Source organism: Astatotilapia calliptera, chromosome 20 (genome assembly GCF_900246225.1).
Source record: "Astatotilapia calliptera chromosome 20, fAstCal1.2, whole genome shotgun sequence".
NCBI classification, from domain to species: domain Eukaryota; kingdom Metazoa; phylum Chordata; class Actinopteri; order Cichliformes; family Cichlidae; genus Astatotilapia; species Astatotilapia calliptera.
The window spans coordinates 16295776-16415690 of record NC_039321.1 but is presented as its reverse complement, the minus strand read 5'-3'; the positions used below and the strand labels follow the sequence as shown (position 1 = coordinate 16415690).

General features: G+C 41.8%; 5 protein-coding genes across 7 annotated transcripts in view; 4 read left to right on the top strand and 1 right to left on the bottom strand.

Moving 5' to 3' along the window:
- The window catches only part of adnpb (activity-dependent neuroprotector homeobox b), a 9467-nt gene extending 906 nt beyond the window's left edge, over positions 1-8561 (top strand). For both annotated transcript variants that reach the window (XM_026153971.1, XM_026153970.1), the window contains exons 2-4: positions 2938-3054; positions 4315-4407; positions 4580-8561. In XM_026153971.1, coding sequence (XP_026009756.1) covers positions 2947-3054; positions 4315-4407; positions 4580-7552 — 3174 coding nt within the window. In that variant the 5' untranslated portion in view covers positions 2938-2946 and the 3' untranslated portion in view covers positions 7553-8561. The remainder of the gene's footprint in view (positions 1-2937; positions 3055-4314; positions 4408-4579) is intronic.
- Positions 8562-20399: 11838 nt separating this feature from the next.
- Positions 20400-40613, top strand: pard6b (par-6 partitioning defective 6 homolog beta (C. elegans)). Its single transcript, XM_026154347.1, has 3 exons — positions 20400-20782; positions 22060-22282; positions 39025-40613. Exons 1-3 carry the CDS (start codon positions 20720-20722, stop codon positions 39942-39944), a joined length of 1206 nt encoding a protein of 401 aa, XP_026010132.1. The 5' UTR covers positions 20400-20719; the 3' UTR covers positions 39945-40613.
- A 2581-nt stretch (positions 40614-43194) lies between these two features.
- arfgef2 (ADP-ribosylation factor guanine nucleotide-exchange factor 2 (brefeldin A-inhibited)) lies at positions 43195-68035 on the top strand. Its single transcript, XM_026154156.1, has 39 exons — positions 43195-43571; positions 45922-45952; positions 47185-47308; positions 49003-49149; positions 49921-50100; positions 50944-51253; positions 51368-51505; positions 51625-51752; positions 52152-52285; positions 52703-52937; positions 53095-53194; positions 53569-53708; positions 54116-54224; positions 54314-54503; positions 54632-54743; positions 54833-55038; positions 55182-55266; positions 56387-56558; positions 56663-56814; positions 57366-57494; positions 57644-57802; positions 57921-58068; positions 58208-58304; positions 58390-58430; positions 58533-58702; positions 59514-59665; positions 59853-60025; positions 60195-60355; positions 60464-60594; positions 61376-61505; positions 61616-61751; positions 63306-63444; positions 63597-63654; positions 63854-63962; positions 64069-64208; positions 64574-64742; positions 65046-65184; positions 65619-65736; positions 66448-68035. Exons 1-39 carry the CDS (start codon positions 43403-43405, stop codon positions 66616-66618), a joined length of 5532 nt encoding a protein of 1843 aa, XP_026009941.1. The 5' UTR covers positions 43195-43402; the 3' UTR covers positions 66619-68035.
- A 1528-nt stretch (positions 68036-69563) lies between these two features.
- bcl2l1 (BCL2 like 1) lies at positions 69564-102334 on the top strand. The gene is made up of 3 exons (XM_026154157.1): positions 69564-70059; positions 72689-73462; positions 98083-102334. Exons 2-3 carry the CDS (start codon positions 72905-72907, stop codon positions 98224-98226), a joined length of 702 nt encoding a protein of 233 aa, XP_026009942.1. The 5' UTR covers positions 69564-70059; positions 72689-72904; the 3' UTR covers positions 98227-102334.
- A 2187-nt stretch (positions 102335-104521) lies between these two features.
- Positions 104522-112266, bottom strand: cox4i2 (cytochrome c oxidase subunit 4I2). Of its 2 annotated transcripts, none has more exons than XM_026154662.1 (5): positions 112123-112266; positions 106447-106540; positions 105509-105673; positions 105284-105415; positions 104522-104921 (listed from the first exon to the last, which is right to left on the bottom strand). In XM_026154662.1, exons 2-5 carry the CDS (start codon positions 106538-106540, stop codon positions 104788-104790), a joined length of 525 nt encoding a protein of 174 aa, XP_026010447.1. In that variant the 5' UTR covers positions 112123-112266; the 3' UTR covers positions 104522-104787. The 2 variants fall into 2 exon arrangements, with proteins under 2 accessions (XP_026010447.1, XP_026010448.1); XM_026154663.1 differs by lacking the exon at positions 112123-112266 and adding an exon at positions 106616-106721.
- Positions 112267-119915: the final 7649 nt, after the last annotated feature.

Here is a 119915-nt window from a genome sequence, read left to right as displayed (position 1 = left end):
AATTACTTGTCGAGTAGGTTTGTTTATAGCAGCCAACAAAAACTAAATGCAGATAGGTGTTGTTTGTGGTTAAATAAGGGCACAGAAGGTGGAACTATTATTATTGTTATTATTTCAGCCAGTGTTGTTAGTGCGAGTTTGGCTAGCCTAGCATGCTAACTTAGCGCGGTGTGTCCCCATTCTTTGTCAGTGACAGCATCTCCCTGCCAAATCGATTTGGATTTTGCCAGATGTTTATCACTGACACCAGCGTGGACCCAGCGCACGATTTATTTGTCTCCGTCGCTCATGACGCCGGGCTTGCTGGTCTTTGATGCGAAGAAGGCTCCTGGTGTCGAAAGTGTAGCTGTATTACTGGACACAGAGTTGTCTTCAACCCGGTATAGGCTGTGCATTTTACTTGTCTAAAGCCGTACCCGAGATCATGCGGGTTTGCATTTGAAGCCTCAGAGATGATTAAAGCGTGATCAGAGGTCAGCCAGGTGAGAAGAGGGTTGTGATGCACTAGTAACGCTGAGAGGATGGCTGTCACTTGACTGGGACAAGAGTCAGGTTATGATCAGGAAATATCAGCCTCATATACATCTGTAATAGCAAGTGCTGCAGGCAAGCATCAAGTTCAATGATACAACTGTGCATTGAAAGCTTGAAAGCATCTCAAACTTTTTCTGGTGTCAGAGTGGACATGGATGTCACCAGAAGCTTCTGCCCTCATCCCTACATTGAATGTAGAAGTGTAAACAGCAGTTGGGAGACAGGTTTTTGTGTCCTGGTGAAGGACTGAGTGAGGAATTCTGTGGTTGAAGGCTTGAAGGCCTCCTGTTTTCTTCTCTTTTTTTTTTTTACACCACCATGATTGGGTAGGGGGGCCTTTTTCTTCTCCCTGATCTGAGAAAAGCAGAGAGCTGCCTCCTATTGCCTTTCCTTCCTTTCCTCTTCCTTCTCTCCCTCCCTTCCCTCCTACTCAGCCTCTCCTGTTTCTTTCTTTTTTTTTTGTTGCTCCTTTTCTTACCCCCTTCACTTCTATCCATCGCCCACTCTCTCACCCTCTTCCATTTTCTCTCTCCCCTTTCAGCCTCTTCCCCGCCTTTCCTCACCCTCCCCTCTGAGCCTGTCTGTCCAACCTCCCTGCCTCCCCATCCCTTCCCCCTCTCCACTTCCGTCGCTCACTCTGTCCTCTCTGCTTTCCTATCATCTCTCTCCTCACACTCCTTCTACCCTCACTCACTCCCCCACCCTGCCTCTCACTCTCCCTCCTCCTTCTCCCTGCTCCCTCACCCACCACCACCTCATCCTCTCACACTCGCCCTCCCCCTTCCCTGATTTCTCTCGCTCCTTCTGTCCCTCCCCTTCCTCCCTTTCTACCCCCCCCCCCCACTCCCCTTCTCCCACTGCAGACATATTGTAGAGGCTGCTGCTGACTCAATAGGAGGCGCCATTCTGTGATGGTATTGCGAGGCAGGGAGGAGAAAAAAGGGGGCAGGCAGAATATAGGGAGGCTTACATAATGGAATTCCTCTCTAGCGCCATCTACAAGTAATGGGCGGAAGCAGGATAGAGACACATAGAGGGGAAGTGGGCAGGGGTGTGTGAGGTTTGCATTCCCTTTTGCTCAGTTCCCACTGTAAGACCAATGTGAGGCAAGTAGAACTGTGGGGCTGCTGGGCGGATTGACAGAAAGGTCTCCTCACTGGACCAACAGATGGTAGAATCCACAGCCCCACTCAACTTGCGTTTTCTAGGAGGGGAAATAAGCTGAGGTGTTCACAGGAATTGTTTGGGAGTGTACTGTTTATTGTCGCTGAGCTGCCTTCATGCTGTTGTACATCAGTGACCTTTGACCTCAGTAGTTTGGAGCTTTGATTTGAGTAGATGCATCAGACTGTTTGGTAAATACATTAACAACACTTGTGTCCTTTGGCTGCCTCACTTTATTGATAAGTGATATTGATAATAACAGCTGGGAGGATCTGTGTGCTTCTGTCTTTGCATTAGCAATGACACTTCTAACTCGTTGAGCTCTGGCTCGCCTTGTGTAAGTTGTATCCTGGCATCCATGTGCATTCTTGTGCAAATGAATGAGATAAAGCAGGAACCCTGTTATGAAAAATCCCACAACTCGATGTCATTAGCTCTGCAAGGTAACATTTACATTTTGTTATTCTGGGGTCTGAAAAGGTTTTCTGGAAACATGTTTGCATCACCCTATTAACCTCTGTGAGAGAATAAAAGCTTTGCTGCTAGCTATTTCTGACAGAACTTGGTGGCATGTGTCAACGTAGAGAAAGCCCAAGTGTGAGTTATGAAAAAAAAAAAAAAATCATTACAGCCGAATTCCATTTACCTGCTCCAGTTGTGTGGTTCTTGTATTGTTTGCCCTGGCCTACTGGGGTATTTTAATAAAGCAGAGCTATTGCTCAGAGTATTGCTAACACCTCATGTGTTTTCTGCCCTGTCAAGATGAGTGTCCTCTGTGGAAACTGCCTTTGTAATTAAGACAGGGGTTAGTCTTAACTGAGTGACGAACATGCAGAAATTCCACAGGAAAAGTGAATCTTTTTAAGGACACAGGTTTAGTTGGGTCATTGAATTGTAGTGTCTTGCAGATGAGTCCATATAGTCACAATAAATCATATGAACATCTGCACAAAACTTTGCAGTCACAACTCGTTACCATGTCTCAGTAAAGTGATAATAAAGTCAAAATACAAAAAAAGACATTACTTTAACAGTTGAAAGCTGTGTTCTTCGTGTCTGAAAAGAAGTTTTGAACCCACAATCTTTTTTTAGGATTTATGAAAGGCAGGTTACATCACGTAAACTGTGCATTTCAGCTAACTGTTTATTCCCTGACCTTTGGCTTCAGTTACCAGACACCTGTCCAAAATCTGCCCTGCACCTGTTGATAGCATGGATGTGTTTGTGTTTTCTGTTCAGGCAGGCAGAATGTTCCAGCTCCCCGTCAATAACCTGGGCAGTCTGCGGAAAGCAAGGAAAAATGTCAAAAAGGTCCTCGGAGACATTGGCCTGGAGTTCTGTAGAGATCACCTAGAGGTGAGTGTGCAGGCTTTGGTGTTTTTTACAGTTACGCATGCAGCATCTATGTAGATAATTTCTTGAAGTATTAACTGGATTCTTAAAATAGTATTTGAAATATTATGATGGTAAGATTAGTTTACTAATTTTTTTTGACATGTCATTTCATTCAGGAGAAAGATGATCCTCGTCATTAAAAAAACAGTGCAGTGGTCAGAAAAACATCTCAAACTCCACATGCCTCAGTCAGTATGTTAAAGTTCATAACACTACAACTAGGAAACGATTGAGAAAGCTATGAGAAAGTCTCTTCTCTCTAAAGCAAATGCCTCACAACAGCTGTCTAGCACGGTGGTGGAGGGTTGATGATTTTGGCTTTTTTGCAACAATAGGACGTGGGCATCTTTAAGTCCCTTAGTCAGCCTTCAACTCCTCAATATATACCAACCTATTCTAGAGTCAAATCTGAGGCCTTCTGTCCAACTGTTAAAGCTAGGCAAAAACTGTGTCTTGATTCCTAGCAGATCAGGAAATCTACAGCAGAATGACTTAAAAATAATAGAATCAAGGTTCTGCAATGGCCCACTCAAAGTCTCGAGCTTAACCCAGTTTGAAATGCAGCAGTGTGACTTTTAAGAGAGCTGTGCATAAATGAATACCCACTAACTTCAGTGAATTGAAGCAACAGTGTAAAGAAGGGTGGGCGAAATTCTTTTACAAATATGTAAAAGAATGAAAAAGTCACAATGAAAACAATAAATAAAAGTGTGTGCAAACGATATCAAAAGCATCACCAACTGAGTTCTTTAGACACAGTTTGCAGTTACGTCACTAACTGCTGCATGCAGCTTGTAAGTTTAGGTGTAGGAAGCATAAAAAAACCTGCAAACTGTTGACCCTTGATTTTTTGTTTACTTTGTTTGTTAGTTCCCCCTCTAGCTACTGATGCAATACTGAGCAAGCTTTTTTCAGTCTGTACTGGACTAATATTGGGTCCAAATATCTGATTGGTAGATGATGATGATGATGAGAGACCTTAAAGTAAGTGTTTTTCAGATAACTGTAAAAGGGTGCAGTCACAGGTGTGAGTTACTTCAAATAAAATGGAAAACTCAAATCCTTCATCTAGTTAGTGTCTGATTGACATACAAGAAGGCAAAAATAACTTCTCCATATATACGTATCTGTTTCATTCTTTGTCTTGTGACAGTTTCAAGTATTGTTCTGCTGAGTGATTGAATCTTTTCACTTATTTATGTTAAATTCTTTGTTTGCTAGGACTATAAAGACTTCACTCCTCCTGAGGTGTATATAAAGCACACTAGCTGGGAGGATGTCTGTATGTGGGAACCATCGCATACCAAAGCCCAGGTGTGTGACATGTAATCACAACTTCTTTTGCACATATTGTAATATATTACTGTGATTTTTTTTTTCCTCCATTTTAAACACATGTATAATATATAATTATAATGATTTGTTTAAATCACAAAAACAACCTTTTTTTTTTTTTTTTTTTTTCTCCTACCATCTCTCTCTCCAGGACTACCGCTCAAAACCTTTCTGCTGTTCTGGCTGCCTCTTCTCATCCAAGTACTTCTCTGCGTACAAAAGCCATTTCCGCAATGTACACAGCGAGGACTTTGAAAACAACATTCTGCTCAACTGCCCCTACTGCACTTACAATGGCAACAAAAAGACTCTGGAAACACACATTAAACTTTTCCACATGCCCAATAACACTGTGCGGCAGGGCCCCGGTGGTATGGCGGGAGCTGGTGGGATCATGATGAAGGACGGGCTGCTGAAGAGAAGCGGGGACAGTGTGGAACAGGCGGTGTACTACTGCAAAAAGTGCACCTACAGGGACCCTTTGTACAATGTAGTGCGAAAGCACATCTATCGGGAACACTTTCAGCAGGTGGCCCAGCCCTACATTGTGAAACCAGGAGACAAGGCTAATGCTCACAACGGTGGCACAGACGGTACTAACACGAACAACGTGAGCAGCAACCAGATTCACTGCAAGAAGTGTCTGTTTGTTCCACGGACCTATGAGGCACTAGTCCAACATGTCATTGAGGACCACGAGAGGATTGGTTACCAGGTCACTGCAATGATTGGACACACCAGCGTGATCGTCCCCCGTCCCAAACCCATCATCATGATGCCCCCAAAAACCCAAGGAGACAAAACCATCATTGGGATGGGCCCTAAAGGTGCAGTAATGGCTTCTACCAGGTCTCCTAGCTCACAGCAGCTGGGTCGACTTGTCATGGCATCAAAGACTGGTTTCAACTCTCAGAGTCTTCTGTCGGGATTGAAACACGATGCTATAGGATTAAAGGCTGGTACCACGCAGCCGTTCTCTATTGGCAGCCAGCAAGTTCGAGTTACTTTGCCTGGTAACGCCCAGGTTTCTGTGCCACAGCAGTCACACGCAGCAAAGCAGCTTATTTCTGGTGGCAGCCTACGGAGCCCAGTTATGCTCGGTGCTTCTTCCTCACTCAAATCAAACCCTCTTGGTTCACGTGTTCAAGCAGCAGCTACTACTGTAGCCTCTGTTACGGCTAAGAAAGGTGGCTCATCTGTCCTTGGCACATCCTATACCCAGAAGTGGAAAATCTGCACCATCTGCAATGAGCTCTTCCCGGAGAATGTATACAGTTCTCATTTTGAGAAGGAGCACAAAGCAGAGAAGGTGCCTGCTGTGGCCAACTACATCATGAAAATTCACAATTTCACCAGCAAGTGTCTGTACTGTAACCGCTATCTCCCCAGTGACACATTGTTAAACCACATGTTGATCCACGGTCTGTCTTGTCCACATTGCCGTGCAACCTTCAATGACGTTGAGAAGATGGTGGCCCACATGCGGCTGTCGCACCCAGATGAGAGAGTTGGCCCACGCACAGATTCTCCTCTGACTTTTGACCTCACTTTGCAGCAGGGTAATCCCAAAAACGTTCAGTTGATTGTTACTACATACAACATGAGAGATGCCCCTGAGGAGTCAGTGGCATTTCATGCTCAAAATAGCTCCTCTGTATCATCAGCCTTGTCTGCCTCGCTAATATCAGGTAAGAGGTTAATGCCTCAGCACCCACCCAAAACACCTTCAGGGGCTGCTGACAGTGTACCAGCAAAGATTGCCCCACAGGCATCTGTACCATACAAGAGGGATGTGGGCAAGACTTTATGTCCTCTTTGCTTCTCTATCCTTAAGGGCCCAATCTCAGACTCACTGGCCCACCATCTGAGAGAGAGGCATCAGGTCATACAAACAGTTCACCCAGTAGAAAAGAAACTGACTTACAAGTGTATTCACTGCTTGGGAGTTTATACAAGTAACATGACTGCCTCCACCATCACACTACATTTGGTGCACTGTCGAGGTGTAGGGAAGTCCCAGAATGGGCAAGATAGCCGGGCAGCCCATTCTTCTCGGGTCAGTCCGGCTCAGAGCAGTGCCCTCAAACGGGCCAGCTTTGATAGCTCTGAGGCTAGTGCACCAAAACGAAGGAGGCCAGGACCGCCTGGGGAAAGGGCCCACCCCAGGGATATCAATGGTCCGTCTGGATTTGTAGAAAACCCGGATGAACCTGTAGTCCTGGCACTTGACCCCAAAGGACACGAAAACCTGTCATACGAATCCAAGAAGGCATTTCTAACGCAGTATTTCAGTCGAGCACCATATCCTACACAAAGGGAGGTGGAGAAGCTGGCAGCCAGCCTGTGGCTGTGGAAGTCTGACATTGCCAGCCACTTTGTCAACACAAGGAGGAAGTGCGTACAGGAATGTGAAACCCAGGGCGCCAGCGTGTTGCTTGGGTTCAGTATGCATGAGCTCAGCAAAGTTAGCCACGAGCTGGCATTCGGTCAGGATGGCGTGTGCGAGGGCAGACGTGGCAAACGGCGGACATCTAGGATGCATATGGGACTATCGGAGCAGGCTCTGCAGAGACACAGGGAGCTTATAGCTGCTAATGGTGGCATAACTCCACTACCAAAAAGAAAGCCAGCTGCGAATGTGGAAGATACTAAAGCAAAGCCATCTGCCCCAAATCCCAACAGTGCCAGCAAAGACCAACCCAAGACAATCAACAGCACCTTACCACAGAAAATGCCTCTAGACCTCTCCGAACCTATAGCTATCGACTCTGACAGTGAGGAGGAAGAGCAGCAGGAGGATAACAAGGAAGCAGAGGGAGAGGTACATCTCCATGGTAACCAGCAGCTTACTGGAGCTAAGGAAAGAATGGAGCCAAGGACAAGGGCCAAGATTGTTTCAGATCTAGATGATCTCTCAGACGACGACGACGATGATGATGACGATGAGGATGACGACGATGAAGACGAAGGGGCGCACGTCGAGAATGGTTTTGGACCCACAGAGGGCTCAGGAAGACAGAGTGCTAAAGCAAGAGACACTCTACCCATCATCATTCCCAAGTTTGTCCCATCATCAGCAAGAAGCAGGAGAGACGCAGCCCAGCTGGGCAAGCAGCAGGTGTGACTGATAAAAAATCAAAAGACTCGCACACTCAAGAGAGGCACTTAAGATTTGATCGCCTCGCCTGAACTGAAGGACACTGCACAGCAACACTAGGCATCTGTGAAGGAGGGAGCGACAAGGAAACTCAAACACAAGCCATCCAATGACTTCTAAGGGCAGCAGCTAGGACTCATGTAAAGATTTGTGAACAAAGTTTAAATGTTGTTTTTTTTTTTTTGTTTGTTTTGTTTTCCCCCCAGAGCAGGGGAGGGAAGGTGTAAAGATACTGACGTTACACCAAACAAAGTTTTTTGCCTTCTATATACTTTAGTACTTTGGGGTGGAGTCCTAACGGTGATGTAGCCATTGAGCTTGGCTTAAAATACTGAGATGTTTTGAGGTCAGGCTTTGAAGCTGACCAACTAATCCATCATTTTTCATGTAGTTCTCCTCACATAGGTAGTGTAAATTTGTACAGTCTTTTAGACATGTTTGGACACATGATGCTGTACATGTACTCTTAAATATTTGCTATTACCTGTGTGTAAGGTAGCCTCATATGTTCTACATTGGTATGCTTAACATACAATAGGTGTTGCTTTGGTGGCTGGTATTTTCTGGTATGTTTATTTTTTAACCAAAACTAGTTTCTTTGCAAAATAATATATCTATAAATAAACGAACAGTTTTTTTGTTTGGATTTTAGATATTATTTTAATTTTTAATGAATTCTTTTGTGGAATGATAGTGGAAAGCAGCATTTCAGCCACTTTTTGCAGCCTCTTGCTCCTTATCCCTGACTGTACTGTACTTGCCTTCTATTTTCACAATTTTCACTCGATGTTTTGCTCCCCCTTCAAGACTGGACAGTAATCAGCAAATTGACATCCACAATAGTGAAAGCATTTTTTTTCCAAAAAAGATATTGTGTTTTATATGTGTTCTTTGAATTGTGTGTATTTGTTTTCATTTTCCACTTTAGCATTTATGAACAATAAAGTGCTGTAATTGTGCTTCTCAGACAGTCAAAGCGACACTGGTTTCTTTTTTCACATACTCGAGACTTTGAAGCTTTGAATGCATTTCTTCTTAAAAGGGATTTATTAAGCTTTATTTTCTGCCATATAATCTGACTGATGTAGAATTTTTAAGACCGATACCAGTATTTGTTACCAGTGGATATATGATTTTTCTTTAAGACAAATAATGTATCAAGTCTTACTGCATTGCATTTGTGTTATTTAGGAGTCCTTACCAAGGACTTGTGGCAAGAAGGATTGATTGTTGTGTTCCAAATATGTGTTACCAATGGAGAATTTGCTGAATGCCCTCTGCTGGACAAATTATGCAGTCACTAATAACATGGGTGAAGGGTGTTTCTCCCATCTTTATTTTTTAATTTTTTAATTCTTATTTATTGGTCAATTTAAAATTTCCAATAATGACACACTGGCACATGGCTAATATCAGCACGGCTGATGTATCAGTCAGGCTCTAAAATATACTGTTACAGTGGTGGAGCCTCATATTTAACATTGTTAAATTTTGAAATAATGGAGTCAGTGAGGCACAAGTGATCCCTGTGTTTCAGTATTTTTTTCTGCTGTTGGCTTAGTATGTCAGAGGGGATCTACCTGCTGTTCAAAGCTTTTGTTTTACAGGGGGCTTAAAGGGAGGAGATCCTAAGAGCTTGCATCAGTGCCTGCTATAACATAAGTAAGGCTTGTTTGAAACGGAAACTACTCCATGAATGAAAGTATGACGCTTCACTTCCTGTCTGATTTCTTAAAACTGACACAGGTGCTTCTTCCCGTGTGCTGTACTCTGCAATGTTTGGTGAGTTAGGGGGAAGAACTGGAGACACATCTTATTTTACTCAAGTTCCTGAACTTCCTTTGACAAATAGTTGGTATTTAACTCATGTAGCGGTCAAATCTTTGATTTAAAAAGGTGCTGTAGATGGACCATTATCAATACTAGCTAAAGGTCTGATGGTTAATGATGGATAAAATACTGTTAATGGTGCATTGATGGCTGTTTAGAAAAGCTGTTATGGGTATGGAACCCAGCAGGTTCAGCTGACATCAATCTGAATGGCCACTGGATTATTAGAGATAGAGAAAATTGTTCATTTTGTTTTCTTTTACCACTTCAGCCTGTCCATAAATGCAGTCTGGAAAGAAAATCGCTGCCAGTTCCCACAGTAAAACTGTAAGCTGGCATAAGTATCACTCTGTTCACTTGTACAGGCCACAAGCCACATATTACCCACTACTGAAATATATTGACCACACTGGACCAGGATTTAGGTCTCAATAAGAAATGTGAACTTGTGGTACATTTATAACGCACCAACATTTATGTACATTGCTCTATTGCTCTTTGGGTCGCTGTAACTTAATCAGATTTTCAATTGATTTGATTATGTTGTTATAATTCAGTGTTCTTCAAGGAAACTCCGGGTCATGACCACCTACTTAAACATGGTTGCAGACAAAGCATACCTACTCAGCAGGGCACTGTGCCCCAAAATGGTTCGGAGCCAGCGGCTCTGTGTCTATGCCTCAGTGGGCCAGAGCAGCTTTGGTGTGAACATGCTCAATAAATATACCAGTTTCCGGATGATTTTGGATATGAAGCACACGTACATATCACCTATGGTTGTGAGTTTCCTGATAAAGTAAGGTAACAGCAGACAATATATTCAGGCTAGCAGCTAAAGAAAAAAAATCCTTATTACACTAGCACAAAATATGACTGCCATGTTTTTATCCATTTCTAAATTTGTGGGTTACTGTCATGTGCTGACATCCTCTACATTAAGTTATCTAAAAAATAAATAAAGTGTGCAAGCTCCAGTGATAACAGTGAGACATCTGTCCACATAAACTGGATCTTATTTCAAAACATTTATCCAGTAAATATTTCTTTAGTCAGATCTTAAATATCTTAGTATATCCATTATCTTAATGAGGTTTGAATTCTGCTGTAATTTGAGAAAACAGTGGGGGTAATGTCATCCTAAAATAAAATCTTGTGGAAGAAACAGATTTATCCTCTGCATAGCATAAAGGGTGAGCACCTTGAAGTTAAGACAGGCTTTTTTTCTGGTGTGTTGCCAGAAATAGTTCCAGGAATATCCAGCATTGCTTGGTAACCATAAAATAATAATACAAAAAAATAAAATCACCAACAGAACCAGAGCTTTTTCTCTGGTGTCATAGGTGCAGTCAAACAATGATGTCATCAGTATGTTGTTGATTATAAAAACAAAACTGGGGCAGTTAGTGGTGTCATATCAAAGGATTTAACTGTGTTTTGATGGTAGGGTGACCCGGGGTGATGCCTCGTCACACAACTTAAGGGTATTGAATGTTCACCACTGGAAGAAAAAGATGAAACACAGTTCTCCATGTGAGGTGTTTGACAGCTACAATATACCTGTGTGCTCAGGCTGTACCAAGTAGATCCAGTCTGCATGTTACCATTAACTTGTTGTGGAAAAGCACTGGGAGCATTGCATTATTAACCCTCTGCACATTGGATGAGAGTTCTGCCAAAGCAGGGATCAATCAGATGGGACTTATTTAAATGTAGTGGGTCACAGTGCTCTACCAGTGCAGGCGAACTGAGGGAGATCAGATACATATATTCCCCCTCCCAAGTATTTCATTAAAATCCTATCCTTGATGCCCTGGGATGAGGAATCTAAAATGGAGGGAAATTACCCCAGTGCAAGAGGGAGAGAGAGACAAGACTCTCCTTGGCTGGCTAGTCAGTGTTGCTATGCTGTTGTAAGGAGTGAGGGAGAGGGAGGGAAGGAGAGGTGGTGGTGGGTTGGGGGGGGTCTGAAGGAGAGAGTAGAGAGAGAGGCCTAGCAGACTGTGGGGGAGGCGGAGGCCTCATCTGCAGTGCTGTGTGCAGAAGGAGCGTTTAACAGCCTTTCAGAGGGGGGAAGGGGAGGGGAAGGGAGGCGAGAGGGAGAAGAAGGGAATGGAAGGGGTGGGTGAAGGAGCTGGGGGGAGGGGATGTGAAGAAGAAAAAGAGAGTCACAGAGGGAGGAGAGGAAGGGCGAGGGTGATGGAGAAGTGGGAAGTAGAAACAGGGTAGGAAGTACTACGGGGGACGGGGGGGTAGCAAGGCAAGGTTATGCTGGTGGTGGTGGCGGTGTAGTGACTGGCGCCCCCTACAGCTGGAAGAGAAAGAGAGGGAGACCCTGTCTCTCTTCTCCAGCTGTCAGACACAAAGAGGTACTGGCTTCTGAGACAAAAAGAGCCCATCTACTTAACAGGAGGGAGGCGAATTGGCTGAACTGGCCACAGGTCAGTGGAACATTTTGCTCCTACCTGACCTGCTGCCCACATCCACCTGAGCGGTGAGAGCATGAGAGACAGGAGAGAGAAGGAGGGAAAGGTGGGACAGGTTAGAGGTGGTGAGGTGAGGAGCAGAGGAGAAGGAACACGTGGGCAGGTTGGACTATAACAATAACTGCAATGAAGTTGTTAATGGCGCACCCTGTGGGAAACCTGCAGGAGCCAGTATGAGTTTCCCGACAATGAAAACAACATAGAAAAAGAAAAAGAGGTGGGCTGCTAAATAAGAGCAAAATATGTGAATATGCCAGTGGAAGTGATGCTCTTGATGTCGTGGGTGCAAGGTTTCATCTCGTTCATCCTCTGAATATTGCATGTCGCTAGAGGTCATCTGGAGCAAGGTGCCACACAAACTGGGACAATAACACCAGCAGATACAGAAAGAGAAAGAGAGAGAGGAGGCGGTGGAGTTGTGTAGATGGGAGGGGGGGCAGGCTCAAGAAAGGCCTTGCAGACTGCGGGGGAGACAAGAGGCCTCTTCTGCAGTGCTGGGTGATGGAGGCAGGGATGCGGGTGGGGGCTGGGGGGAGGACTGTGGGGTGTGAGAGACACAGAGAGATGCTTGCAGACTTGGCCCACGACTAGCGCCTCCTGCAGTCAGAACAGTTGTGCTACACACACACACACACACACACACACACACACACACACACACACACACACACACACACACACACACACACACACACACGTGTACTGTAAGAGATTCAGGGAAAGAATACAGTGAAGTTATTGAGTAAGCAATGAGAAAAAAAATCAGACGAAAGCTCCCTGTTAATGAGGGAGAGAGGTCATCTACGCTGAGGCTGAGATCTGGAGTGACACGGATACAGGTGGCAAAAGAACAGCGAGTCAGCTTATATCTCATCTTGTTTTCCACTCTCTCTGTTGGATTTTCTCTCTTCTACGGTGGCCCTGAAAGGTCAAAGGTACTCTAACTTAAAAAAACACCCAGCAAACAGAAAAACATTGAAAAAAGGGACACAAAACACAGTGGAAGTGAATTTGGGGAGACAGCTGTGGTAAACAGCTAATAGCGTGCATCTACAGTAAAATATCAATGGTGCAATTAAAACAGATTATTTTGCGTCGTCTTCTCCCTCCCAACACTTCTTCTCCATAGCTTTTCCATCATGTTAAAATCACTTCCATTGTGTTTTGCATACTTTTGTGGTGTTTTTCTGTTTGCCAGTGTTTCATCCCTGTCACAGCTACAGTACTTTCCCCTGTTGTGTCCCCTTGTGTCTTGTCCCTTTAAATCAGATATGTCAAAAGCACTTCACACACTTTGATCTTAAATGGACTGAACCAGAGACACTTCCCTTTCTGTTAGTGGAAATGCTTTTAACTACGCATTTAACACCAATTAATAAAGTAAAAATCCAACAGTACTTCTCAGTTTTTTCTACACAATAAAGAAATGTTGCTGTAGTAAATGAAAGAAATATTTTAGCAAAAATAAAGGTTTAGAATTACGTTTCTCATTGCTCAAACTCCTGGAATATCAAAAGAGAACATTTTTGTTAGTTCACAGTCTCTTTGTTTTTCTACTGTGGACACATTGTAAAAAACTGAAATTTATATAGTCCATCACGGTGTCGTATGAATGGCTGTGGGGAGGTTCTTACTGAAATCTATGCAGTCTTTCACATATTCCAAATCCATCAAGTGGGACATAATGGTGTCCTTCCCAGGCCGATTCTGGCCCATGGGCCTCATGTTTGACACCCCTGCTTCAAATGAACCTTTTGATAATAAAAGTTCACCATCGTTTTTTCCCCCATGGAGTTACTCTTGTCTCCTTTTGGCTTCTCTTTTAACCTTATGAATAGTACTTTACAAAGCCTGCACCACCGAAGGCCCAAGGATATTTAATCATTAGTTATGTATAACTTTAAGGATTTATAGAAGGCTGAAGAGGTGAAAAATCTATATCACATAAAAATGAGAAAACAGAAATCTTTTTTTCCTCATACCTTTAATCACCTGTAACAAACTGAAGTTGATGCTCTATGACATCACAGTTGTTTGTATGAAGAGAGTGAAGAAAAATGTGCAAAACAGTGATTGTTTTTTTCTTCATAATTTCACCTCTGCCCAATAATAATGGTTATCAACAGTCCACAGTGGGCATATCAGGATTTTACATGTTTACATGACTCGTAGACACAAAGCAATCATAAATTCCATTCCCACTCAGAGTAAATGAATCCAAACTGTTCCTATATTAAGGAAGAAGGAATGTTCCTGGAGTGTTGGGCAGATTATTGCAGTATATTGCAAACAGCCTCCAATTTGCCTGTCAAAACATGAATGAAACTTTGCAGGATGTTGCATGAATGCGGCTGCAGAAACTCAGCGGATGACATCATCATCTCCCCTGAGAGAGGGAGAGAGAATCAGAGAAACCCAGCAGGCTGAGGGTCTACTGCTCTGCGGTGGCGTGTGCACTGAAGAGACTGAGAATGCCCTTGCTCGTCTGTGGGCCTCCTGCACAGTAAGACTTAAGTGGAGGAGCGGTGAGGAGCTTTTCTGCTCAGCGACAATGAGGCAGCTGCTGGCGCTGCTCGGTGGTGTAAAAAGGATGTCGGCTGCATCGCATGGCACATGTAGGTGCACGGGAGGGAGATGGTCTTTTGGGAGGTCTGACACAAAGATCTGTACACAGCTGGCAGGGGAGAGGGAGGTCCAAAAGGAGAGGGGTGATAAATAGGGCAACAGTCTACTGCTGAGTGTCTAGGGATTGAATTTTCTTAGCAAATGGGCAAGAAAATGCCTCCTTTTTTTAATTGTAAAGATGACATTGATTTCTTTGTTTGGTAACCAACAGTAAAAAGGTCAGAGGTCACAGCTTCCGGTCCTTATAGCAAGCAGCAGCAGAGTACAAAAAAGGGACAGGGTTAGAAATCTGTAGGTCAGCTCAGGTTTGGAGAAAAAATTAAGATAGGAACGTGAGCAGAGGATAGAAAGTGGTTATATGAAACAATAAAAGCTGAACATGGAGCTGCCAGGCATGAGGAGAAGAGGAAGAGCTCAGAGTAAAAGAGGATATGGAGAGAGTTGGTGTGACAGAGGATGACGTTAGGGGTCAGGGTGAGATGGAGACAAATAATCTGCTGTGGCAAACCCTAAAGGGATCGTCTGATCAAAGAAGAAAAAGAAGAAGCCTGTCAACGTTACTATCAGCTGTATGAATATTTTTTAACATCTTTTTTCTACTACTCAGTAGTAGGCCAATCGCTTGGTAATTTGCCTTTGTATTTATGAACCTTTGTATTTATGAAAAGATTAATCATTAAATTACATTAAGAAAGGCCATTTAAAAATGAGGTTTAAATGAAAATTAAATTAAATGGAAAAGTTTGTCAAGAGTTTGGGCTAGACCGCAGAGATATACCACAGTTAACATACTGCCACAGCAGGCGAAGACCTTGTTCCTAGCAGCAGGCTGTAATCCGTTGTTTGCATCCTTAAGAGCGATCCTGTGGTGCCTTTGAAGAGTCAGATCTTTTTTGTTGATGGCATTATGTGCTGTAGATGATAACATATTAAAAGTCTTCACAATTTTACATTGAGGAGCATTATTCTGAAACTGTTTCACAGTTTGTACAATTTTTGTTTGTTTGTTTGATGAACCTGTGCCCAGCTTCAATTTGAGTTGTTTTTTCATTGATATTAACGATAAGCTAATAATGGCACATCTTGTTAGCTCAAGATGATATGTTTTCTGTTCTATTATGAATTAAATCGGAAATTATTACTGTAAATCAGTGTGTTCTGTTTTATTTACATTTTTAACTATTAATTTTAACTAAACGTTAACCAAATAAATAACTCAATAAGGTAAAACTAATCCAAACCAAAACAAATACAGTAAAATACAATAAGCCCAGTACTGTGCAAAAGATCTGAGCCACCCCTCATTTCCCCACTTGTTTGGAAAGCCAGAAATATCAGTATTGACTCTACTGAAGCGTCAAAACCTCACAAACAACTGTATGTGTCAAATATGATACTGTAGGCGTCAAAGGCATTACGAGATGAAATAACAGATTCTATGTTATGGGTTGCAATGTAGAGAGTTATTGCACAAGGTATAGAAATTTTCCTGTATCTGTCCTTGTTGCAGTCAGTCAGTTAGAGAAAGTGCAGCACTAACTGTCCAGTATAGGTGCAGAGGGTGGCCAGGATTGTCCATTATGGACAGTTTGTTTGCTGACTGCCTCTGCACCATACCTGTCCAGTTTGCAGAAATAAACAGTGGCTGAAATACACGTTGATTTTTTTTTAAATTCTTTACAGTTAACAGTAAATTCTGAATTGCTTTTCTCTTTGTTTAACAGTAATTTAACTGATCTCTTCTTGGTTTGACCTTTTTAGCAGGTCAGAGCTAAAACCCTAACAGGGAGTGATTCCCTGGTTGCTCATTCCTCCTGATCTCCAACAATAAAGTCAATGTTGAACTGGTATCAGCAGGTGTACGATGGGTCAGGCAGTGAAACTCCTGCTGTCCTCCTCTCTGTCCCAACACGCACACGGGTTGACCTGTCCCCTCATAGCCTGCAGATGTCGCTGTTGAGACTACTTTCCAAAAAACAGAGAAATATTATTTAATAAATTAAATATTTAGTATTCCTCTTGTCTCTTCAAAGATAGCAGAATAGTAACTTCCTGCACCTTGTTGGACCCATCAAAGTGTTACATCATTTACTGTTTATTGGCTAAAAACGAGATATTTTGACCTAATAGCTATGCTAATATCAGCTAATATGATATGACAATATAACAGGTAAGAATGCTTTCTACTTCTTGTCAGTAATCTTGTTCTTACCAATAGCAACAGCAACAAAAAAAGAAGGAAAAAAAAAAGTACCTGACATCATATTTGTCTGTAGTAGTTGTATTTATGCAGGATCTTGATTGTCTTTAAAAATATATTTTCACCTATAAGAGAAAATGTTTTGTGTGACTTGCAAAACAGTCATGATAATCAGGAGTGTAGCACAACCCTGGGCTCTGGTCTTCATATGCTCTCTATTTTTATTCATATTCAGCCATGCATCTCTCTCAAACAAATAATTGAGCATGTACAACAATCTGTAATGGTCCTTAACGTAGCCAGAAGTGAACTTTTTACTGTCATGAACTGCAGGACTGACAACCCACATACAGACATATAGAGGCAGAATGTAATAATTAAAATAAGCCTTTGTTATGGCTGGTAAAATTCCACTGGGAAAATAAACTAACACAAAACACAGATGGGAGGTGAACAGACACACAAGGGCTGAGGAGAAGACAGCGGTGTTTATGTGCGAAACTTATGAAAAGATAATCAGGGAATTGGAGCTGGAGGGTAGCAGGACACAGGTGAAAATAATCATAGACAATAAGATAGGGGGCAGGAAGTCAAATTAAACACAAAACACTAAAGTTAAGCAACTATTAAAAAAAACAAACCAAAACAGGGTTATACAGATACATGACAAAACTTAGAGGGAACTGACAGGAGGGTGAGAGGGAACAATGAGGGGAAAATGCAAACTGGAACTAACACTTAAAAGCTCTGCATAAATAAAAATCAAGGAATAACCTTTTTTTTAAAAAATGAATCAGTTATTTTTAGATGTTCATTCTTTGATTCTCAAAGTCCAAGAAAATCAGGGACCGTGACATCTACAATATGCTCAGAAGTGAGAAGACTTCTCTCCACATTTGTCATCAGATTGAAGCCTACAATTACTTTACTCTCCTCATTCTCCTCATCACCCTCAGGGTAACCTCCATTATGTTCTCTCTCTCTTTTCACTTCCATCATCCTCTATCACATCTTCTTGTTACACAGACAGACCCTCTACAAGAAGGAAGCACAAAGGACTGTTATTAGTCTTGTAACCTGCTCATGGCTTCATCCCGTTTTCAATCTTTTTGGTGCTAAAACATCAGAGGTCAAACCAGGTCATCAGAACACATGTAGCCACACAGTATTTCAGTAATACAGTGTGACTCAGTGGCTAGGAATACATTTAAATAACCTAAATGGTCTCTTTGAGACCCAAGACACAGCACAGCACTATTTCAAGGTGGTAGGAAGGAGATAGGAACTTAAATATAACCACTTGTTACAACCAAAGTTTGCAGAAGAGCATCTATGAATGCACAACACATTGGACCTTTCTGGACTATTGCAGCAAAAGACCACAAACTCATGTAAGCTAAGAACAGGTAATGGAGGCTACAGTTTGCATGTTTTCATTGTTAAAAAACAAACATTATCTGGTCTAATGAACCATGATTTCTGGTGAAAGGTTCAGATGATAGGATCACAAATGTGGTGTAAATGACACGAAAGCATGGATCCATCGTGATGTGGATCAGTCAGTCTGCTAACTGAGCATTGTTTAAATACCACAGCCTCACTGAGGGTTGTTGATGACCATCCCTTCACGACCACAGTGTACCCATCTTCTGGTGACTGGTTCCAGAAGGATAGTGGTCCACATCACAAAGTTTAAGTCATATCAAACTGGCTTGTTGAACCTGGCAGTGAGTTCACTGTACTCAAATGGCCTCGGCAGTCACCAGTTCCCAGTCCAATAGACCACATTAAACTGGGATGTGCTGAGTTTAATGTGGACCAATATCTCTGAGGAATTTTTCTGGACCTTTTTGAACCAAAGACACAAAGAATTAAGGCAAAATGAGGCTGCAGCACTACTAACAAGATATACAGACAATGTGGGAGTAAAACTTAGGTAGCTGCTCTCTGTTGTGTGGGAATATGTGTATATGGTTAAACCTATGATGGGTCCAATGAGGTTACAAGTGTGTAAAAGAAGAAAACCCATGTTTCAATAATTTTGATTTACAATTTTTTGTTGTTTTTAGTGGAACACCATCTGTACTGAAAAGCACATGACTGTATCATCACAAGCTACCCTGTATTTGCCTTCTGTTTTCCAGTCATGTGAAGAATCCTTTACCTACATGAAGCAGGTATTATACAGAAGGAGGAACTCCAACTATTTCTTACACACATATAAGCCTTGAAAAAAAAAGTTGTGTTTTGTGTCTTTCGGAGGACGATAAATCATTGCTGCTTTTTCCACTTAGTCAAATATGTGTATATTTCAGCTTCAAATCGAGACATTTGTAGTTTTAAAAACAAGGACATGCATCTCCCTTCGCAGTCTCTGTCTCCCTCTAGTGTCTACATGTAATATAGGAGCAAACGTCGAGATGCAAGTTTGTTATATGCTTAGTACAACTGTGCAAGTTATCATTTTTTTAATTTTCTGAACTAAAGTGAGTGCTTTTAGCTGAAAGCAGAATAGCAGAGGGAGGCATTTTTTCTTGTTATTTGATCAAGTACATGTGACTTCTAAAGTTGTTGTTGCTTTTTTGTTTGTTTGTTTGTTTGTTTGTTTGTTTTGAAATAGAGATGGATTTTAGGATTTTATTCATAGTCAAAATGTTACTCTGTAAAGTAACTTTAAAGGAATACTTTAGTCGTTTTCACTCACTGATAATAATCCTGCTAAGAATCATTTTGCTGTATTCAGCTAAAATAGTTCTTTAACTGTTTATACAATAAATTCCAAAAGTTCCAGAATGCCAGTTTCACTTTCAATTAAATATTTATTTCTAATACGTTTTTATGTCTTATGTAAAAAAAAAAAAAAAAGGGTGATGGCATTGCGTGATAATAGATGTCCTTCTCCAAAGATGAATGTTGTATAATGTAAAAGCTATGCTTTGTCTCGGAAACAATAATTAAGCATCACTAAGCCATGTAATAACGTCAGATGGGCTGTTTATACATTGTAAATTAATATGTCTACAACAACAAAACCTTGTAGACATTTATTATGATGGAATTCTTGGTCTGGGTCAAAACGGACCCGAAACATACCAGGCATGTATTTGCATTTACCGGGCAGGTAGCCAGCAGCTGCAGCAGGTACATATTGCTTTTGGCCATAAGATGTCACTATAAAATTAAAACAATCACAAGCCAGTGGCAGGAACTACAGTTTATTTTTTGTACCCATACTAATTTTACATACGCAGGTAACACTTCATTCAACTATCATAAAATCTCTGTTACACACTATCTATTAGTTTTTACCGAGTATAGTATAACTGTTTAAATGATTAATGCACACGATTTTAATTTAGGGTTTTTAGAGATATGGTCATCATTACGTTAATAGAGTGAGAAAGTGCAACATCAGTGCTTCAGTTAACATGATGGCAAAAAACCACGTAAAATGGGTATTTTGTTTATGAATGACATTAAAAACAAAAAATGAGGCATTACTGTTCATTATTGTTCGAGCTATTTGGAGCATGGTTGGCACACCGTGCCAGGACAGAGTGGGCTATTCCTGGTGAGGTGGAAGGTGCTCTTATTTTGAAGCCACAGAGTATTATAGAAACCATGCCTTTTATTTTGAAGTTCCGTATCTCCGGCTCTCCGGGCACGGGCAGGGAGAGAGAGTCGCAGGCAGAGGTAAGCCAGAGACGGTACGGTGTGGGGCTGTAGCTACGGTGTCAGCGGCAAGTATGAGAGGAGACAAGTTTACGAGCTGAAGCTGGCTGATTGACAGCCTCTGTCGCATTCTGTGGAGGGACCACTTGTACCGGCGGACGTCGAGAAGACGCGGTGTAGCCTGTGCGACTAAAAAAACCTAAACTAAACCTTTAAAAACAACTGGTGGACACACGGGGTTTGTGGATAGACGTTGGCAGCGGCGGCGGCAGGAGCAGGGAGAGAGTGTGAGTGCTTTGGCGGCGTTCCCGCTGCTAGAGAAACATGAACAAAAACCACCGAGTGCCGAGCAGCCGTTCTCTGAATGCAGTGGAGGTGAAGAGCAAGGTGGGTACGGACACTTATTTGTCAGGTATCCTTCCAGTGTTTGTACTCCAGACAACCTTCGTCCTCATTAAATCCACTCTTGCTAATTTAGCCTGCTAAAGAGGCTTGATAGCGGGTTATTATGAAGCAAGGCTTATAAACTTTAAGAGGAGCTAACAGTTTTGGTTTTTTTCCACTGTGACCACCCGAGAATTTGGTTACAATTCTTAAAACTTTATTGGTAACCGTGGCGTAGTTTTTTGGTCGTTTTACGTCTAAAGGCTAGCTAGTTTGTGACAAGGTGGAAGGTTTTTGTCAGCTGACTGCGCAGTGAGCCAGTGTCACCTGTCACAGCCTTCTCCGCCGTACTCTCCTGCTCGTTTACCGAGTACTGACTTCAAGTTTGACCCAACTCTTTAACTTAATCAAATCTGCGTGAAAAGTTTACTCAAATTACCAAAAGTTTATGTCAAATTACCTCGGTTAAAGGTGATAGTCGTTGCCTGTCGCGTTATTTGCCTGCGGTTACAGGTGTCACACGGCCTGCGTCAGGCTCGTGGCTCCATCCGCGCCCTGCTGAGGCTTGACCACACATAAGTGTAATGAATAATGACTATATTGTTCTAGAAGTTTTTGCACGCGTCGACACAAGCTGTCAAATATTTTCAGCTACAGCACTAATTTTGCCTCCCTACAGTAGTGCAATAACTATTGTTATTATTTACTCAGCTATCCCGGGTTATTTAAATTCTTTTGACTCTTCTGAGTTAAGATTGTCTTCCTTATGTCCCCAACCACTTATTAAATTAACTCTGCTTTGCACTGATGCATAAAATAACTGATTAAGCTGGGAGATCATCTTTTGTCAGCGCTGAGCAACAGTAACCACAACAGCTGGTACCTCTCACTAACGCTACCAATGAGGCATTGTGCTCTGTCTCAGCTACAGAGCTGCCTAAAGATTAGGCGTCCAGAGCCATTGATCCAGTCAGTCCACAGGCTTAAACAGGTAAACCAGCAACATGTTTGTGGGGATTGCTGAAAGCACACTGTCTTTGTAATAGCTGCAGGATAAATATTCTGTGAGGTAGCTTGATAAAAGCTTTATCTGCAAACCTAGAGATACACAAAACACGTGAATAATTTACCACACGTGGTGTGCTTTGGCTTACGCATCAGTACAAAGTAGGCTTATCAGGCACTGTTTCATACCCTGGTTTCGGCCATACGTCACACCTGTGTGTGTATTTGTGTGTTCATTTGCAATCACATGTGAACGCCTTTCTGCCCCATCCCAGTTTGGTGCAGAGTTTCGTCGGTTCTCTCTGGAACGGTCCAAGCCAGGCCGCTTCGATGAGTTCTACGGTCTCCTGCAGCACGTGCATCGCATCCCCAATGTGGAGCTGTTGGTGGGCTACGCTGACGTGCACGGTGACCTACTGCCCATCAACAATGACGACAATTACCACAAGGCCATCTCCACAGCCAACCCTCTACTCAGGCTGTTCCTCCAGAGGAAAGGTATGCACAGAGGAAGTGTTTGGACAAAGTGTCCCAAGTTTTCATTTGTTTGCTTGGTTACACCTGCTTTGCATTGGAAATGCAAATACAGTCATTAGCATTGAAAAGCACAGCTTAGAAATATGTGATAGGCTATTGACTATAGCTGTGACAGAGTTATAAAAACTTAAGTGTCACTTTACATTGTCAGTTTTTAGGCTACTTGTTGTATGTTTCCATGTTCAGCTAAACAAACTACTAAACCGCTGGCCTCTATTTTTTTCCTTATTGATTTCTAGTTAACTAAGGTTAGGGGCCTTTTCAATTCAATTCAATTTTATTTATATAGCGCCAAATCACAACAAAAGTTGAGAGGAAGAATGCACTTGAAATGAGGAGCTGAGCAAAACAACAAGAGTAGACGAATGGAGTTCACTTTGAGTTTGTCCAGTAGACTGTTCTGTATTGCAGCTTGGTAGCTGCATGGCAATTATTTTTTTACGTGTCTGACTGTTTTGGAAATACGGGTTTCAAGTATTTCGAGCAGTGTTTCTGTAAACACTGCTGCTGTAGTTTCTAACTTCCTTTGCTGGCTCTGGTGTAATCATTGCCAATATTTCTGCCATAATTGCTCTGCTTTTGCAGTTCCCCTTGTAGATAAGTTTTTTATCTTTTAGCTAATAAAGGAAGAAGTTGTGGCTGCTCTAAATTCATGCTCTCAAGTATGGCTTACCTTTATTTCATGTGTATGATTACTGCAGGTCTTACTATATCAACCTTGGTGTCTGATATTGGCATATTGCCAATTAACATGGCATTTACTGATGTCAGTGGTCGACATTAATATGTTCTGTCTCCAAGATTTCACACGAGCTAAGTGATTGTGTTACAAAAAACTGAAAGGGTCAGGGTTTTTTTTTTTGTTGTTGTTATCATGGAGTAAATGAGGTATAAGCAAGAGCAAAAGTAAAGTAAATAGATTTGAAAACAAAATGCTGCTGTTGGCCCATAATTTCACAATCAGTGTATCCATAGTGATTACATAAACATGTTTCTGTCAGAGTATGCGTACAAAGGTTTAACCTCTCCTTTGATTTTGGAGTGTATTCCTAATCACTAAGTTGCTAAATGTGACCTGTTGAATGTGGGGAGGACCACAGGGTCTGCCTGTGCCTGTTGTGTTTAAGCCTGTGCCATATGACCCTATAGAAGCTAAGCCACTTTGTCAGAAGAAGATTAGTGGGGTCAGTGTGTATCGCTGCATGGGACTGTGTTTCAATTACATGCTCCAGACACTAGCCCCACACTGGGCTCACTGCTGCTCACATGAAAAACGCATGAAAACACCGCCTCGGCAGGAATCCCAGCCAGAACAAAAACAGAAGACAGACGCATTAATGCAGTCATAACCCCCCGCAGACCCCCTGACCTGAAACCCTGGTTTCCCTCCTGATTTGTCAGCAGGGAAACCCCCTTACTTTACCGTTAAGCACCAGTTGGTCTGAACATATAAAGCCGTGCATTGTGTGGAAGCAGCAAATTCGCAGCTTATAGATAATTTATTAAATCATATATCTGCAGGCACTGGATCTCATCTCTGATGATGGCTCTATAACAGGTTAATGGCTTGTCCATGTTGGGGCCAATGCGGAAGCTTTTTAACACTCAGTGCTTGTTTATCTGGAAAGCTTCTTACATCTTTTAGAACCCCGATCTTTTTGAAATGAGATGTCTTGTGTTCCATTTTGGATAAATAGTATTACTGAACTTAATGATCTTGTTACCATATCTGCATGTGACCCAACAGCCAAATGAAAAATCTTCATATGAACAGGTAGTTATAAATAGCATAAGGATCATGAGGTCATGATCCCTACCACAGTGTTTAGTTGTGTTTGTGTTTAGTGTACCTCACTGCATCAGTTCAGAAGTTTAGCAGTCCAGTCATCAGTTCAATTCGAATGCTATTAGACTTCCGTGTCCTTTAAGACTGCAACTGAGTAATTATGTAAATGTCTCAGTCAGATGTGATGTGATTGGTCATTATTGCATAAGAGCAAGGCTTCAGACAAAGTAGCAGTGGGGGCCAAATTATGTTCCAACTAGGCTGGTGTGGAATAGTGCAGTGAAATCCTGCTGAACTTGGACTGGGAAAGAAAACTTGGAGCTAAAAGAACAAAAAACTGCCCACAATCTCCACATTCAGTGATTTGGATGATTTGTGTGTTTATTTTAAAAGTGTGTCTAGTCTGTGCACTGTAGAGCTCATGCGTATAATGAGGGTTATTTTTGGCACTGAATTTTATTTGTCTCAGAGACTAAATCTAGGCTGTGTATACCCTAGGCTGGGCGCTTTAGGTTTCATCCACTCGTCAGCGTGCAGATGGTTCGATGGATACTAGGCTGCAACTGTATGTTGTTGTCTGGTTGTTAAATAATGGCTACATTGTTGTTTTTCTGCCTCTGTGCTATTCAGCCATTAATGTCTTATTGTTCACTGCTGAGAAATGGCTGAAATGTTTGTGCCTCTGTTTTTGACTACTGGTCATTTTTGAAATCGCTTCAACGCATAACAAATACAACCCAGCAGCACTGGGTATTCCCTGACACCCTCCACCCCCACCCCTCCATCTGTGAACAATGTGTTGATGACTGTTGGGCTGGCAGTGAGTTGTCCACTGTTTACTGGTTGTCATGGCACCCCTAAAGAGGCCTGCTCATAGGTGGATTAATGCTGCAAAGCATGCTGGGAGCATGATTGCTAGCATTTGCAAAGACTGTCTTTGTTGAGGTTTTTTGACGACTTCACTTGTTATTAATATATCTCATACAGTTGTAACTACTTAGAGGTGTGTCTCTCTCTCTCAGAGACTATGTATAAATGATAATGGGTAAAGTTGGGTTAAAGTGAGTGAGTTAGTGATTAATGCTATTAGTTGTTCTCATGTAAGCACTTTCTGTCTTGGTTGCTGACAAAGTGCAGCTTTTGGTTTCATTTAGGCTTTTTGTAGCATGTGCAGCCATGTAGGATGGTGCACTGTTCTGCTGGAGGAGACAGCTGCCATCAAGGAGTGTTGCTGCCATAAACAGGTGTGCCTGGTATGCACAATAATTAGATGGGTTGTATGTGCCAAATTAACAGTTTTATGAATGCCAGATTTCCCAGCAGAAACATTACACTCCAACCAGATAAGCAACAAGATAATCAGCCTGTTTCACATCACCTCTTAGTGGTTTTAATTCAGTGTGTAGCCTAGCCTGTACTACATTATTAACCTAATACCACCACTCTTATAAAGTAGTAAAACAAATTGTGCACTGATGTAGGTGTATTTGCAGTAAGACCGTTTTAGCCAGTACATCTGCCTGGATGCCTCATTATTGTAGCTCTGTTTTACATTTTCAGAAGCCCCAGGATGTTTCAGTCTTGAACTGCTCCAGTTTATAGTTGGGTTGCAACTTGCTCAACAAAATGATGTGCTATTTCAGTGGTTTTGTTGGCCTGTGTATATTGAGTTAGCATTATTATTAAATACTTCTTTTCAGGGAAACAGGAAAATGAGACACACGTTCAGCCTTGTGTTTAATTGTCTTTAAACATGGCTGACAGAAGAAGTTCTCCCTCAGTTTGACAACATGTTTGTCTGTATCAGTCATCCAGAACGCCTTTTGTGCTTGTATGCACACAACTTTCAGAGTGTCCAGGTCGTCATCCATGTAGCAGTAGCAGCTTTCAGGCAATCCCAGGGTGTGTGTTTGTTCAGTGATGTTGCTCACTGCTCTCACAGTTTCAGCTCCTAACTCTTATCCATTAACGTAAAGGGGAAAGGTATAGGGAGGGACAGAAATGACTGTATTTGTGTTTCCCAGCAGGGATTGCCTTTTAATTAGTAACCAGTGAATGAGTCACCCAGCCAGAGATGGAATATGTTCAGTGTGAAAGTACACCTAGCCTGCAAAACATGCAAAGTCTCTGAATATGATAAGAACTTGAACCTGAATCTGCTCGGCACTGACAGGGAGTGATAATGAAAGTGCACTGAGACAGACATGGAGTGGGAATGTGACATTCACAGAAGAAGAAAGGAGAGATAGACTAAGCATAGGATTTCAGATTAAGTAAGGACACCGCAACTAAAGAGATGCACTTTTACTGTGGGTTTGAATAGAAAGGATATGCTGAAGAGAGATATGGTGGCAGGTGTGAAGGATGCCATTTCCCTGAGGAGCTCTTTCTGTAAAAATAACAGAAATTAGCCACCCTTGATCTGGATGTGAGGTTTTCTACAGTGCATGATGTATTCCCCAGGATGCTGTCTGTGATGAGTGAGGGGATGATGAATTTGTAGATCTTAAGGAAGAATGTGTGGAGGAGGAGCAGAACTTGAGCTTAATAAGAGATTGGAGGATGAAAGAGAGAGGGACAGTAAACAGTACTAAAGAGGGAGTAATGTATAAGGCTTTGTTTGGGCAATGCATGTAATTAGAGATGTGGGGAGATGAGAGGGAGTAGTGTTAGTGCGATCGGAATGCAACAAGAGGTAGCAAGAGAGGGAATAAGTGAGTGAGGGAAGAGGATAGCGGGAATAGTATTAGTGAGGGAGGAATGTAGAGTGAGGCCCACGCTGGGGAGGGTGGGCGAGAGAGAAAGAAATGGAAAGGAAGAAGGGAGGAAGATTGAACGGAGGGGGGTTTGGTGGAATGTGGCCAGCTTCTGATCACGTCTGCTGGCTAGATTAGACAGGACAGCAGGCCAGGCTGGACCCTCAGCTCCACAGCTCAGCTCAGTCAACAAGGTAGACAGAGGAAGAGCAGAGAAAGGATAAGGAGATCAAATAAAAGTAAGCAGGGACATGGAGGACAGAAATGAGAGAGGTGAGCCAGATCCCTGCTCGGTCTCTCCTTTGAAACCTGACTGAATGAGACTATGCAGGCTGCAAGCAGATGGAGGAAGAGCAGTGGTGACAGCAGGAGGCCAGGCTCTGTTATATAGAGGCTGTCAGAATTCTCAGCTTAGGGTTGGTTAAGGAAGATGAATGAATAAATGAATGGGTAGAAGGAGGGAAGGAAATGTGTTGACTGCATGAGAAATATGAAGAAGGGAGAAACCGCACATTCAATTAGGAGAAGGAGTTGGATGACGGGGAGGGTGAGGGTTGGGGAGTTGGGAAAAGTGGACTGTTTACTGTTACAAACCACAAAGAGTAAACTGATATGGAGAGGTTATAACTGAACTGTACTAGTCGGAGAAAAGATCAGGGAGATACGCACACTGTGTTATGAGATGTGATTGAACTTTGTCGGCTTGGCACATTTTAGAAGTACGTGATGATATGTTGTAGTTGTTCTCATGAGTTGAAACAGAAACTTCAGACACGCGTGTTTGTTTATGGTTTTCAAATAATTTACACAAAGAGAGAGCAGTTATTTTTGTTATAATGTGAATACCATGGATGTACTATGAAATATGTTGTTTTCCACTCAATGTCAAGATAATTTCCCGGATAATTTATGATCTTTAGACTTTTAGTTTCACTTGCAAGCAGAAAGATGTGCTTTCCCGATTTTTAATTAAGCCATGTGTCCCCCTGGGCTTTAAACTACAGAGATATTGATCTGAAGCGTGATAACCAATATGCTTATCTGTGATTATTATTATTATTTAAAATCTCACCATTGTAGCATATTTACCCTGGCTATGTTCTGACATGCAGCTCCCAAAAGCTGTTGCCTAACCACCTTCACTGTTTGTATTCTTTCTTTCTTTCTTTCTTTCTTTCTTTCTTTCTTTCTTTCTTTCTTTCTTTCTTTCTTTCTTTCTTTCTTTCTAACAGAGTTATATGGAAGTGTTGATATTATAGGATAGGTATGAGTTAGGGGTGGGCGATATAAACGATATACGATAGAAACGATATAAATTTGGCCAACGATAGAGATTTTGACTATATCGCTCTATCGCGATAGCGCATGTTGATGATGTCATCAAGCTTCGCCTGTTTTGGCCGAAAGCATCGCAGCGGCTACAACCATTATCATCTGCAAATTATGGCGGGCGACAGTCATAGCAAAGAGATGAAGCACTTTTGAAATATGGGGAAAGCCAAAAACTGCGCTTCCTCCACTTCCGTAACATTGATTCATTAATGTTGAATTCTCTCGCAGCTGTTCTATTTCCATGTTTTTGCAGTATATTAATAACTAACCTCGTATTGTGGATGAATAATCTCAGTTGTTCTCCTGACTGAAGTTTGGCCCGTGTATAGCATCCTGCTACGCGATTGCATTTGTCCCTAACCACCAGAATCCCTCACGTTAACTTTTATGGAGTGGAAAAAAAGTTGGCGTTCATCCTCCAGCTTCACTTTGCTAATGTTATACTAACATAGCTGTGTCGCAAGCAATCACGTAGCACAACATTATATACCAGGTAGTCCAACTTCAGTAACCCTGCAAACGCCACTGCTGTTTAGTTTTCTGTCTTCATTTATGTTGGAAGTGGTAGCAGAGCTGTACGTTTTATTTAGGTTCAAAAATCTCTCAGTCAGAACATGGTATGTCATGTTTAGGTGTAAACTAGCGAGCTAACTTCCTGTTAACTTTAACTCCGTTAAATGTAATAAATTCTGTTTTCATGGATGACTGGATGTTAAACTTAATTGTTACACCCGATAAAGCAGCAACACTGATCATTTTATTAAAGATGAAAGACTTTAGACCGTTTTTAACTCTCGGTGTTCGTTTGACTTTGGGACCTGAAGATGACGGAGTTTTGGACCCAGATTACTCCGCGAAGCTCCTCACTACGGCAGCCATAATGCTCTGACAATCCATCAAAACATTTTTAACAGATTTCTGCACGCCAAAATCGGTTCGAGGTCAGTAAGCACAACCAGAATTCATACATAAGGCACACTCTCGATTTTTGAGGTTTTAAGTGTGCCTTATAGTGTGGAAAATACGTTATACAGAAGAAAAGAATATATCGTGATATATATCGTTACCGCACATGCTTCAAATTATATCGCGATATGAATTTTAGGTAATATCGCCCAGCCCTAGTATGAGTCTATCCTAAAATAACACTTGAATGACCATAACATAATGGAAGATTACATGTCATTTTTTCCCTGCACATGCTGACTGTAATGAGATCCCTTTGTAACATGATTCCAGCACAAACAATATTTCCCACAGATTGACTTTGAAAGGAGGTAGACTCACTTTTTTTATGTTATGAAATCATTCCATTTTTAAGTTTCTCTTTTAAGTAAATAGTCGCTAGATAACACTTTGTGAAACAACGAGCAGTGCAATCATCTGCTTCTCCAGTGAGTCTCTGACAAGCAAATTCCAAATCTCCACGTTTTGTCCTTGAAATGGTTTGTACTTTGTCACAGCATAGATTTTTGGCTTGTCATAGTAGAGAAAGTCAAATCATGACTAAAATTATTTGTGACTGGTCCCTTATTTTCATTTGAGCCAGCATAAACAGTCCCCAGACTCTGAAAGTGAATCAGCTGAATTCGTCACTTGTATTTTTCCTACAGTGAGATCTAAAACAGTCATCTGTAGAAAAAAGTCCCGTTTGAGGCCCTTATCTAATTTGATTCTAAGAATATATCCTGTTTATATGTTTATATATCCGGAACAGTCTGGACCTCCTCCACCCCACACCATTGAGGAACGCCGGTGGGGGAGGCGGCGGTGTCGGTCAGGACCGTATCCCAGCTGCCAGCTTCTCAATATGACGCTCAGTCTGGTCCTGCTTTTCTTCCCGCCGGCGACGTGACACCACCGCCTGCTCCTGTTGTGTGGCCGCGAGTTCAGCCACCATTCAGGCCAGCACCTTCCCTGGCTGACCCAGTCCTGGGTCTGCCGCGCCCCCTTTCTATGTTTCGGCACCACTGTAACAATCACACGGCAGACATATCCATAGTTTCATGCTTTTCAGTGTCTTGCTTTTATTATCACTCACGGTTGCTTGTTTACACACTGGCTGTAGCTTTTTAGCTCACAGCCACACACTCCAACAACAACAATAACCAGACCTTTTATGCTGGTGAGGCACGTTTGCAGATGCCGTGCAGGTGTGTCCATCGCCCCTGCAGCAGCACCATGGCCCGCCACAGAGACAAAGAAGGACTCAAGCTGAGAGATGGGCCGCAGTGACTAAGAGACATGTTGAGTGAGGGTAACAGGAATAACATCTGGAGGACAAGGTCAGGAGGTATTACAGGAAAGAGAGAGGCATCTGTGCCAGCACAAAATAAATTGATGGAATTGCTGAATGCTGCAGGAACAAGACCAAAGCACGCATACATGCATACTGAGAGTGTGTGAGCTGGCAAATAAAGTGTGTTAATTCTGCATTAAACCTATTAGTTGTACAGGGTGTGGGCCATTTATATGGATACACCGTAATAACATGGGAATGGTTGGTGATATTAAAGTCCTGTTTGTGGCACATTAGTATATGTGAGGGGGCAAACTCCTCAAGATGGGCGGTGACCATGGTGGCCATTTAGAAGTCGGCCATCTTGGATACAACTTTTGTTTTTTTCAATAGGAAGAGGGCCATGTGACACATCAAACTTACTGGTAATGTCACAAGACAAACAATGGTGTGCTTGGTTTCAATGTAACTTTATTCTTTCATGAGTTATTTACAAGTTTATAAAATGTGTTCAATGTGCTGCCCATTGTGTTGGATTGTCAATGCAACCCTCTTCTCCCACTCTTCACACACTGATAGCAACACCGCAGGAGAAATGCCAGCACAGGCCATTCCCATTTTATTACGGTGTATCCATATAAATGGCCCACCCTGTACATTGCTTCATTACAGCTGATTCCCCCTCCAGTTTTGGTCTTTTTGATAAATGGCTGCTGTCAAGACAGGGTAATAAAGCAGGGCTGATGTGTGTAATGGAGAATTCATGACAGATCGTATGAAAAGGCTTAGGAGCAGGCAGTCATGTTCATGACCGGAGTCTTTTAAATAATGGATCTAATAAGCAATTACTCAAATTGACAACTCAATTCTACATGAAGACTTCCTTTGCTCAAGCTCGCCTCATACCTCTACAAGTCTGCACAGCCTCCCTCCTTCTATTTCTTTCTCCTTCCCTATCAGCAGAATTAAGGCACTTTTTATCTGAGCTGTGCCAGGAAGGTATGCTCACCACACCAGGAATAGCAACCCTCTGGGAATTTACTCCTTTGAAAGTATTTTTTTTATCACCTCCTGTCCTCTTTGTGTTTTTTCTTCTCTTTTTCTGCATTTTGTGTCTCTCCTTCCTGCTTCTTTTTTCTGTTTTTGGCACCATCCCTGTTTTTTCTCATCTGTCCAAGTTCACACTGACACACACATCATGTACTCCCCCTCTCCTCCCCCTCTCTTGTATCGTTCTGTGTCGGGAACAACGCAGCACCAGCTGTGTGGTGAACATCCAGGCTTGTCATCAACAAACCTGACTGTTTCCAGAACACCACAACCTTCACCTGCTCGTCTTTTTCTTTGCGCTATTCTTACTCCTATCCTTGAGACATGCCATACGTTTTATATGGAGGGTTGGCTTGATGGACAGCACTTGTTAAACAGTTTTACTCTCATCTGAACCACTGATGAGTGCACAACTATCCTTTTAAAAGAATATAAACATAGAGCCAAAAGTGTTGGCTACAGTAACTGGACTGATGATGGCAGCTCTTGTAGCTCCTTCCTGATCTTGTTCTTCCACCCGAACATGGTGTCAGGTTTCCCTGACGCTGCACCTGGGACAACTAATACAAGGAAGTAATGGATTTAATGTCACTGTTGTAGCAGGGAAAGCCTCTTGTCCTCCAATAATGCTGGATAATCATAAGTATAGTCACTACTGAACAGGTCAGTATCATTAGAATAAATGCAGTAATGCTTTACTAAAGACAGAAGTACATTAATGTCCATAGAAAAAGGTGCAGCTCAACAGATGCACCGATGCATAATTGTGTAATATAGCCTATTGTTTTTCACCTGTTAGAGTCTATAATAACAATAATAATAAAGCTGGAAATTCTGGTGTGAGCGGATATGGCATGTTGTGATTGCCCACACATATCACTTCTGTGCGAGTAATACGGTCAATTTGAGAGTACAAAGGTGGAGCATGATAGATCCAGGGCATTTAAAAGTAGAGTGTTAGGGCAATGATGCAGTTGACCTGTGCGTGCCATTTGAAATGAGTGACCTCCTCTCCGTAGGCAGAGATGTCATAGTTCTTTCAGTGTCAGGATGAAGATGCATTCGTTGTTCACCCTGTGCGTGCTTGTGTGCGTTAGTTACATGCTACGGAGAGGGGTGACTGAGCATCACTGCATGTGTCCTCACTTGTGGCTATGTGCTGCTGGGTTGTCATTTTCTCCTCCACTGCTTCGCTTCCTTTGCTCCTCACTAACTCCATTCAGAGTGTGGGAAATCAAAGCAGCCACTGCATATTTGAAATACCTAACCTGTTCAGAGCCATGCCAAGTGTGGGGATAGTGATTATGCTTTCTATTCAGAGTTTGTGAATCATATCTCAAATATGAGCGCTGATACCAGTTAAACTGCATGATTACTGAGCAAGGAATAAAGCTAGGATAGCACCGGTTTGAAATTCTGGACCGACACTTGTCATACATTTCTAGTTTTGAGCCAGGGGAAGCAAAGAAGCTAGTAAAGAGCTGTTTTAAAATCTTGAACTTGTCTATTTATTGTTTTTTGTTTTTGTTTTTTTTAATCATGTGTGACGAACCCAACTGTTACCTTATGTTATGGAGAGAAGCAAAAAGGACTTGGGAGGACATTAAAAGAAACATTTTGATAGCTTAGCGTTAGGGACTCAGTGATGACTTAACTGGAAGTCGACAAGCCTTCACAAAGCTTTGAGCTGATATTTTTCATAATGGAACCATAAGCAGCTATAACTGACATCTTCCAAACATTTTCCCAGTATGGTTAGTGTTGGAGTCTGTCTGTGTAGTTCTTTGGCTGAGAATAGGAGATTGTGGGAAACCAACCAGTGCAGAGGCTACAGAAGCCCATTTACACACAAAATCTTCCAAAATCTAATGGTGCAGCTCAGTGGCCATAATGTTAAGTGGAATGTTGATTGGTTTAAATGGCTGGCTTGAACAGAAAGTGGAGTTTACCACAAAAATGAAGAGTGTCCTCTCTGCCTACAGGACCACCAAATCACAAACATCCGAGTAGCTCACATTACTGGTTGTTCCATGTATTTGTCACACGGCCACAGATGACAGCACACAGCTGCGCATGTTGATGTGGGTCTGTATGGCTTTGTGTTGCACTATGTTGCAAGGACCTCAACTTGATGCAAAAAAGAGTGTAGTGCCTAGAATATCCTCGTAGTTGAAAGATCATTCAGTAAAAAGCTAATATTCCTAGAGCATGACTGATATCAAAGATTTTTATGCTCCATAATGATATCTGACGATTTAATAATCACCAAAATATGTCTTTGGGCAAAGTACTGAACCCTGAGTTGTCCCTGATGCATCTGTCAGAGCGTTTGAACGTTAAGTTAAAGGTGCTTAGTGTTGTATGAATGCGTGTGAATAGATGAAATTTGAAATCTAAGGCTCAAACCAAGAACCCAAATATTCAAAGTTTTGACTGCCAAATCATCTTTTCTCATCATTTTAAAAATGCATACCCGTGGTATGTGAAGACTGAAAACTTGATCAACTTGGCAATGAATATACTAGCATGTGTTTCTCATTCCTGGCTGCACTGATTTATTGCCAATGTGTCCATAAATTTTATGAGTTTAAACAGCAGCCTTGTGATAAATATCTTCAGAAATCTGAACATTATAAAATATTTCTGTTTCCTGCCCTTATAGTCCACCTCCAATGGTTTAATCATTAGCCAAATCAGTCACATACCTCTACGCACTGGACCACTGTCAAGCTCAAAGTGTTTACCAAGGACTGAGGGAATAAAAGTGATGTATGCTCAACATATGCAAACACACTCAACAGCAAACACAGAACTACCCTTCTGAATTTCTTAAATAAAGGAAGGAATGGAGAACTTTGGGATATGGGCGACAGACCCAAAATAGACCCAAACCCTTTGAAGCAGCTGTTCTAGACGTTGTCCTTCTTTAGGTATGCTCTAAATATTTAACTATACACTATTCCCCAAGCTCTGTGGTGAGTTGTTCTGGGCTAGCCAGTTGTAATTGTCGCTCAAGCTAATTATTATTATTTAAATTATTTCAACAGACATAAATATGATAATGCATTAGATTTTTAGATTTTTAATATACACCATATAACCCACTTAATATATGTATATACATAACATAATTTATTTTTTTTAAAAGTGTGGACATTTTGTAAAAAATGATTATTATGTTGACGTTATATCGGTATCTATGAGCTTATTTCCGAAGAATGCTCATTACCAGCTTTTTTTTCTTGAGCTCACAGTTAAAAACTATTCTTATATTTCTTATATGAGGGGAGTTATTATTTCATGTCAGTGCAAGCCTTAAAACATCAAACCCATCTGAGCCTAAACAGTAACACAGGAAATCACACACAATATTTTTTAAATACTTTTTAATAGTATTTTTTAATACTAATATCTGTACTTCTACTTAAGTACAGAATCTCTGTACTTTTTCCACCTCCGGTGACCTAATAATTTTAAAACTTGGTCATGTTTATTATAAACATCCACCTAATTGCTCGATTGAACAGTCTAAAACATGTTTTACCAAATCCTGATTTCTTGTTTTTTTTGCATATTTGTCACAATGAAACTTTCATGAAACTTAATTTTTTTTTATATTAGATAGAGAACCTAAATAATACAAAATATGTTTTTTAAATGATGATTTCATTTTCATTTAAGTCGACAGGTTCTTTTTAAGTGATTTCTTGATACAGCAGGTCTGGCAGTAATCAGGCCTAGATCTGGCTAGTGAAATTGGTGGATAAGCTTTCCAAAAATATAGTTAATGACAGGTAATTCATCATTTAATAAAAGGGGGGAAATTACTTCTTTCACACAGAGCCATGTAGGTTTGGATAAAAACAAAATAGGACCTCCTTTTACCCCCATTACCTTATATATTATTGGTTTAGCAATACTCTATTAAAATTTGTTTTGATACCATCCATGTGGCATCAGGAAGTTTGTTCTTTTGAGTATTAAATTAGACTAATCTGGGAGTTTTACTCTAAAAATAAAAAGAACAATAGAAGATAAATTCCGTAAACATGAAATGCTGTGTAGTATATTGTCTTGCCTTTTGTGCCTGCTTGTGTTTTTGCAGATTCTTGCATATGTTGCATACTGGTGATCTCAGAAAGCGGTATGAGTGTCCACCATTTGATACCAAAATAGCGTTTCTTAGTTGTTCTGAGGGCCTGTGAGTGGCCCCGAGGGACCGCCATATTCTTTTTACTCAAATATAACTCTATTGTCAGGTCTGGTCCTTTCATATGGTGCAGATGGAGAGATGGTTTAGATGAAAAGAAGTCTAGAGAGAGTGAAATGAGATGTGGAGCTGCGCATGACTGCACTGCAAGAACAACCTCTGTGTCGGCTGTGCAGGGACGTGCATATATGCGCATGTGCAAGTGTTTCAAAACATCCATCTGTGCACTATTTGCATATTGCTCTTTGGAACAAGAACCTAGCACGCATGATGAAATGTGTTTTAGCATTTACCTAGTTCTTCGAAGAAAGCTGTATTTCTTCTTCATGTGGAAATGAGCCATAAGATCAAGCCTGGCAAAGATATAGTAAAAGTGTATACACTAACTCTTGCCTCATGGGAACTGAAACATAAGACAGCCACTCTTTCTCGGGACAGTCGATCCTTTGTTTTGGCTTTCGGGATGGAGAGGGGAGTGGTGAGGTGTGTACCTGTCAGAACCTGAGAAGCTGAATCCTTATCAGACACCCGAGTGGATTTTTTTCCCAGATTACTCAAATACATGTTCAGAGGGAGAAACAAACTGTGAGGGGAGAGGTATTCAGTGTAAGACTGACAGTTTTTTTCCCTTTTTTTTCTTTTCTTTTATTAATAGCGCTCTTTTATCTAAAAGCAGAGTTTACAAAGTGCTGTCAAAACAGGAAAAAATTATGAATTTGGAAAAGGTGGGCAAGTTAAAGACTCATTCAAAATAGAGATGATAAAAATATCACCAGAAACAGACAAAAATAGGGACTGGAGAAGAGGCGAAAGAAGAGTATGAAAGATGTTAATGTTTAGCTTCTTGTATACTGGTTAACTATTCGAGAGCCAAGGGTCATATTTTTCCCTCTGTTACCTTGGCCAGCCTTGGGCCTTGTTGTAATGCCACCCATGTCGGGACTTTTACGAAAAGGCAAGCATAAATAGTGCCATTAATGTTATTGTTTGTATTGTTTTTATTTTAAAAAATAAAGCCTAAAATATTTTTTTGCCATCTTTTGCTCCCCACGGCATTCAAAATGGTACTGAGTATTTTACTGGTTATCAAGTTTGAAATTATAGTACTGTTAAAAAAAACCCTACTCCACAGATGCCAAACTTATTTTACATAGAGGTTCACATGCAACCCACTTTGATCTTAAGTGGGCCAGACCTTTTAGTCTGTCACAAAGTTTAACCATGCATTTAACTCATTCACTGCCAGGGTTTTTGAGCATTTTTACTCATTTTTGAAGAGCCACAGAAAACTGTGTGTTATGATCACATAAACGCTGAACCTACCAAAATGAAGAACAGACTCTCTTCTTCCATCCAAAAAAAAAAGCTTGTTTCTACCATTTTCCGTTCTTTAGTAATCAGCTGTAGAAGAGAGGTGGGTTCCACCAAAAATGCCTGTTTTGACCAAAAAAAAGGGAGAAAACGAGCTTTTTGTGAAAAATACATTTCAAGCAGTCTGATGTTCACTGACAAGCTGCCCGAGGTTGTATTCTAGCCCCTCCCATTGAAAACGTAATTGACGTCTATAGACGTCAATGGCAGTCAACGTAAGTTTTTCAATTGACGTCTATAGACGTCAATGGCAGTGAATGAGTTAACTACCCATTGTAAAAAATAAAACGACAACAAAAAAACAAACCTGAAATTTCTATTTCTTAATTGTTTTCTGTTATATAATATATTATTTACTTTTTAATTACTTTGGTGATTCTGGCCCCTGGGTCTTGTATTTAGCATCCCTGCCCTACTCATTCCTGGTTGTGAAATTTAAAAGTGATAACTTACCAAATTGTATCAAAAGAAAAAAAAAATTAATCTAGAGCTTGTCTAACATGCTAGTCTCCCATCAGTGTCCTTTCAAAGATCACAAGCATTTGCAGACAACCAGAAAAAGCTGCTGGCCTCAAAGCAAAGTTAAGCCTTCTTCCAAAGATAGTAGCTGACTGCAGTTACAGAATGGCAGTAGTTTAATGGATGGCACAAACAGGCAGAAAGGGAAGCTTATAGGTTGTAATGCTGTTTGCAATGCAAGGACAGTGATTGCTTTCACTTTGGTTTTAATTGAGCTCTGTTTTTAGATTTCATGAGGCAAGCAGTGCCTGTCTTGCTTGCCGTGGTGGAATTGTACTGCATTGTATGATGGTGACAGCCAAAACACAACAGTGTTTTTGTTTCAAATGTGACCTTTGTGTGATGTAAAAAGTTAGACGGTCAGCATTTGCTTTTTTGTAAGTGACATGATAACATTGATATAATTTAAGCCAGGAGATGCTTAGCTCGTCTTAGCTCAGCCTTGCTTAGCTTAATAGTTAAATATGCAACCTAACAAAAATTTGCCTACTAGCACTTTTAAAGTTTGTTAATTAAGATGTAATATTTTTTAAATTTATTTTTTGAACTTTGGTATGGATTGGATGGAGTCCAGGAAGTCACCACAGCAAGTAATCCATAGTGTAGCACCCCATACAAATGTGTACTACAACTTTAAGTCCCCAGCCTTTGTTCTAAACTCGCTGTGGATCAGGGCCTAGCCTACTGCAGTGCACTGACAGGGTCATGGCTGCTATGACTCCTAAAGCATCTTTATCATAGCAGTGGTGTGTGCATAATGAAATTAATGCATCCATTAATATTATAATTATAATTTAGAATTGCATGTTCTCTTTGCAAATTAATACAATAATTATTACATTACTATGAAAATTAAATTTCTTCCCTCCAGTGGTGATAACAGCATAACTGAATGTAATGCTTTGTTGTATGCCTGTACTCTTCTTTGCTCATTTTAATAAGGGCACTCTATTTATTTATTTATTTTCAATGAAGATGCATATCCAAGGCTGAGAAAACAGATGCATGTTGACGATCTGATACCAAGAATATGCCGATTAAAATCTTGTGTGTAATATATTTTATCTACTCGGTTCATGAGATTGTATGCAGCATAAGTAAGCTCATTTGTGGGTGGCTGTGTGTCAGAGAGAGCTGATGGGAGTTGACTTGAGGTAGCTGGTGTGCCATTTTGCATCAGTACAACCTGAGGGGAGCTATAGGGATCAGTGTCTTGTGTATGTTTAGCACAGACGCCCTGCAAGTATGCCTCAGGCTGAGAGCAAATCATTATTCATTCTTCTAAACTGCATGATGCAACACTGTGTCAGCTTGAATAACAATTTGATGTGTAATGAGCCTAGTGTGGTATTACTGAAAAAATTAACCAGCTTTTATTAACATCCTCTTTGTTTCTCTGTTCCTCTTCTATTTCTCTACTTCCTGTCTTCTACTTAACAGAGGAAGCTGATCATGGAACATTTGGTACCGATTCCCTGACCAGGAAGAAGAACACTGTGCTTTCTGCGGTTCTTCTGCGGCCTGATCACAACAAGAAAAAACCTCCAGTGATAATCAGCCTCCCTAAAGACTTCCGGCCTGTATCGTCCATCATCGACGTCGACATCCTCCCAGAGACGCACCGACGTGTTCGTCTGTACAAGCACGGCCAGGAAAAACCACTGGGTTTCTACATCCGCGATGGTTCCAGTGTACGGGTCACCCCACAGGGCTTGGAGAAAGTCCCAGGAATATTCATCTCTCGCTTGGTGCCAGGCGGGCTTGCGGAGAGCACCGGCCTACTGGCGGTTAATGACGAAGTGCTGGAAGTGAATGGTATCGAGGTTGCTGGGAAGTCGCTGGATCAGGTGACAGACATGATGATCGCCAACAGCCACAACCTCATCATCACCGTAAAGCCTGCCAACCAGCGGAACAATATCGTTCGTAGTGGAGTAGGCGGAGGAGGGGGTGCAGCATCTGGTAGTTCAGGACGCTCATCAGACAGCGGCGCCAGTTACTACGGCTACTCGTCACACAGTGCTGCAGCCTCCATACCACCACACATCATCCAGAACTTCCCTGTTGGGGAGTTGGAGAGCGATGAAGATGAAGAGGACTTGGTAATCGAGGCTGGAGGCGAGGCTGAGCCAATCAGACATGTGGCCTCCAACCACAGCATGAGCTCACTGCCTCGTTACGAACCACACCTCAACCTCCGCACCGCCACCACTTCCACCTTCTCCATTAACACCAATGGGACCCTGCCCACCAGCGGCAGCAGTAGTTCCCTAAGCAACATCAAGGCTACAACGCCGTCCCCAGACAGAGCCATGGAGAGGGGGAGTTTGGAGGAGGACGGTACTGTTATAACGCTGTAGACTGGACATTCTGGACATTTTACACACTACACACTGGAGACCAGAGAAATAAACACTCTTGTACTTTAACACACATGGAGGGTTGATGGAGAAATCAAATAAAACCCAGGAACGTACAGTTCCATCTCACAGTGACTAAACCTGAGAAGCACAAACATACGTCTGCGTATTACATCTCGACCTACTAAATTTGTCCTTTCACATCAAACACTACACCCCCATACTTTGCTCTTCTGAATGCCAATGACCACATATTTGTGCCATAGCAGTGACAGCCCCCATTCCTGGTTCTGCAGCCACAAAAACAACAACAGAAAACCCCCCTGAAAATGTCCACTGTTTCTGTTTATTCTAAACGCACCTGTTTTTAATCCCATAACTGTTATTCCGCCGAACTTCCTTTAGCGGGCAGAGATAGGAAGCCCATCCATACCCATTACATATTTCCTCTTTTTAAGTCGTGCTAACAAGCTAATATCACCCGTAAAGCAAAAACACTGTTTTTTCTTTTTCTCTTGTCACTCTGAAGCATGCTTTGATCGCCTGCCTTCTCCCAGGTAACCACAGCATGAGTGCAGAATTTTCCCTCACAAGGCACAGCAAACAACTATGCTGAGCGCTGGAAAAAAAATACACACACACACACACACACACACACACACACACACACACACACACACACATATATATATATATATATATATATATATATATATATATATATATATATATATATATATAAATTATTTTTTTTGGGAGGAGAATCCCATATAGAAGAAGTATTGTTTTCTTTGTGCTGGCTCGGATGGCATTAAACACTGCTGTCTATACTTGATGTGACAATGACTGATAATGAAAGATTGGTGATTTTGATAAATATTTGCACATCTTGTCCTTGGGCTTTTCCTATCCTGTCTTTATTATTATTATTATTATTAATACTTGGATCCCGCAAGTGACAGTGCTGTTTTTTATTTGACCAGTTAGAAGTTGTTGGACTAGGAAATCTTCTAGTTAATTTCCCTGTTGTATTTCATTCATATTGAACTTTTGCTTATCACGACAAGGGCTATTTCCCCTGCTGCATGTATACAGAAGAAACGATGTGAATGGGATTTTTAATTTAGTTTGCAATAGTGTTCCCCTCTTCCTTCTTTTTGGACCATAACTCAGTACATCTAATCTCAGTGCCGTCTCATTGCAACATGTCTTGCTTTTCATTGTATTATTATTGAATTCAGTTAATCGCTTAAGATAATGTAACTTAACAACTGTCTTTACAGTGGCTACTAAGGACCCCAAAGCACTTTACACAACCAGTCATCCACCCATTCACACACACATTCACACACTGGTGATGGCAAGCTACATTGTAGCCGCAGCTGCCCTGGGGCGCACTGACAGAGGCTGACATGAAGGAGTGGGTTAAAATGAATGGCTCACATAGTCAGAAGTGAAAAACTTCCTGGTTCCAAAGTACGCCCTTGTAGGACTGAGTCACGGTGAAACAAACACACACGCAAGGCAAAAGCTGATTCACTCTCTGTATTTGATAAAGGTGAGGCAGGGCTGGCTTGTGTACAGAATATCTTGGCCCTGACCTGCATTTTTGTGGTTTCAGTAGGATGATTTCTTGTCTGTAATGAACGTCCGTTTACTTTGATTTTTTTCTACCATTCAGTTTGAATTCACTCAGACATTTCACAATGTCTGAGTGAAGAAGTAACTCTCACAGTTCCTGTTCATAAAGCAGATCCACAACATTTATTGAAAGCACACTATAGATCCACCATTACCATTACAAGCTGCTGCCTCCCTGAAGTGAGAGCAGATGGTCTATTATTTCTTTCATTGATTTTTTTTTTTCCTGTTAAAAGTTTTAACCCTGACTTTAGCATGGATTTTATCTCACCCACAATATCATGGCTGGCACACACTGCACTTCCAGTGAAACACCACTGCACTAATGTTTATCATTTATAGCTCTGTTTATTGTTTATTACACAGTGAATCATTGACTAGAAACCTTCACACAGGTTGTGTATAACCACCCACTTGTTTATTGTAACTTATATGTGTAAGGTACTGTGTTTTGGGCCTTTTTATGGTACAGCACATGCTGGTGGGACTTGTCTTCTTTCATTCCCGATCTTAAAGCACAGCGATGAGTCGTACTTTGGATGGAAGGCTTTTAGAAGTCACTGTTAATTTATTTCCTCTACTTTTACCACAGGACACTGGGATTGTAACCACAGCAACATTTTTATTTATTCTCTAATCAGATGTCGGCATATTTTTCTTTCTTTGTACACATTTTATGACTTTATTTTTATAACTGATATATTGTTTATCTGTGATTGTTGTTTTTGGTCATAAATCTCACGGTACAGTAGATTTTTATTGTCCATTAGAGATGATTTCAGTAGGTGATTTTACGGTTCTGGCTGAAGCAACAGGAGAGTCTGTGCAAGACATGACACCATTATTGTTTTTGTTTTTTTTCATACTGTGAATTATGATTTCTGTGGAATAAAAACATGTATTAAAGCAACCTTGAAACAGGCTAAATGTTTTACTCTGTCAGAAATTTTTTAAGTGATCGAGCAATGATTGTTGCTTGCCAGATAAATTCTATGTTTTAGACTTGTAATGAAGATTGTCTGTCAGTATTTTCATATTGATGCTTTTATTTATCTATATATATACCTGTAACTGCTGATTGGAGGAACTGGATAAAATATAAAATAAACTAATATGTAGCAATAGTCAGTGGTTGGATTTTGTTGCGGCCTAAATCAAGGTTATGGAAGCTGGGGGTCTGTCTACAAATAAAAACTGTTACAAGTGGCTGAATTTTTAACCAATTTGCAAGCAGGTCTTATTAAAAATTCAGTTGCTGTTACATCCTGCTTGGTTCTTGTTCCCTCCTGTGCTGCTCCAATTTAAAAAAAAAAAAAAAAAAAAAAAAAAAATCCTGAAGATGCCACTGACCTGCTTTTCAGGTAGTATGTGCGGTAGATGAACTGAGTAGCATTCATATAAATACTTTGTGGAGTTTGGGCGCCATCTGCAGGATATTCCAGGACGTGAGCGAGCTTAATATTCAACATGAAAATGAGTATTTTAACTTAAGTTACAGAACTCGAAGTCTTTGAAAACGGAATGTTTATCATTTATTATGTCTGATTCGAACAATATACATTTTTCTTCCATTGATATAACTCTATTTAACTAGGTTTGAGCGATTACCTGAGGTGCCGTTGTCAAAATCCACACAGCTGAGAATCACGTGATGTGACATGACGTGTACCCAGCATGGCGGCGCTGAGTTGAGGTAGCACCTCTACTGGACGTACTGTGATAGCCTGGTTTTCATTAGCTTTTCCTTGTCACCTGCTAATTCGCAGGACCAGGCCGAAGATGACGGCCTGAGAGAGGAGCGGCAACAAGATCGAGAGATGCAACAACACCGGCCACCGCAGCAGCAGCAGTACTCGCAGTCGAAGGCAGAAAACAGCAAAACCAAGAGCATGTTTCTGTCCAGGGCGCTGGAGAAAATCCTCTCGGATAAGGAGGTGAAGAGGAGCCAGCACAGCCAGCTGCGTAAAGCCTGCCAGGTGGCGCTAGGTAAGTGGGTTTGTTATGAACATTGGCTCGCCGAGCCTTATGTTTCTGTCGCGTTTCATTGAAACATTTCGCTCTGAGGTCTGCCTTTATGGTAGAGATACCCAGTTAGCTAGCGTTAGCAACTGAATGGCCTTTATCGCCTGTTTGGTTCCCCGTTGATGTTTACAGACATATAATTATGTGTTGACACCATTCTCACTCCCAATTATAACCTTTGTTATGTTGATATCCGGCCACAGCCGCATTCTAAACGGGCATCGGCAGGGTAACATGCTAACGTAGCTAACTGACGTTAGCTAGTTGTAGCTAGGTTAGCTAGTTAAACAGACCAATCCCTGTGTTGTACGTAGCACTGTCAACTAGCCAGACAGCCTGGTCCGGCTCTACACGCACACACGCTACCTAACTCCAGGATATTCTGACGTTCGTTCTTTTCCATTCAACCCAGTCACAGATAGTGTTGCACACGCCGAGCTGTTTACTTAATTACGGCACTGCTGTGTGTATTTCAGCTCAGACTGCTCTGCCTGTTTGTGTGACAGTCAGCGACCAGTGTCTTATTGGACTTAAAGACATTAAAAGCTGCCCGGAGTGTGGTGTTGCTTTCTAAGGTGCTTGTCTCTGTCGGGTTTTTTTTTTGTTAGATCATTGAGAAATTGGGGAAACAACTTGTGCCACAATATTAGGGTGCAGGCAGTTTAAGGACGTGTTTGAGTGGTGGTGGGCGAGGCGGGGCTGCTCTGTGTGCTCTCTGTCCGTGTTTGACTCTCATATGTGACACTTGAACACAACACGTGTTCCCTCAACGCCTCACATCTGTGTTTAGTGTGTTCCCGATATTCAGTCAATGTGGCCTTAGGCAAGTCTCATGAATACCTCAGTTTTTTTCTCCCTCACTGCCACAAATACCTTGTTCAGAAAGCTAAGCTGTCTTGCATTAGTTTATACAGTACTGTGCAAAAGTCTCGAGCCACCCCTCATTTCTTTGTTTTGCATGGGAAATGGGTGCAGCAATTTATTTAAACTTACACAAACATAAATGAAAACTACAGGATATAAGGTGGAAACAGAGTTTGTGCAACTCTCATGAGCTTAAAAGTCACTATTTGCTATGACCATCTTTATTTTTCCACGCTCTCTCAACTCTCTTAGACGAGCTTTCTTGGCATTTCTCTAACCAGTCTTTGGGAATAATTGTCCAGGCTTCTTGAAGCGTATTCCTAAGCTCTTCTTTGGATGTTGGCTGCCTTTTGATCTCTTCTCTGTCAAGATCATCCCACATTCCGAAAATAATGTTTAGGTCGGGTTTTGTGGAGGCCAGTCTGTGACTGATAGTGTTCCATTGTTTGTTTTTCTGTCCTGATATGGGTAATTTGGCAGCCTTTTCCACTTAAACCAATTCTAATGAGGCTTCAGCAAACAGTAGGTGGATTAACTGAAGGGTTGGGATCAGGTGTATCTCTCAGGTCTTGTGTCAGGTCTGTGCTGCAATTTCTCATTTTCTTAAGGACATTATTGTCAGATACTGTTTATTTTTTAGCCCTCCCACTTCTTTTGTCTTCTACTTGTCAACTTTCCTCAAATCCTTTAAGGACACAATGCACAACATGGTGAAATATGCAAAGTTTTTGGGTTATAGTTCTGTGGGAATTCCATTGTTGGTGCAATAATTCTTTATGTCTGTCAAACTGTGGTATCATTGGCATTTTTCATAGATTCCCCTAAAGAAATGAAAACAAATTGTGTTTTTGGTCCAATTTAAAACCGGTTCTTTGCTAAGTTGTCATGTGTAGACAAAAAGCTAGTTCATCCCTTGAGTTAGGTGCCTTCTTATGCTTGAATAAGTCACTGGTCAGTGTTAAGTGTCTTAACAAACAAAGGGTTCAGTGGTGGCTCAAAACTTTTGCACGGTACTGTATTTAATGATGAACTAGGTATGCTGAAAGAGACGAACGTTGTCAGCAGCAGCCACGTGACTAAAAAAGCGTGTGAGTATTATTCATACCTTTTTATATATTTATGTGTAGTACTAATTTATACACTTTGGAGGAATGAACTGGCCTCACATCACATTCTTACTGTGTGAAAAGGAAGGAGAATCATATGTTTTTGTCACCATTTAAAGTATATTAGTCTAGAATAGTGATTATGACATTTGTAGTGAGTGTTGCACATACTAATTTCCTGTGTGTAGCATATAATGCTACTACAATTTATGCTCAACTTAGTAACCCCTGGATCAAGAGTCACACTTATGTGCTGCGGCACGCAGCGGTGTGGTGTGGCAGCAGTGTGCTGCAGAGCGTTCAGACCTCAGTAACATTTAATCTCCTGTGCTTTCCTCTAACAGATGAAATCAAGGAAGAATTGGAGAAACAAAAGTGAGTATTCCTAAATACAAAGCTTTCTTTTTCTCTGAAAGTTTTTTTCCTTCTTCTTGGTATTTTGGGTAAGAACTTGAAATAAGGATTGCTTGTGAATTTCATTGTGATTTGACTGCAATAGTAGGACTGCTTGTAAACAATGTATTTAAAAAATCTATTCCTTATGGTAAAAAGCCAACATATCAAATGTTAAAAGATGACATTTTATTGAAAGAAATATGGGAAGTGACCAGTTGTTTTCCAGTTTTTGCTTGGTACAGACTTTCAGCTCCTCAGTTGTTCAGGATTAATCCAACTGCACTCCATCATTTTGAAAAACAACCTCCACATTGATTGATCAGATCACAGGATGGTTTACTATTTTGTCCTGTTTGTCTCAAAGTAGCTCAGCCAACATTTCTGTTTTACTTTCTGGAAAAGCCTGCAGCCATGTTCATTTTCAAAAAGAGTCCATGTTGTGATTTCCACTGCAGGATTTCTGACCTACAAGGTCACAGCAATTTAATATTGTTGCTAACAGACTTCTTTGGATTCTTTGAATCTGTTGTTAATATTTTGCACTGTAGACGAGAAAATCCATAAAGAAACGTTTACTTTAATTTAGCAGTAAATACGTGGAGCATTGGATCTCCCTCTGTATTTACTTTTAAATGAATCAGCCTTTGTGGGATCCTGTCTTTATACCTAATCAGTTTACTTATTGCAGTTAACACAATTACTCCATCAGGGAAGTTTTTTTCTAAAGATCTGTGGAACTTGTCCAGTCCTTTAATGGCTCCGTCTCAGTTTATTGAAACATATTGCTGACATGAAATTCAGAGCAAGGGTGTGTTGGGACAACAAATAAAATCCTTGTTGTGTGTTTGATATGATGTCTTTTTTGCAGCTTTTTTTAAATATAGAGTTTGAATGATTTAGAAATCATTGCATTCTATTTTTATTTAGATTATGGGATAGTGTTTGCAATGCAATGTGCCTTCTGCCGTAGACGAGCCACCTGTTCGACTGAATGTCGTTGTGCTGTGAGAGTTCTGGACTATGATAATAGGACTGCAGAATAAGAGATTTGACATAACATTTGAATTATTCACATAATCTGTGTCATTATCATGAAGTTGAGGATCTCCAGCTTACACAGCTTACACTCTATACATTGCGTGTATAGAAATCTGCTCTTGATGCAGCTTTGCCAGGTCTCTCAGCTGTTTGCTCTCCTTTCCTTCCTCCAGGGATGGTACCGTGGTCCCGCCCAGAGCCAACTACATCGAGGCTGATAAATATGTGCTGCCTTTTGAGTTGGCGTGTCAGTCTAAGTCCCCCCGGATAGTTAGCACCTCTTTGGATTGTCTGCAGGTTAAAGTTCACTCTCTCTCGCACACTCACACACACAAACACCTGTCACTCTCACTCTTCTTGTGCTTATGCATTCAGTAAGTAAAACACAGCAAGGTTTTTTTAATGATTATATAACCCAACTGGAGGTTGCAAGGTAAAATCTTGAAACACCTGTCTGACATTTACGCAGAACAATGGCTCTGCATTCCACGCACACATGCACATGTGCCACGGAGATGGCATGGTATTTGTATAGCGCTTTTACTAGTCTCTAAGGACCCCAAAGCGCTTTACAGAACCAGTCATCCACCCATTCACACATACATTCACACACTGGTGATGGCAAGCTACATTGTAGCCACAGCCACCCTGGCTACAATGGCGAGGCTGCCGGACACTGGCGCCACCGGGCCCTCTGACCACCAGTAGGCAACGGGTGAAGTGTCTCGCCCAAGGACACAACGACCGAGACTGTCCAAGCCGGGGCTCGAACTCCCAAGGCGAACTCCCAACTCTTGAGCCACAATCGGAGATGTCAGGAGATTTTCATAGTAGCTACACTTGTATTGTTGTGCCAGCTGTAACCTGTGAAGTACGTTTACTCTGCTTTTGTGGAACAAAGGTACTGACTTGCAACAGCCTAAGCAAGCAAACACAGACTTCCTTTCTTTTTCTTTTTCTTTAAACTTGTTATGTGCTCTGAGTTATTGAGGTGCTAACATCATGTGAGGTATTTGGGCTCATGGTTGTGTCCAAAATATGACCCTTCACTCGTACAGTGCTGAGGTTTACTGCTTATTGATCAGTAACACAGGTTCTTAATTGCTACATTCAAATTAAATTGTGGACAGTAACGTGTAGATATAGAAGTGCTTAATGAACACAGACAGATTTTGAGAGAGAAAGGCATTTTGCTAGATAAACTGGTACTTTATTGATCCCAGGGGAAATTCCAGATTCTCCACAGCTCACATTTGACACAGGATCTCTGATCTATATTTATATATAGTTTAGAGTTCAAAGTGTGTGTAGATCTCTTTCAGTTGTAAACATTCATAGCTTCAGTCATTTTCAAATGTATTTGGAGCGTTACTGAGGAAAGGATGAACAGACCTGGGTTGATGTCTGTTCATCCGTCCATATACCAGTGGTTTGTATAAAGAGGTGGCTACATAAAGGTCCATATAGGGATCGAACTGTTCAATTCATGATAAATTAATGGTTAAATGAGAGATGGATAGATGGATATGTCTGCATTACAGAGCGACGCGCTATATCTACCTATTGGCAACCCAATTGATGGGGTAACGTTGTAGGAAAAAAGTAGATTTTGAAAACAAATAATTATCATTTCTAGCACAACTGCACTTCGTGCTTTCATAATAAATGATTAAATCCGTTTGTGAATATTTTAATCATTTAGCAAAAGAAAAACTACATTCGTTTGTGCCCCGCTGTCAGGATAGATTTTTAAATTCCACAATTTTCTTTTTTTTTTCTTTTATTTGTCTTTAGTTCAGTTTTGGTCAAAAGTCCCACATATAACTTTTCATTTATATTTGCATACTATTTCAGTGAGTCCTTGCACCCATTTCCCAATGAGGGGTGGCTCAAGACTTTTGGACAACACTGTATCCAAAAGGGGAATAACACTAACTCTAGCATTCCACACCCTGCCGCCCTGACCCACACACTCTCTCTCGCCACTGCAGAAGCTGATTGCTTACGGCCACATCACAGGCAACGCTCCGGACAGCAGAACTCCTGGGAAGAGGCTGATCGACCGACTGGTGGAAACCATCTGCAACTGCTTCCAGGGACCACAAACCGATGAGGGAGTCCAGCTACAGATCATCAAGGTATACCCAGTGCTTCACCTCACATCTGGCAGCCTTCAGATCATCCAGCTGTCGTTGTTGTTGTTTACTAACATGTCAGAGCCCAGACCGCCAAGCTCAAAGGCTTCTTTCTCTATGCTGTGTCTCTAATGTGAGTTAGGAGTAAGAGAGGATTGGTTATTGAGGTAAAACTGCAGACACATTTGTGTCTTCATCATTTCAGGATCAAAGAAAAGACAAAGATGAATAGAATACCTGCTGTTCCAAGTTTCCCCTAGCTTATTTAAACACTGTCAGATGTCTGTCATTATATTTTTTAAACTTATGTATCTGGACCGTTGTTATAGGAAAGATGATGTCAGCTCACCCATGATATGTCACACATCATTTTATATTTTCTCATCTTTCTTAATATTTGCGTTTTAGATGGTAGGTTATCATTGCTGCTGCTTGTTGAGGTTCCGCCCACCTCCTGAAATAAACATCCTGGTTGGTCATAAAGGACAAAGTCTACTGTAAGAAGGAATCTGTTTCATCACTGTTGACAAAAGGTTTATAGGACAGATTATCAGCATCTGTTTGATTGCATAAACTGTAGAAGGAGCCTTGACCGTCATTACAGCCCATTTACACTGATCAAGTGAAACTGCCTTTAAAGATTTTAATTCTGCACCAAATATGGAGGAGACGAGTAGAGAAGCTGTAGTAGGGAAGTCCAGCGATGATTCAGCAGCATGGTCTGAATAAGACATCCTGTGTGATAAGTCTCAACTTCCTCTTCTGTCTGTGCAGGCCCTGCTGACAACGGTCACCTCCCCGCACATTGAGATCCACGAGGGCACAGTCCTCCTCACCGTCAGGACCTGCTACAACATCTACCTGGCCAGCCGCAACCTCATCAACCAGACCACGGCCAAGGCCACCCTCACCCAGATGCTCAACGTTATCTTCACCCGCATGGAAAACCAGGCTGTCAGTCTAACACTGTTACAAAGCGCTGCTGCTCATCATAAAACAGTTGCAGCCTGAAGTTCTAATCTTATTGTTCAAAAAGTAAAGTCTCTGTTAAACAGTGTAGGGCACTGTGTGCTTGCTTAAAGGATCACTGTACTGATTAGTGTTGGATTCACTGAAAATAAGTCATCATCACAGTTTTAATTATAGAAGCCTCAGCCTTACCTGCAGTAGTAACCAGAGTCCGTACAGTTAAGCCATGTGTACCTAATGAGCTGTAAACAGCTGTAACCTTGTCCTGTCTCAGGCAGGAACAGTAATTAGTCTGTAATAATTAGCTTCCAATTAGCTGCTCATTGGACAGGAAATTATATAGCACTTTTCTGGCCTTATTGACCACTCAAAGCACTTCAGACTACAAGCCACAGTGTAGAGTATTTTATTTATCCACTTTAACTACCTCAGATCCATTAAACTGCAGTCACAGGGAGAACATGAAAACTGAGCGCAGCCAGGAGATTTGAACATGGTCGCTGTGAGGGGACGGCGCAAACCGCTACACCACTGTACTGGCCAGAAAAACACGACCAAGACTTATACCATTACCCAAGCATTCATTTGTCCTACTTGTGGCAGACAGACAAAATAAACAATAAATATGAATATTAAATATATATATAAATAAATAATATGTCACATCTACTTTGATAACACTACATTCAATGCATTTAGACTCGACCACCTGAGACTGTTGCAACAGTTACTGTGTCAAAATGTCTAAATGTCTTAGCTTATCCAACCCGAGGATTGATAGGCTTGTGTCACTATAGGGAGTCCCTTCATCGTCTCCCTCCTCCACAGGCTTTGGAGGCTCAGGAGCAGGAGAAGGAGCGCCTACGTTTGCCCCAGCAAAATCCATCTCCTGTCCCAAGCAGCCGGAGGTCTGGCTCCCCCCGGTCTGACCATACGTCAACTCCTGAGCCACAGAACTCCCCATCCCCGGCAGCGAGTACTCCAGATCTCACCACCAATACCAGCAGCTCCACACACCCATCTCCAGCCCCTGATCTGGACCAGGACCAAGAGCCAGACACACCGTCAGTCAATGGAGAAGTCGAGAGTGAAAATACTCCACCTAATGGAGAAGCAGAGCAGGTCACACCATCAACAGGTTTGTGTAATAAAAGTCAAATCTAAGAAGCACTTCAAGAAAATCCTCAATGATTCAAACAGATTAGCTTCTTGAACCTTTGAATCTATAAATTCAGTTATCTCTTTATGTCAGATTCAGTGTTTGAGGAGGAGGGTGCTGAGACTTCTCCCACAGCAGCTCAGCAAGGTGACGAAGGGGACAAACCAGAGAGCAACTCGAACCCAGCAGAGAAGGGAGAGCAACAGCCAACACAGACCCATGTTGGAGCAGGTGGGATACTCCTCTAATATTCCTATTCTCTTTTTAGTGTATCCTGCATCTTCTGTTCTTCAGTCTGCTCAGTTGTCATTGCAATGACCTGAAAACGTCTGTTCTGGCTTCTTCTCCAGGAGGCGAGCACCCACCGCACCCTGCCACCGAGCAGACAGAGGTGGCTCCCCCCAGAGTCAGAACAGAAGGTCAGCAGATGAATGGTATCATCGAGGACCGGTCTTCACTGTCCTCCACAGACATGCTGGTGAGCAGTGTCAGTGTCATCAGATGTTCATTAGTAGTGTGCAGTCTCGCTTAAAATCCGAGTGAATAGCATATTTCTTAATTCAGGAAAAAAAGTTAAGCAGTGTGACTGAAACAAACTAAATCGGAACCTCCATGTGTGCATTTACATCTTCTTAAAGCTTCTTGGGCCCTTTTCTCGACTTTGGGATTTTATTATGTTTCAGTTCGATTCTGCTTTTGGAGCTTTGTTTTAAAGTTGTTCCCTAAATGAAGCTATCATTTAAAACATTAATGTAGCATCTTGTGCTCTGCTTTGAGCCTCTTTTAGTATATAAAGGCTTGAGGCTAGACCAATTAGAGATTTTGTTGCCTTTAAGGTATGGTATAGAGTGTGATTAACTCTCTTCATCTGTCTCAGGATGCTGAGGGCCTGCAGGGACCCCACAACGCTGCTCGCTTCTCTCACATCCTGCAAAAAGATGCATTTCTGGTGTTCCGCTCTCTGTGTAAGCTTTCCATGAAGCCCCTTGCTGATGGCCCTCCAGACCCAAAGTGAGTCATTTTTATGACTTGACTGACATTGTCACATAATATTTTAACTTAACCTGGATGCTTGATTATGAATTTTAAGTTTATGTAATCCCCATGATGATATCATTAGATCCCCTGCCCTGAGACTTTATTTAGCATCTACTTGCCACACTGTAGTTTGCCCAGAAAAATATCACCGCCTCTGGCTTCTGCAGAGTGAACTTACCCTTTTCCATCCTGCTGTGACCCTGTCTTCTCTAATTACTGTAACATTAGTTGCTGGGCCAGTCAGTGTGAATAGGGCAGAGTAAAATGAGCCCAGGTAGATTAAAGAGAAGGCGTCCTAGCCTTTATCAAATACCAGGTTGAGATGAACCCCTAAACTATACATCGTTTACGTGTATGAACTTGTGTCTTTACCCTTCCTCTAATCTGCAGGTCTCATGAGTTGCGGTCCAAGATTGTCTCCTTGCAGCTGCTGCTCTCCGTGCTGCAGGGCGCCGGGCCAGTGTTTCGCACCCACGAGATGTTTGTGAATGCCATCAAGCAGTATCTGTGTGTGGCACTGTCCAAAAATGGCGTCTCCTCTGTACCTGAGGTCTTCGAACTCTCATTGGCCATCTTCCTCACCCTGCTTTCCCACTTCAAAGTCCACTTGAAGATGCAGATTGAGGTAAAACACTTGGATAGTAATATGCATTGTCTCCTGGATTGAGTCGATTGGCACAAAAAATCTTCATTTAAAAGTTAATTTAATCACCTTGAAGGACATTTGTCCACAGCAGGTGCTATATCTTTAAAGCCTGAGTATCTCATTCTCCTCGATTCAGGTGTTTTTCCGAGAGATCTTTTTGACCATCCTGGAGACGTCGACCAGCTCCTTTGAGCACAAGTGGATGGTTATCCAGACGCTAACACGCATCTGTGCAGGTACAGGTCCACTGATACAAGTTCATTATACTTAAGTTCTATGACTAAGATGTAGTTGAAAGTCGCTTATTAACAAGAGCACAGGCTTGACATTTCTGTAACTGCAGAGAGCAGTAGGAAGTGGTAGCAGAAATGCAAGTCTCAAAATAGCCTTGATAAATGATGATTTGCCATTCTCTGGGTTTTTGTTACCTTTTCATCAAATGCAGAAATTTAGCTGCTATTTCAGTTGGCACTAATGAATTTAGCACAGCATTAGTTTAAGCATTTTATTGTAGCGAGGGGTTGCTCAAGGCAGTCCAGAATTTTTCAAGACATATGACATAAAAACCTTTTTGAAATGTTTTTCTTAATTCGTTTTGCCTTTCTCCCAGATGCTCAGTGTGTTGTTGACATATATGTAAACTACGACTGTGACCTGAATGCTGCCAACATTTTTGAGCGTCTTGTCAATGATCTGTCCAAGATCGCTCAGGGCAGGAGTGGTCAGGAGCTCGGGATGACACCCCTGCAGGTATGTGTGCACTGTGTTGCATTTCATTAGGATAATCTGTGCCAAAGTAGGATCTCTCTGCTTAGCAACACCTGAGTGTTTCAGAGTTATGTTTAACAGCCTAGTTATTAAAAATTGTAGTTGTAAGGAGGCAGAGCCATAGTGTTATTAGAGAAGAAGGATGTAGCCCATAGATGGCACCCATGGCGATGTAATGGATCAAGTGAAAAGTAGGGTCAGTTTCTCAAAGACTGTATTCACAGCTTGATTTGTCCCCTGCTGGCCATTAGTAAAATTGCAGGTATTTCAGACCCAGAAGCTTTATCCTCTGGACTTGGGTGTGTCCGGTCTATAGGATTTAGCTATAGCATTGCAGGCCATATTATATGAGCGTGTGACCATAATCATGAGCTTGTATTGTTCCACAGGAGCTGAGTCTACGTAAAAAGGGTTTGGAGTGTCTGGTGTCCATCCTTAAATGTATGGTGGAGTGGAGCAAAGACATGTATGTCAATCCAAACCTTCAAGCTAACTTGGGTAAGTGTTTTTTCCAAAGTGAATGTAGTAATAATGAAAATCAGAGTGGGTAGTTTAGATGCATTTATTCTTGTGCGTTGGGTTTGCAGGTCAGGAGCATCCGTCTGATAGCGAGGGGGCCGAGCTGAAGCTCCCAGAGCAGCTGGCGGGACGTCGGGACAGCATCAGCTCGCTGGATTCTACCATCTCTTCCAGTGTTGCTGTATCCCAGGCAGACCACCCAGAGCAGTACGAGGTCATAAAACAGCAGAAGGACATCATTGAGCACGGCATTGAACTGTGAGCTCTTTTTCTCAGCCTGCTTGTGGTTTAACATGCGAATGGACCTGCGTGCAATGTTTGCACTTCCCCTTGTTCTTGTCCACTCAAAAGTTTTGTTGATTTTTTTTTATTTTATTTTCCTGCAGCTTCAACAAGAAGCCAAAGCGTGGTATCCAGTACCTGCAGGATCAGGGCATGCTGGGTCCTAAAGCTGAGGATATCGCCCAGTTCCTCCACCAGGAAGACAGACTGGACACAGTGAGGGTTACACAGATTTACAGACTTGCACACTTATTGCTGCATTCTTAATTCAAGTTAGTAAATCCCCATCGTCTGTGCATCCACAGACGCAGGTAGGCGAGTTCCTGGGAGAGAACATCAAGTTCAACAAAGAAGTGATGTACTGCTACGTGGACCAGCTGGATTTCTGTGGCCGGGACTTTGTCTCTGCACTTAGGATGTTCTTGGAAGGCTTCAGGCTGCCAGGGGAGGCCCAGAAGATCGACAGGCTGATGGAGAAGTTTGCTGCTCGGTACCTGGAGTGTAACCAGGGGTAAGAGCCACTGTTTCCTACTACTGTCACGGGTTGCTGTCAATATATTTGTGCTTGAAAGATTTACTTCTGTTTATTTCTGGAGTTTGCATTTAAATAGAACAGAGCAACCACTAAATGTTGGTATGCGTCCTCCTTTGCAGACAAACTCTGTTTGCCAGTGCCGACACTGCGTACGTGCTGGCATACTCAATCATTATGCTCACCACAGACCTGCATAGTCCTCAGGTGAGAACTGTTGATTCTTTTTGTGTCCTTGCACTCATATTATCACCAGTCATTGTCACAGTCAATTTAACTGCTTGTGGTAAATGTTCATTAAGGACTTGGATCCCTTGTGTAGGCACTGAGGAGTAAGAGACAGTTTTGTGTTGTTGTTTATTGAAGGACAGCAAGGTTATCTGTGGAGAAAATGGAAGAAAAGAAGCATTACTCAACATTTTTAACATGTTATCAGGATTCAAAGCACAGAGGATCATGACCAGATTTTAAAACTCAAGCAAGCTGTCACTGTGAGCTGTCCCATCAAGCAGAGCCCAATCCTTTAGCTCGCAGAGCTCCGTTGTGTCATTGTAGTAGCATCATTCAAATGAATGTGGGTGCTGTGCCAGGCAGTGTCTGGTTTAATGCTGCCTTCATTAAATAGCTACCGCCCCAAATTATTGCTGCTGACAGACCGCCGTAACAGAGGAAACTAGGTTTGAAATTTAAACTCTGAGAGAAGCAGGCGAGAAATATGGTGTGCAGTGATGCATGCAGACTGAAGACTGAGAGCCAGAGACTGTAATACAGCATCAGACAAAGAAAACAAAGGTGTTTTGTGTTTCCTGCAGAATCTGCTATAACTTACTCTTTTTTTTTTTTTTAAATACCCTAATTGCAGACGAAAAAGTTATTTTTTTTAACTTCAGCCATAAACAGTCCACCACAGTGTAATCACTAAAACGTAATATTGTTTAAAATATACAATAAGGTTCTATTATTTCGAGTTTCAAGTTTTTCAGTCACTCTGTTGATCTGACATTCTGACTATTTAATGTTTTCTTATAGATATTCTCTAACTGGATGATCATTCTTAAAGTATCTTTTGCACTAATATTCAGACTGAATCTTTAGAAAGCACTTCCTCTAAGGTCACTGCTTCCAGATATGTATATGATGAAACTTGTTCATTTACATGAAAATTATTTTTGATGTTACATTTTAGTAACCGGTGACAGGCTTTGCAAATGTTCCCTGAAAAGTAGAAATAGTCTATGTTGTTGTTAAGTTCTGTTTATATGCAATTAGATGTTCCTTTTAATGAATCCCTTCCTACTGTCTGCCCTGATCTTCTTTGTTTACATAGGTGAAGAACAAAATGACAAAAGAGCAGTACATTAAGATGAACCGAGGTATTAATGACAGTAAGGACCTGCCAGAGGAGTATCTGTCCTCCATATATGATGAAATTGCAGGCAAGAAGATAGCCATGAAGGAGAGCAAAGAGTTTTCAATCACTCCAAAGTCCACCAAGCAGAGTAAGTACTCCAGGATTACTCACCAAAATAGTAGAAACAGTAGTGACGCTTTATTGTTGTGCATTTTTAATCAGTCAGAAACATTAAAGTCGACCTTCCATCAGGTGTGGCCAGTGAGAAGCAGCGTCGTTTGCTCTACAACATGGAGATGGAACAGATGGCGAAGACCGCCAAAGCTCTAATGGAGGCGGTCAGCCATGCTCAGGCGCCCTTCTTCAGTGCTACACACCTGGAGCACGTCAGGCCCATGTTTAAGGTATTTCTAATTGATTCCTCATTTGCATAACCAAGGAAAAGTTGTCGTGTTGTTCTTGCTCAGTGGGAATATTCATTCAAGCATTCACATGCTGAGTTAGGAAATGAAATGTGGAACAGTTGACTTATAACATCAGCCAAAGCCAATCTAATCAATAAAGAATGAAGTTCCATGATTGCACTGAAAGTGTGCACACAGCGAAGGTAGCACCGGTGGTACAATGCAAAATGCTCAGTGAGGTGAAAGGCCTAATTAACAAAAATGAAGCTTTAATGAAAACATCAGTCATCTGGACTGAGAATGTTCAATAAAGACACAAAAATTGTTTGTTGAAGCGCATTGTCATTACTGTGACCTAGCAGAAAACCAGATTTCAACCATCTTTCCGTGCTGATTCTTGCCAGATTTATATTTAACACCTTAAATTATATCAGACGATGCCCTGGAGCATTGGCACTAATATTGCAACTAGGATGAGGACTGTGAAATTAATAACAAGTAAGAAACTGATACAACTTGTAAAATGAGATGATACTTTGTGTGTGTTCCAGCTGGCATGGACCCCACTGCTGGCTGCATTCAGCGTGGGCCTGCAGGACTGCGACGACCCTGAGGTAGCATCACTGTGTCTGGAGGGCATTCGGTGTGCCATCAGGATCGCATGCATCTTCAGTATGCAGGTCTGCTCATGTTTACACACAGTTTGTAGAAAACTGTTCCAACTGGTTATATTTCACGTATGATCATATCTCTAATATTTCCTTTGGAAGCAATTCAGTGCAGGCAGCGTGAAAACACGAGTATGTGTTCACTCCCTTTCTGTCTGCAGTTGGAGCGAGATGCGTACGTTCAGGCTTTGGCCAGATTCACCCTCCTGACAGCCAGTTCCAGCATCACAGAGATGAAGCAGAAGAACATTGACACTATTAAGACTCTGATCACTGTGGCCCACACTGATGGAAACTACCTGGGCAACTCCTGGCATGAGGTGCGAATTAAAATTTCTTAACAAGCGACAGATGTAATTTAATGTCTGCATGTAGGCTGTTTCTTCGTAAATGTCTCTATAATGGTGTATTTTTATTGTTTTAATGCCTGTTTTGTAGATCTTGAGGTGTATTAGTCAGCTGGAGCTTGCCCAGTTGATTGGGACAGGGGTGAAGACGCGCTACATCTCAGGGGTGGTCCGGGACAGGGAAGGTGGCATCAAAGGCTTACCCTCCGGCACAGAGGAGTTCATGCCCCTGGGCCTGGGTAGGATACAATGGATTATGTAGAACATATGCTGCATTCAAACTGGGTCTTTAAAACATATTTTGGTGTGTCTATGGGCTGCCTGTGCGTGCGTGTGTGTGTATATATAAGTATGTGTTAAATGTCTTTGTTGTTGCAGGTAACCTGGTGGGAAGTCAAGATAAGAGACAAATGGCTCATATTCAGGAGTCAGTAGGAGAGACCAGCTCTCAGAGTGTGGTGGTAGCTGTAGACAGGTGAGTCAGAGTCTTCAGACACTGCACACACACATCATTTGTCCATTATAACGATTGAATGTTAAAACTACTTTGATGTTTGCAGGATCTTTACTGGTTCCACCAGATTAGATGGAAATGCCATCGGTGAGTGTGTCTTACTTTGCTGTGTAAATGATCCCCGTTTGGTTTTTCATGTTTGATGTAAAGAAAGTAATTCAAAGCACCTTCCCATTTAATTGTTTCCAGTGGACTTTGTGCGGTGGCTGTGTGCGGTGTCCATGGACGAGCTGGCCTCGGCACACCAGCCAAGGATGTTCAGCCTGCAGAAGATTGTGGAAATCTCCTACTACAACATGAACCGCATCAGGCTGCAGTGGTCCAGAATTTGGCAGGTCATAGGTGACCACTTCAACAAGGTCAGTGTCGCAAAGCATCCACAGAGCTGGAATTTCAAAATGTTTATCAAGTGCAGAGCCTTAAGGCTTGTCTTGAAGTGTCCTTTGGGTGGTGCTGCCATCATTCTGTGCACCGCCTTTTGTCCTGTATTGAACCCTTGATGACACAAATTTATTACCGCCACAGTTCTTGTTGTTTGCCTGCAAATTTTGTGTATCTACAGAATGTGCCGACAATGACGTTGTCTTTCGGTAGGACGGTTTTCAAGACTGACATTTGTCATTAATGACACTATGCACTGATATTACCCCCTAATCTCAGTCATTATATTAAGATCTGTTGCTTCAGAGTTGCACTCACAGCCACTTTATTAGGTACACCTGTTCAGTTGCTCGTTAATGCAAATAGCTAGGCAATCTCATGGCAGCAACTCAGTGGATTTAGATAACCCGCCGACATTCACAGCATCAGAATGGGAAGAAAGGTGATTTTAAGTGGCTTTCAGCAGGGCATTGTTGATGATGCCAGACAGCGTGGTCTCTAGGGTTTACGCTGAAAAAGAGGAAAATGTCCAGTGAGCGGTAGTTCTCTGGGTAAAAATGCCTTGATGATGATGATGATGATGTCAACGGTCAGAAAATGACCAGAGTAACTCAAACGTAACCACTTGCTACAACCGAGGTTTGCAGCAGAGCATCTCTAAATGCTCAACACATGAGACCTTGAAGTAGGTGGGTTCAGCAGCAGGTGCCAGTCCTGTCGTGTTTGCCACCATCAGTATTTTTGTAAAACAGAACTGAACTGATAGCTATCTATGGTGTGTCCTTGTAGGTGGGCTGTAACCCTAATGAGGATGTTGCCATCTTTGCTGTGGACTCACTAAGACAGCTGTCCATGAAGTTCTTGGAGAAGGGAGAGCTGGCTAACTTCCGTTTCCAGAAAGATTTCCTGAGGCCTTTTGAGCACATCATGAAGAAAAACAGGTAGCGAATGCTTCTATGGAGTCATGTGAAACTGTACTTTCTCGTTTTCATAAAAGGTTATTGAAGTAAGAAGGGTTCAGAGTGGTTTACATGAACCTCTTATATTCATCAGATATTATGGATAAAAGAGGAGTAGCAGTTTGCTTACTTGCTGTGAGGCTAACAGCTCTAACCCCCCCCCCCTCAGATCCCCCACTATCAGAGACATGGTGATCAGGTGTGTGGCTCAGATGGTAAACTCCCAGGCGGCAAACATCCGTTCAGGCTGGAAGAACATCTTCTCAGTGTTTCATCAGGCAGCGTCGGACCATGATGAGACTATAGTGGAGTTGGCCTTCCAGACCACTGGCCACATTGTCTGTGAGTATGTTTACTCAATAATAATAACAAGGTAGCAGGATGTTAACCATCCAAGTGCTCATCTGACAGAGACATGAGGTGTAAGTGCTGCTTTGACTTTAGTTGGAGAAGAGGGATTTCAGATCAGGACCTTATCATTCTTACTTTGCATGCTTTTGTCTTTTATCAGTGAACACCTTCCGGGAGCACTTTGCAGCTGCTATCGACTCCTTCCAGGATGCAGTGAAGTGCCTGTCAGAGTTTGTGTGCAATGCGGCTTTTCCTGACACCAGCATGGAGGCCATCAGACTCATCCGACACTGTGCTAAATACGTCTCTGACAGACCACAGGTGCTCACCGCCCGAGCTGGGAAAACACCAGTTTTGGTTCTTGACTCTGTTGTTTTATTTTTCCTTTTTTCCCCTCATTTCTTGACTTCCTGCTGTGTCCATGTGCAGGCCCTGAGGGAATACACGAGTGACGACATGAATGTTGCCCCTGGCGACCGGGTTTGGGTTCGCGGCTGGTTCCCTATCCTGTTTGAACTTTCTTGCATCATCAACCGCTGCAAGCTGGATGTCCGCACCAGGTCGTAGAGTTTGACCCAACTATAAAACGCACCCATAAATCTGTGCAGAGATCATGAAGATAAAATGCTCACTTTAACTCGACACCGAGCCCAGTCATACAAAAAAGAAAAAGAAAAAATTAATATAGCTGGCTGTTTTTCAGTGGTTACAATGCAATACTCTGTGTGCTAGTTGCTAAGGAAACAAGGCTTTTCACAGTCATACATTTTCCAAATGGTAAACAAATATAGACGAAAAATACAGTGCTCAGGGTGTAACGCACAGCTAACAGATCCACCCCAAACCTCCAGGAGTCAGAGCTGAATACTCGCTCTTTGGGCTTACAAAAACACACAAGACACTGCCAGGATTGTCACATGAATACAGACAAACCTTGAAGTCTATCGGGTACTTTTCTTTCTTTTTTAAATAACCAAATAAACATAGAGCCTCATTCCACCAATGACTTCTATTCTTTCGATAACTTGAGCCTACCAGTGAACAATACCCACACAGTTTTCAAGTAATGTGATGAAACATGAAGGAACACATGTGACTGTCAGACTGTCCATCAGATGGAGGTCATATATTTGCAAAGTACTTTAGATGTATAAATAAATGCTAAATGGAACAAACCAAGCCAAGTATTATTCTTTCTGTCACACTGCAGACCTTTACATAAAGACTCACAATGTTGGATCAGCTGTTTTAATGCATCTTTTGCACTTTATAGACAGTAACAGTTCTGTTCTGGTTGCGCCATGATGCAGTAAAACTGACGTTTACCGTTTCTCCCGACAGAGGTCTCACAGTCATGTTTGAGATTATGAAGAGTTACGGTCACACCTTCGAGAAGCACTGGTGGCACGACCTCTTCCGAATTGTCTTTCGCATCTTCGACAACATGAAGCTTCCCGAACAGCAGACAGAGGTCAGTGCTGTGTGTGATTTCAGCTGTTCAGCTATTTATGTACAGAGGAATTAAAGCAATAAAAAAAGTAAAAAAACAAAAACCCCTGCTCCTCTATTGTTTGCTTCCAGAAAACTGAGTGGATGACGACAACGTGTAACCATGCCCTGTATGCCATCTGTGACGTGTTCACACAGTTTTATGAGCCTCTCAGTGAAATCCTACTGGCTGACATTTTCACCCAACTCCAGTGGTGTGTCAGGCAAGGTAGGTGTTCATCATAGTCATCGCTCATTACACGCCTCTGTCCTGACAAACAACCTTTAAATGAGGCAGAGCGCTAACACCTGTTCTATTTTAGGTGTACAGGCTGGTGTCCTGATGATATATCTCACATGTTGGAAGAATACTAAGCGGTCAGAACATCTCTGCCCTCTGAAACAACATTTATTTTCTTTGGATTATTTTATTGATGAGGAAAAAAACTCTCCTAAAGCATACAAATACCAATCCATCTTCCAAGTTTTATCAACCATTTAAGAGTCACAAGGGGGCTGCAGCTTATCCCAGCTGTCATAGAGCGGCAGGGGGAACATTAATGAGTTGAACCTGTTTGGTTTGTCAGTATTATCCCCACCCTAAACTCCAACTAACTGAGAGTTCTGGGACTACACCCATAAAAATATAAAATTTTCAAGCTCTTCTACTCATGTACCTCTGCAAACGTTTCCAATAAGCTACCATCTCTGTCCAATTGATAGTTAGTAAACATCATCTGTTTCTGACCTGACCTTCAGGTCAACAGTGGTTACTTGTGATCAGAGCCAGGTCCAGCTGCAACCAGTAATGAGTTCTACTGTTAAAGTTCTGAGTTCTCCTGAACAGTAGAAAAGACACAAGGTGTATTTTGGCCACACCAACACAATCTCCATTCACTATGTGCCACTTGTTCATCAGATTAGGTTCCCTGTCTCTGTTCTCTTCCCTATGATTAAAATTTACCTTGAAGGGATTGCTGCTTTTTGGGAAATAGTGTTGGGATAGTGGTTAGCACTGTGGACACATAACAAAGTCAGTGGTTCAAGTCAGGGCAGTGGAGTTTGCATGTTCTCCCTGTGTCTCTGTGGGGGGTTCAGTGACATGCAGTTAGCGAGGACTGTCAAGACTGTAGCCTGCTTCTCACCCTACAGCAGCTGGGATAGACTCTCCAGAAATCCCGCGACCCAGAATTGGATAAGTGGAAGAGGATGGCTAGCAGTTTCAACTTAACAGGGATACAGTAGACTTTACAGAGGCATAAAGTGTAAAGGGTCAGAGTAGGACTTGCAGAAAGATGCCTGAAAACTAGCAGAGCTGCTGAAAGGCATCCATAGGTGCCAAAGAGAGTCTGCAAATCACATGGTTTTGAATTAATATAGTTTTGCGTTTTTTTTTTCTCTCTAATGGACAGAGACTCAGAATTTTATGTTCTCAGCCCAGAGTTAGAGCAGGTGATATTTCAGTTATGTGTATGAACATGAATAAATGAAATAAAAGTGAGTCTTCTTTTTTGTATTTTGGGATTTTTTTTATTTATTTATTTATTTTTTATTAAAGAAAACTCATAAAAATGGTGGCACATAAAGAGGTGAGATGCAAACAAAGCTCCCCAGCCAGGCTCAAACTACAGTTGTCAACCTCTTAGGCCGCACAGGTTCACCTTGGAGCGGGCAGAATTTTCTCCTCAGTTTTTACTTCATGCACAGCTTTAAGGTTTTGACAGGCAGCGCACCAGTGTGTGTGAAGCACATGCGTTCTGAAGTTGTTCTGTCTTTTCTGCAGACAACGAGCAGCTGGCTCGGTCCGGGACAAACTGCCTGGAGAACCTGGTGATCCTGAATGGGGAGAAGTTCAGCCCTGAGGTGTGGGACATCACATGCTCCTGTATGCTGGAGATCTTCCAAAACACCAGCCCTCAAGCGTGAGTGCTGGTCCTCTATACTCAAGTTCAGTTGAAGTGTCAAAGATGGCATCACTGAGTTAATGGGGATTCACAACTTGGTGTATGTAAAAGTTACTCTTGTGTTTATGCTGTCACATGTTTGTGGTTTTTTGTTTTGCTTTCCAAACCAGTTTGTTGACTTGGCGACCGGCTGGACAGGATGAGGAAGCAGCTGACGCAAAACACTTTGTAAGAGGAAACAAAAAACCTCATCAAGTTCACCCTGTGACTAAACGATGACTATGCACAGCAGCAGCTCTGCGCATGCTTCATACAGTTTACTTTTAACCAATGAAAAGAACTCTCCTTTACACACAGTTTCCACTAAATCAGACACTAACCTGTGTCTGTGTTCATGGTGTATTTTGTCGCTCCTGTACATTTCCAGGATGCTGATTTCGACACTCAGTCACAGAGCAGCTACGACCGAGCGCTCTCCGAGAGAGGACACAGCCAGATGTCCAGTGACGACACCTGGAAAGGCAGAAGCAATGCCAGTGAGCACACGAGCGCATGCTTTTTTATTCAATCTGTAAAATGAATAATCGCAGCATGAATTCCAGTGCTCATATCTCCACACCTTTATACTTTTCTCTGCTGCAGGAGTTTCAGACCAGAGGCTGTTTGCAGGCCTGCTGATCAAATGTGTCGTGCAGCTTGAATTAATACAGACCGTGGACAACATTGTCTTCTACCCAGCCACCAGCAAGAAGGAGGATGCTGATAATATGGCTGCTGCGCAGGTAAAGCTTGGCACCTCACCCACTCTATCAATGTGTCACTTTTTGGCGTAATCACAAAATCATAACCCGGAATGAGCTGAAGAGGTGAACCAAAGAAAAGAGAGTGAAAATGCATTACTGCTCTTCACCTTTACAATTTTAATATAAGGTGGAGCAGCCACAGACAAATGTTTCAGGAAAAAAATTGTTTTGTTAAAAATTTGTAGTTAGCTCGAATTCATCCAATTAAGTGTCTACGTAGTCCCAGATGGTTTCAGTAGGCCGCCAGTGGCCTAGGGACAAGAAATGACCAGTGTCCCCTTGTACAGCCTTATTTTTAAAACTATTATAAAATCATATATGCTAAAGTCTTTTCCTCCTGCCAGCGGGATGCTCTGGAGGAGTCGGAGGCTGAGTCGGGTCCAGATCAGGGCATGTACAGACACATGACGTCCGCACACCTCTTCAAGCTGCTGGACTGCCTGCTGGAGTCACACACCTTTGCTAAGGACTTCAACTCCAATAACGAACAGAGGACGGCACTCTGGAGGGCAGGTAAAAACCAAGGGAAAGCCCCCAGGATTCTCTGTCCTGTGCACGTTAGAGTTCAGAAGGTTCTTTGTTTATAGCTTTACATTAAATAGAGGAGAACTATCAGTAAATTGTGGGAAGAGTAATGTTATATCCAGCCCAGTGTTATTTTCACTTCCTTTGTTTGTTTGTTTTTGATAAACAATAGATATACAGAAAGGAAAGGCAGTGTGGAGGAAACCGTGATATGCAGTGAAATGGGACACGTCTTAACTACAAGCCTCTGTTACTGCTTTAACAGCTGTCATCTCTCTGGTGACCTTTCAGGGTTTAAAGGGAAATCTAAGCCCAACTTACTGAAGCAGGAGACCAGCAGTCTGGCCTGCAGCCTCAGGATCTTGTTCAGGATGTACTCGGACCCTCAGCTGCAGGACTCGTGGCCTGACATCCAGACACGCCTGCTGCTGTGAGTGAAGCACTCTCCTGCACTTTCTCACAGTGTTTCCTGTGTGTCATCACCGGTTAAATGTTAAACCTTGGATAAATAAGCACCGAGTGTGTCACTGGCAGAAAGGGCAGCGCTGCTGTTTGTTCCTGTGTTTTGACACACAGCTCATACCTCATTATAAATTTATGAATGTACTCTGCGTGCGCATTTCGTGTAATATATTGGCACGCTAAAGCCGGGCACATATCACCTCGTCGTGTTTGTCGCTGTAAGAGATGACTCATGTATTGCATCAAGAACACACATGTGAGACGTTTATCATCATGATATAGCTGCTTCTACGATAAAGATGATGCGGATTGATAATCAGTTTCGTGTAGCAACGCTGATACTGACAGCTTTGTGTTTGTCATAATCGTCTATGTGCGTCTGTGTTGTGTCATCTCTCTCAGGGTGTGTAATGAAGCTCTGGGCTACTTCATCAGTCTGACCTCAGAGAGCCACAGAGAGGCTTGGAACAGCCTGCTGATGCTGCTGCTCACCAGGACTCTGCGGCTGCCCGATGACAAGGCAGGAACACACACACACACACACACACACAGAGTACACCTCCAAATACACAATAGTAACAACTTGGGGAAAGAGTATTAGTAGTAGTTTAGTGTTAGATAAAGTATTTGTTCAGTAAAGCTTTACCTGTGCTACACTCCAACTCACGCTGCGTCCTCCCCACTGAATTGAATAACAATAAAAGTACAAAAAAAAGATCAGTTCTTCCCAAGCAAAAATATGTTATTAGTTCAATCCTTTTGAATTCATGTCATTTTTGTGAGTACATATGAATTATGTATTTAGAGAATGTGCACAACGATTCATGGCAGCGCATGACTTGAGGTGCCTTTCCAGGTCATTTTAGACCAAAACCAGAACCGTGCAGCCACAAGTAGTAGGAAATGTTGGCGCCGTGCAGCCAGCCAACAAACCACTGCATCAACAAAAACTAGACCAGTATTGTTACAGTGGATTGGCCGGCACCGCTTTCTTATGCAATCCCTACTTTGCGTTTTGGGAAAGTTTCATAATTCCGTGAAATTGTTGTTAAAGGCAGGAAAAAACCAGGAACAAACATGCATCACTGTCGACATATTAATTAAACAGCCTGCTGTGAACGTAGTGGTCAGCAACCACCCCTCCTTTTGTATATTTTTCCAAATACACTTTTTTTTGGTTGGTTTTTTTGGTCATTTAGTCTTTAGTTAAATGTTCTCCTGTTTGTTCCAGTTCAAGCCTCACGCTTCCTGCTACTACCCCCACCTGTGTGAGATGATGCAGTTTGACCTGATCCCTGAGCTGCGGGCCGTCCTCAGGCGCTTCTTCCTGCGCATCGGCTCCGTCTTCCACATCGCTGCTGCTCATCCAGAGGGCGCGCCGGCCCGGACTCCCGCATCCTAAGAAGGCAGGTGAATAGGGAAACGGCGAGTGCTGGTGAGAAGGTGGACACAGCTCCCGAGAGACACTATACCTCTGATTGGATCGGATCACAGATGGCTGATAAAGACAAGCTTTCCTGCTGGGACTCTGCATTGAGTGTTCCTGTTTTTGGCTGCGCTCGGCAGCCAGAAACGCCTTCGCCCGGACCCCTGGCCGTCCTCTTTATCTCGGAAATGAACAGCACTGTGACCGGCACTCTCTGCTGACTGTAGTCATTTATCATCCCCCTGACTCTCATCTCGAAAAAACTGTAAACAAATAATTTATTGATATTATTGCAAACCCTTTCACAGATTTTGAGCGTTTTTTTTTCCTGCCTAATTTTTTAAATACTTTAAAACAAAAAGAAAAATGTCTATATGCTGAAAGGAAATGAAAAATCTCATTGAATTTGATTTCCTTGCATTTGTTCTAGTAAAAGATGAAATCTGGCCACCTGTGCCTGTTTGGGGAAAAGAAAAAAAGGTGATCTAATCAAAATAAGTTCCTTGTGTTAATGTCAATCCTGAAGCATTATTGAACTCTCATATCTGTGTTAATATCAAGGAGGTTGTTGAAAAGGCTGAACCTCACAGCTGCAGGAAAAACCCATCTGCGCCTCTTATAACACTATCAGCGTTCTTTAATTGGGAGATCTGTGTGACACGGCCATCCCGTCACGTTTGTCACCTCTTGCCTATCAATGAGATTTTACATATTTATTTGGCTCACTTTCTTTAGTTATTGTTTGGATAATTGCTGGTTTACAGTGTACGGATGGTTGATATACTGGCTGCTTCCCTCTGCTGTGCATTCCCTCGTGTGTTGACCCAGTCAGCCTTACACTGGGGTCGACTTCTCCTGGCTGTACAGTGGACTCATAAAACCTCCACACATCCATCAGTTGGACTAGAATACTAGAGTTGTCCATATCTTTATTTTTTACAGTGTGTTCAGGTATTAACATGACACAGTGTAACGACTTGCACTGGATGCCTAGAACTCCCTTTAGTGTTGACCCTCTTCCACATTAGTTTGACAGAGCAAAACCAAAACTTGCATCCACAGAGGCTCCAGCATCTCTGCATCCTGGATCATTTCGAGTTTGTTCCATGCCTTGTTTTTTAAAAGAAGGATGTATGTAATTATTTAAAGTGCATTTAAATATTTTTTGAAAAGCATTCCTTCCCTCGCAACTATGGATGTCTACTTCCCTAAATCTAGGGAATATATAAATATATATAAATATATACAGTAAATGAAAAAAAAAAATACAGACTGTAAAGTTTTCAATGTAAGATACATAGAAATGAAAGTGATCTACGGTTCTATACATAATATTGTGATGTAATCTTCTAAGCATTTGGTGACGTAATCAATAAACCTGAGTTCTGATCTACTCCAGTGTCTGTTGCTGCAGTTTTAAAGCTGTTTAGAGGGTGACCAACACAGGTGGTACCACCTAACATTAAGCGCTGAGTTTGCTGACCTCCAGTTCTAATGGTAAGGGAAGCTGGTAATGCGGTGTGGAATGGAGTCGTCATTAAATTTGCTGTTATTGCACGTGCTTTTTATGATATGACCAAATAAAGCCAATTTAAACACTAAATGTTTTAAAACGTAGAAGTGTGTGGGTATATCAAGATGTCCACAGGGTGGCACTGCAATCAAACTGGTAGTCACCTTGAAGCCTGCTAGGCTTTGGGGTAACAAAGGTTACTATGGAGACCTCTCACGTCTTTTGTTATCTAAAGTGTAAAATGCCAAACAGCTGCTACATGGGCCCTTTTATGAAAAACAAAAAACAAAGTAAAAAGAAATGAACCTTAAAGTTAATATGTAAACAATGAAATGTGTGATAGTTGCCATAAATAGTCGACTTAAATAATTTATGTCTGTGTGTCAGATGTGACGCTTCAGCAATACAACTAGCGCAGTTTTAGCAAGTTAGCGCTAATATTAGCCGGCTAGCGTTAGCTGATGCTTCCTACAAGCTAGCCTTGGCTAGCTCGTAGTTCACGCTGGGAAGCAACTCGAAAATCTCAGCGACACTGGCACGGCTCAGTTAATGCATTTGTGGCGGAGTGTTGACGTTAGAAAAAAGCAATGATCCCGCTAGTTGTAGTGAGGCTTGACTGGCACCGGTTACGTAGAAAGCGTAGCTGTGGGCGGATCTGCGGTAACCAGTAGCTGAGCTGGACCTCCTCCGCAAGACGGGCCAGCAATGACGGATAGGGTTGATCCAGCCGGGGTTTGGATTCTGAGCCACCAGACATGATTTTATGAAGACCACCCTACAAGTAAGAGTTCCTGCTCGATGTACAAGTGTAATTCTGATCCCTCTGCTGATGGCGTCGGTGAAATAACGTGAGGAGGAATGGCAGAGGGTGGATTTTCCTATCTGAATCCTGCGAGAGGAAAGAGGTCGACAGATTAGGGAAAAAACGCGCAGCGATACTTTCGTTCCCTCCACAAAGCTTTCGGGGTCAAATGTAATTCTGCTTTGTGCAAACTATACGTGTTCATTGTAGTAAAAGGGTTTGCCTCGGAAAATATATGTTTTTCAATCTTGCAGTCTGCGAATGTGCGACTACATGTATATGACAGTGACAGCCATGTTCACAAGCTGGCTACAGCCGCGTTAGTACAGGCGGAGCAGTCTCTGTCATAATGGCTTACTTAGGAATTTTAGTGTTGCAATGCTAATTGCGGGGGTGGTGTCGTCTATATAAAGCAGGGTGTTGTCGCAAAGTGGCATTTTTTCTAACGAGACGCGATTAAAGGTCTTGGAATGGAATTGTGTTGCGTTCACGGGATCCCCTACAGTTTTCATTAGAAACATCAAAATGTATGCGGAATACAGAGACAGAGTGGAGTTTATTTAAACTACGGTGAAAACCGGTACTTCAGGTTTGTTATTTATATGTAATTTATTGTGCTAAACGCGTTAAGGCAGATACATGAACAACTAGTGACAGTGCAAAGAAACGTCCCTTTCAATTGAATCGAATTGAAAAATGTAATAAATTGCATCGATCTTTCTAACGTGTTGTTAGCTGTTAACATTTAAAATATCTAACGCCTGGATTATCTCTAAGAGGTTACTGGAGCGAGTAATAGCATACGTGTACTGTTTTTAAGTCGTGCACGTACGAGAATTTTCGACACGATCGTGAACAGGCATCCATAAAAGCGTCGGTGTTACGCAATCGGGGGAGGGCTGTCCATGCAAAGAGAGGAGGGGGACGTAGGAGGATACGTGCAAATACAGTCCTGAGCACAAAGTACCTATCTTGTGTTCTGACAGCTTTTGTACACGTAAAGCGGGAGACGGGCTTGTCTGACTGATTCGGGACGTTTTCACCGAGAGGATCCGTGTACGGAGAAGAGCACTCCCCCCGGGTTTGATATCAAGAGTTGCTGGTAAGACGCTCGGGAATGATCTTTAATTATTATATTTACATCTTTGACGGTGTTAAAACGCCACTTAATAATAAAAATGTAAATAATAATCAATATCCTGACGGTGGGGGAATTGACACAAGCTTTAAGTGCGCCACCAGAGGGAGTAGCATGTTTCAACACTGCTCTGACTGGTTAATGTGTAAAAGGACAGTTTAAATTCCACCGTAAAAACATCAGCAGTTTAACTGAAACAAGTTAATGTTTGAGTTAATGTCGCGTTCGGGCGCTACATTTGGTCACGACTCGCTGGTATTCCTTGAGGAGCTGTGTGGTGTTTACATCAGTGCTGGCCCATTAAAACCCGAGCCACGTGTAGGTAGCTGGGGACCATGTGGCCATTGTAAACACTGCTGCCTTGTGGGTCTTTATGTGCTGTAACGGGCTCTTTCTGTTACTTTTACCACCCAAATGCGGACTAAGTAGTCAGCTGGGTGTATTTCAGTGAGGTTTTTTTTGTGTATGTGTGTGTGTGGGGGGGCAGTTTCTGCCATAGCTCGGAGCCAGCTGACACTGTATCGTGCTTCTATTGTGCTGTTAGGAGTATATTGTATTATGTAATGACACCAGCGCTATTTGCATGGAACTCCTTCCCAGCGGTCGGCCACCCTGATTATTAGGTTCCGCCACGTATCAACGTAAATGTCAGTATTGCTACAGGAAAGGTCAGACTCCCTCACGATAAGCAGACAGTTTGGGATCACCGGCGGGTCACGTCCCTCCCACGTCTTTTTGTGTGTACCAGTGAGTGTGGTACGGTGACAGCAGAATACAGAAGGGGCTGACCAGTCAACTGCTCTCAGAGTCTTTGTTTCAGGGACCTAAACTCAATTTAGAGGCTTCAGGACGGGAACGGAAATAATTAATAAAGCAGTTTGTATTACTGAACATCGCTAATGTTATTAGGCTGCTGTCAGGGATGTGAAAGTAATAACTGAGGCTGCAGGAGCTTTTCTCCACGGACTTTCTTATTCACATATGAATTGTGATTTATTTATTTATTTCTGTTAATGTAACCTGACAAAAAAGCTGATATATCCTTGCCAGACTGTATTTTCCACAACCCAAATGTTTTTATTTGGAACAACTCCAGATATATTCAAATTTCTGTTATACATGTGAATAATAAAACATTCATTCCCCACATTATTGTTGCTGGAAATCGGTTTTGCCTAAAATGTTAACTGGAGAAGATTTGATTTGATAGAAACGGATGTTCATTTCCTCCTAACTTGGATATATTTCTAATCAAAGCTGCTTCTTCTTTTTTCTTTTTTTTTTGGGGGGGGGGGGGCTGTTACTCTTTAATATGGCTGATACTAATGTTTGAAATAAAATTTTGGCTGATAGCTAATACAAATATTTTGTTATTATTATTGTAACTTTTTGTTTGCATTTTGTTCCAGAAACACAAATTAATTTATCTTAATTTTTAAACTTAACGTTAACATAAAAAAACAACAACAACAAAACGCATGTTTTAAGGTTTGTCAGCTAAAGATAAGTATCGATATTGATATCTGTAAACTGATATGAGTCAACAAGGCCAATTCAAATATGAAGCTGATCTGTGGGTGCGTACCTGTTCGGTATGCTGACCTTTCTCCTCGGTGGTAGTTCACATGTTTTAAAAATTCCTTCGCTGACAAAGTAACCAAACATGTGTTTGACCTGTGCGTAACCTATCTGAGCAGAATGTTTTAAGTAAGAGCAGTTTGATACATCACTGCTTAAAAGAACCAAATTACTGAGGTTATTGCTGCATGTGTTTGCTAATAGTTTCCCAGAATTTGAGTTCAGAGGAAGTTTATGACATTTTGTATATTTAACAACGCTCAGGCTGTTTTTAATCAGCCGCTGAAACATAAACGTAAGTTAACTTGATGAGAACAAACCTGCCGGCGGAGAGTGGCAGCACGGCATCTCCCATACAGTTTTTATTACCACATTTTATTTTGCAGTTCAACACTGTCACCACACGTTCATGCTAAAGCTGTCAGAAGAGCCCATAATGCAAGCTCATATACATGCATCGTTAATGCTTTCTGCAACCTCCAATGCCAGTAATGAGGAGGAGGCTGGAAATATGACAGAGTCAGTTTTGTGTGAAGATTTAAGGGCACGTGTGTGAGCGAGAGAATAACGGAGTACTTGGAGATGGGATAAACAAGATGTGTGAAAGCTTCCCTCAGAGGTCAGAGGTCACTGATTAGGATGTCTACGTGGAGCTTCAAGCCAGACTGTCGTTCTGATCTCGCTTCACCTTCCTCACACCTCCTTTAACTTTGTCTCTCTCTTTCGCTCTCTGACACACGCGCACACACACACACACACACACGTGTGTGTACACACACATTCTCTCTGCTGTCGTCTCATTAATATCATCGCCATCTGCTTCATATGTAACAGCCCAATTAGAGAGACGCACTTTGACCCTACCTGTCCAAATTTAATTTGAAGGTTCACAGTCGTCCCTACGCTCTCCACTCTCCTTACACGGTCTCACACACACACACACACGCGCGCACGCACACGTAATCCTGGATATAAGCAATCCAGACTTTGACCTTTCATCGTTGTGTCTCTGCAGGGCCTGAGCTGTGCAGCCTTGTATAGGTTTGGTTTTCACCCCCCCAAGTGTCCCGTGGATATCAGCTGACCATGGTGGTCTGAGCAGAGAAAACGGGAGGAAAAAAAAAAGCCTGGCGCAGTGTGTGTACACTCTAACACAGCGAGGCTTGACCAGCAGAGAGAAGAGCCGGAGCAAAGAGGAGGGGAAAACAAAAAAAGCACATTTAAATACAAAATGTCTCAAAACAGAGAACTTGTGCTTTTCTACATAAGGTATAAACTCTCCCAGAGAAACTATCCTCTCAACCACATAGTACTCAACGAGCCTTCGAACAGGACTGATGGGGGGGCAGCGGGGTTGGATGAGGAACAGCGAATAGACACACACGCCAATGGGACTTTTAATGGCACGAGTCCCGGGACCCCACCGGCATCCCCGCAGCGGCGGCAGCAGCAGCCGCCATCAACGACGGACCTCGACGCAGTGAAGGAGGCGCTCCGGGACACGGCCAATGAGTTCGAGCTGCGATACGCTCGTGCCTTCAGCGACCTTCACAGCCAGCTGCACATCACGCCGGCCACGGCCTACCAAAGCTTCGAGAACGTGATGGACGAGGTGTTCCGGGACGGCGTTAACTGGGGCCGCATCGTAGGGCTTTTCGCGTTCGGCGGGGCACTGTGTGTCGAGTGCGTCGAGAAGGAGATGAGCCCCTTGGTGGGCAGGATCGTAGAGTGGATGACGGTCTACCTAGACAACCACATTCAGCCCTGGATCCAGAGCCAAGGAGGATGGGTGAGTCACACACACAGAAGCACGCATGCCATTTGCTTGTATAGCCTCTTTCATATAAGGGCTCTTTAACATTGCGGCCTTTAATTACACAGGCAAGGTAAGCTCAGGTCGCCAGCATGGAAAATTTCCTTGCTGCCACTTTTACTATGCAGTCAGGTGGAAAATAAGGTTAAAACCTGCCCTTACTTTTCCCATCTACGCCTGCTTTTGTTGCTATAGTGATAGCGGTGTTTTTGATCATATGTGCCGTTTCCCTGTCAAGAGCAGATTTGCTCCATTGTGCTAGTTGTGAGGCTTTCCTGCCTGTGTGGCTTGACCTCTAGAGGATCGTTTTGTTGTGTCTCGGTAATCTAACAAGTCGACATGAGACAGTGGCTGGCTCCATAACCTGCCAAGAAGAGACTTGAGATTGGATCTGATGAAGATGGAAATTGGAACACACGTGGCTTCAAGAAACATCTGTCTTTAAAAGCAGTAAAAACAAGCGTGCCTGTGTGGTCAGCAGCTAGTGCAGCTGTTTTCTAATTGATCAGCATCACGCTGCTCAATGAGCTGAATCGAAGTGGGAGATTAACAGCCTAAATCAGGGTTCTGGGAGTCTCCTGCTGCCTGCCTGGGGATCGAAGTTCTGTCATCACAGGGCAGGATAAAGTCCAAGGCTTTTACAGATAGCCCTTTTGTTTTGCTCTGGTCAGTTTATCGGCTCTGTGCTTTGTTTTTTTTTTGTTTTCTTTTTCGTTCTTCCACTCTCTGATCATTTTATCTGTGCAATTTTTTTTTTTTCTTCAGTTGTCTTTCACCGAGGCAGCTGCATGCAGATGAAAGCTCAGGTTCCCCCCCCTCCCTCCTCCTCGGGTTAGTTTTAAAGTCAGCCACACTGGTACGGACAGTACCAGCGTGTGTTTGTGTGTGCTCGTGCACACTTTGAGGACAGATAAGGTCAGCTCTTTCCCTTTGTCTCAGCTATTTGATGGTATGTAATAGAGCGGGAGAAGAGGGGCTGATTATATTTATACCAGTGCTCTATAACACCAGGTCAAAGGTCGACTCTATAAAAACCAACATCCCTGTGGCTGAAAAGCTTCCAAAAAAAACAACATGAAAGATCATTGCTCTGCTGTTTATACTGTAGATGTTAAAATATGCATTTCTTTCACCACCTTATCAAGTGGTGTCAGGTTATGGAAGCGACTGACAAGGATCTGATTTGTAAGAGCTTTGCTGCTTTTAAATGCTAATAATGCAATTATTTGACTATCTGCTGAGAGATCCAATGACAAAGCACCTGTAGGTCTGAGCTCAAAATGACACCTTTTTTTGTTTTGTTTTTTGTTTGTAGCCACGTGGTGTGGCACAATATCTCATTAGCTTCTTGATTGAGTGCTATGAAGTTTTCCGCACTCACTTCTTGCTCCCTGTCAAACTGCAATAATGTCGCAATATCCGATTTTATTTGACAGTTATAGCCAAACTCAGTCATGGAAACATTACTGTTTTTGTATCTATAGCTGAATGACACAGTGACCACTTGGACATTACGGTAGTTAATGACTACTGTCTCCTAAACTTATACAACGTCTAAGTGCGATCACTATTAACAACTGTTTTTCTCCAAATATGTAATCAAGTGTTAGTGGCTACTCGGTACATGTTAGACGTTTATGGTGACGATAGATGAGCCGAGAGCTTACAGGTTAATCTGATGCTTCATCCGATTTTCACATCCTGACCGCAAATGGATGTTTTCAGTGTTGTCATCGCAGTCTTATCAACACATATGTCATGATCTCCATGATCTCATAGTCGAAATGATCCAGGCACCCCACGCTCACACTCTCAAACACGAAGGCATTTTGCTTAGCAACAAGTTAGACTAATTAGTTAAGATGCTGAAGATAGAAGCTTGCGGTTAGTGGCCTGCGTGTCAGTGTAACCTAGACTCGGAGATATGAATGACTTCATCTGAAATGTTCAATGGATGTCATCTGCCAGCACGGTTTCACTTCTGCCTGATGTTGAGCACATGATGCCACTTCCTTCCCTCTGTTCCCCCTTCTCTTCCATTTCTATAAGTCACTTTCATAATGGTGCTCCACTGGCTCGTTTAAGGGGGAAAAGAGCTGCTTTTGACATGTGTCCTGTGTAAGTTGCTTGTGAGCTGACACACTTTGAGTCGAGGTATTCATACTAAAACAAACTTCAGGAGGTGGTTTACCACTGCAGTTCTATCTTTTATGCCTCCCCCCTCCCTTTGTCACAGTGTCATTGCCTTCTTTTTGTGGGTTTGTCTGTTCAAAGACAGCCTACACTTTCCCTGAAACGCACCAGAGTCTCTGAGTAAAACCCACATGAGACTTTGTTTTTTTTTTTGTTTTTTTTTTTGGTCTTTCATTTCCCTCTTTTCTTCCTTTCCTCCCCTGACGCCTCCTCACAGGGATGAAGCACAAAACCGTTGGCAGATGTGGGTATAGCTGTGAGGCAGGTGTGCCCTTAGTGTTAGCTGATGAAATATTAGTCCGCCCTAAGCAGCAGCAAGGTCACTGTTTCAGTTTCACTCAGCAATCACTCTTTCTCATTATCTTATTATCGCACGTTTTTACTGTTTGGGAAGAACCAAACGGCTCAGGGTAGTTTCCCAAAAGTTGGGAATTTACAGCAGGTTTTAAAGCTTCAGAAACAGTCTCGCATTCATAAGACTAAACACTTATTATCAAAGCAGCTTGTTTTCCAGTAGTACTGTGCAGAAATGCAGCACAGTTTTGTGGATGGTCTATGATTTACACAGATTGTTTCAGTTTTTTTCCAAGAAAAATACTCAGTGACTTAAATATCAGTAGGGCTACTACAAAGAAAGTTCAGTATAGCCTGTCTCTTATCAGTGATAAGGTTTGTTTTTTGTTTGTTTTTATCACCCAGGATTTCTTTATCAGGCGACGTGTGCACTCCCATGAAAGGGGATTTCTGATCAGTAGTTTGACTCTTCTGCATAAAATAAAAAGCCAGCTAATTCAGACAGGTGACAGAGAGCTGTTAAGCAGGGTTTTTACTGCATATAAAAATTTAGTGACAACAAACCCAGGAGTGTTTTTAAAGTACTGTGAATTTCAAGTTGGATTTTAGTCACTCGAGCTTTAATGCATTTTTTAAAAAATCCATCTATGTAATGTCCAGTTTTGTGCTACGTTAGGTAACAGAAGTTATGTGCAGACTAATCCTGGCTATGACCACAGTCACCGTGTCGAGCCCATTTTGAGCCGGACAAACCAAGTTGGTGTGCAAACCAGGATCGCTCTCAGAAAATTGTAAAAGCACAAGTTAATATATAAACCTGACACATTTTGAAATAAACGAGATGTCACGCATGTCACACTGAGTGAAAATTAAACACTCCACCATCATTAGAGAGTAATCTTAGCAAGAATTGTTCTTTTTGCTTAAAAAAGTGAATAAATAAAATAATATCTTCAGCTTTGGTTCTGTGAAATAAGAAGTAGTAATTTTATAGACTGAAGTGTGAGAGTTGGAATCTGAATCGCTGCTTTTTAAAACGTTGATGCGAAGAAAACCTGTGACATTGTTTTGACCTGGTGGAATCAGCCGAGGTGCCAGTTTAAATATTGTAAAGTGAACGGTGTTTTGATCAAGTGTCGCTGTCATAAAAGCTGATAAAGCCTCAGCCTAAATGATCCCGCCGGAGCTTATTTTGGAGCCTCCTGTGTCCAGGACGCCGCGATATTTAATGGTAGCTCGGTGTGCGAGATAAATCCGTTCAGCCACAGCTTGTGGTTTTTAAAGAACAACAGGAGCAGAGCCATATATTGTCTGATAATAAACCTCCTTGGCAGACAGCAGCAGTAGAGACAGTGCTATCGACCTAATAATGCTGTTTCCAGCAGAGCAGGCAGTGGCAGTGATTACTCAGTGGAGATTGAGCCGCCTCAGGGTGGGGGTACAGGGTTATTACCAATTATAGATGAATAATATCTCAACCTGCTACTGGGGGAAACAATGTTTTTTTTTTTTCTTTCTTTTTTTTTCCCTCCCTGACAGACTAATAAAGCCTAAACTCATTTAGAAGAACCATGTTGCCACAGTCTGGGGATGCTTGGCTGGAGCTGGATGGGTCGAGTGGGGGTGTATGCAGAGAAACTAAGGAAGCCCATTAGTCCAGTTGTTGTGCTTTGTACTTTTGACGTTTTTGCTAAGGTGAAGGAAAAGTTAACTACAAGAAAAATGAGCAGTGAAATCCTTACTTCAGCTTTGCTTTTTCTTTTTTTTAATCAGCCACTTATGGCTGTGCACACTATATGCCACGTTTTTCACTCGCACTTAAATGAAAGTCTGGCTTTTCTTATTGTGAACAAACCTCATCAGATCCTACTAACAAGAACCTAGTTTGTATCTACAGCCTGATGTAACGTGTAACCTCAGTGTTGTAAAGCTCTGTAATTGGACAAAAACAGTTATACACTGTTACAATTCTTACAGCTACTGTAGAAGTTCTTTGCCACAAATGTGTAGTATTACACTCAGTATATCACTCCCTCCACAATGAGCTGATGGTAAGTGACTTTTGTTAGAAACGTCAGCAGCCTTTTGTTTTAGAAATTTTTCTGGTAGCTATATATTTATTTATTTTAAGCAGCACAGAGACAGCAAAAAAACCCAGAACATAAAATGTAATAAATGTCAACCTTTGGAAGCAAAGGACAGATAATAAACTGCATGTTTTATGACAAAAAACTATTCTGAACTATCTCTTTTCTCAATTTTCTGTCAGAGCTGCCCGAATTATTCAGAAAAGGTCCTCAAGTAATTTCAGTCAGCTTTTCTTTGTCCTGAAGTGTTTATGTAATTATTTCTAGTTGTAGGGTTAGAATTTCTATTAGTTTTTTGGCACTAAAACAAACAAACTGACTTTCTTACAGTTTGTTTCTTTGTTATCATAAAAGTGGCCTTCTGAATACAAAAGCAGAAATAGCAGGGAGTTACAGGAAGGATATTCCTGTGCAGAAGTTCCTCTGTACGTGGTGGGATTGTCCCAAAACCTACAGACAGTCAAGACGTCGTTGTGTTTTTCTTTATTTTTCAGCCTCTTGATGAGAGATTGTTAATCACACACACAGTGTTGATGTATGTGATTATGAATGTAGGCTGTTGTAGAGTGGTTAGACACCGAGGCTGTAATTAAGGGTCCACAGAAGGTAAGCGCATTGACTTGTTTTGACTAGGGAAACACCTGAGTTGCCTTTGTGCTGCTCTCTCCTCTGCAGACTTACTTAACCCTCGGTCTCTCTCTCTGTAATTAACATGCACATAGGATACACAGTTACATCCACAGAGTCGTCTGTCAGACTGTCCTAATGTATTGGAGCAGGAAATCGCACCCTTGGGACCTAAGCTGGCTGCTTCAAAACCCCCAACCCCTCATCCACCCCCACCGCCACCCCCCCTTCCAACCTTGAGTATCTGTACCCTCCCTCTGTTTCCCTCCCGTGTCCTTCGTTCTCCTTTAAATGCACAGCTCCTTACGACAATTGAACTTTTTTTTTTGTCCCATATTTTTCCATCTGTGCCCTTCCTCCCCTTTTTGTCCTCCTTTTCACTCCTTTCCCTCCTCCTCGGCACCCAGCTACGTCCAGTCCAAAGACCACAGCAGCTAAACGTGTTCCAGCTCGCACATTGCCGCAAACCTCGTCAATCTCGCCATTAACCCTGTGCACCCGTGTTCCCGTGCTCGTCCTCCACATCACCCATAACATCATCATCAACACTATCGATTCCCTCCCACTTGATCCCGACTCACTCCCACCCCCTCCCACGCAGCTGCCACCGTTCCTTCATCTTCCTTCTTCTTTAACATCTCCCTCCACATCATCCTCCTCCTCCTCTCCGCTTTATCACTAATAGCTCACATGCGGCCAATTAAGAGACACGTTTTTATATTTTCGTGGCGCTTTCTTTGTTTTTTTGCATTAAGGATGGCGTTCTGCTCACGAAGCAAAGTTTCCAGGGACTGATGGGGTGTTTGTTTGTAAGCACACGTGTAGCGTGGGTGGTTGTTGTCTCATATATCGTATCGTTTTTATTGTATGGTGGCGCACTGCAGAGGGGAGGGGACGGCGCCAAGTCAGACTGGTCATGTGACTACCTCAGACAAAGAACCTGTGGCCACATAGACACAAACACAGAGGAAAATGGGCTATACTGGCTTTTTAGTTGTGCCCACAGGTACAGCGTTGCATCGCAGACAAAGCCTTCGCTGATATGAAAGCAACTTTGTCATTGTCACATTCTTTGACTTGTGACACACACAGAGACACCCCCCCCCTCCTTTTTTGGATCAATGGCGGGCACTTTTGTTGGACCGGCATCAATAACTGGCTTTTTGCAGTGGGCGGCTTTATGCAGATTGATCTCTGAATGTAGCTGCTCACCCGTGGACATGTCTCTATTGTTTCTGTGTGCATACGTTAAAGCTCGCGCATTAGTTTTTCATGATCTGTGACACCGGACGTGTGTGTTAGCGCGCGTGCTCGTAGTCAGTGGTGGGTGTCAGAATCACAGCTTGAGGATGGCAGCAAACAGATTGTATGATTCAGGCGCCACCAGCTCCATGACAGGAACATCAGACAGGGACCAGTTGTGTGTTTTTTGTTTTTTTTTTAAGTTGTCTGGCGCTTATGTTCGTGTGTGTGTGTGTGAAGTGGGGGGTTCTACTTGAAGAAAAAGGGCATGGAGGAGCTATTCTTGTGTTGTTGTGGTAGCCATGTCTGGGAGGGGGGGACTAAAAGCAGAATTATTTTGGTCAGTAATTGGGATCTGGATGATTTTATATCTAATCTTATATTTAGAGGACAATGGGGGAGCCGAAGCCAACAATCAGCCAACACCTCAGTGAAGCAGTAAAAAACACTCCCCGGGTTCAACTATGGAAAGACTTTTACTTCTTCTAGAACATAAGTGTCAAACTCTGGCCCGCGGGCTAAATTTGGCCTGCAGCCTAATTACATTTGGCCCGCGAAGCCATTATAACTGGCCTGATGGTATTATACAGCTAATATATATATTGTCTAGTATTAAGCTTTGCTTGTTCCATATTCAGTTTTTCAGCAAAACTTGTTTCAATTCAATTCAATTTTATTTATATAGCGCCAAATCACAACATAAGTCGCCTCAAGGCGCTTCATAGATACAGAGAAAAAAACCCAACAATCATATGACCCCCTATGAGCAAGCACTTTGGCAACAGTGGGAAGGAAAAACTCCATTTTAACAGGAAGAAACCTCCGGCAGAACCAGGCTCAGAGAGGGGCGGCCATCTGCTGCGACCGGGTCCATAAGAAAAGATTCATTCTTATATCTGGAGGAAGATTTTGTTTTTTCAATAAATATTAATGTTAGACCGCGACTTTGTTCCAGTTTTGAATTTTGGCCCACTGTGTATTTGAGTTTGACAATCCTGCTCTGGAAGGTTCTTGTTGACCAAAAGCTCTTTTTTTTTTTCTTTTTTTTTTTCATCAGCTTAAAATGTGAGATTCACAAAAAGAACTTCATACGAGCAATAAATCATTCAAAAAGTCATCTTTTATGGACGTTTTCTTGCTTTGCTTTGCTTTATTGTTGAAATCCAAGCCTGGGCTGTACCGTTGCTAATGCTTTTTGTGTTAGCTATCGTGTCTGAGTATTGATGGATATTTACCTCAGTTTGTGGAAGAGTGATAATTTCAGGCTTTCTACTTTCTCATCGTCTAACTAAGGAAAGAGAAAATATTTGAAAATTCTTCTTTGATTATTTTTATATAAACACACAGTGGCTATTTCATTAGCTACTCCTTGCTAGTACTAAGCTTTCAGAACTGCTTTAATCCTTCATGCAGAGATTCAACAAGGTGCTGAAAACATTGCTCAGATATTTTGCTCAATGTTGACGTGATAGTGCCACAGAGTTGCTGCAGATAGGTCAGCTGCACATCTTCGATTCCACCACATCCGAGAGGTGCTCAGTAAAGCCTAGAGACGGTTGAGTGGGAAAATCCTGGTAGATTGGGAGTTTCTAAAAAGCTCAGAGCAGCCTGCTTTGAGCTTCAGTAGATCCTCTTTACCATATCTACATCACAGCCCTCAAATTTCCAGAGTCACATTAACAATCTGCTACCACTGCAGTGGTTGTTTATTTATTTATTCATTTAATTTGCTGTGGAAAAAAATCAAAATAGAACAGAAAACCTAGTCAACAGCCACCAATCAAGGATTCTGGTTTAGATTCTTAAAAGCTATCTGATTGGTGGTTTAAGTATTTGCTTTAACAAGCAGTTGAACAGATATACCTAATGAAATGGCTTTATAATAGCTGAAAGAGCTAGTGTGTGTGTGTGTGTGTGTGTGTGTGTGTGTGTGTGTGTGTGTGTGTGTGTGTGTGTGTGTGTGTGTGTGTGTGTGTGTGTGTGTGTGTGTGTGTGTGTGTGTGTGTGTGTGTGTGTGACATCGGTTGGTCATGTGAGAGACGAGACCTGTGGCCCCGAAGCGTCTCACACACACACAGGAAAACACAGCAGTGAGATATCAATACATGCTCCTAATGAATACACGTGCTGCATCTAGACTGCATCTGATTCTCTTTATCAGCGTCTTCTCTCTCTGATTTCGAAACCCAGACTGGTGTCACAGCAGCGAGGCATCTGTGTGTTCCATATCCAGACGCTGTTTATGTACACAGGACGGATATCCAGCTGTGTAATAGACGTGTGTGTGCGTGCGTCTATACTGCCAGCACTCTGCGGCACGCCGGGCTGTTAGAGCGGTTTTGCCAGACTGGTAGACATCAGACTGCCACTGTAGTGTGTCTCCAACTACCCACGCACCCCCCACGCACCCCCCACCCACCCAAAACGCTGGCAGAATGAAGAAGCATGGACTTCTAGAGAGGCAAATGCAGACAGAGAGGAACATGAGGCTTGTGACTCAGCAAGACAAGGATGCGCATGAGATGCATGTAGGTCAGTAAGTTAAACGGGCTTTGTGGTGCAGTCTGTGCGCACCGTGATGGTTCTACACATGCACTTCGAGTGCATACGAGCAGAACAGCTGGATGTTTGCAGCGCTCGGTGGAGATGCTACATTCAGTTGCTCTACGTGCTGCTCCACTTCTGAGTGGCTTAGTGGGGAAATCAGGTCACAAGCAAACCCCCCCCCCCCCTTCTCCCTACATCTTTCTCTCCAGTCTCCCCTCTCCTGCTGTCTGCTTGCCCCCTCAATTTGTAGGCCACTCTTCGTCTTATGTCAAACATATGTATATGAGAGAGAGAGACAGAGAGAGATGCATGGATGTATCTTATGTCTTTACATAGATCTAATATCTGCCTGCCTCTCTTCTCTCATTGCATTTCATCCCTCACCACCCTCCTCTCTTACTGCCTTTTTCCCCATTTCTCCCTCTCTCCGCTCATATCTGTGATGAGATTATGAGGCATATCATGGGATTAGCGAGACTCGTGGCATGTATTAAAGTGGGAGAGCTGAGGGACAGATAGCGAGGGTTGATGACTATTTCATGGTAATGTGGCACCCAATCTCATATAAGGCTAAATGATGATAAAGAGCATCAAGGCCATCGTCATTGTATTCATCACAGGTTTGTTTGAATGGCCTCAGGGGCTTAAAGCAATAGAGACGAAACCGTATCTGCATCAGCTCCGAAATATTAAAGAAAAAGGAGGAAAAAAATAAGAGGGAACAAAAACTTGGAGGCTTGGAGATATTCATCTCCAGGTTTCTTTCATGTAGGCAAACTTTCTGAAAGTGAGCAGTAAGTGATAGGAAGTGTGGTTTAAAGGAAAGCTGCCTCTGCCGCCACTTTCTCCTCTCTCCACATTCTTTTCTCATCATGGGTTTCCCATTTTTCTGTTTCCAGTCATTTTCATCAGCCTTTTTTTCCCCCTGCAGCCTGCTTCACCCTTGTTCGTGTGTTCTACTTTCCTGTTCTCTTATTTAGTTCTCTCCCACCCCCTGACTCCCTTTTTTGTCTTTTTGTTCCGTCTCAGTCTGTTACCTCCCTCGATTTCTGTCTCTTCCAGCTCTTCCGGACAGATGGCAGGTCTCAGGGTTACGGTGTGTTGTCTGGGTGGGGTGACGGCCTACAGGGCAGTGGGTTATATCAGCGAAGACATCCTGCCACGCCGTCTTTGCTTCCCTTACATCCTCTATCTCTGCCTTTACACTCTGCCAACCTTGCGTTCTCTCTGTCAGATGTACACACAAACGTTCTCGAGTCCTTGGCCTTCCTGTTGGGTCTCAGCGGTGTATACGTACAGTATGTGTATGCGTCTGCTGACAGAATGAGGTTTTGTGGAGAGAGACGGCCCCCAGAGTGGGGCAGGGAACAGATTGGAGTCTGAGCCTGCATGTCCTGACTCATTAATCTCTTCTTTAATTCATGGTCTCACCGCCGGCTCAACACGTGCGCACACATTTACAGACACGCACACACAGTGTCAGCTCCAAGGACCAAAAGAAGAAGGAAAAGTACATACAAGCACACTGGAGCTGGCACAACACCAGCGAGTGTCACGGCTAAAGGGTGCTTTAATGATTTAATTTCCTCATTTTTCTTGCTTGCTTCCTTTTTTGCTTGGAAATAATCCAGTACACCCCCCTCTCCCCAATTTAAACACTGCCACTGATGTCACATTGCAGCCAAGAACTTGAAGTTCAGTGGCTGAATCACTTCAGGAAGCTAAACATCCGTGCAGGTTACTCTCACTCTGGGACTGCTTTGTGTAAGCTGAGCATCAGTTTTCCGTAAGGCAGTGAAGAAAGAGTTTCTCTGTTAAACCTGACTTGCTTCAGAGCCTCGACAGTCAATTCCTGTCAAGCCATTGTTAAAAATGTTTCATTGCCTCAGAAAACAGAGTAGAGGGGAAACCACATCCAGAGCTGCTTAAGAAATCAAGAACAGATCCAGCCATATGAAACATCACGATTCGAATGGATGCGCCATTCCTCAGGAATCAGCAAGTGCAGCATATATTTTTCATATTTTCCTCTCACAGTGGGTCCATTTTCACGGTCTTGACTGTTAGCTCGAGAGGTCTATCTTTTTGGATTAAGATTGATTCCCTATTTCCTTGAATTATGCCTGTACTTTTTAGTATTATCCAGCTTCCTTGCTTGTGGAAACTGTGAGCTTCTGGCACCAGGCGTGAACTAAATCCCTAAGATCTAAATGCGTTTGGCTCTACAATAAAGCTTCCTGGTCATGTGGAATTTTTGGCAGCTGACCTGACTTTCTTATTCCTTGAAATGCCTTAGCAACTGTGATAAGGATGAAAACGGGAACGGAAGGCCTTGAGGAGGAACAGGAACTCATCGTGAGATGATGAAGACATTGATAAGGAGAAAGGAACAAGCAGTCACGTTGTTGACTTTTTTCCCCTTAACTGGACTCTCATTGCTGAGTATAAAGGTTCAAACTGACGGGATAAAAGTAGTATTCGCAATAATAAATGAACAGTCTAATCATATGATGATGATGACGACAGATTAGGACCAAAGTTGGGATGTTATGCTGAGTTTTAACTGTGAGATAATTTTTTATTTTGATAATACTGATAATGAATCAAATTGTAGATTTGTTGAAAGTGACGTAAGCACTGTGTGAAAAAGGACAGCACCCTCACTCTTTTCAATGGGCCACTGTGCTGATACAGAGGGGTCATAAAGGCAGCAGCCTACGAGAAAGAGGGAGATTTTCTGTTTGAGCACTACGCTTCCGTTCGCAGTACAAAATTGTAGCCAACAGGCTGTGAAAATCGGTGCTTTCAGTCCTTCACTGGTGAAATCATTTGCAAAACACTGTGTTATGGGTCTGCTTCCTGATAGGCTCAAAATGTCAGCACACAAAGTGCACACGCCTTGAACGTCAGAGATTTGCCAATACAGAGTACTGATCCAATAACAAGGGTTATTCTGTATTTGTAACTCAGAGGAATAAAAAGTCAAATCTGTTCAGTTTTGTCCATATGACTCCAAATCACAACAATATTTGGCTCAAGGTGCTTTTTATTGTAAGGCAAAGACCCTACAATAATAGGGAGAAAAAACCCAATAATCACATGACCCCCTATGAGCAGGCACTTGGCGACAGTGGGAAGGAAAACCTCCCTTTTAACAGGAAGAAACTTCCAGCAGAACCAGGCTCAGGGAGGGGCAGCCATCTGCCATGACTAATTACGGGGTGAGGGGAGGGAGATGAGTGTATACACACAGAGAGTGAACAGAGGTGAGTGAGGAAGCATAACTAAGAGGAGGTTCAGGTCACCTGATCCAGTTCTGAGTAGATGCTTTATCAAAAAGGAAAGTTTGAAACCTAATCTTAAAAATAGAGAGATGGTCTTTCTACTGAATCCGAACTGGGAGGCGGTTCCTAGGAAGAGTGTCCTGAAATATGAAGACTCTGCCTCCCATTCTACTTTTAGAAACTCTAGGAACAGCAGGTAAGATACCATTCTGAGAGCCAAGGGCTGTATTGGGGTGATACAGTACTACAAGGTCTTTTGGATAAGATGGGGCCTGGTTAGCAGGATTTTAAGTTTTATTCTGAGTTTAACAGGGAGCAAATGAAAAGCGGCCAATATGGGCCAAATCCATTCTCTCTTTCTGCAGTGGAGCTTTTCAGTCATGTCACACTTGGCATCATTATGCTTAACTTTTGCAAACATACAAAGAAAAGCTGTAAGCATCACAGCTGTGAAATCCCTCCAAACTGCTGACCCTTTCCTGTTAGCCTTTTGCATGTAAGCTGTGGTTGTAACAGTCCGTGGACTAGTGCGAGCACAGCACAGAGCTGAGAACTGAATTGTTAAACTAGTTGTCCCTGTAGTATAGTTAGCTAAATCCATTTACTGGATTGGTGCATCCCTTTTTTAAACATCATTTGAAATGAGGACCTGGCAGGGGTCGATCCTGATACTATATCTTTAACCTTTGGTCTGGTCACTGCTGCACAAACTGTGGTGAGCAGCTTTGAACACTTCATTTCTGAGAATTTGTATTGTTCATCTTTTCAGTGGTTAAAAGAGCCAGCGTGTCACACTGTAGTCCAGCACTTTTTGACTTAATAATTCGAACACAAAAATGTTCCATCTTAAGTTAGCTCAGTTCCAAAATGTTTTAGGCTTTCCTTAATAGAGCCATTCAGAGCAAAGTCACTCTAGTGTTATCTTACCTGTATGCTTAAGCATGCGTTTTTCGCATGTGCTACGTAGATGATAAGCAGGTGGTGTAGATTTCTCTTACTCTATACCTTTTAATCAAGAATATTGGGAATGGGCACTGCTTGTGTCATGTTCTTCCATCTCTGCAGAGGACTGTTTAAAATCTTTTTGCACATAGGTTTTTCTAGGAGAATGTCCTGGCAAAGGCCCCTTCCTAGCTGCTCTCTGAGCCTTTGCCCTGTGATGAAACGGATGTTTCAAAGGTTTTCGTTGCCAGAATAATGGACTGTGCTCTGGCAAACATTCACAGCTTAGAAGTACATTGAATTCAGGAGGTTTATCTGGCTCTTAGTTAATTTAGTGCTCTTTTTGATCTTGCCCAGTCACAGTGATTCTCTGATCCGCTCTGGGACGGTTTGTCACTAAGGCAGAGGTCCACTTTCACTTCCTGTACGTCAATCTGATGTAAACAATGCTAATGACATCATTCTGTTTCATCAGTACGAACAGCATGTCACATTTTAGTTGCCCTGTAAACAGCATTTCATCAGTCAGATCTGTCCAACAGTGACTTTACTCAATAAACAAAAACACATGAAAAAATGTGTTGCTGTACTCTGAGCCCAGAGAAATTGCAGTGTGTGTGTGTGTGTGTGTGCGTGTGCGCGCACGCATGTGCGCTCAAGGCCACACATTCGCGTGTCCACATTCCAACTTTTGCAACTTACAGGATGTGTTGCTCAGCTACAGCCAAGACCAGATGACTTCTTAAAGAGCATTAAGAGGCAGCTCTGCCTGTCTGTGACTCAGAGAGATCACCAGTCTGTTGCTCTGTAAGCTCTAAACAGTAATCCGGCTTTTGTTTTTCCCTTTTCAGCGTATTCAGTCACCACTCACTTGTCACTTTTACATTTCTCAGCTTTTCTGTTTTATGAATCACGTGATTCACTCATTAATGTTTCACGTGGAAACACGCCTCTTAAAGATGCGTCAGCCTCTGATTTAATGCAGCCTTTAAAAAAAGAACTGGTCTCTGTTTCCTTAACTTTCAATCTGCCTATTCATGTAAAGACTTCTGTTGATGTGCCCAGGAAGTAGGGCTGTGCGATATGACCAAAGTCTCATATCCCGAATTCTATCGTCCCAATAACGATATAAATCACAAAAATGTAACATTTTTTGTAAATTCTGTGAATCTCGGGCAGCTCGTCTTGCGGGAAGTGTTTCCAGCTGCGCGTCATGTAGCTGGAGTCGAGTGTTTTAACCGATGCATGAAACTATACATTTTTAGACATAAGTTGTAACAGCCGCCGTTTTCTTTGTGAGTATTTATTACACAGCGTGCTGCGGGGAAAAGCCTGTTCTAACGTTTGAGTCTAAGGTTTATTTTTTAGCACCTGGCGGTTCTTTTTTAATTCTCATCCGTAAATAATCTGCTCTTTCACGTGATTCAGTTTATTTTGAAAAGTCTCAACAAGATCTTGAGCTTTATTGTGAAAGGTTTATGTGGAACATAAGCAAGCGGACACGTGATGCTGTTACCGTCATTGTTGCTAACCACAACGCATAAAAACAGGCGCTTGTCCGTCCGTAGTGTGGTTATATAAGAGAAAGAGAGAACTTTGAGAAATGAATATAGCCACTACAGTGACCATCAAAACGATGAAAATATATTGCCGTAAACAGTTTATTGTGCGACACCACGAAACAAACGATAGCGTAAAATGAAACATAGACGTTTTTATATCGTCATCCGATATATATCGTCATATCGAACAGCCCTACCAGGAAGCACTCCTCACTTTTATTCTCACACTGACAAGCCTTTCTTAACACATGCTTGAAGAATTCTAAACATGCTCAGAGCAGTGCATAGTTATGTGTGTATGTATATCAGATATGTTTCTCAGGGTTTTGTTTTGAAGATGAGACTTGAATCCCAAATGTTTTACATCAGGATTTTTAACAAACAAAACCAAAAAAACAATAAAAAAAAAAAATCTACCCACATGTTCAGTCTCAAAAATGTTGCTGCGACAGGTTTTTCTCTTTTGCTATGATGCCCGGTTCCCCACAGAGTATGACCTTCTACAGACCCTGTAACTTTCCACTTTGGCTTATGTGCTTGTTTGTTCCATATCTCTGGGTGCTGCAAAGCTGGCTAATCTGAACTGTTTTTGTCCACACATTGCTTTCACAAACACTGCAACAGCACATATTTGTGTTTGTGTCTTTGTCAGCTTTCTGTCATAATAGAGAATTTTCCAGTTTGGCAAAGTGCACTCCGTGGATTCCTCAATGCATGTGAATTGCACCTTCAGTCTTTTCTAGCGTCAGCATACTTTCGTCACAGTGGCCTTCTGTTCGTGCGTCAACCAGTTGTGGTCAGTGTGGCGTGGATATCATGTGCTCTGTAGGTTACTAGAAAGTGCACCTTGCCAGATGAGTGAGCTGTCTAGATCAGAGGTTTAATCCACACTCACAGATGACCTGCTTGTTGTATTGAGATTGAACACATGGAGTTACAGGGTTATATTTATAAAACCAATAGTAGTATATAGTAATTAGGATAGTGATTTATAAAGTGTCAAAGAAGGTTCAGAATAGCATCACAGCAGTAATTTCCATGATATAGCAACACTGCACAATGGGTTCTCTGCATTTCCACTTCCAAACCATTAAAGCTCCATATATCCCAACACTTTCTACTGGGATTCATCTTCTTTTACTTCCTGAACCTGATAAAGTAACCGCACTCAGAAATAATTAATCTTTTTGGCTGTATCGCTATTCATTAACAGCCCTATTCTTTAAAAGCAGATTGCAGTTAACCGAAGTCTGTTTTCTTACTCCTCCTGATTCAAGTGCGTAATCCTAGCTACCATGGCCACTGTAAGACAAACAACTTTGGGTGCCATTGATCTGTAGTGAGTGTAGGCTGTCAGTCCATTCTTTACCCCAGCTGTCAATATGTGTCCACATCTATTTAGTCTGAAGGAGGCTGTAAAACTTTGCGATAGGAGTCCGATATGAGTCAATGAGTCTGTGAAGCTCACTTCTATTTGATGATATCGACACTGAGGAGAGAGAATGGTGGAGGAGAGCAGGTAAAATGAGAATGAGATGATAAAAATATACATGTGATGATGTTAGATGATCATATATGGCTTGAAAGAGCTATTTTATGATCTTTAGGTTAAAAGTAACTTATAAGACATACTATGCACGTGGTCGGTTTCTAGCCACAAATATAAAACGGTGATGGGCAAAACAGAAATGTCCATCTTGGCCACTGTATCAAGATGCTGGGGCAACATGGGGGGCTTCCACAAACCAGCGCCCACTCTGTGTATTTTGAATGCATTAATCCTAAATTCATGCGAATTAGTTTGTTAAAAGACATAATTACATACCAATCAATGTATATAGTTATTAATACATAATCTTTTTTGCTATTAAATAATCTAAAAAAATACTTACTTTACCTATAAATTAGGATCCCTTATTATATTTTGCATAGCACAAGATTTTCTTTTAGTGACTGGACTGCACTTTGTATTGGGAAATATCAGAAAAAGTTTGAGAACCACTGCTTTCAGGCAGCTTTCTTATGATTGATCACCCCTTGCAAACAGAAGTCAACAAGTCGGTGGGGCTGCAGTTCTTCCCTGTGCTTGAGTTAACATGTAAGAGAATCTGCTTCTTATGACATCATTAAGATATCTTTTCCTGTAGTTTAAGCATTTATAAATACCTTCTATTACTGTAAATAGTTGAGGTTTTAACACTTTCTGATAATATAACTTTGATATGGATATGAATGTATCACACAGTGATGCTATCGGCATTCAGTGTGACAGAATGATTAAACACGGGTCTGCTGATATTAAAACTAGATTTTTTTTTTTTTTTCCAGTCCCCCCCAAGTTATTGTATTTCCATCTGTCTTCCGCCCTATTTTGTATAAAAAGGAAGTGAGTGTGAGGTGTTAATGTGCATCTGGTGTGTGTATGTTTATGCATGTGTGTCATGGTCAGGAGGTTTCGCCATCAGGGGATTTGAGCGTTGCAACTTGTTATGGTGCAACATCAGAGCAACCGACAAGTCAGAGCTGATGAATGGGAAGCTACTGCTAATGATCGGTAAAATGCTCCTTTCTCCACATGTAGTATTGGACCATTTATCAACTACAGAAGTGGACCTGCAGGTCCAGACACACTCACATATCACACACACTAATCAGCTGCTTCCCAGTAGCCTTGGTAACCAACTGCAGAATCTCTCTCTCCCTGTGATTCTTCACTTTGCCCTCCTTTTCTCTCTCTTATATCCAACCTTTTTTGCTTTCATGAGCTAATCCCCCCCATCCTTTCTTCCCAGCTAACGAAGAAAGGCAAAGTTAAAGACACAGGAAAAAGAAAGGGGGGGGGGGGGGGAACACAGACGAGGCCTGAAAGTACTCTGCAGGCCGCTGCCTAGCACCTGATTTCCTCCGGGAGCCACACAGAGATAAAGAAATAAAGGCGTGACCGTGTGAAAAGGAAAAAGGGGAGAGCAGATAAAGACAGGGTTTACCTGCCAGGTGGGACTTTAGGAGATTGAGTGTATCAAACCAGCAGCCCTGTCTTGACATGTGCACAGTAAATTGCATGATAATTCTGGTATAGAAATAAATCTGGACCCCCTCAGGCATTCAGTTGATGGCGTTTTAAAAGTAAAACGAGGATCTGCTCGCAGATGGAGCTAATGGAAAAGTCATGCTTTGAATTATGTGTTTGAATGCAAAGGTGTAGAGCAGCAGCTACAGCTGCAGGTGATTTGAATTGCGTGACCGCAGCATCCAGGTCCCTCTGATACCACTGCCACCCGTAGTAAGGCTGTGTTGTTGCTTGTGATTTATAGCATCACAGTCACTGTCTACAGTGGTTGGCCCGTACCCAGTGGTCCAGTGTCAGAGCACTAGTAGCTTGTTTTTTGTGTCAGTGTCAATGTATAAAAAAGGCATGTTTGGACCCACTTTTAAGAGTTTTTACAGGTACAGCAAGGATCACAAATTCTGAATTTACACTGCTACAGTAGAAAAATAAGAAGGGTTTTTACGTGTCTGTCCGTGTCCTTGTTTATCGCTTCTGAATCACTGATGACCAACCTGTCACCATCACTTCGAGAACACGTAAAGGTTTTTTTCTCTGGAAATGCAAATTACAGCTAAAGCTCATCTGTACCACTTGATCTGACTCTTTTCCCAAGCCTGTAAGCACATCTCCCTGCATGCTGAACATGGTAGATTCAATTAGAGCCACCCCCGCGCTTGTTTTCCTCTGCTTTTGTGCTACGTCTGGTTATGATCTACATTTCTTTTATTGTCAGCAACTTCCATAAAAAGCAAACAACTGGCAATGAAATGATCTTGCTCCTCTGTCCCACAGGGGCCCATTGTTGTCCAAAAACTATAAAAATCATATCAGTCAGTGACACACGGTTGTACTGGCTGACATGTTCCTTCATTACTATGAACACACACATTGTGTTTTATTTTGGGTGAGTTTCACATGTGCAGCACATAACTTCTCAACTGAAAATAGTCCCCAACAATTGTGCTATTTTATTTTAAAAATAGCCAATTGCTTTTAGTACTGTTGCTGTATGTTTGCAGCAACAGTACCCATGCATTTTGGATTTTTAAATTCATGCCATTGCATTGTGTAGTCTTTAAACTAAGAGTTTTGTATGACATCCAGATATTGGCAACTTATGTTAGTGAAGACAAAGAGACAAAGGGAGGAGTTTAAATTTCTAGAGATGTGAAGATGGGACGAATATTTCCAAGTGATATGAGATGTATTATTAAAAAGTGGGCCAAAGACTGAGGCGTGGCACATATGATTGGAGTTGGCCATGCGTTTGTCATGCGTTTGGTGTGGTTTACGTAGACGGTGGTTTACGACACCAACTCTCTGCCATCTATAATCCAGTTTTGAGATCCCTTCCCAGACGCCTTAATGCCCACTAACATCCTGGGCCATCTGATCTCAGGAATTCGCATGATAAGGTGGGGCCAGGTTTCACAATGAACTCACCCGAAACTCTGGCTGATTGGGACCCACGCCCAGTTTCACACCTTGGCTCAGGTGATTAGAGGATCATCAGGGGGTCCTTTTGTCCCTCTGTGGGGGGTTACTCCCACTAGGTTTATATCTGGGACTCTCCACCATTTGACCTTAGAACTGAAGAAGCTTCTCGGATGAGAGGTGAAACGTCTTCAAGTAACTTAAAGAAGTCCAGACGCTTTTCTTTGCAAGCTCCTTTGAGTACTGAAAGGTTGTTGGTTTGATCCCTGGCTGGCTGTATAAAAAGGTACTTGCATGTAGAAAAAAGTGTTTGTATGAATGTGTCAATGAGACATGTTTAAGTGCTAAAGTAGAGTAGAAAAGCACTATACAAGAACCTATCCATTTACCATCTTCCACTTTGATGTTTTACATAGCCTTTGTCAATGAAGCAAAGTCCAATTTAGCCCATCTGCAACTTTTTCTACCCATTATTGATCAGTGAAACAGTTTTTAAAAAAAATATTGAACATCAATGTCCGACTGGAGTGAAACAGCTGCAGTAGAACAATCAACCATAACTGAAGAAAAAACTGTAAATGTACTAATGCTGAGTGTAAGGCTGAATGTAACTAATGCTGAGTAATACTGAGAGAAACTACACAATCAGTCCAGGTTATTTCGTCAGGCACTCCCTGCACAGTGACTGGCATGTCTTGATGGCAGCTGTCATCAAAAGGTACAGCATTGTTCTCTACACCCACATTCTTCTCATTGTTCTGAGAGGCTTGACAGTAAGGGATGTGAAATGGCCAGACTGACCCATTCTTAAGAACGAATGAAAAGGCTCCAATAAAACTCTTGCACATATTACATGATGTATCCCACTGTAATTACACTACGTCATTATTGACCCAAGTAGCATATATCACTCCCTCGTGGCCACTTTGCTTTACTTTTAAAGTAGCTCAGAGTGCTGAAGATCAACTTTGCTCGAGTGCACATTTTAGCCCAGCCCCTTGTATCTGTCCATGTTGTTATCTGTGGTTTGCGTTCTTGCTAACAGAAGGTCAGTTTTTTTTTGTTTGTTTTTTTAAATCTTTTCTAAAAATGCGTCATATCAAGGCCTGTAGGAAGTCCTGGGTGAGGTCAGAAACAAGTATTTCATTCTTCTTGGCATGTTTTTCCGTCCCTAAAGAAGGTAGAGAGGGTGATACTGTTGGTATGCAGAGCTGTTTCAGTTGGTAACACATGACGAATGAGGCAGGTAGGATTCCAGTGAGCCTTTTAAACCTGCTTCTATTACAAATAGTTACACTTTTTATTTTTCAAATTCCACACATCATAGATCATTGTAACTGTGGTTCTATGCTGTGTGTTTATTTAGAGCAAAAGTATCAATGAAAATAGCTAACGTGAGCTGGGAATCGCACTCTCAGAGACCACAAACCACAGTGGTCCAATGTAAATAAATAGCACTGGTTACTTTCTGTACTGTTCAGATTTGTAACCCCAAAAAAAGTTTGTCTAGAATGTTTAAATTTGTGGAATAATTTTGTTGTTTACCTGGTCAGTTTAAGCAGTTAGCCTGCACAGCGTCATACTCCACCATATTGTACTCTGACTAATTCGGGAGTTTAATCTAGTTCGACTTGCTCTCTGAAAAGCTTTTTTTTATGGTATCTGGCCTGCTGCTTTACTTCACTTTTGTTATTGTTAACAAATCCTATCTAAAAGAGCAAAACAAACAATGTGTTAGTAGGTAATGCTTTGACTCTTTATCATGCTTTCTGGGTTCTCCCTCAAGCCTGTTTAATGAATAGACTTTAAGTACTTCACACCCAGATATACAATGATGAGTCATTTATCGTGAAAACTGTGCCCTGCAGGTTTTTTTTTCTTTTTTTAGCAAATATTGAGAAACATATCTTTTTTTACTGGACTCGCTTTTTAAATTGTTATTTGTAGCAAACTTGTTTACATGTGCTTTTGATGTTATAATACAACCTGTAGAAATCTACCAGTTATGCACACTTTTCCTATGGGATCAGTTTCAGGTCCACTAGTTTATTATACATCTCCTTTCCCTTGGACATATTGTCCATCTCATTTGAGAATACACTTTGATTGCTAATGATGATGATGCCAAACATTTACATTTTTAGACAGATTTGATTTCATCCACTTGTACTCCAACAATATCTGGACAAAGGCTTTCCAAAGATCTTGTAAATACCAAACATCTCAAATAGAGCATTCACTTTGTAGCATCCAGCCTCAGGATGCTCAGCTATGGTCAACTGCCACTTCAACACAGTTTGACCACTGTTTATAGAATTTATATCACTGGCTGATCGAAAGTGATGCTGTGCCTTTCAATGAATGTGTTAAGGTAGAGTAGTTAAAATGAAGTGTCTCAATTATGAAGTTTACATAAGGTTTGGAGCCAAAATGGAGAAAGCACTTAATACATGTCAATAGTAAAACATATAAATATTATCTATTGTCACACTGCATACTGTTGGAAATGGCTGCAAACCAGATTTTTTTCCTCCTGGAAACCTTCTGTTACATTTGTAGCAGACAGGACAAAGTCCCCGCTCCAGTGAATGACTTCATCGTAGAAACGTTTGGGCTATTTCAATAATGTGATTTCCTTGTTAATGTTACTTAAAACTTTTGGACCTCTGAGTTCCTTTTTTTGTTTGTTTGTAATGGTTCATCAGTGATGCATCATACACCAGACAGCAGTCCACGGGGCTCGCGATCAAACAGAATAGAAACTCAATGAATGACTCAGGATCTCTTCCTTCCCCTCCACTGCTCTCCATCACTCTCTACATTAGCCCATCCCTTCCTGGTTTCACTCTGATCCATATGATCTCTGATCCAGAAAGTGAAAGGGCTTCGGGGCATCAGCCTTAAAGGATTAAGGAGCTTTCAGACATGCATCTTCATTACCTTTATTGATCCAGTTGATATCAGATTTAATGAATTAACTTTGGTAGAGAGAGCTCTAAATCCCAGCTGATATCAACTCACTGCCCGAGAATAGTCTTTACTATTATCTGTTCAGTGAACCGCCTCTTCAAATAATGATCTGTTCGTTCACATTCAAACGTCACGAATTGAGATTAAAATACAACATTTTCCATATAACACAACATATAACCTTCTTCTGTTCTTGTTTAGATTTGTTGTTTCTATTTGGGGTTTTTTGTGGTGGTTTAGCAGTGCTACACCAGGACATGCCATTTTACTGAAAGGTTTACTGAAGATGAATAATAAATGGCTCAATGCTCAGCTTTATACACATAACCGCACTGTTAATGAATGTGTAGTGATCTCATATAGTGTAATCAGTGCACTGATATAATGGTCCTGTCATAGATGCATTATAGTGGAGATTAAATGAAAATACCTTTGCTTTGAGCACGCCCAGTGTGGCTATGTTGCCTCTTAAAAACAGAAGGCACAAACAAAAGCTGTAGTAAATGTAAAGCAGGTGGTTTTAATATTGGCTTGAGCATTGAGCAGTCCTTTTTATAGCATTAGTCTTAGTGACATTTTGTCTGTAATTTAGACTAAGTAGCAAAGAAACAATTGTCCAACAAGCAGCCTGACTCTATGAATATCCAGTTTACTGTTAACTACTTTGATTGCTGCTTTTCTTTTATATTTATCTGCAATCAGATATGATCATTAAACGCTGTCCAGCTAAAAGTTATTCTATAAACAGAGTGAATCAAATCTGGTGAATGATGCAGGTTTTTTTTTTTTTATCTTAAAGTCACACTTTACTGTGTGTGTGTGAACACCGTTCCGCTTATATTACATGTACAATACTGATAATAAATAAATGAATAAATAAAAATATACATATATAATCAAAGATACAATTTTGTTTTTGTAGGTTTTTAATTACTTTGATGCATTTCTCCATGCCTATGTGCATTTTATGCACATAAATTAGGCCATGTATAAGTCAAGGACTTTTATTATGAAAGGAAGTAACAGGAAGAAGTCTTTTCCAAGTATGTGTGGAACAAATCAGGTTTCCGGTACAGCTCAGGCAACGATGGGCATCTCATCAATCAGCCTGGAAAATGTTTGGCTTTAGAGCAGTCTGGCTCTGCAAGCTTCACTTTTTATCCTTCTTGGATTTGTTTGTACTGGTATGTAAATACCTTATAGGTGCAGTACTGCCACCTCCTGGAAGTAGTGGTGGGTTACATCAAGTCAGGCACTGATAAATAAGAGAGAAACTATATATTTTATAGCCTCTTAAATCCTGCATTCTGGTCCTCTTAGGTGTAAACTCATCTCGTCACTCCCTCTGAGGATTCCGTTTGTTTTAGAGATTTGTAAATTACTTTTCTACGTGCCACCGTGTGCCTGGCGTGTTCAGAAATTCAGAGAGTTGCTCTTTCAGTATGGTACAAAAACACCCTCCGTTTCCAGTGACAACACAAACTCTCTTATTTCACCTTAATAGTCTTTGTGTGTCACTGACTACATACAGAGTTTCCAGTAACAGCACCCCACACGCCACCCACCCAACCAACCACTCGCTGAATAGAGACCCCGTGTGCTGCCTTTCGTATTTACCTCTGACTAAGAATCAGACATATGAATGAGTCATTTTCACTTTTTCTCATTGAGTGCTCGCAATTTGGTCTTTGGCCTCTCATATCGTGCTTATTGAGGTGAAACACTGATGCTTCTGAACTGTGAACAACATGTAGCATCATCACCAGTGAGTCAGCTGAGAGGGATGAGGAATACTGATGGCTGTTATGGTTTGGATTAGAGCCTGACTGGCGCCTCCCTGTGGCAAGAAACCAGAAATTGTATGCTCCGGAGCAGCTCAATTCCAGGAAATGATTTCAGTGGGCGGCAATGTAGGCATGGCAGTCTGAGGACAACAGTGGGAAAGAATGTCAGTAACAACAACAGTGGTTCTGAGGGGATGCCAGAAAAGAGTGGACGACTTTGGGGGGAGGGGGGTTGTGGTTTATTTCCTTTTTTTTTTTTTTTTTTTTAATGTGGCATTACAGGTGTCTTTTAGGGGTTTTTTTTCTGTTGACCTACCTGTATGGAAATTTCCACATATGAGCGTGTGGGTGGTGATAGTCATAGCCAGCATTGGATGTCTCTGCAGCTTTTTGAGGCTGAGGGACCTTTATCAAAGGGAATTCACCTGATACTGTAGGGGCTTTTTTGTTTTGTTTTGTTTTTTAAATGGGGCATTTTTAGGAAGTGTGCATACTTGTCGGTTTTTCCACATGCATGTCAAAGAGTGCATCAGATGCCCTGCCATTAACCCTTTACACTCCGTCTTTGTCTCTCTTTCCAGGAGCGCTTCGCTGAAATCTTCGGGCAGGATGCGGCGGCTGAAAGCCGGAGGTCTCAGGAGAGTTTCAAGAAGTGGCTGCTGGTGGGGATGACGGTGGTGACAGGCGTTGTGGCGGGTGCGCTTATCGCGCAAAAACGCCTGTGAGCCCTCTCGCTCTCCAGTCGTCTCCTTCACAACCCTCAACATTTAGATGAAGGTCCAGTTCGTCTGATCATAGCTGCTGACGATGTTTACTCCCCTAACCCCTACCATCCTGCATCCCTCCCCCCCATCTGCTCCCACAGTGGACTAAGAATCCTCAAATGTTGAGAAGAAGAAAGAAGACAGATATTGAAAGACGTTTCGTTTTCCATTCTCCGAAACCAGTTGTTCCTTTCATTCCATTCTTCACTCGTTCCTACACCTTGTTTATATGTAATAGTTTTAACAAATTTGTTTCTCCATTTTCATCAACAGAACAAGCTGAAACCGATTCTAGTCTTACAGTTTAACCCAGACTTATCTAATGGCTCCAGATGTGTTGCTGTTGAAGCTTGTTTTTCCTACAGACGCCACAATCACAGCTCTGTAAAGCTCTGTATGTGCCATATGGAGAGCAAAGTCAGGGGAAAGTTTACTGTAAGTCTTTCGTAGTTTCCTGCAAGCCATCCTGATCACCGTCACATACAGCAACATAACCCATCACTTCACACATTGGGTTTTTTGGGGGGGGTTTCCCCCTTACCCTATCTTTCATGCCGGTTGGCTTGTGTATGAGCGCTAGATTAAACTGACTCATGCAGATTAGCGTCCACTAGTTTGTTGATGCGTGGTTTTTTGTTTTTGTGTGTTTTGTTTGTTTTGTTTTTTCTTTATTTCTCAACTATTAAAATCCCACCCCGACTGGTCTGTGCTTTATGGTCATAGTTGGCCTCAGTTCGACCATCGCGTGTGGCAGGTTGTCAGAATCAGTTCAACCACAGTTCATAGGAGCAGGGTGCCATGGCTCAGACGCTCAATGTTCACCATACAGTAGCTGAAGAATGCAGCCATTACTGTAGCAATTCATGCAATAGCTAGAGCTTCATTGTTTCCAGGCATGCTTTGGCTACACTGAAAGAAGTGTCTTTAATCTCACAGGGGACCTATCATGCATATGTCCTGTGGTGGTGCTCATATTAAATGGGGCTTCAAATTTAAGTGTGCGGAGTTTCAGAACATTTCGTCATCAGCTGACGCGATCAACATCTGTGCTCCTCCCACCATGAAAAATCAAAACACCAACATCTTTGCTATGATAGAGAAGTGGCCGACACCGCACAGTGAAAATGTTTCGAAACTCTTTCTCTCTGACGCGTGTAAACACATGATTGGCTAATAATTCTCCAGTTTCAGCTGCTGATTGGCTTTTTGGCGAGAGAGCCAGGGAAACAACATTAGCATCTCAGAATTCTCCCACAGATTTTTATCTGGGAATCTTTGAGTGCCATATCTCCTCCTCCATATAATGTTGCTGCTATTAGCACAGCAGCCACTCACATTCGCTGTTTAAACCTTGTGTTTACAAGAGGCAGCCAATCATAAAACTTCCCTGAAAGGAAGTGTAAGGGGGCTAAAATGGCATCAAAGCCCAGTATACGATCTAAGGACTGTGAGTCATGCCCTTAATAGGTCCACTTCAAGATTGTCATTGGGTGATATGTTTGGTACTACTTTGTTTGAACACCCCCTCCTCTATAAACAGTATAAAAAACGTCATATATTCTAACACTGCTGCAGTGTAATTCCTATGAGGCATCAGTAACAGGTGTATGAACAGTTAATCAGTAACTGACAATGTAACAGCTCACATGAACAAATCCTGTATGAATGAGTGCGACTGGCCTCATTCATACATGATCAAGATCCACTTACAAGGTTTCAACTACACTTCATGGCCGTCATCACATAGAGCAAAGATGGATTCGGCAGTTCAAAAATAATCATGTGGTAAGAGCTTAAATAACAAAAGTGTTGATATAAATGACCAAAAGCTCTGTATTTGACTTAATGACCCCTGCACAACACTGCTGGAGGTCTACCAGAATTGTTGACGCAGTTATCAGCGTGGCTCTAATAGCAGTCGTCTATTGCCTGTTCATACTCCAGGTGCAGATGCTTCACAGGATTTACAGCTACTTTATATTACTATAAAATTATGAATCAATTAAGGTGCAACTGGTTTGATGATTGTTACTGATCTAAAAGTCATTGGGTCCAACTTCTATAATGCTGCTTTTAATTAACTGACAATGAAAACAGCCCCTAGATGCAGCCATAACTTCTTAAAAATAGACCATTCGTTTAAGATTTATTTTTTTGGGAGGGGTGTAGATGAAAGTGTTTGAGTCATTTTCACAGATTATTTTGCAATAAAATCCTAATCATGAGCTGCACTGTTCAAACACACAGCTGTTTGTTTTTTTCCTCCCTATAGTTTATTTTCCCCACTGTGTCCTAATCAATTTTTATTTTTGAGCCTTTAGTCACATCTGACACTGATCGGTGACACACTTCATGCTTCGTGTTATCGTCACTGGAGCAAGCAGATTTATGTAGCAAACTGATGAAGCAGCTGTCCTTCAGGAGACGATGCGGTTCTGCTTCGCGTCGTCTGCGAGCTAAAGAAATGTGTCTCACTTCGTGTTTGTGTACCATCTTGAGCAAATCAGCAGCTGTCAGCGGCTGTAGGAGCATGAAACTCAAAATCTAAACATTCATATCTCATCTCGCTCAATTCCAGTTATCCACAAACCCCTCCCACCCCTCTTTTTCCACCTCCTTCGTCCTCCCCAGACGCTTCAGAGCTGTCAAACCGCCATCCGTCTCTTCTCTTCCCCTCGCCATCCAGCTCCACCTCTTCCTCCCGCGGTCCCCCAGCTGTCACTGCACTTAGTCACGTGTGTCAGTCACAGCTGGCCCACCTGCTGCTTCGCAGACACATGCACGCACGTGCCAATCAGAGCCGGTCCACAGGAGATGGAGGAAGGGAAGGAGACACCTATCCATCTTTAATTTGAAGCTGAAGTCAGAAGAGTGTTTGTCGCCTGGCGTGTTGTGCACTAACAACTGCTCGATTAATTTACTGGGAAGGATGGGGTTGGGGTGGTGGTGGAGAAGGGAGTACACTCATTCCCGTTCCCAGAATCTTCTCACTGCTTCCAAATTTGATCTTATTCCAAACAGCCTCTCCCTCTCTCTGCTGAACAGTATGTCCTACAGCACAATAAAGCACTGTGGAGCTTTACAGGCGAGTGCTGTTTTCTCATCGAGGCACTACACTCAGCCACACCTAGTAAACATTAAAGGAACAGAGTGTAATGCAAACAAGAGAGGAAAAAAGGATTTGTGGTTGAGACATCCATCATGGTGTCCAGCTACCAGCTTTGCCTCCATGTTTAAAACAAGGACTCATCACTCACGTCACATATTGGCTCCTTTATGTTACCGTCCACATATTTTTCCTGTTAATGCCCTGATTTTTGACCTGGTTATGAATATTTCACCAAAATCACACAAAACGCATAGCCTGAATAATCAGTATCGTTTGGTTTGCTCGTGTTCTCCTCACCGCCTTGTTAGCCAGGGTATGTTCTCAAACATTCCAGTACAGTATATATCTATTTTTTTAGCCCCATCAAAAGCTCCTCACAGGCTTGTCCCTGCTGTCCGGGCCCCTGACTCTAACGAGCTCTTTTCTTACCCATTTATAGATGTGTGTGCGTGTGTGCGTGCGTGTGTGCGGGAGCATGTGTGTGAATTTCTTTCTGGCAGAAGGGAGGCACAAATGAAGGAAGTGTGACAGCATTGGCACGACCCCCCCACGTATATATGCTAGTTATTTAAGCTGATTAGAATAGTATTAGCTTAGTGAAATATTTAAAACAGACCTGATGGCTTTCAACTTTATTTATATTTGGTGTCAAAAAATAGAAAAAGGAAAAAAAAAAGCATAACTGTGCTCCTTCAAATGGCCTTAAATTCCATCGTTGCATCCATGTGCACTGTCAGTCGTGTTTTTTTTTCTTTTCTTTAGGACTGTTGGACTGCTAGTAGATGAAAAGAAATGCAAACAAATCAAGAAAACATTTTCAAAAAAAGTTATCCGGTGTGTTCCTGTTGGGTCTAAATTAAAGTTTGCTGTCATGTCCAATGGTCACTTTGTATGTCTTTAGAATGCCAATGTAAAATTTGAAATGACACTGAACCTAATAAAGCCCGTTGTTGGAAGATATGCCGAGTCTCTTTTTCTGATGTCTTGGATAGTGGTGGGGAGTGTTGGAGCAGAGATGCCCGTGAACATATGCTGTTAAATATTCAGGGTATTTGCCAGAAGCTGAAATCAGCCAGAAGAAAGTTAATTTTATGCCACAAAAGACTGCTTAGTGGATGGGAGGAAATGGGAGTTGCGAAAATAAAGGTCAACCATGATGTACTGAGGCAATGGAGATTTCAGTCAAGCTTTTAGATCAACAGTGCTAAACTTCTAATATTAACTTTATTCACTAGCTAAATAGAAAGCTATGGTTTCAAATGAGTCATTGCAATAGAAGAGTATAATAATATATATGTGTAGTCATCAGAGGGGCTGATGGCGCGATATGGCAGCCCCGCTTCTGTCAGTCTGCGCCAGGGCAGCTGTGACTACAACTGTAGCTTGCCTCCACCAGTGTGTGAATGTGACAGTGAATTGTAAAGCGCTTTGAGGGTCTTGAAAAGCGCTATATAAATGTAATCCATTATTATTATTATCAGTTGAGTTAAATAGTAAAACTTGGTATTTTGCCTGTGGACACTGACATGAGTCACGTTGTTCTCTCAGAGCCTGCAGGTGGATGCTGGGGTGGTGAAGGGGCTGACACAGCAGGCAGTGATAATATCTCAGATAAGAGATGCAAACTTCTGCTGCATAAATAGACAGCCGAGTCAGGGGAGTGCGTTGGTTATCTAATAAAACGAATATTACTGTTATTACTGTTATATTACTGTGTTAACTCAGATACGGTTAACCCCAAAGTTGTGAAACTCCTGTGTTACAGGTGCCGAAACATTAACCCTGTAATGCCATGTGTATCATATTTGCTACATGAGTTTCTGAGACTTCTGTCTCATCAACATGATACTTGCCTTAAAAACCTTAAAAAACATTTTGTCTAAAATTAACACTGTTGTTAACAAAAAGTTGCCAACAAAAACAAAACACCCAATGTATCAAATGCGATACAAAAAATATGTCATACATAACATGATATAGCAAAAAAAGAGGATTTTGTTACAAGGGTTAATAAACATTTCAGTTCCAAAAAAATAGAATTTTCTTGCTATGTTTTGATGGGTTGGGTCTTAGAGGGGTAAAGACAATCTGTAATAGAGTATAGCTCAATAAAATACATTACGAATTAGTTCAACAAAATCACATAAACTACAAATGTTAAAAGGGAAAAATATAAAAGAGTTTAGTGAGCCTGCTTGAACAAGGACAAACACGAACAGACAGCGCGTGATTAACACAGGTGAGAACAATCAGGGAATCAGGGGAAAACAGACAGACAGGAAGTAAAACTAATACCAGCCGTGAAAAAAAAGTAACCTTCCATAACAGGCACCATCACAAAGAGCAGACAGAGGGAGGAAGAAACAGAACAAACTGAAGGAACTAAAGGTACTAAAAATCAAAAGACAGAATTGCAAAACTGAACGCATCACTAGAATAACCGTACAGCAAAATCAGGCATCATGACTCATTCATGAACTAAAACTCACCACAGGGAAATGATCTGAAAGTCAAACACGAGAAACCAAATTTCAAACAGAACAGCAATGAGCACGCACACAGTCAACTATCCAGTAATTCAAACATGAGCCACACAAAACCGGAAGACTCTGACAAGTCTGCTGTCAGGAAAAGCATATTGTGTTATTTCCTTAAACTGTAGCATCATGCCCAACATCCATGTATTCTTCAAGTATTGTTTTTGTTATGCAGAATCTCCATAGAAGAACTTACTAAAAGTACTTTTACCATATTTTAAACTGATGTGCAGTCTACATTTGCGAACGCAGCCTTCTAGAGCATTTTCTTAGCCAGCCTGATTGCCTGCATCTTTACAAGTTAGACAAAAGGCTCTCAAATACTGAGAATTTAGGCTTTTTGTTTTCATATTTGTCAAAATAAGTGAGTCTGCCAGTAGTCTTGCCTTATAAAAACAATCCTTTAAAACAATTATTGGACCCAGATTTACTTAAAGTCATTTCCTTTTAAAATGATTTCCACTGCTGGCAAAAACTGAAATCAGTCCATACCTTTAAGAATCTATTCATATCCCATAACCTCCGTGGTGGAGGTAAATATTCTTAGATGTTAATGGCACAGTTAAGTACTTACTATACACAGGACTCCACAATAAACACACCTGACACATGACAGACAAAAGCCAAGCTTTATTTTGTTACATCAGGACGGACAGAGTTATCCCTGTGACTGAAGGCTAAAGTGGCTTTAGAGGAAGATACTGTTTGGAAAGCTAGAGGTAACAGAGTACAATTCCCTAGAGAGGCTCCATCTTTCTAGTGGTTTTGACAGTTGTAACAGCATTCAAAAGCAATAGCAGCTTCCTATAGTCAAACTGAGCCACACTCAGGTAAAAGGTCCAGACTGTGCTACCTCAGCCCCCTGCCTAGCCCTCTTTATTTCCACTGGCCTTTTTCATAGTCCCACTTGGCAGAGATGCCCTGGATGGGGTTGATCTTCATGTCCAACATCCTCTTCAGCTGCTGGGACTTCCATTCGTCATCAAAGGTCCTGGGACGTGGAGGGTAGACTACAAGGACAAAAGAATGCAACTCACATGATGCTCCACACTCCAGTATCACCTGTAATTAACTTGCCAACTAAACAGTTGCATTATTAAAGCCTGATGTTCATCTAGCTGTGCCAGGCTCTGTTCAGGTCCTTTCTGGCCCAGCTGGTTTGACTCACTGGGAGATTAGAAAAGAGCCAGAGCCATCTTTAATGCTATTAGTTATTTCCTTAATGAAAGTCTGCTGAGAGAGAAAAAAAAATGACACTGAAGTGTGTGATGTTGACAAGAAAGGTTTGGTGTTCTCAGCCACAGGCATTGCTTGTGTTACGTTGCGAGAGAGACTGGTTTAACTTTTTCAGACCACAAAAGTCAGATTTTACCGTAGACACTCTGCCACCAGATCACTATGCCTGTGAAGCCCAGGAAGAAGAAAATGCCCCCAATGACCGTCTTCCACTCTGCTGTCTGCTGCTTCATCTCTGGGTAGGTCTTGCAGAACGTCAGCCGATACACTGCAGCAGGGGAGGAGGGGGGTAAGATGAGTGCATCAATAACACAGCACCCCCCCTTCTACTGAGCATAATGAGCTAAACTAAAGAACCTACAGGCAATCTTTTCTTCTTTAGTCAGCTGACCCCAGGGTCCTTTCTCCTTCTGCTTCAGGCTCTTGTCAGCATCAGTCAGGACATCTTTGTAGGGTTTGTCAGGCAGTGGGATGTCCACACGGTCCCAGTACATTGGCTGAGACATGTCCACTGACTCGGACACCTCTGGAGGCACAGATACAAAGATACTCAGCAGTGTACATTTGTCCCCCCTCACAACCCACTCCATCATTGATAAGCCCAGGTACCATCTTGTCTAGATGAGTGTGTAGTTATGAAAGTACATAAGCGCCATCTGCTGTTTAACTCAGTATACTGCATGATGGGAAACCCCCCACTAACAAATCACATTACTTGACTTAAATCCATAATTCCTTTGGATCACGTCTTTTCTATGGTGGCGATCTTCGTCAGTTTCGGCCATTACTAATATTAACAATATAAACTGCAGCCATTTTAGCATGAAATTTGTAAATTTTTGTAAATTTTTGTAGTAAATTGTAAATATTGTAAAACTTTTCTTCTGTCATTTAATGGTCGGGCATTGTACAGCTACAAGCATTTCACCCCCATGTCATACTGTGTATGGTTGTGTGTGTGTGTGTGTGTGTGTGTGTGACAAATAAAATTTGAATTTGAAATTGTTGGTAAACACTTCAGTTTTTATCAATAACTCTAAGCCTTAATTTACACCTGTGTTTGCCTACTTTTCAAATTCCACATCTCTGCCGTGATAGAAACTTCATATCTCCATGTTAGCTTAATATGTCTGAAATTGTTCTTTTTAAGTTTATGCTCTGAAAATTTAAGGTCTTGTCAGTATTTACCGTTTTTTGTGAGACAGAAAAAACTTTAGAGATGCCATTTTACTTATACTATTAAATAAAAGATTAAAATATTTATAGTGGACCTATAAATCCCCTTTGAACGATCTTCACCTTTGCTCGCCATCCTCGTGCTGCTGGTAGTCACGGCAGCTGTCGCGCGCCTGGCCAGGAGGCATCCCACGCGCCCAGTAGTCAAACGCAGCATCTAGAAACAGGTAAATGTACATTAACATCATTATGACTTTACCGGCATATAGTCATAGACACCGTAGAGACAAACCTCAGCGGTAACTTGAGTTACAGGTCAGTGACGGTTAAACACTGGAGTCTTTAGAGAGAAGAAAACACTCAGCAGGAGCCGTACAAACGCTGCTAGCAGGGTGAACACGGGTGTAATTGATAAATACAATTAGGCGCTGCACTGTGTAGTGTCACCGTCACTGCAGTGAGCCACGATGCACAGCACTAATACAATAAGGCCAGAATTAGTGTTCTTAATTATGTTTACTCTGCAATGTCGCATTAACATCACTGCTATAAAACCTGGAAAAGAAAGAGTTTCATCTCTCTTTCCGACACAATATTTTTAACATTCGAGGGTACTAGTTAGCCTTACCCCCCAGCACCTGTCTAAACTAACCTATCTACCTACATAAAAACGTTTTTCTTAGAAGACATAATAACAATAAATATTTTTAAAGTTCTTTTGTGGATATTTTGTTGAGTCCATTTACATATAGGGGATTTTCACATACTTCACTGAGTTGACTGACTTGCCCCCCCAATGTAAAATTTTCTAGATCTGATACTAGAGTAATAGTAAGAAGCAGTATTAATTGTCATATAAGATAAGATAGCCTTTACTAGTCCCAGAGATGGGAAATTCACATTGTTACAGCAGCAGTGGTGGACGTGGCAGGAATAAATAAATAGATGCAGTATACCTAAGAACAACTATACTATGCAAACATAGAAGAAACTATACACTATACAAGGCAGAAGAAATATAATTTAGATATAAATAAATGTATTTATATGTATATATGATACAATAGTACAGTATGCTAATAGCAGCGGAACAGAATGTTTCACAGTGCGGTGGTTGGATGTCAGTGGCAGCAGGTATTGAATATTGCACACTAAAATCCAGGTAACTTCAGGATTAACTCTGGGTTTCCACTACTACCAGGGTGGCTCTCTTCTTACCTGGGAACATCACTGTGGTAACTGGGTTTTCAGTACTACCAAAGTGGTTCACTTGGGAACATCGCTATAGTAACGTAGGGTGCAAACCCAACCTGCTCCAGAGCATGTTAGGTTCTAGATCAGAGATTGGCAGATAAGAAATCAGTCTATTGACTAATCACTTCTCTTGTCATGGATGATCCCTCTGACCTATGTGCATTGATGATAGGAGAGTTTAAGCTTTTCAAGAGCATATAAAATCTTTGTGCATGCCTGATGAACAGTGGTATTGTAGATTATTAGATGCAGCTTTATTCCTTTATCTTGTCTGCATCAAACAATTTTACATCAGTTTTATTGTTCTGTAAGTATTTATGCATGATTCCTCATGACTGTTATTCAATAAAGACAGTGAAAAAACACCCTGACAGTCGATACACCTGGACATATGAATAGCAATATCTAAATTGAATACAGACTGCTGCTGTCCATTGATGGGCAACATTTTTTTCACTTGCTGTTACCTGGCACTAGAGCTGTACCATAAACAAATAATGAAGCCCAATTTTCCAGAACAGGGACAGAACTTTTAACTAACTAAAATAATAAAGTACATCCAACTTAGCTAATAATCTCTAGAGATCTAGCCTACATTAGCTAACATTTCTGACACTGTTTAGAAAGCAAAAATACACAGACACAGCAATGTCCCCACATTATCAGAGCACTTTGAAATGTTTGCTGTATTTCATGTAAAGTGTGTTTTAAATCTGCACCAGTGATTTAGGTCATGAAATTACCTCATCATCTTCTTTTTGCCACTGCAACAGAAGTCTTATTTATTAATGACAAGCCACACTGTTGAAGCAACAACACCTGTGTGACTGTGTGACTGCACTGTAACATCATGACAACAAGAACACAGAAGGGTTAAATCTGTTTTCATTCTATCCTGTACCATCTCTAGGAATGCAAAATGTCATAAAATATCAAAATAACACTTTGTTGTTAGTACTTTTACTATATCCCAAAAGGTTGATTTTTTTTCATCTGGATGTAGCATTTTCAGTGGGAGAAACATTTCGTCAGTCGTTCACCTGCAGGTTGGGGAAGCCTGTGTAAAAAGGTTAACATATGTTAACCTCTGGATTACACTAATAGTTAAAAAGTTAAGAGATAAAAAGACTTATGGGGATGTTAGTTCAGTTTATGTCTTCATACAAGGAAAAAGGGAACACCCCAGTTATATTTTGGTCTTTGTTATATCGTTCAGTGTTAAATCAGTATTTTCTAATTACACTTTACATCTTCCATGGCATTACTTAAAAAATACCACTAGGTGGCGCATAGCGGCCAGGAGGAGCGTAAACCCCCCTGGGAGGCAAATCTGCAGAATAAATCCTGCAGTTGAAACGTAAACAAGTTCATGATCTGTGCCTCTTTATGTCAATACACAGCTGCGGGATCTAGGATCGCACCCCTCCCAGGCACCTGTCACACCAGGGGGGCAACACCTGCAGTCAGCTGAGACTGAAGAAGTCACTTGGATGAGTGGCGAAACGTTTCTCCCACTGAAAACGCAACGTCCAGATGAACAGAATCAGCCTTTTGGGATTTACTTAACTGGATGTTTGAGTATGCATCAAGGTGCTTTTTATTATGGTTTATTATCTGGCAACTCTAAAGCAAAAGATAATGAGGTGGCCAGACTACCAAAAAGAGGATTTGGCACTCTTCCAAGCCACCTTTATAAAGCACTTAATGAGATTCACCTGATTCGTCTGATTCCCTGTTGCACATAACAAAGCAGAGACGGTATTTCTAGCTAGCTTTTAAATAACAATGTGCACATCAAACATTATGTAGCAGTAGTCTGAGCAATAGATATTTGAGATTCCTTAACTGTAATGAAAGTGTCTGCTTAAAATAGGTTAAAACTGGGCTAATAGAGTTTTTATATTGTCCAGATGAACAGGTTGTAATCTTTAATTACTTGTCAATAGATCTGCTATAATAGATTATCTGAAAGAAGTTAACTGGATGTATTCATGAAATTCTGGGTTGTTTATTAAACCAAGATGTTATAAGGTCAAGTCCTGTGAAACACTGGCAACATGTCCAGGGTGCACCCCACCTCTCTACCCCCATTACCCTGAATTGGATAAGCAGGAAAAAAATGAATGGATGGATATAAGGTCAACAAGTACAAATAGGTGTCTTATTTTAGGTACTTGATGATTATGTGGACTTGCTCTACTGCATGTGGTTAAGAGAATGAAGTCATGTTCATGTTTGTCCATTTATCTGCTTTTCATCTGCTAAATAGTTCAACTTACTTTGGAAAATTGTGGCCAAGACGATTGAGCCTTTGCTTCAGGTTTCATGGCTAAAAGTATTTTGTTATATTGAAATCTGTGATTATTTATTATGAATTATTCTTAGACACTACAATAGGTCATCCAACTAATTAGATTTGATGGTAACATTGCACATAATAATATTATTATTAATAATGAATATTAATTAGAAGGCACTGTACGCATGACATTATGATTGAGGCCTCACTGAAGGTTTGATCCTACAATTGCCCCTAATTCAAGCATAAAGTAGTACCTAGCTCAGTAGAGCTACCTGTGTTCCTTTTACACATAAATAGCTTAGCAAAGAGCCAACTTAAATTGTATCTTTAGGCATTTTGGTACTAGCACTATGTCAAAAATATTATGTTTCTTAACCCTTTAACTGTCTGACAGGCCTAGGTATAGATAAATAGAATTTTATCCCTGTCTGCCGAACCCAAACAGGGATTCTCAGGGAAGTGATTCTCAAAGTTATTAGCTGGAAGCTCGGCATGGTGTGCAGCATGTCCTTTAAAAGATTTTAGGAAACTGGACAAGTTGAGGATAGAAGTAGAATTAGCAGCCCTAAGCCCAGTTAAACAATATCTGATGAACAGTATCTGAAGTATTCTACTTAAGAAATGGAAATGATAAAAAGGATAAAATTTAAATAAAAAAAAGATGGAAAAGATAAAAAAAACCTGAAAAAAACAGACGAGGACCCGAAATATAGCTTTTACCCTTAAACTGAACCACTAACTTTTTACTGAAGCCTCGCCAGAAATGGTCACAGTGGAAGGGTATTTGACAAGAAGCCATCGTTAAGGAAGGGAAATGGGGAGAAAAGGCAAATCATGTGAGTAAAGTCAGGACAGACGTGCAACAGTAAGTGTCTACATCCATCTGAGAAACATGGTGGAGGCTCTGTTATAGTCTGGGGCTACATTTCAGCCATTGGTGTTGGGGATTCTGTCACAATGATGAAATTATGAACACAGGAATATAACATCAGCTTTTGATCCACGCTCAGTGTAATTTGGGAAGTTTCTGATTGGCAATGGCTTCATTTTTCCAGCACAAATTAAATCATCCCAAAAACACTTCCAATGCAGTTTTTAAAAATATTATTTACTGTGTTTCCATGTGTGTTTGGATGTTTCAAAAATCGTTACATCTATTTCCTGTTTTGCTAACAAAATATATAGAAATGAGTTGTGGCTCAAGACTTCTGCACAGTGCTTTAACAGAAAGACACTAAGACAGAAATTAAGTCTGATCCTTGATAGTTAAAGTTTACCTAAACAAACTGTTACCTGGTATTATTTGCAGGGTCCATACCAGTGGCCTAGTTCATTTCAGATAATAACTACCTTTTAAAAGTATCTGTCCAATGAATTACATGTTTCTAAAATCTCTGTTAGGTGGCAAAGTCCCTACAAAGTATGTACCAAGTATGTCTGCACAGCATACACCCTCAATTTACACATTTATCTTTTTGAGGATTTTCACAGAGGAAATTCATTCCATAGCCCCTTATCATAACCATCACAATTACATCCCTACCCCTTACCCCAGCCTTTTCTCATTTCTAAACTGAACTCTAAACCAAATTGTAACACTCAAATAATGCATTGAAAGTCCGTGCCAAAGTGAGGTCGTGCCGCACTTTCCTAAAAACGCCCTCACTCTAATGGTATGTAATTTAAACTGGTCCTCACTCATATTGGCAAACCACTACTCAACACCCACCCCCATACACAGCAAGTGAAAATGGTGGAAATTGGCCATGAGTCAGTTGAAGTGTCTGAGCTGACCTTCTGCAAGGGCAGAGGTAAATGGAAACATTTAAACCGTGTTACAAACACATATTTGGAAAGAAATAAGAGACTCGGTTTTGCCTTTACAACACCGTTTCTTTCTGCAGAATAAAACTGACTCAAAGACCCACTGGCAAACAAAAAATTATACAGTTGCATCAACAAATCTTGAAGTTCAGTTTTTATTCTGCAAAAATAACCAGTAGTGCTGACTTACTTTAATTTGCATTAAAAGTGTGGTTTTTTTAGGCTGTTCATTTTGACACACTTCTAGAAATCTCTCAGCTCAATCTATGTTGCTTTTCTGCACGTCCGCCTCCTCTCCCTTGCAGTTTGGGGTTGTGTGAGCAGGGAGACTCGTCTATTATTTCATCTATTTCCTAAAGTGTTCCTTGCCAAACAACACTACAGCCTGTTTATTGGATCGGGCAAAGAAAGATACTCACAGTAGATGAATTAAAGCTGCAGCAGCAAAAAGCCAAATCTTGAGAGAAAAGGTCTCTTTAGAGCTTTCTTTCCCGTTTCGTCTCTGCCCTTATCGCCACATAACACTAAGCAGGAATCAGCTGGTGTGTGGGTGAGAGAGGCTGGATGGAAAGAAGAGTGTAGAGAGAAAGAGAGGGAGGGAGCTTAGACTGAGAGTGACCAAACTAGTGCAAGTAAACAATCGAGCAAAGCATGTGATAGGACTAGCAAAGAAGGGAGCCAGGCAGAGTTTAGACTGCAGAACAAAGGCAATACAAGGGCACATTACACTTCTGTTACTGACCCATCTCCATGTGCTTTCTTCACTGCTTACATTCAGCCAGAGTGGAGACTTTGGGCTCACATTTGTGGAGGTTACATTAGGACACACAGTGGGCTATCTTTTACAGTACAAAATGAGAGATGAGTGCTTGTATATGAACAGTCAGACAGAGATTTCGGGAAATAAAGGGTAAAGTTTCCACGATTTACCCCTAATTCATGCACAAGTGCACGCTGGCACCAGGTCCTCATTAATCTCATAGCTGTGACCAACTGCTACTGGGTTATATGTGGTGCACAAGCTGGTCAACAGTCTCCTATGTGCAGGCAGGAGGACAGGGGTCAAATAAGGACAGACTTTTCATAGTAACCTCACACTGCTCAGTTGTGTGAGTCTGCCAAAATACCTAGAACCCAAAATTCAGTTAAGGTGGTATTAACCTTTTAAACATTTCTTCATGAGGGGGTGGGGACATAAAAAGCACTTTTCAGTTAAACTCGACTTAAAAAATGGAAAATAAAGCAGACATGTTGTTATTAAAAAGCAAGGGAGCTAGTCGGGAATGTTTCTTTCACTCATGTTGTTTTATATAACCCTAAGATTATACGCTTTGGTTCACTGACACTATCTGAGTTTATAGTCTGGGAAATGCAGGAAAAGCTGGCTGATAATGTAAGCCAGCCAGCATGGGTCAAAGTACAGCTAGAGTTATTTGCTAAGAAAGGAAATCTTGTCATAAATTATTATCCCATCTTTGTTTAGTGTTCCATCTAAGTAGATAAAGAATTTTAAATGCACTTTCCAGAGCGAAATCAAAAAGATAAACAAAGTAAAAAAGTGCCATTTTTCTCCTAAGTTTTGGAATTCAGCCAGGTGGTAGTGTGAGGCAGGAATGCAGAGTTGGGGGAACGTCCTGCCCATGCTGCTTCCTTCCCTACCATCTGTAGTCATAATCAAAGTACACTCTCTGTCAGTTCTAGAGTTTTGCATATCTGGACACAATAAAAAAGATCTAGTCGTTATCAAGTCTTAAAATTAGATAAATACAACATGAGATGAACAACAGCACATGCCACATTACACTGTGTCATCACTTAACAATAACTGAGCCAAAATGACAAAGCAGTGTGTGGAAAACCTGAGCACACTTAGTACAATAACTTTTAGAACAATAATTTTATGTAATTGTCTTTTGTATGACACTATCAGTCACTCAATTGAGTTAACTGAGTTATGCTCCACTTTCTTTAAGCCTCGCCACAATCAATGGCGGTCTGGACTTTCACTTGGCCACTGCAAGAAAAAAAGAAAGAAAAAAAAATATATATACTGCTACCTTTTCTACTGCTACCTTTTCAGTAGCAGTAGTTGCCTTCACAAGCAAATTTCAACACACAGTGTGGTTCCTAACATTCATCAACAAAACAGTTTAAAACATAAATAGAAAAGTCATATATTATTAAAGTGGGTGGCATTGTGGTTAGCACTGTTCTTTACAGAAAGAAGATCCTGAGTTCAATTCCACCATCAGGCCGGGCTCTTTCTGTGTGGAGTTTGCATGTTCTCCCCGTGTTTGTGTGGGTTCTGTCGGGGTACTCCGGCTTCCTCCTACAGTTCAAAGATATGCAGTTAGTTTAACTGGAAATCTAAATTGCCCTTAGGTGTGAGTGATTGTCTATGTGTTAGCCCTGTGACAGACTGGCGACCTGTCCAGGATGTAGTCTAAGGAGTTTGGAAAGAAAAGCCTCTGGACTTCTTTAAGTTGCTTGAAGACGTTTTACTTCTCATCCGAGAAGTTTCTTCAGTTCTAGGGTCCAATGGTGAAGAGTCCCAGTTGGGATAGGCTCCCACCCGCGACCCTGAAAAAGGATTAGCGGCAGAGAATGGATAGATGGATATTATTGAAGTAATCAGTATAGAACCTTAAAAACAAGAAGAGACTTTAAAGGGTTTTATTCTTAAAAAAAATGATAATGGTAAATAAAAAACTGTAGTTGCAAATGATGGACTAACCTTTTACCCTTTTTGCTTTTAGGGGTAATACCAGATACACCCACTAGACAGCAGTACCACACAAACATCCATGAACTAACGAACTGATCTCTTTATTTGTAACCATAGGTGAGTTTGAGCACCCATAAAAAGAGTCTAAACACCCCTAGGTTTCTTCATAGCACCACTAAAAACATAATAATCATAATAATGCATGTAGTATTAGTTTATGCCATTGTTTTTAACGGATTCATTATTGAATAAGACTTTTGTTGCTGTTGTTGTTTGCTATGTTTCATCAACTGAAACATAGCAAAAGTGCAAACTGTTCTGAACGTGGAGGTATTGCTGTGACTTATAAAGTGTCTACTTATTTATATTTGACTTTAGCTAGATCACTAGACATTAGTAGCATATTCTGTTTCATTGTTACATTAAACTTTTGGGTGGCAACACAAAGACTGAGAGGAGGATAGAGAGGGAGCAAAAAGAAACGAATGGACATGTCACATTCAAGAAATTATGTTTGTCCACATTCATGTGACAGACTACAATCTATTCTCCACTCTTGAAATTTTGAATACACAATGCTCTGTGTTGAGTCTGGACAATACAGGTTTGTATGAATTACAAAACATTTGTGTAAAACCGACTCTGTTACCAGTTCGCTCCTTGTCCAGCTGTGTGGAGAGGCAGGGTGATTTCCCACTGTCTTTGCTGAATAATGGTGCTGTAAGTGCTTAATGATTTGGTGGACTGCCTCTGCTGTATGTGGTTAAGAGACTGAAACAATGCTGTGTATGTTTGTCCTCTTTTCTTTCCTTGTTCTTTAACTTACTTTGGAAAATTCTAAAGGGCCCATCCTAAATCTAGTGAATAATATTGATTACTTACTATGAATTATTCTAAGACACTACAGTAGACCATCCAGCTAATTGGGTTGCTTCTAAATTTTGTATTTTGGGGCTTCGCCTTAAAATATAAAGTGCAACTGTTGTTGTAATATCAATCTATATAAATAAAATTGAATGGCGTTGAAGCCAACAATGTAATCTGTATGCAACTGAATCGAGATCTAAAGAGATTTGCAAACATAGTCTGTTAATATTAAGTTCAAAGCACTGTATGTGCAACATTATGGTTGATCCTAGAATCGACCCTGCTTGCATCATAATTACAAAATGAAAGCATTAAAAAAAGGCACGTTTGTCAGTTAGAGTTGAAACAAAGCCAAGTATTTATCTTGCTGGAACTGATCCAGGCCGTATTTCACTGGTGTATATAAGTTCCTTTTCAACCATTTAAAGCATTCAGCATTTGAGAATTCAGTCACAGCGTTTCGAGTTTCTGATTTAGCTGAATAAAAACAGGAATACTATTTTTAGAACTGGATGTGACAGAGATGAAGATGTTGACTGAAACATTTATGCCTGTAGCATAACTACAAGAAAAACCATCTGCACAGTCATTCAGAACACCACATATGTAACCAGTTAAGTTCTCTTAAAGTAACTTTTGAATGCGTGACAAAACCTTTATTTTATGGTTTCATAATTCATGAACTCCAACGCAGCTTAGAAATACTGCTTATTTCCCTGAAGCTCATTGCCTGTCCTGTTTTTCTACATCAGTGTAATAGCTAACGCAGATGCGCCTGTGAGCGTTCAAGCTTCTCGTGTTGTCTGTCAGTGTCATTAAGCAGCCACATGCTGCCCGACCAGTAGGTTTCAGCTTTCAGTTCTCGAGAAGTATTTGAATCAAAGAAACGCATAAGTTTCAGATTTTCCATTTTTCAGCCAAAGCAACCTCACGGATGATAAAACTCTCGAAAATCAAGCTTGTGAGATGCATTTATCTCAGCAGACACAAAGCAGCTCTCTCAGTGACATTTAGCGAGGGTGCTGCGTCTGTCAAACGAAGGCAGCAGCTGGCAGTACAACACAAACACAGTAGGGCACGCGTCCCTGATTTAGTTATGGAAATGAGATGAGGACCGTGACGGGGCAGATATCCCCAAGCCTACCCCTTCGTTCCTACTCAAACACTTGTGCTTTATTTCCTTTGGGGTTTCACCTTGTTTTGACCCCCCCAACCCCACCCAGCCACCCTCTGCTGTCCCATTAGAATTGGAGATGTTGCTCCATCTCTCATGAGAAGCATTTGCCATCAGTCATTTCTTCTCTCCCCTTTGTCCACCACTAAGCCATCGTGCCTTTTTAGGACAATAAAGCAGCAGAAATCAGGGCTGAAGGGAGGGAATCAGCTTGGAGTCAATCTGGCACATTAACACACACAGACATCAACACGCCTCCTTAAAAACGGGCCTAACGGCAGATCTCTCAGCTGCCTACTCAAACATGTTTCCCATCTGATGTCCTGACAAAAGCCACACTCAGCACACTGATCTCAGACGGTAGCACTGACGCTCTTTGGAATTGATGGCAAGTGCCTTGTCATCAGTTATCATCTCCGTTTGTCAAGATGAGGGCTTCATCACATCTTTTTAATCAACTGAGTTTGCCCTGCAGGAAAGTGATTCTGGGAGTCACTCGCACCCTGTGATTCCTGCACTCTGTAAGTTATTTTGTTATTTTGACTTTTTTTCTTTCATTTCCTCATGTGCTATTGATCATATGTTATTGTGCGGAGCCGCAGGGCAGAGACCCACAAGGATCGAGGACTGAGCGTCTGCTCGTCAGTCACGAGCCACAAATGCGTCTACAACAAACTCTTAATTCCTTTAACACGGTGTATGTAGGTCACAGAAAGCAAGAACTCATTCTGATTCCGTGTGGCCTCAGATCTTTCTGCCACTGCCTGCCCTCGTGGTCTGTGTGTGTGCGAAAGCCTCAGACTCGTGCCTGGCTCTGTCTGTCACAGCTTACCCTCAGCGTGTCTCAACGTGTTTTATTTGGCCTTGTTCTTCCTGTATAACTTGTCTGGACCTTGGCAAAATATCACAGCGTGCGTTGGCACGTGAGTCTGCACGACTGTCCCCTCCACTTCTGCCCTTGCAACATTGTACATAACTGGGGCATACTCCCAATTGCCCCCACACTAGCAATATTGCTCGTGCTCGCTTTCACTTCCCAGTCCCTTTTGTAATATTGAGCCTTGCTGCTTTGGGTTGTATCGGTGAGCAGTGTGCCATCGCCCCCTCGTTGGCATCCCCTCAAAGAGAACACCAAAGCATGACTAAGGATGAAAGGGACTGGGATCAAGTGCTCGTTCTGCATGCATAATCCACATTAGTAGCCAAACATACGAGCTACATTTGATTTTTGGATCATTTACTGCAGTGCGTGCTGAGCTTAATTCTATATATTGCATCTGTTCATTTGCTACTCTTTAATTGGGTTGGAGTAAGCAAAATGGCCCTTTAGTCCTTCTCTCTCGCCGGATGTCTCAGCTCAGCCCTGCGGGAATGCATATGTTTCCAGACTAAATGGGGTATATAATCCCTCCACATTCTGGGTGTTGGACATGCTTAGAATATATCAACATTAGGCATCCAGCCAGCATGCCCGAACCACCTCAACTGACCCCTTTCAACACAAAGAAATAGACCCATTCTGAGTTACCTTATGACATGAGCTCCTCACACTCACATCTCTCCTGGTAAATAGGATGCAGCATCATGAAAATCTGTTATTATGACCTATATTTATATTTTGGAGTTAAATCAGCTCTAGCAGCAGTATGAATAATTGCAGGCAAAATTCTGTGAAATACATTTGACTGCTTGATTGATTATCTGTCCCCATCAGTCACTTGTCAGCTATGCACCAGACTGGGAAGAGTGAATCTACAATAGGCAAGCAGCTTGGTGTGAAAAAAATCAACTGTGGGAGCAATCATCAGAAAATGGAAGACATACAAGACCACTGATAATCTCCCTCGATCTGGGGCTCCACGCAAGATCTCATCCCGTGGGGTCAAAATGATCATGAGAACGGTGAGCAAAGATCCCAGATCCACACGGGGGGACCTGGTGAATGACCTGCAGAGAGCTGGGACCAAAGTAACAAAGGTCACCATCAGTAACACACTACAACGGCAGGGAATCAAATCCCGCAGTGCCAGACGTGTTCCGCTGCTGAAGCCAGTGCATGTCCAGGCCCGTCTGAAGTTTGCCAGAGAGCACATGGATGATACAGCAGAGGATTGGGAGAATGTCATGTGGTCAGATGAAACCAAAGTAGAACTTTTTGGTATAAACTCAACTCGTCGTGTTTGGAGGAAGGAGAATACTGAGTTGCATCCCAAGAACACCATACCTACTGTGAAGCATGTTCAACATCATGCTATGGGGCTGTTTTTCTGCCAAGGGGACAGGACAACTGATCCGTGTTAAGGACAGAATGAATGGGGCCATGTATCGTGAGATTTTGAGCCAAAACCTCCTTCCATCAGTGAGAACTTTGAAGATGAAACGAGGCTGGGTCTTCCAACATGACAATGATCCAAAACACACCGCCCGGGCAACCAAGGAGTGGCTCCGTAAGAAGCATTCGAAAGTCCTGGAGTGGCCTAGCCAGTCTCCAGACCTCAACCCCATAGAAAATCTGTGGCGGGAGTTGAAAGTCCGTGTTGCTCGGCGACAGCCCCAAAACATCACTGCTCTCGAGAAGATCTGCATGGAGGAATGGGCCAAAATACCAGCTACTGTGTGTGCAAACCTGGTAAAGACCTATAGTAAACGTTTGACCTCTGTTATTGCCAACAAAGGTTATGTTACAAAGTATTGAGTTGTATTTTTGTTATTGACCAAATACTTATTATATATATGCATTAATTAGGTAGCAATGGATACAGACTTTGGCTTTAGGAAAAGGTCATATATTTAGCTTAGTCTAAGAAGCTTGACATATTTAGTTTAGCCTCACTGAGCTCAGAACTCAATAAGAATTCTAGTCTTTCAGTTTCTACACTTCTCTCTGTGCTTTTATAAGGCAGATTCACATAAAACCTGCCTTTTCACTGACCTTGTACACAATTGTGCCTCCTCTAAAGTTTGGTCTTTTGTTGCCTGAAACTTTGTAAATCCTCTCAGGGAAACTAGACTCCTTCTGTGTGTATTGTATCCTCTCGGCCTTGTCATAACGTTTCATCATAGATGAACATGTACACTGACAAATATCTTTGCTTCAGGGTCAGATTCCTCCTCAGGGCCATAGATTCGGAGGCCCCTGACCTCATCTCTTCTGCTTCCCAATGAACTGCAAAGCTTCACATTGGAAACAGCAGCAACATCTGAAAATAAAATGATCCTGAGGTCACTTTGCTCTTCACGTATACATTTCATACTTTGGCTGTATTCTTCAGTCCATAAAGAATAGACTTGACTTCCAGCTCAATGTCACCACATTCCCTGCTTACACTTTATCTCCTAAAATACATTGGCGACATGATCATGAGTTGTCTTACAGCCCGTACAGCATGATGACCCAGGACAGATTCTACATTTGACCCTGAGAGTTTCTTGTCCCTCTCAGTCCT

Excerpts from the sequence above, each read along its gene's own strand:
- cox4i2 (XM_026154662.1), bottom strand. The coding sequence starts at position 106,540 with ATGCTGCGTTTGACTACTGGGCGCGTGGGATGCCTCCTGGCCAGGCGC. Across the intron at positions 105,416-105,508 it reads TAAAGAAGAAAAGATTGCCT|TGTATCGGCTGACGTTCTGC; the intron begins GTAGGTTCTTTA and ends CCCCTGCTGCAG. Across the intron at positions 104,922-105,283 it reads CTGGTGGCAGAGTGTCTACG|TCTACCCTCCACGTCCCAGG; the intron begins GTAAAATCTGAC and ends TTGTCCTTGTAG.
- arfgef2 (XM_026154156.1), top strand. The coding sequence starts at position 43,403 with ATGCAACAACACCGGCCACCGCAGCAGCAGCAGTACTCGCAGTCGAAG. Across the intron at positions 61,506-61,615 it reads TTCCCGAACAGCAGACAGAG|AAAACTGAGTGGATGACGAC; the intron begins GTCAGTGCTGTG and ends GTTTGCTTCCAG. Across the intron at positions 63,655-63,853 it reads CAGCTGACGCAAAACACTTT|GATGCTGATTTCGACACTCA; the intron begins GTAAGAGGAAAC and ends GTACATTTCCAG.
- pard6b (XM_026154347.1), top strand. The coding sequence starts at position 20,720 with ATGAACAAAAACCACCGAGTGCCGAGCAGCCGTTCTCTGAATGCAGTG. Across the intron at positions 20,783-22,059 it reads CAGTGGAGGTGAAGAGCAAG|TTTGGTGCAGAGTTTCGTCG; the intron begins GTGGGTACGGAC and ends GCCCCATCCCAG. Across the intron at positions 22,283-39,024 it reads GCTGTTCCTCCAGAGGAAAG|AGGAAGCTGATCATGGAACA; the intron begins GTATGCACAGAG and ends TCTACTTAACAG.
- bcl2l1 (XM_026154157.1), top strand. The coding sequence starts at position 72,905 with ATGTCTCAAAACAGAGAACTTGTGCTTTTCTACATAAGGTATAAACTC. Across the intron at positions 73,463-98,082 it reads TCCAGAGCCAAGGAGGATGG|GAGCGCTTCGCTGAAATCTT; the intron begins GTGAGTCACACA and ends CTCTCTTTCCAG.